This window comes from Python bivittatus, unplaced genomic scaffold, assembly GCF_059951505.1.
Source record: "Python bivittatus isolate LINGU-HERP-01145 unplaced genomic scaffold, Pbiv_v1 ctg000070_np1212, whole genome shotgun sequence".
In the NCBI taxonomy this organism is placed as follows: Eukaryota; Metazoa; Chordata; class Lepidosauria; order Squamata; family Pythonidae; genus Python; species Python bivittatus.
The window spans coordinates 32587633-32731811 of NW_028277034.1; the positions used below are offsets into that span (position 1 = coordinate 32587633).

The 144179-nt window shown below is 35.6% G+C and overlaps 1 protein-coding gene across 4 annotated transcripts; it reads left to right on the forward strand.

Moving 5' to 3' along the window:
• The first annotated feature begins 16724 nt into the window (after positions 1–16724).
• On the forward strand, positions 16725–110624 carry PRDM5 (PR/SET domain 5). Of its 4 annotated transcripts, XM_088132899.1 has the most exons (17): positions 16725–17113; positions 18703–18786; positions 28527–28649; positions 33218–33413; positions 35128–35302; positions 36566–36658; positions 36930–37051; positions 45999–46078; positions 49846–49930; positions 51397–51554; positions 58676–58765; positions 62474–62567; positions 64228–64388; positions 69805–69898; positions 89510–89595; positions 95264–95368; positions 105267–110624. In XM_088132899.1, the coding sequence occupies exons 1-17, from the start codon at positions 17021–17023 to the stop codon at positions 105429–105431; spliced, it is 2004 nt and encodes a 667-aa protein (XP_087989025.1). In that variant the 5' UTR covers positions 16725–17020; the 3' UTR covers positions 105432–110624. The 4 variants fall into 4 exon arrangements, with proteins under 4 accessions (XP_087989025.1, XP_087989024.1, XP_007432433.1 ...); XM_007432371.4 differs by lacking the exon at positions 58676–58765 and having other exon boundaries at positions 16726–17113; XM_088132897.1 differs by lacking the exon at positions 51397–51554 and having other exon boundaries at positions 16728–17113; positions 58671–58765.
• Positions 110625–144179: the final 33555 nt, after the last annotated feature.

Genomic DNA, 144179 nt, shown 5'->3' on the forward strand with positions numbered 1-144179 from the left:
ATACAGCTGCAAACAATTGTAATCTCAGAATAAACAAGCTATTTTACTGAGAGCTGAATGCTGAGCAAAATTCACAACATTTGCACATAGGAAAATATGATGTATTCATTTAGTTGTAAAGTGATTTGATAAAACAAAATTTATTTCTAGAGCATTTACTTCTTTTTACATAGTTCCTCAAGCTGTTGTTTTGATCTCTGTTCTGCAGTGTGAACACCACCAGCAGGCATTTTTGGCAATGGAGTTTAGTTCTTTATTTTGGTTCTAGGCTTTACTAATTTTTTCCAGTAGTTTTATGTTTATAGTTACTATTGAAGGAAAGCTTTCATTTTCTTCTTTGGCTGCAATACAGATTTTACAGGATACTTAAAATCTTAGGACAAAAGCAAATGTCTGCTTTGGTTAGCAAGTGGCACAACTTGAAAATAGTCCAGCCCACTCCTCAAAGCAGTCTTTAAAGTGTTTATAAACACTTAATGTCAGTCCAGCACACAATGCAAATTCAGGCTTTGCATGAAATAACAAACTATTTGGACACAAATTGCCTCTTCTCATTTCAGTTGTCAGCTGTCATGCTTATGGTGCATCTGGCTCTAGGTCTGGAAAAGCAGCTCGTGTGGACATCCTTTGATGTCCTACATTTGAGGAAAGAAGAGACTTTTATGTAACAACGTCTAGTGAATAAGGCCAAACAATGCTGCAAAAAGATTATTATTGTTTTGGTGCAAATAATTATAGTTATCAGACAAAATTAATAAGTGACATGAAGCTGAACTTTTACAGATATCATGTAAAAGACTGCAAAGTGCAGAGTTTGCTAGACATTTAGCCAAATTGTCAGATAATACCAAGTCACTTGTGTGGTCAAAGAAAGGAAGTATAATTCTATACAGCATTAAAATAAATAAGCTATGACTATCTTTAAGGTTGCTGCCAAAATTTGCTTCCCTCTAGCACCTTATTAATGCAATGTGCTACCATTAAGTTATGAAAAGTTCATTTCCTCTCACCACTACTTGTTTAACTTTCTTGAAACTGTTGTGTAAAAAAAAAGGAGGTAAGATCTCCAAAAGGCTGTTCTCATATAGCAGCCCATATGACCTCTTCCAAGCCAAATATAAAAACTGATAGATAGCCTACATATTCTTGCCCTCTGTGTGAACTTTGAAGAATTTGCCAATGCTTCCTGTTTTCCTGGAACTCTGAATTTTCAGAGATAGGACTCTCTGAGAGCTTCCTTTTGGAAGAGAGATCACTGCCTGAAAGCATTATTTCAGGCTGAAGGCTGAAGGTTGCTTGTTTAAAAAACACAGAACCTTGATGGGGACGAATATCTCACAATGCAATCTATCAAGTTCCAGTAAGAATTCCAGCCTTCAGTTCATAACGTTCTCTTTTTCTGAATATTTCCCTTTAGGATTTTCAAATGGACTGTCTTTCAACTTTTCCACCTCCAATAAACACACAAACACACACACATTTCCTAACTAACTTTGTAAGTAGTTGTGGGAAAGGGGAACAACTTCCAGAACAATCTTAATATGCCATCTTAATGCAATTACTTCCTGGTTTCCCATCACTCTTAAGAAATATTCTCATTCTTTTATCAGTTAGTATTATGGTTATTATACTTTATTGAAATGTCTAACTTTTAGAAAATAAATCTCCATCTCAACACCTTCATATTCCCTGCATTTGAAACAAGCAGATTTTTTTTTCCAGATGGCCAACCATATTCAATCCTGTAAAGTGTTATTTGCATATTGTGTATGTAAGTGTCCTTAACTGATATCAGCTGGATGGTCTCAGCAGATAGCAACATTATTTGACCTTGTTTAAGCTCAGAAGGGTTGGGCCTAGTTAGTATTTGGATGAGTAACCACCCAGGCTGTGGTCAAAAAAGAAAAAAAAATACAATGGACATAAAAAACCAGAAATTTAATCATACCATCCTGGCTGCCATCTTGATTTTTTTTTTTACCATACTCTTAAGACATCCCTGGAAGGAGCTTTACCTTTACTTTATTTGATCAAGCAAGATTTTTGTTCTCATCTGTGCTTCAGAAGACTGCCATTTTTCAAACATCTATTTTGATTTTCACTTGACACATTCTTTCCTCCTTTTACCAAACCACTAAGAAACAGACAGCAAAGGAACTTACAGTATCTTCTCTTATGAAATACATAAAGCAGCTAAGAAGTTGCACAGATTACAAATGCTTTATTTGGCATTGGCGAAGTAAAATGGTGAATTCTCATTAAAATGTGGGGAGCGATTTCCATAAAGATTTCAGCAAATGTGATATAGTGCTGTGTAAGTTGCCAAAGCAGACATTTGTTTTGGAATACATTTTGCACACCATGCCTTAAGTATTTTACTAAAGCTATAAGCCATATGTCTGCATGAGCTATTCACAATAAAGGTGAGGCCGAGAGCTTCTAAAGTTAATGTTTAATTCATGGCGTGCATCTGGATGTAACATTCATGCTAATAAGAAAAATGAAATATTAATAATTCTAGCAGTCAGTTGTGTTTGGCACAACAATACTTGTAAATAAATGCTTCATACAACTTTCCAGTATAAAAATCCACATTCTGCACCCAGATCAAGATTTACTTAAGAAGTTACCAGGGATATCTTGTATTTCCATCTAATGCTATTTGTATAATTATAAATTATACATAAAGCCATATGTTTTGTTCTATCTATTAGGCCCCATTTTAGGTGGGCCGCTTTCCCCAATGATCAGACACCTTTGCTTTTCACAAAGCAGGTAACTGCTCCATCTCGCCCAACATGGCGAACTCAGATTGGAATGGAGATTCACAAAGGTTGTCTCCATGACTTTCTACATCATACTTGAAATGTGAATGGTCAGGGACTGAAATTCAGATGTTATTCATGCAAAGGTCCTCCCACCCTCCCTCCGTCACTGTATTTAAGATAGCCAAGTGCAATATATTGGCATCCAAGACATTTATGTTTAAGACCAATAGTTTAACATGTATGCATGCCAGGAAAAGAGGCAGGTTGGTGCTATCCTTGGAACAGGGGGAACCTGACTTCTCATCATTTCTTAGGTAGAAAACTAGTTGGGTAAGTTCGGGTCAATTATTCTTTCTCAACCCTAGAAAGTAGATGCTGTACTAGAAACGACTTCTGAAATTATTGCCAAGAAAACTGTATGGACCTATCCATGTAATCACCAGAAGTCAAGAGTGACTTAAAGGACCATGACATACCATGTTTTTAATTCTTGAACTAAATTCATAGTCCCTTAAACCAAAGTTCAATTCCAGCTTTCTTTCAAAACTTTATAATTTCTTTTAATCGTCATTTATTAGCAGTATCTGAGCAGCTCTTGCCATAGAGCTGCAAATCACATAGATTCCAATCTGAATGATTGAGATCTAACTTTTGTCCACGTAACAGCTTCTGTGTATGTTGAACTAGATATAAAGAGCTGCAGGTGGATGGAAACATTTCTTCTTCCAAAGAGCCACTACATTCTGAGCAGTGTTATAATTAGTGCTATGGCTTTTGCCTTATGATTCCTTAAGGAGTAATGCAGTAGGTTGGATACTGGTAAAGATATGATTACATTTCTTATGGAATGCAAAACCCAAATTAAACCAAAATGAATAACTCTACTCCTTTTTAATGAACAGACATCTTTGCCATAGATAAAAGTACCTCTTAATACCGCTAATTCTTCCTCTGGTTAATTTGCCTCCTATCCTTTTCTTTTCCCATTGTTTGCCTCTGCCTTATAAACTCTGAAGATATGCAGTGACTGAGCAAGGAAAAGCAACATATTCTGTTAGAACATTGTCCCCCAAAAGTAAAATTTACCAGGCCATCTGAACTACTACTCTGCTTAAACGGATGGAAAGAAAACAATAGCTGTACAGGCCTTGTGTTTTAGGATTCAGATAAAATACACATATAAGCTTTTTTGCACATTTTTTTAAGACATTCAAAAGGGAAATATTAGGGCAAGACAAAAAACCCTGCTGTCAGACTAGTTTACCAGTCATAAATTTATCTGATTTACCACAAAGCCTTTCAATCTGATTTTGATTAGCCAGTCAACTTAGTGGCAGGATAACTGCCATGATAGAAAAAGAGAGAGAGAGAGAGAGGGAGGGAGGGAGAGAGGGGTCTTTTGTTTTGTTTTTCTGGTGGTCTGATATCAGGTGCAAGGTTCAAGGAACATAGGCAGTTAGAAAAAAATCCTAAACCCATTGGAACACCTGCAGTCTGGGTCATACGCGCTTTTGGGGAGACAAAGTATATAAAAGCCAGAGTAAATAAGCAGGAGAGAAGGGTCTGTATGGGATGCTGACAGTGAAAGGAGTGACTGGGCAAGTGGACTGAGAAGAAGTAGGGTCTGGATGAGCAGAGGACCAAGAGGATCCATGGCTACAGAGTAGAGGAGAATTGGAGGATATTGGCAATGGGCTAACAAAGATTCCAAGCAAAGTGGCTGGAAGGCGAAGCAGAAAAGGAATCAAATCAGTGCCAGAAAAGAAAATCATGCCTCCTCAGAGTACCTTTGCAGGGGGGGGGGGGGGAAGGTTTGTGTGTGTGTTTCAGATGCTGATGGAGTTAGAAAGGAAGTGTGAATGGGCTTTCTTTCTTTCCCCCTTTTGGGCAGTGCAAGGCTTTTGTTCTGTCAAAGTGAAAGTAAGGCCAGCTAAAGAAGGAGTTAACGCTCTACACCCTGCAGTTAGATAAGCAACTGTGGGGAGGCAGAAGTGCATGCTACACTTAAGAATCTTTAAAGAACTTTTAGGAAGAGCTTAACAAATACATGAAGGGTATCTTTCTTTCTTTCTTAAGCTAAGCATATACCTAGATATTCCCATGTGCATTCACTTAAAAAAGGAATGGGGCACTATTTGTACATACTAACTGCACTAGTTCTTTATTGTATTCCTTTGTAAATTGCAATAAATATTGCTTTGATTAACATTTTAGCTGTCTGTGGGTCTAGACTGGTTTCTATCCATATCCACTCTTCAACAATCCTGCAGTTAAAACAAGAATCTATCATAAGCTTTGAAACAATATGAGAAACAGAATGTGGGACAAATTGCATTTGCAAGTAGTATACAAATCAAACCCTTTTTCCTCCTTGGATTAAGGGAGTTTTCATAAGGGATGCTGAAATATATCATAAGGGATGTATTTTACATATCTATAAACAAACTGAAAGAATATCACAGATCTTCAAAACAGCTTTTTTCAATTTTATAGAGCCCATTAAAAATGTTCAAAAGTAATGTAACCCAGATTAAAATGTCTTCGTATTTGTTATGAAAATGGCTTAAAAGTTTCTATCTACCAGCTACAAATTATAATTCAGTTAAAACAGGATCTTATTTAATCCAGGGTTTTATTTCATCTTATTCTGAAAACAACTATCTTCCAATTTACTGAGAATAAGCCACACTATTCTGCTTCGAGGTACAATTACTTGAAAATAAGTAATTTCAGCGCTGATGGCATATATTTCCAAATAAATGGTTTTAGCATATGGTGTAATCTAAACATGTTCTTCTAGTTAGTCTAGTAGTATAGTATATTACAGCTCTTGAATAGTTTACATGTGAAATGTATACTAATTTTAATCCTTAGCTATATTACCTAAGATGTATAGTAGTGTATTTTTAAACGATGGGTTAAAAATGATATCAGTTTAAGGGACTCAGTTATTGTGTTGGATATTGTACAATGTAATTAAATTAAAACTCTGTAAACTTGATTTAAGATGTTTCTCCTAAAAATATGTAGCTTTATGTAATAACTTGGGTCTGTTATGTACAGAAAAATAAGTATGACATAGGAGTGTTTTTCAACATTTTACTTCAGGGGCTATGTGAATTTTCAGAAGATATGCTCCAAATTTCAATATAGTATGTGAGTATGAATAGGCCATTCTGCCTGGGCCATTCTCCCTGACCAGATGCTTTCTACCCAATAGAGAAAAAGGAGCCTAGGTGCTTACATGTTTTCTTATATGGGGGAAAAGTCAGCTCAGGAATATGGATACACAATAATTTGGAGAGACTTCACCACCATTTTCTCTGTGTGGTGCCTTATCATTGAAATGCTATTTTTAGTTGACAGCAAAATGTCTCTCATATTTATTTATTCATTTAGATTTAGACTGTAACATTAAACTTACTTTGTATCATGCCTGTTCATTTAGTTTGCTCTGCATTTTTAATGCTTTTGATTGGTTCACATTGTGATTCTGTATTGATTTTACAGCATTACTGCATGTCCTACTTTACGTTTTACACTTCTTACATCCTGCCTTTATATCTGAATGTAATTAATGGATTGAAAACACTTTAAATGGCTAAATAAGTACAATAATATTTAACTTAGGGACCCTTCAAACTTGCTGGTCCTGACAGTATTTCTAATATTTCATAATTTCCGATTCTTCTGCGAGGGCTATCATTCTTTATGTACTGTACTATATCCTGAATCTATTGGGATAGTTATTGCTGCAGAAAAGCTGAAAGAAAAGGAAAGACAGGTCTGAAAACCTCTCTTGTGGAGAAGAGTAAAGTTCTTTTTTTTTGTTCAAGTATAATATATATTTGAGTGGACAGAAGGCATGCTAACTGCAGTTTATGACCAAGTGTGAATGCCATTACAGGTACTCCTTGACTTGTGACCATTTTTTTAGCGACCATTCAAATTATGACGGTGCTGAAAACAGTGACTTTTGACCAGTCCTCACATATACGACTGTCACAATATCCCCATAGTCATATGATTGTGATTTGGGTGTTTGGCAACTGTCACGTATTTACAATGGTTGCAGTGTCCTGTGGGTCACATGATCACCATTTGTGACCTTCCCAGCTGGCTTCCAACAAGCAAAGTCAATGGGGAAGCTGGCAGGGATGGTCGAAAGTCATGGTCATGTGATGTCTCACTTAATGACTTCAACAAAAAAGATTGTAAAATTGGTGCAGTCATTTGATGCCTCACTTAACGACCAAGCCACTTAATAACAAATTTCTGGTCTCTACTGTGTTCATAAATTGAGGACTACTTGTATGTCATTTTACTCCTCTCCACCATCTGATAGGAAGAGGATGACCAAGCTTTTAAAAAATCCAGGGTATTTTAGATTTGTTTTCTGGTTAGCATTAGTAGAAGTTCTAGGGAGATGGTAGTTGGTGAACCATACAAATTATATTAGTTTGTCTTGCAGATAGTAATAGCTCCATCCCTACTTACTTTCTGGAAGTCCCTCTAGACCTGGCTTTGTCATCAGGTCTGGGAGTCTCAGAGGACCAGTGAGATCTTGAGGTGGCTCCCTTACTAATCTAATCTATTGTGTGCCATATGCTTTTAAAACTTTTTATTAATGATTGGGTTTTTTTGACATGTTTTATTGTTTTATACTGTATCTTTGTTATATGCTGCCCAGAGTCACTTCTTGTGAGATAGGCAGCTATATAAATTTGATATATAAAAATCAGAGCAAGAAAGAGCATTTATTTATCAAAATACATACAATTAGCCGAGTTCCCTTTAGGACCACCTCCTCCTAATTTCTATTATTCCTTTCAAAGAAATATCCATACATTATATTAATCCCTACACAGAGTGGTATGGAAAAACCAGCTGGTAGCAATCCATATTTTCTTGGTTACCCTAAGCTACGGTTAGCAAGTTGCCCAAATATTGTTTTCCAAAAACAAGAAATAAACTTATACTAATGCATGTTTGCTTTGTGAAATTTACTTTGTTACATCTGGCCAGTACAGTTAGATTGATCCACTCAATGGCATCTTCAGATCACCTTCTTGTGATCTTGCATTGTTTTATACAAATGCACATCTTTTTCAGGCCTTGCATCATTATTCTGGCATAAATAATTACACAATTATCTTGTTAATAATGCAACTGCATTTCTTACTGATTGATAAAGGAAACATTTTAGAGTAATAGTGTGATGGAAATGTCAGCAGCAAAAGGTTTTCAAAGACCCAGTTTCATTGAACAAACATGATTCTTTTAAAAACAGATATAAGAAATGTTCTTTTAGCAGTATTGAAGAATGAACAGTAAATATTTCCTAAATCATCAGAACTCTAGACAAAGCAAATGACATGATAGATCTAGAAGAAAGAAAAAGAAAAGAGAAAAGAAAAGAAAAGAAAAGAAAAAAAGAAAAGAATGGTTTAATATGTCAAAAGAGCTACTTAATTGTTCAGGCAAGTTGAACATGCCTTTGATTTCTTGTAAAGAATTTAAATTTTAGAATCAGTAGTACAACATCTGTTTCATATTTAATTGATTTGAAGGCAATTTGTTCTGGGTCCCTGCTTCCAACTATCCTGAGCCATATAGCAACATTGGCCTCAGAGGAAGAGAAGACATAGAGAATAGAGTCCTAACTTTAGGGAGTGTGATATAATATATAAAATCTTGATGTAGCTTGCTTTGTTCTTTGTAGGAAATCCCATGACTTTTTGAAATAATTAATTCTTACATGCTTTATGTGGTTAGCTTATTTGCTTTAATGCTGGTTTCACAACATGGGGCCTATAAGTACCAGGTTGTCCACATCATTTCTGCATTGCACAGCTGAACTTTTTGCACTCTGTGAAATGGCCAACATTTTTTGCAGAGTATGCCACAATCACAAAACTGACAGTGTACATCCATAACAGAAGTTTAACCAAATTTAAGCAGGAATGGCTCCCTTGTACACATCACACAGCAAGGCAAATTTAGACATTTGGAAAATGGTTTCTATGAAAAGAGATATGAGACCAATCAAAAGCAACAGATGAAGTGATTAAAAAGATACTAGCAATAATGTCCAAGATGTATGATATACCCCAGAACCACCTCTTACATTTAAAAACATAGCCATATGAAAGTGATTCCTTTTCTTTTCCTGTCACAATCCCTCTTTCTTTCTTTCTTTCTTTCTTTCTTTCTTTCTTTCTTTCTTTCTTTCTTTCTTTCTTTCTTTCTTTCTTTCTTTCTTTCTTTCTTTCTTTCTTTCTCTCTCTCTCTCTCTCTCTCTCTCTTTCTTTCTTTCTTTCTTTCTTTCTTTCTTTCTTTCTTTCTTTCTTTCTTTCTTTCTTTCTTTCTTTCTTTCTTTCTTTCTTTCTTTCTCTGTGTAAAAGGAAGCCCAAAACAAGAGAGACTATACTTTCAGTTATATGAAGTGAAGTCACATCTATTAAAAAAAAAATCCCCCAAGGGTTTTGCACTGAATAGGTATGCTAAGGTATTGATGAAGTATGTATGGTTATGTGGGTGGTTATAAGGATACTCTCCCTCCCTCCCTCCCTCCCTCCCTCCCTCCCTCCCTCCCTCCCTCCCTCCCTCCCTCCTTCTTTTGTTTTTGAAGTAAAAAAGAACAGCATAAACTTGCGAATAGTATATTCCCATTTAAAGTTTCATATGACTTTTGTCTGCACTATGCTACATATAAACAGCCAGGCAGCTGTATGGATTTATTCTTTTCATCTCTTACTTACACCCCACTATTGCCTGATTTTATGTATTTTAAGACACCAGTAATATGAAATAATGGCAGGAGAGTTGGCTATAAGGAAGGATGCAATGCTTTTGAAGTGCCTCTCCTGTCACCTTCTTTTTAGAAACTGGAAAAGGATATGTGGTGTCTACCCCTCCTTTCGTCAACTTACAATAGTCTTTTGAGAAGGAAGTATAGAAGTTGAGACCTAATATACACCAGGATGAGGAAGTGTAGACATTAGCCCACAGCTGGCATAGTGATTCCTGGCAAGAAAAGACTCCTAAGTGTACAAAAGTTCTCCTGGTATTCTAGCTGTCTCATCTCTCCATGGTGATACAAGAGCTTTCAGTTCTGAACTTGACCGGCATTATTTTTCAGCTATCCTAATCTCTACTTTTAAGACAAAAGCTTGAAGTGCTAAATACATATACTTGGGAGTAAACCCCACTGAATTCAGTAAGACTTTCACTCAATCTGTCTAGGAATGAGCTATGAAATATCTTCTTGGTAAATGATACAGCACAAACTCAAGAATATGAAGCAAATTAAAACCTAAGTAAAACCACAACGCATGCTTTTAACAGCTGTGATCTTAGTTTGGCTGGCTGTAAAAGGGTTTAGATCTGTAACTAGAAGAAATGTCTATGTGCTCTAATGATGAATTCATACTTAATTAATCCTTGTTTTCTAAGTCCCAGAAGAAATGACTTGGGGATTTCCAAATGTTATTTTGCAGTGCTAAATTAAATTATTACAGTGACCCTTTCAATTACAGGAGACAGACCAATTGTTTTTTATGTGTTCCACATTAAACAGCATTCCAGCTTTTAAATGAATCATTCAGTTAGTTGAAAGACATTTCAATAAATGAAAAAAGCCCCTTTAAAAAGCCAGGCAATAATGCATCCTACATAACAAAATAGATATAGCTGCTTTTTTTTAATGTGATACTTCAGTCATCCAAAAAGTTGAAGCGTTTCTTTATGAATATGCCACAATTTATTTTAATATAATGGTAACAATCAAGCACTCTTTTCCCTGCTACTTGGATTACTACTTCATATACACGGATGGTTTGTACATTCGGTTAAATCTCAAGAGGCTTGTCTTCTGAAGACTGAATTGTGTACTCATATTCTTACCTTTGACTTGAAAACTCACAAGGATCCTAATTACCAATGACTGTAACTTAAACAGTGCTGTCTCAAAATGACAACCCAAAGAATAACATAATTATACTCTTTGGCTTTCTAGAAAAGGTAGCTATATTAATAAGGGCGTTTTTAAACACAGAATAACCTGAAAGAACAAATTCACTGCAGCCTAGTAATTAAAATTATAAGCTGTAAGTATACAGCTTTAAATATAGAATTTTAAATACTGGTTGGGTTGTCAGATTCTCCTCTCCTTTTTATTCTGGCTTCCCCTCCCCCAGCTCTTTTGCATTCCAAATGCATGGTTTTTCTTTCAGCATTATAATCAGATTTAAACAAATACCTCTCTCCACTGAGAAAAAAACACATTTTGGCCAGCTCCAGCCTGCACTCTGATAAACTGTATATAGTCTAAATCCATAAGACATGTACCCTGGATTGAATTCCCATTTTAAATGAATCTGTTTAATAGAGGAGAGTTCACTTTCAGGTCCTCCTGTCTTTCAGAAACATGCTGGTGTATAATACGTAATATTAGCAAAATAATCAAAAGTGATTTAAAGCCTGGTGTTCAGAGTGGTACTAGGTACAGTATAATATTATTTAAAACGTAATGTTCCAACTGGGTGCACTTTGTCTGAATAAGTTTACTATGTAGAAATGAGCATTGGGCAGGAAGGTTTTCCAGATTATTGGAAGTTACTGAATTCTAAAATAATATGAAAAATAAAATCATAAAAAATATCTCAAGAACCAGTGCACGAGTCATATGTGTATGTGTATGTATGTCTGGATGTGTACATACATACACATACACATACACTAGACAATCTGTGACAAATTGTTTCAGACATATTTCCTTACCTAAACAGAGAAACAGAATGACCAAGGGCAAAAAGTAGTGGGAGCGTGAATATGACTTGTGGCCAGCTTCCCCACTGCTTTGCTTGTGGGAAGCTGGCAGGGAATGTCAGAAATTTTCCTCCCTCCCTCCCTCCCTCTCCTCCCTTCCTCCCTCCCTCCCTTCCCACATATAATATAGGCTTGTGCCATTTGCCCTCCCCTCATGACCCTCAGGAGAGCCCCGGTGAAGCCTCCTCCTCCTTGGCTGACCCACGGAACTGCCTGCTGGGGGGAGGTGGAACAAAGGGAGCCATGCACTGTGAGGAAAACTGCACCCCTGCTCCCCATTCCGGTGTGTCCCCAAGCGCCCCCTTCATCAAGGAAGGAAGAGGGTTCACTCATTGACTACCAGCGTCCCCCAACCAGCCCTATCTCATCAGCAGGCATCTAAGTCACTCTCTCATTCTTCCCTCAACACCCACAGCAATTAGGACATTTCAAATTTCTGCTTCATTTCCCAAGTAGCCAAAGTAGCCCATCAGGCCTTGCTGCCAGCCAACTGGGCGCACGGGATGGATGTGGGACAGAAGTCAGGGATATGCCCATGATGATCACATGACCTGGGTTGACTGCAGTGGCACGGTCAATTTTCAATCCCATGGGAGTCATGGATTTTGATCGTATTTTGTAAGTTAGCCCATTTGAGGTACATTGTTTCAAAAATTGTTGCCCTATGACCCACCGTTTCACCCAGTTGAAGTTTACAGACACGAGAGTTTTAGAATGTGTACACACACACACACACACACACACCCTATATTGATGATGATGATGATGATGATGATAATGATAATAATAATAATAATAATTTTAAAAAATAAAATGTATATCCAACCTTTAAGAGTCAATCAGCACTCCCAGGACAGTTTATGAAAGAAGAGCTAAATTAGCACATTAATGTGGTTTCTGGGTTACTCACTGATTCAGCCGCAGACTTAAAGGGCAGGGAGAGAAATTTGCTGTTGAATATTATGAATATATCATCTACTTGACCTCCTTTGGATATTGAGAATGTAATATGTGGTGGAGAGAAAATAAATGTTTCCTTTGTCATGGACAGATCATTGCCTGGGTAGGTAAAGATTTGGGCAATCTCTAACTCTGCAGGAACAGAGGGCTTTTAAGCTGTTCTCTTTGGGAGGCTGATAGATTTAAGTAGAATCCTAAGAATTTTAGAGAATTTCTAGTCAACATGGTGCATCTACAGACATCCTGGTTGATTAGTTGCATATGGAGACACTCTGAGAAACTGATAATTGTTGTTCTTAAACAACACCTTCATATCACTTGCTGACTTCCTGAGGCTTCTCTGAGCAGCTATGCAGGGTATGAGTTGCTTAATGTGGAGACAGATAATGATTTAGATCCCAGATATTACTCTGCCTAGGGTCATACTGTTCCCAGAGGAATTGATTTGTGACTTTGGGGTCTTCCTGGACTCATGTCTCCTCACCAGTCAAGAAGTGGAAGCCAAGGACAAAGTGTGGTAGGATGAAGTGCTGTGTTTGATAGTGTATTTTTTTTCTGAAAAGTTTGAAGGTTATTTTCTTTTGTCTGCCTGCCAGATACATTTCTTTAGTCACATAAGCACCTCTGCAAGGATCCTGATCACCCAGAATGGCTACAGAATGGCATTTATGCCTTTGTGTTCAGGGCTTAAAAGTTTCACAAGCAGGGGATCTTTTTCTTTCTAGGTACAGTATATCAGAGGTATTGTCCATTTTTTTCAGGAAAGGTGGGCACCTGAAGATGCCAAAGGAAAGAAGATGATAGAACTGGGAGAAAGGATTGATAGAGTCAAAGGTTTGCAGTGGCAAACCATAGCTTTCCAGTCTGGGCTGAACAGAAAGCAGAAGGAGCCTTGGCACAGGAAAGATCCCTGAAGTTTGTGAAAAGAGTGACATCAGAATAAGGGGACTGTTGTAGATGTCAAGCTGCACTGAGAAAAGGAGTAACATTGAATAGACAATCCTGACCATAGATAAAAAATGGAGTAAACAGGATGGTCTAGGTACTGCACTGGCTTTTCAGCAGGGAATTTTAGAGATGAACATGGAGACTGTTCACCAGCAGGTTGTTTTCCTTTTCTCTTAGTCTCCCCATCTTTCAAACAAGTTAGTCCCAAAGGAAAAGAACAAATATAGTGGGAAAATGAAAGTGAAAGCCTACCTGTACTAGAAAAAAATGGCCTTGTAAGTATATATATCAATGGAGGCAATGCTGAGAAAGCAGTTATACTGTACGTATAACGTGTAATTTATAATGGGAGCTTATCAGTATTTTTACTCAGTGACATAATCAAACTAAAAAATCAAACCCACAGACGCAGATGTCACCATGTCACAAACCCTACCAGCATGATGTGCTACCTTATCCTATTAGGAAAGGCTGCTTGCCAGCCTGAAAGTTAACATAACTCTCCATTGGATTGCATTGACCCCTGGTAATTCTAAGGCTTGACCTCACTGAAGCAAATTTGCATATTTTGAAGCAATCTATACTTTGGCCACTTTTGAAATAAAGTTTTACTTTTGTTCAGTTTTTAAAATCAGCACCTTAAATGCAAACAAACAAACAAACGGACTTTTTTCAGCTACAAGATTTTTTTTTCTTTTATTAAAGTTAAAAACACATATCTGCAAAATTTAACTGGAAATGCTACGCATGTGTACATGCACATACAAATAGGCAAACACCCCTCTAACCTTCCATCAAATAATGAAAAATAAACATTGTTAGCAAACCCTTTTCTGAGGTTTCCTGAAGGAAAATGAAAGCTTTTCACACTTTTAACCCCTGAGTACGAAGCTTTAACAGGGCTACAACTGAGCAATGACACACCCTTACAATGATTGCATACATGTGCAGAGCACATCCTGCAAGAAGAGATTTGTTACATGCTGGAACATGACCAGAGCATACTCTGCAAGGGTAAACGTCTGTCAATACAGAGATGTTGGTTACTGTCCTTGCAAATCTGGGCAGAAGCAGGATGCCTTTTTTCAAGAAGCTTTTCATGAGAGCAGATTTGTTTGATGTAAAAATGATTGGCCCTCCAAAGCGAATGGCTAGTAGTAGAAGTGGTGGCTCTGTATAAAATAGCAGAAACAAATACAATTTCAGCAAAATCCCAATTATGCATTTACATACTTGGGACTTCCTTAAACCTGCTCACAATTGGATAAAACACAGCAAATGGGGGCAGAGTGCAGAACAGTAACCTAAACCAAACCAACATTTTAAAATTGGTTTTGTTATTAAATAAATAAATACATGTATATATGTTGTGTTGGCACTTGACATTGAATATAAGTTGCTCTAATATGTCAATGATGTTAGGACTATTCTTGATAATTGTGCAATGTCATACAAAGCTTGTTGAAATTATATCTCATTACACTATTAATTGGAGTGTCTAATTTGTTGCCTTTGGCATCTGGTATATCTATAGTTTATTATAAAAGATTAGAATTTACAATGAAGGCATATTCTAAAAAAATACCTGCATTTCTATCTTTCCTGATCACAATATGTTGATAATATTAATGTTATCAAAATGAATATTACATCAAAATTACTGTATATCTTAAGAGGAATTCCAGTGTTAATTCCCTAGACGTTTCCTACAGCTATTAATAAAAAAAAAAAAAAAAAAAAGGCAGGCTAAAATGCCTGGGATCATTTGGCCTAAATAGTGGTTATCTTAGAAGGACAGCAGCTTTAACCTACTGGATTTTGAATTATCATTGGCTTTTATTTTAACATCTGTATATTTTTTTCAAGTGAGATTTATTAACATTACTTTTCCCTTCAGAATCATTTGCTCTACAGCTGTGTAATACCTTTGAAATCTTGGCAAGTCTTAAGGCCAGGTATACCAAATTGGGATCTCTGTTTCCTGCTTTGAAAGCTGCCAGGCATATTTGGTTATTAATATGTGGTTCCATTTTGGTGCTCAATCACATGAAAAGTTAATGCTGTAGTATAACTCAAATTGAAAATAGTAGGGAAGTTGTTCTATTGGAATGCTGGAGCTAAACAAGGAATTAATACTTTAAATCAGTTGATTTTTAATGGTTGTTTTAAAGCTTTTGAGAGACTGCATTTTCAGTATGACTTACCTCCAATATACAACTGAAAAGTTGCAACATATACACCTGAAACATGTATTAACTAAACTTTATGGCCTAGATAGTTTAGCGGCCTCTGAGGTGTCTCCAACTGTAGCTTCTTTAAGAAATGTTGTACTTGAATGGAAACCAACTATTCAATTTTATAAGGGATTAAAAGATGAAATGAAAGTTAGCATCAGTTATGTATTTGATCTGTGGAAGGAAGGATTGGAATATCCAATTCTGGAAAATCAGGTATTATAAAATGTGAAATAGTTTTCCTATGTTTTTAAAATGAAATTCATTAGAATATATTATTTTAGGTCTATTGGACTCCTCAAGGGATATTTAAAAATGCATGTACCTTTACTTTTTTATGCTGGTAATGTAAGACCAAATTCACATGATTTGGTTTTGTTCTGTTATAGCTCTGTTTTGGTTTCAGATCAATACATGTCTTAATATAATTTGGGGACGAAACATATTTAAGGATCTCAGTGTGATGCTGAATTATAATCCTAAAATATGGAAGTCTCTGTGTACTAAGAATGAAATAGTGGCACAGAATGTGACAATATGGTCTAGATTTAAAATTAAAGGTAATTATCATTGAGTTATTGATTCCATTTAGGCATTTATACAATATCTTTTGTTAATTAGATTGTTTGGGGTGGTTATATTTAGTTCATTTAATCAATATATTTAGGATTTTCTTCACCATTCTTTAAGGTTTCTTTTGTATTTCGCAATTTTACTCAATTTGCTTCTACTTCTCGGACCAAAAAGGTTGAACTAGCAGCAGCCTAACAGCGTAAAGGCAACGAGCTACTCGCAGCCGAACTAAAAGCATTGAGACCGAAATGTTCTGATCTCTCCCTTGATACTTCGGTCTTGAAATATTTAGCTAGTACAGTACTGTACTTCCCTTCGCCCTTGACAGAAACAAAGAACCGCTCGTAACTCGCCCGGCCGGTTTCTCACGACAGAACAGCCCCGGAATCCTGCTTTGCCGCTCAATGGAATCTTAGGTTCCCCCCTCCCCACCTCAAGCAACTTTCGGCCAATCGGAGCGGAGCTTTCCCCGAGCCGCGGCAGAAGCCCCTGCCCTCCGCGATCGCTGGAAGTCCGTTCAGAGGACGGCGCCGCCCTTGCTTTCCAGAAGGCGGGGGCGGCGGGGGCGGGGGGGATTCTGGCCCCAAGCGCTCCTTCATGGTTTCTGCCCTGTCCCCCTTGCCTTTCCAATTACAATGCCTCTCGATTAGCCCACACGTTTACAGCGGGAGGAGGTTACAATCCCTTCTCCCTTCCAGGTAGGGCAGAATGCTGGGCATGTACGTGCCGGACAGGTTCGCCCTGAAGTCATCTAAAATTCAAGACGGGATGGGGCTCTTTACGGCCCGGAGAGTGAAAAAGGTGGGTGATCCTTGTTGTTGCCCCATTCAGGTGACGGACACGCAGGGGAGGTAAGGCGGGTGGACGGCGGGCAAGCTTTAGTTTTTTTTCCCAATCTTTTTCAAGTGCCCCCCCCCCGCCCCGGTTAGTTCCCTGTCTTCTGGGAACGCCTGCCACGTATTACAGGCTGCTTCCCTGCCTCTGCCTGTAGCTTTAAGTTCAGAGTTTAGTCCCAACCCCTTCGCTTTTTGTCATTTCTCATCCCACTTCCGTTTGCTTCTCAGTGATAAGTGCTGATGTTTCGCACCCTGAAACTGAAACAGAACTGTTTCTTGCCCTTTTCTTGTTCTTTCTTTTTTAAAAAGGAACCTTTTTGTTGGAGCAAAAGTTAGGAGAGCCAGGGAGAAGCAGCAGCTTAAAAGGAAAACTCAATAGCTTTGAACCACTGTCCAGGAAGTTTAGATTTAGCTTGGAGCAGGAATCTTATTTACATGCAAAGACATTTCAAAGATGGATTAGGGCATTCAGCCGTTCACTTCCACTGCAGAGCGATCCCTTGTTCTATGTACTCTGAATCAATGGAAATTTGGAACTGAATGATTCCCTTTATGGAAAATATTTGGGATGATGCTTGCGGGACTTGCTTCTTTGTTCCTCTTTCTCTTACTGTCTTGCATTCCTTGACCAGACTACCTTTTGATCCCCAGTTCAGATTTCTTCAGATCAGGATGTCCATCCACTTGCACATCTGAAGAACAGTGCATGCTAGGTTAAGAGGAAACTATGTTGTAGCTGCATCTCCCCGCCTCCTCCTCTCCAGTTTGTGACAGCATGCGCATTTTATTAATCTAGTGGCATATAGACATCTTATTGGGAAGATACAGGAGTCTATGTACTGGTAGCACCGGTACCTATTATTGGTGCTTCTGGCAGTCCAGAAGTATTGATGGGCACTTTAGTTTTCAGAATTCCTAGTTGGCATAGCTTTCAGGTGAGAATTTTGGAAGTTGCATTTGACACATCTGGAAGCTTTGAAGCTATGAAAGATTGTCATATACCCAGGCTTAGAGTCAGTCAGTGGCAGTCAGTCATGGTCCAATGTGAGCCAGTTGTTTATTACAGACTTACTGGGCTGTTCATTAAAACTATAAATAATGGTTAAAAACCATTCCCAAATGAGATTTACAATATTGAGAGATATTGTCCTTAGTAATTCTGCTTGTGTAGGCTTCTGCTACACTTCAAAGGTGCTATTTGGCCTGACTGGGAGAACAGCATTTTAAAAAGTTCACCAAACCCGAAGCACTGCATCAGTTACTCTGCAGTATACCTTTTAATATTAGCTTAAATGGAAGTTTTGTGGGAGCAATTTCATTTGGTATGGATGTTTAGAGAAAGGGGTTATCCCCTCTTTCTTTGCACTGTGATCCTGATGCAAATTCTCTTTTCCTTCCATAGCTGATAATTGAGCAAAAGAAGAAAGAAATACAAGTATTTTTCCTTTTGCTTGCGTTGTAAATTTTAACATATAGTTTGACTTGAGGAATTAGCAGTAATTTTTCAGAGAACAAAAGATGCTAATTTTGTTTTGTCCATGTTACTGTTGTTAGGGGGAAAAGTTTGGACCATTTGCAGGAGAAAAGCGAATGCCTCAGGAACTGGATGAAAACACAGACTGCAGGCTAATGTGGGAGGTAAGAATTCCAGCACTGTGTCTAATAAATTGTCTAAAGCATTATCTTACAAGACTAGAGTGGCAGTTGTTTTGGGTCTTGAAATTATGAGGCATAGGATTTCTGCTGCTTCATCTTTCTCCATCTTTCTCCTAATATTATCATAATAGTGTATAGTTTTTCAACACCAGTAAGGACAGATTAATATGAGATAGTGCATAAACTTTGCGTATTTTAATGTGCAGTAAGCCATAGTTTAACAACCATATTTTATGCCATAATTAAACCATGGCTTAGCATGTTTTGTTTACCCACTTAATATGTATGGTGCTAAAGTAGATTTTATGATGTAGAAGATGAAGACTTAGAATAGTGCCAGATGTTTCGCTCTCAGATGTCTATGCGAAGAGGTAGCTGACCAACTACAAAGATGCTGGCATACTCACCAAGACTAACAAGTTGTAAATATAATACCATTTATGCATTTGTTTATTTAGTATACATTCATTCATTCATAAAACGAGTTGAAAATCCATAAAAATGTAGAGCTATAATAATTAAGCATAAGGAAGTGCTTAGTCAAGTAGTTGTTTTAAGATTAAGGCCGTGATTTCCTAAAGTGTTTGAGAGACTCCCAGAAAGTCATGAGCGTATAAATTCCACCCACACAATCTCTGTCTTCTCTGTTCCAGTGTTAATCATAGTGTTAAAGTTTCATCAACACTTTTACAACATAATTTTACCTGAAAATAATGAAAATAAGTAGAATTAAATGTCATCAACATACTGATGATGCATCTTCCCAAGTTCTTAATTAATTAGTTGCATAAAAGATGAAAGAAAGAAAGTTTGGCACACCACATCGTGCTAACCATTGGATAGACCAAATGTCCATAGCATTGTCTTCTTGAACTAGTAGAAATAGATTCAAAGAAAAACCTTGTCCTGTTGAGGACTAAGAAAAGAATGCAACAAACCTATTGGGAAAATTTATATTAGTTTGTAAAGGAGAGTTGAGGTCATGGAAAGATAGGCAATTTGCCAGACATCCCTATGTATAAACATAAAGGAATAAAGGGAAAGTGCTATGTTGCTTGCAAAATTATTTGTTGTCTGGAATAAATAGACTTGAACCAGCCAGTGGTAGCTAGAAAATTGCTTACACTGACTTAATATAGGCAAGATACCTAGCACTAATAGATGAAATATGTTTCAACATATTTTAACTCACATATTTTAGCTACTGTCTGCTTCCTTTCCAGTTATACACTGCCATAGATTATGAATCAATATGAACATTTCTTGTATGTTGAAAACAGGTTACCGAAATTTATAATATCTAAGTAGCTGACAAGTAACAGTTTGATCTCTTTGTCTGTAATTGGCTGTAATTTATTTATTTAATAATAATAATTGAAAACATTTATATTCTGCACATCCATATTATTAGTATTATGGGACTGCTGTAATTCGGCAGTTGTAGGAACTTTCTGTTTATATTTGCAGAAATTGCTTTAGAGGATGCAAGAAATACATCTTGAAAACTTCAATTCTAGTTTTTGAACAACTTTAAATACCCCAGTGTTTTCTTAGTAACATCTCAAAAGCTGGGAAAGGGTAATGCATTCTTTCAGAAGTCAGAGGACATGGTATGCCCCCAGAATCATTAGATCCTTCTGGTAACATCTTTGTAACATGTACTTGAAATAGAGAAAATCAAGCACAACTTGATAAGAATGATGTTAATTAATCATTTTGTTTATTCAGCCTCATAACTGTATCACTGCTCATATTTCACTGCTCTTTGTTATTTAAATACTTTCATTTTGCTGAAAACTATGGGGTGTCTTGAGAACTAGAAACAGAATAATTTTTGCATGCTATAAATTACTTATTGTCTATTAAAGATGTGCAGTACATTTATCTGACACCTATTCTACAAATCATAAACTTGGGTTTTATAAGTCTTTTGACACAATTTCTTAACTTTTTTTCTTTCCCTGATCTAATTCTAGGATCTTGCAGAGATTGCCACATGCCACATATTGTGACTTTTTGAACATTTGAACCTAAACAGTTTAGGTTTAGAAATGATGCTCTGAATATAGGAGTTGTAATACTGTATATTATAAGTCACATTGTGAGTTCCAAGTTTGTTGCTAGGAGTAAAGTAAAGTAGAAAGCAGGATGATATAGATTGTCCCTTCAGAAATTATGAAGACAACTTTTAAGTGTTTGCCAAGTTGGCATTTGTTTCCTGGACAACAAATATGTATTATTATTAATAATTATTATTACTTCTATTATTATTTAGCCACATTGGAAGGATATTTCTATATTTTATTAGATATGTTCAAATACAGAAATAAAAGTATAGGTTTTTGAAATCATACCTTGCCAGGTAAACATTTATGTAAGTAATCTTGAACTTAAATTTAAAAAAAAATAAGACCTAGATTTCAAACTAGATTTGAATAGCAATAACAAAATCCATATCTGGTTCTAGGGATAAGTTGATCTGTGGCACAGACACTCTAAAGACTGATTATCACATTAATTCTTAGTGTGATGAAGGAATAGCATAATCATTGTATAGATGTCTGTATGTAATGATTTTACCATATTCACTTGAAAAGAAGGATTACTTCTTTATGACCTAAGTACCCAAGAACCGTGTCTTACATTATCTATGAAGCTGCTGAAAATGAATGTCTATCCAAAAGCTTAAGTAATTGAAGCAAGAAGCTGAAACAGGGCAAGAAGACCTGCTACATTTGGGACAACATTAAGCATACTGGACCTGCTTGCTCTTACTGCCTTCTAGATGTAAAAGATGTTTCCTCTGTCCAGGGAGGTTTCCCATACGTATTCTGGAAAATTAGGATTTTCAGTTTCTAAAAATTTCCATGGATAGAGAGGCTCTCTGTTGCAGACACTTATTGGTGTCCCTGTGTATAACCAGCTTGGCATCCTGGAGGGGTGGTGGTGGCCAAGGATAGCAGGTGCAGCATCACTATCCACGTTCCACCCTCTTTATGTGCATAGAAAAGGTTGGGGCTTGGATTGCAACACCTTGCCTTCCATCTTTCAGATGTTGACTCCCCTTTCCCGTGCACGTGCTGCCTGAGAGGAAGATCTGAACTTTGTAAGATTTACTACAGAGAAAGTATATGTAGGATCTTTTGTACTTGCAGCCCAGCAAAAAGATCTTGATCGGCCTATTTTGTTTTTGGCCAAAAGAAAGAAAAACAAACTTAGGATCTCAAGGATTTCTTTTATTTACAGTTAGAAAAGCAATTAAAGATTTTGTTGATGGGGTATTTGTCTGGAATCAGAAATAAAATTCTTCATTACTTTACAGCATTATATCGCTATACCATAGGATAAGGCTGTTACATTGTAATATTTTGCCATTTGGGAAAAATATGTCTTGAAGTTGCTACTTGATTCTAAGTACTTAAGGTTTGATTTATGGCAGCAAGATCCATTTGGGATTAGACAGCCAGCTAACTATTACAACCATGTTTAACAGTTTTTATGGAAATCAGCTTTATTATGAGAGCACTTTCTCAGTATTATGATGTATGAATTGTGCCTCAATAGCCCTCATGGAATGAGATGCCTCCTTGGTATCTGCCACATAATTGTGAGCTTCACTTTTTAAAAAAAAATCGAGCTGACTCTTTTGTGAAAGCACTGTGAGGCTTTCCCATTTGGCATGGCATTTTATGCTTGTAGAATAACCATATAAATATAGACAAAGGAAAACTTCAAGTGCTACCCTAATAAGGATTGCCTGTTTTAAAAAAGTAGAAGGTACATTTATTTTTTGTTTTTGTTTTTTTCCTTGTTGCTTTTCCAATGAAAAAGAGGTTATGGTTGTAATCTCTGAAGAACTGATCATGGATAATGTTCTTGTAATATCAGTAAAGCTATTCATCAGCATAGTAATGCATATTTCTGCAAGACCATGGGTTGGTCTTCTGGCAACAGATTTTACTTTAATTGCCATATTTTTATATATCTCTATTTATGTTATTCCAAGTCAAGAACTTTGATATGTGGGCAGCTGTGGTTAAAACAAAAATCTTGTCCAAATTCAAACACATTAAGTTTTCAGACTCTTTTAAATGCTGGTATTCAAACATATGAATTTCTAGTACACATGTTGTTTTGTAAGAGACATATTTAATCATGTCTATCATTGGTGAAATATAAGACTTCTTCTTTCTCTCCCATTCCAATTGATGTGTTTAGCTGATTCAGTTGACCTAATTTGCACTTTTCTGATTGAATGCCAGTGGGACTCAAAGCATCCAGTATATTCAATAGTAGTCAGAGGTACAGGTTTTCTGGACAACAGTGAGATTTACCTCTAGTACCTAGAAAAAGAAGCAGCCATCTTGGGTTTTGACCATACAAATGGAAGCTGTTTCCTGGCAAAGTTCTTTTGTAATATTCATTTGATATCAGTGTGGGAGCCTTTAAGGCAAGATTCTTGTTCTTGCAGAAGATCCAGGTTAGTTTCCTATTATTTTATGATATAACTAAAACAGGCTATTTTATGCTGAATTTAAGCATGTATATTAAAGATTCTTGGAGTGAGAACTAGTTTCAAGTGCAGCTGCTCTCAGATGTTACAGGCATGTGCTGTGTTCAGAATCCCACACCCCATGAATGACCTTTCAGATATCAGATCTAAAGTTCTATACTGTCTAATGAGAAATATGTTCTTATGGAAAAATTGACATCCAGACAGATTAATCTAAGTTATGATTCTTAGCATTTGATATTGATTATATGTTTGGGAAATAGTAATGACATTAATAACCACAGTATATAAATTGCATCCCTGTTACAATGATGCGTTTGGTCATGGAAGAGCTCCTTCATGAATGTATGGAGCAAGCAGTGATTTAGCCTTCAGTGGGATATCAGCAAAGTAAAAACCTTTTAAAATAATTTATCTTCACATGGGCTGAAGTTTAACTTTGGAATCATGTTCCTTAAACCACTCCATTTGTCTAAACTTTGTTGAAGTGAATACAATTTTCTATTCCATCAGTTTCAAGATCAATGCAAGGCTAATGTTTAGCAGTACAAGGCTTCATATGTTATGCTTCAAAATTAAATTACAGTCTAGTCACGGAATATTTTTTCCTTGCTGTTTATATGGTAATGTAGTTTCTTGCAGTTCTTATTTAATAACAATCCACCAAACGGTCTTCAAAACTGCTAGCAATGTATTTGCTGGGTGCAGGAGAGGAAGCCATCTGTTTATCTTCATTGTTGTGCTGACATTTTTCCTGACTGGCTGCAAAGTATTTGACTTCAGTTCACATCCCTGTGTCAAGTGGTACAACAAAATACATTCCACTGTGCAATATCTTTGGCCAAACTCAAATTTGATTTCATTTTACAGCCATAAGAAAGAGGAGAGTCATCAAGCAAGTTACCTGAGCCGTGCTGGGAAACATGCTCTCAAAAATCTTTGTTTCTTTTCTATCACTACAGTTAATTTTTCTGACACCCAAAACTTGGAGAGTGGAGGTGGGGGTTCCATTTTGCAACAAATAACTTCAAAGATCATGTATATTTCGGTTGGTAGATATAACTTCAGAAGAATTTTGAACCTGATCATTAATATCATATATATGCCAGTGGTCTCCAGTTCTTAAAAATTTAATAGTTGGCATACTGAAGACAGTCTGGAGGAAAGTAATTCAAATATATGGATTGGAGCTAGATACTGCAACAAATCAACTGGACTTTTTTTTTTTAAGATATCCTGGTTGCAAAGCAGAGATTGAAATTAAAGAAATATGGAACAAAGGAACATCAGTCTAACAATATTTTTCTTTAGTTATTTTTGTATTATTTTATCTTTATTTCTTAATAACACAGCTGAGCTGGAGTTTCAGCACTTATTCCATGAGAGTAACTTTTATCATATAGTAACAGCAAAAGAAGATTTGTCTTTTGTTTTCATTCAAAAAAACTCTCTACAACTAACATGTGTGGGAAAAAGTATGCTAGTGAGAATATTATGCAAACAGTAGCATTAAATTTATTAGAGAGGCTGCTTACATTTTAGAAGCAAAAAGACAAATCTATATACAGGAGAAAGTATCTGTCAAAGAATAAATCAGATTGATTTGCCTTTAAAAAAAGGTAGTCATGCAATTTATATATAACAATGACATAAATAAAGAGAAAATGCATACAGGTCCTAGTTTTGTGAGGTTATAAACAAAAATAATAATGGGGTTTTTTTGGTATATTTTTTGCTTAATAATACATCCGCAAAAATGAAATATTAATGGGCTACCAAGAAAACTAAGAAAATGTAAAATCCTAAATGGATAAGTTAACAATTACACCAGCTTCAATGATCAGAAGTAATGAAGCTGTTCGTCACCGAAGACAAATTCCTTGTATATATTTTATACTTGGTCATTAAAGTATTTTATATTTTGTATTAAAAATCATGGAGACATCCTAAATTCTACTAAGTTCCATGGTATTTTAAGCAACCTTGTTTTGTATTGGATTGTGGTCATAGTATTTTCCAAAAGAAGGTTCCAATTTCAATGATTTCATTACTTGTCTGCTTAGTATAATGTTCAATTTTGTGTACTCCAGCAGTCGCTTCAGGCTTTCAAACCTTTCACGTTGAAAACACAGCATAACCTATACTGTTGTGGAAATGTCAGCCTTTTTGAAACATGATAGTTTTAATTTCATCCATATTCATGCTGGAATTAACACTGGACTTGCTCATCTGCCCAAAGTCAAATATATGTAAAATAAAATGTATGGGGCATTTCCTCCCTGCCCCCACAGTCCTATATAGATCCTGTAAGTTGCATATCTGTAGTTATCTCTTTAGTGAACAAATTCTTCTTTGTAAAAAATTAATATGTTGTGGAGACTTAGTGCTTGCTAAACTTCAAGGGTTGGCTTTTTCTCTCCCCCCTCCCTTAAAAAAATATGTCATTTTAGGCTCTTATTTTTAGACATCGTCATTGAAATAGCATTCTGAAATCTATAGTGTTTACCATTCCATAATCCCAGACAAGCTGATACTGATGATTCTAGCTGATACTGATGATAGTTGCTGTTGAAAACATTTGAAGTATACCAAGATTCCAGGTTGGGTAGGGCTTCCAAAATCTGCATGACCACTAGATGGCAGCAATGAGTTAACCTTTGCTGTACCTCTTTGCTGCCATTTAGAGGTCATGTGGATTTTTTGGGCCCTGATCTAGTAGCCTAAAGTAGGAAATCAGCAAATTAACATATTTACCTATCACCTGAGAATTAAATATTTACCCACTGTGACAATTACTGATGATTTTGGTCCCACCAGATTTGTAAGAGCCTTTCAATTAAAAAAAAATCTTATTAATAAAGTAAGTTCTCATCATGCTTATTTTTGAACATGCCTCTGGATCTCATCTAAAATACAGACAAAAATTAAAAGGGTGGCTGCATAATGCTTTGTTTGAATTATCTGCCTTCAGGGGGAAAAAAGAATGTACATAGAGGAGTGAGATCATTAGAGCTGTGCTGTGATTCAAATTCAGTTCCAAAAAATGCTTTGGAGAGCATGAGGAGCAAAGAGGGCATGTGTCCAGCTTTAAACCAGGATGAATTTTTGGGACCACATAATAACCACAGCCACAGAATTCCCAGAAAAGATTCAGCTGCTTTAAAAAGTTGGAAACTGGTGCTCTGTTCCTGCTCTGCATGCCCCAAAGCACCTTGTCCAAATTATTTCCAAAGCGATACAGAATCCTAGGGACAATTAGCTAAGGGAGTGGCCAATTTCCCTGGTGATAAATGGATATTTCATGACTTTCAATGACAGTCATTTTGTGATGTTTCTTAACAATTCTAAAAGTACCTTTTCGGCCTAAAAACATTGTGGACCTCTTGCTAATTCTAGCGCACTGGGTTGTTAGAATGATAACATCAGGAGGAGGAAAACTTGAAGCTCCTGTAGAATTGAAAAGGAATCTATCAATAACAGAAGCATGATTGCTTGGCAGTGTTGTCACTGGCCTGGGCTACTGAATTAATGGCGAAAAAGAGTTGCTGCTAAAAGATTCTGGGAAAATAAACTCTTATAGTGCAATCCTAAAAATATTTCCTCAGTTTTAATGAGATCTCAATGACATTTACTCCTAAGTAAGAGAAAATAGGATTCCACAACTTTAAGGTGCCTTTTTCTGATGCAATGTGGAGGATAAAGCTGGAACTAGTATTAAGAAAAAACATGCAGAACTTCTAAGTTAGGATCTAACAAGTCAGATCTAACAGTCAAAATAACTTATCTACTTACCCCTTAATAACTAACTCATGATGTGATTGTCATATAAACAGCTATGTGACAATATGTTTAATAGGTTGATAAACAGGAGTGCTATCCTAAAAGTCTGTCTAATATTGTACTTGGAATTGGGCAAAGAATGTGTGGTGAATATAATGGTCACCATTGCTTTTGTTGTTAATTTTTAAACAGTTACAGTATATCTTTTGAACATGGAGGATATTTTACCTCAGGTACTCTTTTCATTACAGAATTTACAAAGGTATCTATTTACAAGTAGTCCTTTTAATGTTATCAAATAAAGTTTATGGAATTTTCCCTTCCTATTAGAAATAGTTCTCTTTCTGCATGTAGAAGGTGACTTTATGTATTCTGGGACTTCAGCCATATTGTTAATTGTGGTTAGGCAAATCATGGCTTAGTGGGTTATGTGTATTCAGCCAATGCTTTCCTGAATGTTCCCATCTTACATTGCACAGCTACTTCTTGTAGGCCAGACTGTTCACTTGACCCTTTGCACATGAGTTCACATGATGAATCTTAAAAAGGTACAAAAACACTCTGTATTTTTCCTAACGTTTGCTCATTCCCGTTATAAGAAAATGCCATATATTTGAAAATGTGGCTTTAATGGATTGAGTTCTCCTTGTCCCTGAACTATTTGAATATTCATGATAAAGAGGGATAATATTTCATAAATTACAGTCAAATGCAATATATTTTATTGCCACAGTTCATATCCGGTTCTTTGCTTTACCAAGAGAAATGTAACATAGAAGATACAAAATGAAAATACATAAAATATAATGTATTAATAGACCATGCCATTTAATATTATTAAAGCATGAATTTTCCTCTTTAGAGACCCTTAAAAGAGGCTCAATTTTTACTTTGTAATATAAAATCATAAAGATATAAATTTTCAACCAGCAGCTAGAAAAATGAGGTAGTCACATGCTGTGAAGAACAATAAGATGTTGGTTTTGAAAGGCAAATGAAGGGGAATATGGGAGCCCAGATGTGTTTACCTTTTTCTCACTTATATTTGAAGTTGGGCAAATGGCCACTGCTGCAAAGTTTCCTCATTTTCACAAGCACAGAGCACCCCACTGTCATTTTCTGTAGTAAATCTAGCTCTGACAGTCGCTAATCCTTACTTTGGATTTTGGGTCAGCCTGTTGTGTGAATTCAGCTTTGTGGTTTGTATACCATTATTTATGGCTTAGCATGATATTTCAATTCCGTTATTGTGACCTGTTTAATAAATCATATTTTCACATGATACACGAATCCGGCCAGAGATTTACTTCCACTATCAAAGAGAATGATAAAACGAGAACTTGAGGGTCTTCATTTTTGTAGTGTTAGATTTATATCTTTATCTCTTTTTCAGAGCTTTAGCTTTGCTCAAATTTTATTGCCTTTTCAGGTTCGTGGGAATAAAGGTGAAGTGCTTTATGTTCTGGATGCTAGCAATCCAAGGCATTCTAACTGGTTGCGTTTTGTACATGAAGCCCCATCTCAGGAACAAAAGAATCTGGCTGCTATCCAGGTAAATTGATCAAGTTCTTATTAGATTTCCAGTTCAAGCTTCCATGTCTACTCATTATTTGCTATAGCTTACTCTCTCCGAGAAGTGAGTGTAGTATGGTGACCATAATGTGCTAATGGGTAGGCAACTGGGGATGGCTGTACTGATTGTGTAGGACCACAGCTCACATCATTCTGGGATTCCTGAATGCTCGCTGAGAATAATAGTCCTTTGAATTGAATACCATTTTTAGGACCACAGATTAATTGGAATCCAATAACATTGTTCAAGCTGTAAGTTTTCTGTCCCAGCCATACTGGACTTGTTTTTATTCTAGCCAATAGGGATGTCCTCTAAGGCTCCTGAACAAAGAATCCTTGTAGCTCCTTGGTAGTAGGAAAAAAATCAGAAGCCATGAGGAGGACAACAGTTTTATTATGAGCAAGTACACGTCACAAATATTTACTATGCAGGAAGTGATGTGCTAAACAGATTTTAATTTGTGCATGGGGCTCCCCTTCCAAAACCTAATACAGGAGAAGTTCTATGCATCTTTCACTACTGTGGTTTCCTTTTGGTGTCTTTTTTGTTATTGAAAATGCTATTCTGTAATTGTAAGTGTAAACAGAGCCACTGGATCACAGACATAAGGCATCAAAATAAATAACTGGAAAATTATTTTCCGAGTGAGGATATTGAGGAAAGAGAGGCTTTATGCCAAACTGTTTCTGTAATGCTAATACAGTGTTTGCAACTTTGTTGGACCAGTGGGCAAATTTAACAGTTTGAGAGCATGTCATGAGTGCTCAAAGAAGGTGGCTGTCATGGCTGGGATTTACCCATTCATAAAATGGCAGTCTCACCAAGTGTGTCCAGCCACAGAACAATAATTTATCAAAAGATTTCCCCAGCTTACCTTGGTCTTTTTTTCTGGAAGTTGAGTAAATTTGGAACTATATTTTGGCTGTACTTTTCTAAGAATAAACTAAGTAACAATTTCTTTTGTAATTTTAGTTAAAATTATTATTCCTTTTTTTAGATTGAAAGGTAGAATTGGATGGTGGGATGGTGGGCATCCAGGTAAGTGGCCACAGAGGCCACATAAGGAATTTGTCAATTTTTCAGTTTCAAAGACATTTATTTAGGGTTTAATATAGGCAAATTGTGATATGTTTTAAGTTCAAATCTCCCTCTGTAATAAAGCTCATTTATTTGGTGACTTTTGGCAAGTTTCTTATCGATATATGAAAATGTAGAATTTAATTAAGCATAAACCCAAATAGAAGCAGATTATCCTTTCAAATGTCCTATGACATTATAAAACAGAATGATAGAACTGTAATTCTAAAATAAACTTTGTGAATATTAAGTTTTATTATTATATTATTTGTTTATTATAATTATAATTATTTATTTATTATAATAAAAATACTGGAATTAACATTGAAGTTGCAATTCTGCTATCATGTTTTACCTTTGATTGGTCCATGATATATCTGTTACCTCCAAGGTAGAAAAATAGTTAATCAAAATGACTGTGATTGTGCTAAATTCAAAGAGTATATATAACCATGAAGTTATTGTCTATTGTTTTTTTTAATAAATTTTATTAAATTTACAAAAGATTAAAATACAAGGTCAGAAAAAAAAGAAAGAAAGAAAAGAAAAATCAGTAAAGAAAATGCATAGAAAAAGAAAGGTACCATCAGACTTTCCTTGGTACAGGTATAAATGTAAGATATATTCACCTCTTACTCTAGTATCTAAACATTTACATAGTAGAAAACAATTTTTAGTCTAACATTCAAAACAATTCATAGAATCAATCTATTTCAACAATACATATGGTTTGTACAAGATATTTCTTTAGGTATAACATCAATCATCGAATCCCCAAATCAAAAAGTTATTGTCCATTGTTTTCAGTTTTCAACATATAACAGCAGCAATAAACATTCAATCTTTTCTCCTCCTCCTTCAACCATTGGTCACTGAACTTTTAAAATCTATAGTGCTTCTTAAAAAGCAGTGTTTTTCTGTTTTATTGAGCTTTCTAACAGATTATATTTTGAGTTGTCTCTATTCCCTTGTTTCCTTCTTGTGTTTTCCAAAAAATGTTGCGTGCTGACAACTACTGTATTAGGAAGGATCCTTAGCTGTTAAAGTCAACCCTTTTTATAAACAGAATCTTAGCCAGATTCTGGCTTAGAATCTTATATTCAAACACTCTGTTCATTAACCACCAGATATATTGGTGGTCTGGACAAGCTCAGCAAACTGGAATCGTGAAATGGCAAAGGTTAATGGGAAAAGAGGTATTTACTGTGATGCAGCGGAGTGGTTTAAAGTCATACTTAACAAATACTTAACAAATGAAACAATGGAAGATTAGTATCTGAGAATCAATCAACACTGTAATAAATCTGGAATAACTGGTCTATCTCTCAGCCTGAAAGACAGGTGGTAATTGGGTAGGAAAAGAGTAAAACCACAAAGCAGGCACAAATGCTTTATTTTAATGTATCTTTTACATATATTTACATATCCGTAAGACAAGTTTGAGAAGGTATCTTTAACATCAGTTCTTAAATTAACAAACTGGTAAAGACCTAACAATTAGGCTGGGTCAAGCATTCAAAAGAGGTGTTTTGCAATTCAGAGAAGTGTGAATAAAGCACCCCATTTTGGAATTGTTAAATGCAGTTCTATGTTTTGAAAGGATTGAGTGACTACTCTATTTAGGACATTGCTTCTGGCTATTTCCACATGTGTTCTTTTGTGAGTGAGTGCAAAGCACTCCTTTTAAATCTACTAAATCTACTGTACTACACCCAGGAAAAAAACATAAAATCTGTTCAGTTTTTGGCTTCTTTAAAAGAATGTAGGACTGACTCTAAATTGAGATGACCTTAGGAAAGTAATCGCTTCTGCATTTCCTCGTGCTTGTCACCTCAAGGGAGAAAACCAGTAACACCAGCTACGGCAATACTGTATCACTAATACAAGTGCCAAGCAGTGGGGTCTGAGCCACTATTTACATTTTTGCAGTATCCCACATAAGTATCTAAGAATTTATAAATGCGGCATTATAAGAATTTTAGTGATATTAGTGAACTTACTTTTGAGTAGTGCTGTGTGAGACAATAATTAGGTTTTGCTGGCCATGCTGTGAGCTTCATATTACCAGTAAACAGCAGCTGCGAAAGCTTGTATTATGACATATAAGTGGTTGCCCAGAGTGAGTAATCTAGAGCAGATCCTAGCAGAATTGTAGGCTCTGCTACAGCATTAAGACTAGGTGACACATGTTAATGCTGAAAGTGATAGAATGAAGACTCTGCGTACTATATTCCACAGGAATCGGGTAGAATCACCCATTTCAAGACACAACCATAAAGTCTGTTGCTAACTGCAGATATATGGCTCGTGTACTAGACAGATAACTGAATTTGATTTTATAAACATGGGTATTGGGAACAGTTTGATTGACATGAAACAGCAATAGCTAGAATTACTTGTTCAAATTATTTGTTGCTCATTCAGGACCAAGAAAACTAATAATTATGGGGTATGATGTCAAAACTGTTTCTTCCATAGAATTTGTCCTAATACACTCAATTCAAGTTGAACATCAAGCTGATTGCTCTGGACTGAACAACTAAAAGGCACAAATTACCCGAAATACTAATAAACTGAATTAATTCTGTGCCTAGACTGAAAATACTCTGAAACAAGACAATGTCCCTTTTTACATTAGAATAAAAGTTAGTACTCTCTAATTTGACTTATTTAATTTTAATAATGCCATTAAAGGATGTGATGTAATACACACCTTGGAAAATAATTCAGTTAATTTCTTTTTCCTGTTCTATTACTGATCTAACAACAAAAATGTATTTGGTCCTTGATTACAGTTGATCAGATCAAGTTCATATAATTATATAGGGTTTTTAATGGCATATACATCTCAAAGCATTGGAAGAATGAGATCCCCTGCTAGTGGTTTTAGTGAATCTTAATAAAGTATCTTTGAAGTTGTGCCCAACCCCTGAACCCAAACACATGTAGAGACTTGTTGGCAACAATATGGAAGTGCTTTGCCATTATCTTCTTTTGGGATTTTTTTTTTTTTTTTGGCTCCTTAGTCTAGCCTGTGTTGGGATTTCCTAGAGTTCTGCCATGCAAGTATTAACCAGGCCTAATCTTGCTTAACTTTCATAATGAAATATCATTATGTCACCCTATTGTAAAGTTTGCCAAAAAAATCAAAGTTTGGTAGTATATTCCATAAGCAAACTGCACTTATTATCACTGGATGTTCATTAAATTGATATGATTTTGGAGCATTCAGCAGTCTTTAGTTTTGCCCATTTACAATTTGGCTTAATATAATATGATTGTTTTCTAAAGTTACATTACTATGTCAGTGTTTATTTAGTCCTGTAAAACAATTCTCAGACAAAGACAGAAACAAAAGTTGTAATAATTTCAATAAAGTTCTATTTGTTTATTGGTGATTTCAAAAAGCTGTTTGTTTTAGAAATGGATTTAATAATATGCGTTTCTAAAATAATTTTTTTCCCCAACAGGAAGGAGAAAACATTTTCTACCTAGCTGTTGAGGATATTGAAACAGATACCGAGCTCTTGATTGGTTACCTTGATAGTGACATGGAAGAATTGGAGGAAGAAGAGGAGGAGGAAGTCATTATTAACGAGGAAGAAGAGGATAGCATCAATAACAGTAATGGCAGTCATAAGGAATTGCAACAGACTAATGAAAAAGGTATAGATGAATAATTTAAAACTCCATTTCTATTTAAAAACATATCATAACCTTTTCTTAATTTAAGTAAAATAAATCTGTCTTTCTAAATAGACAGAAATTCTGGTAATTTCTAAGAGACAACAAAATTAAGTAATTGCAATAGTGCCCAAGTAATCATTAGTCATAGTCATTCTTGACTGGAGTGCAACTGAATTAAAGATGAAATATAATTAAAACTGAGATAATCAAATGCTGCTTATTCCCCATATTTAATATTATAACTAAAAGTTTTATTTAATATTCAAATAGTAATACACATCACATATTGTTTGTATTATTTAATATAATATTTAATAATTGCTGCAGCAGTGTGCCATATGTTACCATAGAATATGTACCTCTGCTCTGCATCAACAAAAATGTAAATGTTACCTAATGATCATGTTATAAATGAATGGGCAGCTGAATATTTTATATTTGGACTACAATTATTTCACATTTCTTCCATCTCAAATAAATTAAAACTTCTCTGGATAATTCAGCAAGAAGAAATATTGTGAATCAGATTAAGCTCTTAAAATTAATGACCAATTCCACGTCCTTTGGAAAAAGCAACTCAAAGAAAGAGAATGTGCACAAACGACCATATTTCATTCCACATGTTTAGGCAACATGTTTAGGCTGGAATTTTTTAAAGTGAATATAGAATAGAAGGTAGGTTACTGACTGTGATAAGAGCAATACATGTTTAAAATAAAGCATGCATAAGAATAAATGTATGTTTAAAAATAATTCCACACTGAGCAGGGACAAAGCTGTGTGATGTCCTCTTATTGTTTAGTGCATTTACTGCTTGTTAGGACAAACATGTTAGTAAGTTGAATGCTGAAGAAGTATGAGAAGAGATAAGGACAAGAATGAATGGGTACTGAATGAATGTGGATTGAATGCAAAAATGAGTGACCAGTACAAAAGATATATGTTGAACTGTTTTGGGCATACAGAGAGCATGAGTGAGATTCAAATCATAAAACGAAAATATCAGGGAAGAGTGAGTGGGTCAAAAAAGGGAAGATCAAGAGAATTGTGTTAGGACGGAGTTGATGAGATCCTAAAAAAGATAAAGTTGAGAAGTTTAAGGAACAAACATTAATATATGAATTGGAATATGGATATGGTGGAATCAAGAAGGGTTTGTAAGGACAGAAAGACTTGGAGAGGTATAGTGAATGGAGTTGATACAAATTCTGTTTAGCTGCATATTTGCTCTTTTTTCTTAACATGACTTTACTTTCTTTAGATAACTGTTTCTTACTTCTTTATTGCTCTTTGCATAACATAATGTGATGAGTATGAATGTATGTGTTTCTGTACAGAAAAGGTTATTACAAATATTATACTCGTCAATCCAAAAATAATACTTCTAGAACTTGGAAGCTCAAACTATTTGCATACTTGAAATTGTCATCCAGTTGTAATTCTTAATAAAACAAATGGGAAATTATGAAAAACATAGGAAGCAATCATGCTAACTGGATTATATTTAATGACATTTAGGTTTGTCCTATTCTCACATTTTTAGCAGTCTGAGCTCTGGCACTCTGCTTGGAGCACAATAAAATTATTGCTCTCAGCACAATAAAAGTTGGGCAGCCTACTCTTAGAACAGAACCTATTGCAATGTTTTCACAAAGAAATAAGTTACTTCTGACATCTTTTCTCCACCATGTAGATTCTTTTAACTGTAAAGAGGATCATGCTTGTCCAAACTGTGAATCCAGTTTTGCAAGCCAGGAAATATTAGCTGAACACCTTCAGACATTGCATCAAAAACCCAGTGAAGAAAAAGAATTCAAATGCAGGAATTGTGGAAAGAAATTCCCAGTAAAGCAAGCTTTACAGAGACAGTAAGTCTGTAGCATTTGAAACCATAAAGTCAATAAGACCAGTAGTTGTTTTTTTTGCAAATGAATGGTTTACAGAGTTCAGCAAATTTAGTTTTTTACATTGCTAGGTGTTTCATGAACACATATAAACATATAATATCTTGCCCCCAGAGGTGAGATCGGCCCCCTCACTCCTGGCCTTCCGAAGGGATTTGAAGACCTGGCTCTGCCATCTGGCCTGGGGTGGAGAGGGAAGACATCAGGTGTGGGGATGGCTAGCCCCTTAGAGGCCTGGCGTTTGCTGCTCTGAACCATCAGCCTCCTGGACTCTTTCTTTTTTAGTAATTGTTTTGTACAGGTTTTAGGTTTTATGTAACTGTATATTTATTTATTGTTTTAATGAGTTGTGAGCCGCCCAGAGTCGCCCATTAGGGGGAGATGGGTGGGGATAAATTTAATAAATAAATATTTAAATGAATAAGTGTGAATGGAGCAAAATCTGTGTACTATAGGGTATCATGAAGGCATGATGAACAAGCTTGATGAACATCAGTTCATTGTAAGCTTATGGCTCCTGTGTTGAAATTGTCCGGGCCAATGTAATATCAGGTATTGTGGATGCTGTGATGTCCGATGTGTACAGTGATAAATAGAGTGAGCAAGATATTTTCATAAGATAACAAGCACCAGTGTATATACTTATAAACAATAAGCCTAAAAAAATTGATAGTGGCATTTGGCAAGCATTCAAGTTATTTTAAAACAGTGTAAGTGACTAGGGAATATATTAGAAGCATGGGATTAAAAAAAAAAAACTTAAATAAATAATCAAATATAAATTAATTCCAGGAAATTATGCAAGCCATACAGTAGGCACCCTTACTTTTGGGGGAAAAAATCCTTTGATTTGCTGTCTCATCTTTGTGAAAGATGAGTTGTTCTGTATCATAGGAGTTAATTTTAGTATTTTAACAGTTTTTAATTGAATTATTTCCATTTAAATTATTATTAATATATTGTTTTTAAATTGTCATTTGGATTTGCTGTTAATGATGAAAAACCAGTTATATTTTGTATAAGTAAGCAAATAAATAATTAAAGACCGTGCCCATTTTGGAATGAATTTTATATCTCGGTTATTACTGCAGACATTTTTGTATGAGTATAATTTGGAATAGATATTTCCAAGTATGTTTCTTTATATATGTGGAAAATCAGCCAGATCTCAAAAACAGTTGAAGTATGGTATGTTTGACTTGAGATTTCTTTTCTCTTTCCCAACAGTGTTCTTCAGTGCACAGAAAATGTGAATCCAGGAAATTATTCAAGAAGTTTTCAGTGTTCTGTTTGCAACACATCCTTCAGCTCAGAATTGAGGTTCCCTGTCTTAATTACTGGGCTACTCTCATCTTGCTGCTGACTCCTCTTTGCATGTTTGCTTGCTTTCAGATTTTGTAGCTGCTCTGTGAACACTTAATTCTGTAAGATGGAAAATGCTTTTGTTCCAACATGCAGTAAGTTATGCATGAAGTGGGCTAGAAGTCTGCTGCACAGCATGTGCGTTCAAATGCCTGGCAAGACTACTTTTTCAGGAGTAGTCCTTTTTCTTGATGCATTATTTTTCTCTTCTTCGATCACCTGACATCAGTTTTGAACAACACAAAGAAGCGTGCCGAGGTGATGCTAGGTTCGTATGCAAGGCTGACAGCTGTGGGAAGAGGTTCAGGAGTAAGGATGCCCTGAAAAAGCACAAGGAAAATGTTCACACTGGTAAATAACATATTGGAATTGTCATTACTGAAGAGCCATTTCACTAGTTTTAGAATTTATTAATACACAGTTAAGGAAAGATTGGTAGCCTTTAACAAATTGTGGGAGCTAAAATTCAAGCTCCAACTTCAGAGGAAGATATTTCTGAACGCTAATTTTTGTAAAGGCCACTGTCATCATCATCATCATCATCATCATCATCATCATCATCTTTAAGGTTACACTTGGGATGGTTGAGCAGTTGCTGATACTGAAGCAATATGTTCAGGCTCACCAGCACTTATATCAATGCCTGTTCATCCTTCTACATGTGGCCAATTGAACAGCATGGTCTAGAAAAGGAAAAATGGTGGCTGATTTCCCAGGATCAGCTTCTGAGAAGATAAACCTGAGGCAAGAAGATTACTGATCAGAATGATGGGCATGTTGTTGCCCACCCAACCCCACCCTACTCTACCCAACCCCACCCTACCCCACCCCAATCTGGGGTTCATGATTATCATGTGTTTGTATGCTTCCCAAGAGTATACAGTTAATTGATTACTGAATATACAAAACAGATAACTTTAGTGTTTGTGCTCACATTTTGAAATTGTTTTTAGAGAACCTGATAAAACATATACAGTGCCTTTATCAATTAGTGACATGCAAGTTTCAGATGGGGATATTTTCCCCAATTCGTATGTTTCGTCCGTGGATGCAATGTCACAGTGCAAAGCCTGTACGTGTTGTCACAGTGCAAAGCTTTTCTGTATGTGTTGTGACTTTGCATGCATGTGCCAAAGGAGCAAAGCTTGCAATGTGATACTGCATTTGTTAGGCTGATAAAAGCAGCAAAAGCTATGGATGCTACTGCTGAGAGCTTCTGATTATCCATTATAAGTGATTGGGTGGCTGCCTTCTGCTGAATAAACAAAATTGTAAGGAATATAAGGCAGCCTGGCTCAGGGAACAAGCTCATTGAATGAATAGGCAGGGAGAGTTAATAGGAGTTTGCCTGTGAATTGGCACGTTTGTTTTCTTGCTAGAAAATAATCTGGAATATATGTAAATTTATAGCAGTCCTTGAACAGAACATCAAGGATAGATGTAACAAGTGGCAACATTTCAGTTCATGAGAAAGCATAAGTATATATCAGTCTAAGGGCTCTGCAGCAAAAATGGACAGTGAAATCATCCATCCATATGGAAGACATGCAAATATAGGAGCAAGCCCAGTGAATGAAGTAACAGCTAGAAGCAGATATCATGGGTGAAATAGGCTCTGAGTATTCAGGGGAAAGAAAAGACTGCAGGATGGGAGACAGTGGATCCCTAAAGTATTCAGAAGATAGACAAGTCATGGTAGTTGATGCTTTTCTACTATGAACAATTGAATTAAATGTATATCAAGTGAATTTATCTGCACATGAAATATGCTATCTATGAGAGCAAAGAACAAGAATATGATAGGAGAATGTCCATGATTTATCAGATCCAATGACAATTGTCGTTTCCTGTGTATATGACCATGGGGGCTCAGATGATAGTGTTACCTGTTCGTACAATCCAAAGAAGCACTGGTGGAGTAGTGGCTAAGTAATCTGAAATTGGGTGAGCTTTTGGTGTTTCTCTTGTCATGGTCAGATCACACCCTGATTTCCTTGGGATTCTCTAGCACCACTACCTGCTACAGGTAGGCTGGACCTATAGATTGGTCCGCCCCTGATAACTGATGGACCTTGATGGGTTTCAGAGGAAACTGGGGGTTGCTTTGCTGGTCTGCTGCATGGTCCATCCAAAGCCTTGGTTGCCACTTGGAATAAGGGGGCAGTTGAGGCTTTGGATTGGATCGCGCCCATATGACCTCTCCCATCTTATGGATTCCATCACTCCCTGTGGTTTACAGAGGAGCTAAGGGAGGTAAAATGAGAGAAGAGATGTCTAGAGCATCCCTGGCACTCAACCAAGGACGAGCCTGACCGGACATGGGTTAGAGCCACTATTAAGGTCCACCTTGTGGTAGTAAGGGCAGTGAAGCAACAGTACTTCCCTGCCCTTATTGCAACTGCAGATTGCCACTCTGCAGGCTTGTTTTGGGTGACATGAGCCCTCTTGAGTAAAGGGGGCCTGGAGCACCTTTTGCAGGGGCGTGCAGAGGAATTTGCTCAGCATACGTTGGATAAAATCCCTCAGATTTGTTTGCAGTTGGACACTGGTTTTGTTGCAGGTCCAGAGGAGTTACCTGGGATGGAGACTTGCCCAGTTATCTGGGAATGGTTTGAACCTGTTGGACCCGAGGAAGTGGACAGGGTCCTTTAAGCTGTGAGCTCAGCTACCTGCTCCCTAGATCATGCTCCTCCTGGCTTGTGGAAGTGGCCTGGGGGATGTCGTGTGAATGGACTCTAGCAGTGGTTAATTCTTCTTTGAGGGAGGGGGTTATTCTGTTGTAATCTTAAACAGCTTCTAGTGTGCCCTTTCCTCAAGCTATCACTAGATCTCACCATACTGGACAACTTTCGTCCAGTATCTAACATCCCTTTTTTGCATCAGGTGGTTGAGAAGGTGGTTGTGCAACAGCCTCAGAGGGCCTTGGATGAAGCAGTTTATCTGGATCCCTTTCAGTCCAGATTCAGACTTGGGTATGGGCATTGGTCACACTTCTGAATGATCTCTGGCATGGGCAGGATGGAGGTTGTGCATCCATCCTTGCTCTACTTGACCTCTTGGCGGTTTTCGATACCATCAACCATGGTATCCTGGATCGGCTCAGGACTGGGGATGGGTGGCAGGGTTCTGTGCTGGTTTGCCTCCTTTCTCCAGGGTCGATTCCAGTTGGTGATGATTGGGGAGGAGAGGTCCCACCCTCAGCCCCTACTATATGGACTGCCACAGGGCTCAGGGCTCTCCCCTCTCCTGTTTAATATCTACTTGAGACTGCTGGGTGAGCTCATCCGCCACCATCAGTATGCTGATGATACCCAACTATACATCCTTGCCCTTGCCGAAGTAAGTGATGCTGTGAATGCCTTATCCTGGTGTCTGGAGGCTGTGGGGGTCTGGATGGGGAGCAACAGACTTCAACTGAACCCTGGGAAGACTGAACCCTGGCTTTGGGTTTGGGGTCCTGCCGGTTCCAGGACTATACCATCTTTGGTGCTGGATGGGGTGCACTGCCCCAGACAGGCCAGGTCCATAACTCGAAGAGCAGATGGCAGTCATGGCTAAGAGGGCCTTCGCACAACTTTGTGTTGTACTCCAGTTGCACCCCTTCCTGGATCGGAAGGCACTGCTCACAGACAATCATGCCCTAGTCAGATTGGACTACTGTAATATGCTCTACATGGGGCTGCCATTGAAGAGTATCCAGAAGCTTCAACTGGTGCAGAATGTGGCAGGGCGGGCAGTTACATGTGATCCTAGAAGAGCACATATTTCACCTCTGCTTTACGAGGTGCATTGGCTGCCAGTTTGCTTCCGGGTCCAATTCAAGGTGCTGGGTTTGACCTTTAAAGCCCTTAATGGCATGGGGCTTGGTTATTTGAGGGACTACCTCTCCCTGATTACATCAGCCTGTCCCATTAGATCCAGCAGGGAAGGTATGCTACATGTTCCATTGGCCAGGGACTTGCATTTGGTGGGTCCCAGGAGGTGGGCCTTCTCTGTTGTGGCTCCCTCCTTGTGGAACATTCTCCCTCCTGAAATTAGGCTCACTGCTCCCTACTGTTGTTTAGGAGGTCCCTCAAGACCTGATTGTGTCATTAGGCCAGGGGGTCTTCGGGAACTGGAGACATTCTTAGATGGCTCCACTGTAATTGATTTTCTACTGTCTCTGTGGGGTTTGTGTACTTTAAAACTTAAATGTTTTAAAATTTGTGATAATGGTTTTATTTTAATAACTTTTTATCTTTTTATAATGCTTGTTTTTATTCACTTGTTATTTTATTTAATTGTTGCATTCTGCCCAGAGTCGCTTTGTGTGAGATGGGCAGCCATATAAATGTGACATATATATAAATAAATAAATAAATAAACAAACAAACAAATAAATAAAATAAAATAAAATAAAAGGAAGAGGACCAGAAAGGGAAACAATATTGCAATTCAGTAACTAGCTACACAAATGGCGCTGACAGAAGATATTTGATTTCTGGGACCATAGTCTCTGTCAGCTAACACAACCAAGAAAACTAGTGTCTCAGAGTTTTATTAAGCAGTTTTATTGAAAGGGAAAACAAGCCATCTTGGGTACAAAAATCTTGACAACTAGATATATTTATCTGAGTGTTTTATATATCCCCTACGTTTGTTAAAATGGGGATTCCCCAATCCTCTTGTTAACTGCCTGTTGATCTAGTGTTGAGTTGCCTCCCATTTTCTTGATGAGGAAAATATGCAGATGTTCTGAACTTGTAATATTTTGCAAACCTCCATCCTTTTTTCCAGGCTCTGGAAAACTCTGAGAAGTCTGTTACATCAGAAGTATCTAAATGATGGACTGCTGGCACATAATATGTCAGCCCCGCTAGATAGAACAGATCAGAGAATCAACTCCACAAGAAGGCTAAAACTATTTTTATTGAGAGTGGCTGTAATAACAGGATCTTGCAAGTCTGAGACTTCCTGGGAAGAAATGGTGAACTGAAGATGGCTCCACTAAAAACGTGGAGAATGAAGAGCAGACGAGTAGACTGGCTCTTCATAATTCCTCTCCAGACAAGGAGAGGACTTGAGATCACCCACAAGTGGTCCAGACAGTTGCTAAGTGAGGAGACTGCAAGATAGAGCTCTGGGAGATGAGGGAATAGCCATCTTGTTCAAACCACGGTCAGTGCCTTCAAAAGGACACTGGGTTCACATACTTCCTTTTCTAATCACTTTTGGAAATTGCTTGTTAACTGCTTTTTGGCTATTAGGGACCTTTGGATCGATAAGTCTGAAAACACAGGGTGAGTTTCCTTCAATCCTTAGTGAAAGAAGTCTTAAATACAAGTTTAAGGATTAATTATTTTTTTATTTTGAATAAACAGCCAAAGAGTGATTAGAATTTTGATTTTGGAAAGTTACAAATGGACTAAGGGTCCAGATGGATTTGAAATAAGCTTTCGGAATTAATTATAAGAATCCTTCCCATGGGAAAATGCTTTTGTTTTGAATAAAGTTTTAAAAAAATAAGAGGACGGGAGTTTGAAGGTTGGACACTAGAAGGAACTAATGATTACAATTAAAGGAGAAGAACACTTAAATTTGACTTATTAATACAGAATGGAGCAAAATATTTTAACATTGGACTATTAGAGAACATTTCTGAACAATGGACCCAGAAGTTAATTTTAAGAGTATCTGCCTCTATAGATAGTCTGTATTTAAAAGATGTTTTGGAAAAGGAACAAGTTTTACCATACAAGACTGAGACTGATCTGAAAGTGTATTTAAAAATGACAGGCTACAAGAATGATATGGAAAAAGATGTTACACTGTACATACAAAAGAAACTAGCTGATGTCTTAATGATTAAAAGGGTTATACAAATAACAAACCAAGAGAGTGACCTGGATGATTTTCCTATATTGGATTTACAAAAGAGGCTTGTTAAAGTTTTGAAAAATTTTATGAGAAGGGACAAAGAAAAAATTTAAAGAAATCAAGTCTACAAAGTTATTTGAAGGGAGTAAAAATCAAGATTGTTAGAAGTAAGAATATAACTGACTTGTGTTGTCCACAGCTTTCTTCTTGAGAGAGTAGAGGAGTGATTGACATTAAGCAATAACTGATTAAATCCTTAGTTGAGTAAATAGGAGTTACAGGAATATCAGGTGAAAAATGGTTATGTAATGCTGGAGTTATTCATTTTAAGGGAAACCAAAAGTAAGCATAGTCAAATGTATCACAGACTTCAGAAAATGAGATATAATAAACTCAGCTATGGTTTTATTTATTCATTATACTTGTATCCTGTCTCACTCACGCAACTTACAAGTAGAGAATATAACAAAATTAAAAACCCATAAAAAGCACCTTCCTAAAACCCTAACATAAAATAACAATAAAAATAGAAATGGTGTAATGCATTAAATTAAGAGAATGCCTTCTGAAATAGTTTAGTTTTCAGTAATTTCCTGAAAACCAACAGGGAGGGGCTGAGTTTTATCTTCAAAGGGATGGCACTGGCATAGAATAGCACCTTTGCCTCCCAGAAGTTCAGAACCACCAACAGCTGTTTCCCACAATATCTAACTGATTGGGCCAATTCTGTGATATTCACCACTCACTAATGATGTCAACTATTGAGAGTCCTTTTCTGAGTCTGGTAATATATAAATGCAATAAAATAAATTCAATAAATCGCATGAGAAGGTAAGGGGAAAAGGAGCTCAAATGGGTGGAAGTTTGCAGAGAAGGAGATATTAAAAACAAATTGCAACAATTCTGTGAGAAAAAAAAATGGAGTCTCCCAAAAGAAGTCAGTGTGTTTATATAGAAAGCTTAGCAAAGATCTTAAAACAAGGAGGAACACATAAATAAATGGAAAGAAGGCCATATCAAAAAGGAGGTCCATGTCAATGTAGGCCAGAACTGAAGAACTAGTGACCAGAAAGTGAAGTTTAGAATTTGCTAAAGAATGTGGGGAAAAGGGGCTTCTTCAGTTAAGCTCAGGGTAGCTGAATAGCATAGATACTCAGCTCCAATTTTATTCAGTCTTCAACAACAACAACAAAATCTGTTCCATCAGCAAATGTTGAGGGGTACATTGAAGAGGCAAGATTAAAATTTCAGACCGATAGAAACATCGTCCAAATGAACTTAAATATACAGGACTAAATAAGTTGACTTATAGGCTACTGAAGGTGGTGGTCTAGCCCAGTGATTCTCAGCATCAGCAACTTTAAGATGTGTGGAGTTCAGCCCTCAGAATTCCTTAGCCATCTTAAAGTTGATGACATTGGGAAACACTGGGCTAGCCAGTCCCTTATCTCTTATGTTTGAGAAATCCTTAAGAATGATGATTTGAGAAATGTCAGATAACAGGAAGAGATAAAATATTCTTCCTATCTTCAAAAATGGGTAAAGGGAAGATTCAACAAACTACAAACTACTCAATACCTAGGAATATTCTAGTGTAAATAATAAAGAGATTGATCTGTAAGCTCACTGAAAACATTGTAGCTGCTAGTAGCCAGCATGGCTTGGAGCTCTATACTCGGAATACTCACTGAAGGCTTTTTATTAAATTGGAGAGAGATAAACTGGGTGCCATAGTTCTGTGTTTTCATTAACACTTTCAATGAAGAGGTGGGGGGAGTGCTTGTCAAATGTGCAAATGGTACAAATCATTTGAATAAAATTCCAAATTATATTGATAGAAGTGAAATAACAGTATGAAATTTAACAGAGATAAGTACAAAATTCACTTTAAAAAAATTAAGTACACAGATATAAGATGAGGATACTTGTAAAAAAGATCTTGGAAGATAGTTGATTACAAATTGATTCTGAGCCAGCAGTGTAGGATTGCATTAAAATTATGCATTAAAATCATTGTTATTAATTATATTTTTATCTCTGCTTTTTTTTTTTTTAAAAAAAAGGAAGTCTGGACTGTGTAGTTCCATCTATTCTAATTTGGTTAGATCCTACCTCAGATTTTAAAGGTTTTAAGAGGGGTTCGGCAAAATTACATGAGATCCAGAAAAGGAGAATAAAAATGATTGGGAGATTAGAATGTATGAAAAGAGCTTTAACTGAATATATTAAGCCTTGAGAAAAATTACTGAGAAAAGAAGGTAGCACCTAAATGGTTGTCGCAAACAAGGCAACCTATCGTCTCTTCTTCCAGAATGTAGGACGTAGAATATGATTCTTTGATTAATTAGTAATAAATGGTTCTCTTGAAGAGTTAGCTAAAGCACAGAAATACTTCATAATGTGTTAGTATGAAGGAAGCACCCTTCACTGTAGCATTAAAGTAGCTGCATCCTTTGAAGAGTCATACAAATATTTCAAACACTTGTCTAGGTTTTATGTGCATGCTTGTGCATCCACTGACAACACTTCTGCAGGGACCACCAGTGAACCGAAGTGTCTGGTGATGAACACACACACACACATGCAGGCAGCTGGAGATACCCTCTGAAGTGACCACGAGTTTTTCAAAGGACACAGCTGCTTTAATACTTAGAGAAGAGATATTTTGTTCATGCTAACATACTTTGCAAAGCACCTGTTCTGAATGCTTTGCCTAGGCCTATTCTCTTGGCTTTGGAGAAACTATAGCATTTTCACCAACTTTATCTGTTATGCCACACAATTATGCCACACAATTATGCCACACAAATTATTTAGGTTATCAAAGAAAGGGCTGAACTGGAACATTTCCAAGCTGTGAACTTGTTTATTCAGTGAGAGTATAATTCTGTCTATAATAAGGCTGAACACACTGAGTCAGATGTTATCTGGAATTAGCTTCAGCATATTGATTTTTATCTTGCCCATTGCTGATTCAGATATTAAACTTGTTCTAATGCTGTCTTACATTAAAACTAGTATAATAGTTAACACCGAAATCCATAAGACTAAATCAGAGTAACTTGTGAACTCTCAGTTAATTCCTTCCTTTATGCAAATATTTTATGATATTTCTAGAAAACAGTGACTAATATGTATCTTACGTAGGCATATTTTAGGGTACATGGAAATATTTATTGTTACAGTATACACAGATACTATATTGGGTTACTTTGTTTAGAGAAATGAAACCCTTCTTGGTCTACGTTTCATAGGCAAAATCTTTGGAGGACACCTACAGAGTCTGTCTTGTAACTTAATATGTTAGAGATGGGGGGAAAGTGTAAAATTCTTGTATCCATCAAATGACCTGTGAAAAATGGCACAGGCAATGAAAACATTTGGCTTTGTCCTTTGTACTTCTTTATTAAAGCTGTCGGTGGTATTTTTGTTTCTGTTTTAGGAAACTCTAGGAAGAGGCTGATGTGCTCAGTGTGCAATAAGAGGTGTTCTTCAGCAACAAATCTTCAAGAGCATCGAAAGGTCAGTCAAGCGAGGGCTGGCCCCCAGCAGGTTTCAACTTTGCTAGGGTAGAGGCCGTAGAGTTCAGTCCCCTGAGAACTGCTGAGACCCAAGTTATCCAGGTTTTTTTCCAGCTGATAAACACAGTAGTCTGAAACCTAAGTATTTATTTTCACTATCATGTTAAATCAAAGATAAAGCAAAACACCATTTTGTATTTCTTCCCTGTCCTAGATATAGCAATTTAGCTTTAGGTATATATTACATTTTTAGTTATAGTCATAATGCTTAAAATTATGAATAGATGCTGAATCCATAGGTATATCATAATAATTTAATAGCCACTTAAATCAAATGATTTTTTTCTTTTAACAAAAGTCTATTCTGCACTATTTGTTCTACTAAATATTATTAGCACTATTAGTCAAAACAGCATTTATCCTGTACTAAAATATTTACATTTAATTGTCCAGGAACATTATTTTAAAAGAAGACGACAAATGATAGATGTTAGGCAAAAAAAAGTATCTGTTTCACCTCTGTCAATGATATCTGAAAACTATACAGGATAAAATATCTGTCATTGTGGCTGACATTTCGTTAGGTGTTGCCCACACCAGCATACTGCTCTTAAGAGTTGGAAGCATGTTTATTTTCAGAACAAAGTGTGATATTGAAGTTTCTCAGTTCAGTAGTACTTCCAGATTCTGAAGCTGATATACTCCCAGTCTGTTTTGATTGATGCAGCTGCATATACAAATACATTTTGGAAGTTGCCTTATACTTAGAAGAAATTGCACTTATTGCCTATGTTAAAAATGTGTTGGATATTAAAAATGTGTTGGATAACATATTTGTATTAATAAACTTTATTTTGGTAACTGCCTGAAGCTCACTTTCTCATTCTGATTATGAGTTTTGTGTGCTATTCTTCCCCCCCCCCTTTTTTTTTTTGCTTTTATTATAATGATCTGGCTTTGCAGTTTGTCTTAAAACTAGTAACTACATAAGCAGTTAATCTCAAGCAAAGTGGCACTATTTTTCAGTGTTTACTCCAAGGCACCCAGTTCTGGTCCTGTAAAACAAAAGAGCTTTTTTTCCCCATAGGCTAGGTATTTTGCTTTCTGTTCTTTCTTAGTGGGTTACGGAGAACAAGTTAGAACATCTGACAGATAAGGTAGAGGTAGTAAAATATATGATTGTAGAGTTGTTTTATTCCAATAATGAATTGCAAAGGGAGATGTGTATGTTCGTGTGTGTGTGTGTGTGTGTGTGTGTGTGTGTACAGGTAGTCCTTGTTTAGCAACCACAATTGGGACTGGCAACTCGGTCATTAAACAAAGTGGTTGCTAAGTGAAACTGTGATTAAGCTTAAGATCTTACTTCAACTTTCCTTTGCTTTACAGACCTGTGAAGGTTGTAAATGCAAGGATTGGTTGCAAAGTTACTTTTTCATAACCATCGTAACTGAACAGTTGCTAAACAAATCAGTTGCTAAATGAGGACCACCTGTATATATACACACATACATATGGTGTTTGAATATTTACATTTTGTCAGTCACCTTTCAGGATTATATTGATGTATTCATTTATTCTGTATAAACTTAATTAAGATTAAAGGTTATACTGTATAATCTTCTAAAAGAAATATAAAATTTTATTTCTAAAGAAACGGATTTTTTTTATCATCTTAGGTTTATGGAAAAAAACTAAAAAATGATCTAGAACAAACAATCCTATGAACATTTCTATTATAATTATTATATCAAATTACTTTGATAGTTGATGCATAATTTTGTATATATGCCTTTTCTTCTGGACTATCAGAAAAATAAAAAAAATGCTGTATTAATACAGCAAATAATACTTTGTTATTTCTTGATACTAATAACTACATGAAAGATTGGTTTAACCTTGCCTCTCTCCTCCCCCCCGCCCTTTTCATGGTATGGCAGTCCCTGTTTAAATGCTAAGCTTGTATTTGAGAAATTCATTATTAACCTTCCACTATATTATGAATATCATTGTTTTGCTTCTGACAAACGAACGAGAAAGTGCTTTATGTTGTATCATAAGACTAGATTATCTAGTCAATACTTTCCATTCTGAGTGGCAGTCCTTTTTTCATGATTTCACATACTTTGTGTCAGTCTTGCTAGCTATGAGGTTTTGAACTGGATATATCACAGATTACATCTGTGCTCTCCGATGTGCAAAACTATGTTCTAGCTCAGAATTACAGGCTCTTCCTATAATGTGTATGCAAAATGGCAACAAAATACTTCCTTAGAGTACAGACTCATGATGAATGATGCATAAGCACTAGCAGGATGAGATTTACATTCTTATATAAAGAGATATATTTATTTCCAGTACAATATGAGTTTATCTGTAGACTAGTTTATCTATGTCCAGAGTGCCAACGAAGGTAATCTTTCATAATTTCATCTAAGCAACTTTTTAGGAGTTTCATTTCAGGGCAAGGAATTAGCCCAAGTTCCAAAACAGTTTTTAGAAATTAACTGTAAGAAGCAAAAGATATTTTTTTTCACAGACACTAAAGTATAAAGCCAATTCCTTCATAAACTCCAAAACTAGCGAAGTGTTTAGTATTGTCTTTAAAAGTCAGATCACACTGATTGGATTAGAGAATCTTTTTAGGGGATTATAGTATTAAGGAAAAACTATCTGCAAATTTATGGAGTATACATTAGAGTCTGCCAGGAAGGAGCCAGACTGAGAAATAACATTTCTGTGGGTCATTTACTCTTTTCTTCACCTTTAAAATATTATTTTCTATTGTTTTTTTTTTTCAGATTAGCAAGTAGCTTTTTGGCTGAGTCTCACACATGCAGTTATATCAAGCTTGTGTGTATGCTAAGTATATGTATGCACCTCAGCAGTTGGCAGCACTTGACTGTGAAGCTGAGCAGGGTATACTTGGGTACTACTTAGATGGGAGAGCTCCGGGGATGTAGTAGGAAAAGAATTCCAAAAGGTGGCAGGGGTATATCAAAAAATTACATGGATATGTCCATGAGGACACCAGGACTCAAGCTCACCTCTTGACTTTATATAGATAAGGAATCCCTTTGTGTTTATCAGATTAGTTGGATAGGACAAAACTAGATATGGCTTTGGCAAATATAAGTTTATGCCCTGTTGAAGGCAAGGGGTCTTCTTAAAAAGCATATGGGAAAGAGGCACCCAACCTCTTTTGTGTCTGATCATTTCAGATACCTTGCTTCATTTTATACTAATTTTCAGGACTGGAATTAGGAAGAAAGAAAAGCAAGTATAGCAAAAAAGCACTTAACTAAGCTTCCTCTTAAAATAAAACCACTCTTGTTATTTTATACATAAATAGGGTGTACATAGGAATGATCTAGGCATATCTGTTTTGATCCTTCCAAATAAATCAGTTATGATACTGGGTATCAGGATCACATTCAGTTTTATGACAGCGGCTTCGGTGGTGATCAGTAGGATGTTCAAACAAGGTATAGGAACTCAACAGTTTTCATTATTAGCTTGTTAAAATGAATGCCTCTCAGATTTAGCTAAATTCATGAGAGGAGAAAGGATCTAATTTTCTGGTAGGCCCCGCAACATTTGTACCAGTTGATGAGGTTGTCCAGTTAATTTATTGTAAATTGCATTTATTTATTTGCTCACATTGGGATTTGTTTTTATAACTTTGAAAAGCAGGTTATTTTTAAATATAAATAACTAAAATAACTACATTTGTGCAGTATGCTAAATTTATATTAAATATTCATATTGCAGGTTCATGAAATAGTTGAGTGTCAAGAATGTGACAAGAAATTTATTTCAGCTAATCAGCTAAAACGCCATATGATAACTCACTCAGGTAAAAGACAAATCTTTTCTTCCATGTCAAATAAAACTCCTCATATTATTTTAAATTATTTTGGTTCATGCTTACATTGGAGTTTTCAAAAATTGCATGGTGTTAAATGCTAATAAACCAATAGACTGTTGTGCCATTACAGCCTTTCCTGACCAAACACATTTCAGATATATTATACTACAATTCTCAGAATTCCTTTGGCCGTACTATTTGATAATTCTATGAAATGTCATCAAATGCATCTGGAATGTGTAAGTTGAAAAAAGTAGAACTATTAGATAATGAATTCATAGCCTAGATAACTCTTTTTTCCCTTTTTGGGAAGGTAATTTTTTGGGAAGGTAATTCTTTTGATATGAATAAGATAGCTTTGTATTTCTAAACAGTGCATTTTCATACTTCCTTTTGGATAGGTATACTTTGAGTGGGTAGTTGACTAAAATGATTTAGATCAAGGACAGGTTTTAATGGCTTTATAAGTTTAAGCCTACATGTATAATTATAATGCTTTACCATTAATTGGTTGTGCCAATCCTAGAAAGGTCAGCATTTGTAATATAGCCTATGCTTCACCAGCATACCACCCCACCTTGGACCCCTTTGCCAACTTGATCAGTTTTCTTAAAATTTTGTCAAACTATTTTTAACAATTTGATTGTTACCCAACTAGTATCATTGGATGCAAATGATGCAGAGATGAACCTTTAGCAATGGCTGTTTTTGTGGACTGACACTGGCAAGAGAAGGAGACATCCATTACCTGTTGGTCTCTAGTCATTAGCAAAATGCTTCTATTATCTCTAAACCAGGCCATATTCTCCATAGGCAGCAGAAATTCAACTATGTTCTGTTTCCCCTACCCCAATTCTTTTCAAACAATTTTCAACTTTGCAAAGCAGTTTTATTGTTATCTGCTATCCTCATCTCACAGCACGCTGCAAGTACATTTGTTTAAACAAAGAATCAGAATGAATTTCAGAAACTTTTAGAAGTTTATTGAGGTTATAGATTAGAATGGTATAGTAGTAAGAGTTCAGCTACCAACTGAAAGCTGGAAACTTAAACATATCAACTGAATTTTAATAGAAATGAATATGCTATGTGTATTACTAATTAAGTTTTAAAATGTTTAAACTGTCATGCCCTCTTTCTCATTGTTAGTCTGGCAAGAAGCTTTGCCTCTTTGAAGTCATTCTCTTTTGATTTAAGCTAATTAATCAGAGTTTAGTTTTTGCTGTGATTGTTGCAAAGAACGTGCCAATTTCTCAAGATGCGCCATGGCTTATATTTTGGGAAGCGACTTAACTGTATAACGTAAAGGGCATAAGATGTCTTTCTAATTGGTTTAATCTTAATTGGGTTGACTTCGTTGCAGAAATCTCTCTGAGGAGATGAATGTTTCTGCCTTTCATCTTCTAGCCCAATATAAACAAGAGCTTAAATGTCCCCCCACTCATTTTCTGCAGAAAAACGCCCCTACACCTGCGAGGTTTGCAATAAGTCCTTCAAACGACTTGATCAAGTGACTGCACACAAAATAATACACAGTGAAGATAAACCCTATAAATGCAAGCTTTGTGGAAAGGGATTTGCCCACAGAAATGTTTACAAGAATCACAAGAAGGTAAAAACAAAAAACCCAAAAACACTCTGCTGTTGTTGTTTACAGCTCTGCCAAGCTTAGATTTGCAGCTGTTGCTCATTTCAGTGGTGGATCAGTACGCTTTGGCATGCTTCGAGACACGAGCTTCAAATCTTGCAAAATATTAACGTTACATACGATAGCCTAGAGATCAAGATAACAAGCAGGTTCCTGGTTATTGTTTGGTGTTTCTTTAATTGACCCAAACTAGTTCAGTTGGGTTCCTTCCTGTAGGAATATTTTTATTCTTTTTTTTTAAAAGAAACTGGAAACCTCTAGTGAAGTTGTAGTCATTTTTTTTTTTTCATTGTGACTACTGGGAGAAACATTACAATTTGTACTGTGTTCCAGTTAAATATAATTGCAGCAAGAGAAGGAACTCTGCCCTAAAAGTATAGAGGACCTTCACTTTTCAGCCTGCACAGAGACCCCTCACTGTGTGATTTAAGCTGCAATCTGCCTGCCCTAATTTAGATAATGTCTGTCATTACTTTTGACCCCGGGTCACATTTTCAGTGGCACGGCTGCACCCTTGACTGCTGCTGCTTCTTCAGAATGGTAACACTGTTCAGAAGGAGAGAGAGAGAGAGCTTCCTGCTTAGCATTTGGTCTCCCCCCGCCCCCCACCGCCAACACTTTGATGAAACAGATATACCAAAACCTAGACATACTTTTCACAGTTTGGCTCATGTTATATGCCATCTGGGAATTTGGCACTGAATCTTTGCACCATCGTTTGTGTTTTCAGCCATAAATCATATGAAAGTAATAATAATAACCAAAATACGTCTTGCATGGTGAAACAATTATGACTGTTCTTTCTAACACAAACAAGATACACAAATCTGTTGAAAGGCCAACTAACTTACATGCATATCACAATCATAACTTGCATATATAAAATCCTTTTTTAAAAATGAACTTTAAAGTGGCTGCTTTTAGGGAAACCAACTGAAATATACTCTAAGCAGTCACCTTTTAAAAAATTACAACTCTTGTATCCTAAATTGAGGACATAAATAAAAATGTTAATTAAAATGAGACAGAATAGGAACAACATTGACTATAAACATTAATGTTGAAAAGGCTTTCGGATAATTTTGAGGGATTTGCAATAATCTGTGGAAGGATGTTCACAATGATATATTTTCAGGTCTGAATTGTCAACTGTGATAAATACCCTCTGTTGAGGTTCTCGTCACCTGGAGCTGATGTTTGTAATGTTATTAGATCTGATAGATCATAGATGGACAACTTTCAGTTTATTTCTTAGTGGACAAGGCAGGTATGAAAGGAACAAATAGGGAATGGGGGAGAATCACATGTATCTTCATTGCAGCTTGAAGCTCCATGCAAACAGTGACAGGACTGATCTCTTTGAGTTAAGGGAATGATTCAATAATCTTGCCTTTAGCTTCTTAAATAATTACATAGAGGAAGTGCTGCTTGGAGTTTCTGGAGAAAATGGAAGGCCTCTGGATTGGAAAATACAATGAAGCATTAGGCAACAGGCATGGGTGCTAGCTATATGACTGATACATGGAATCTGGGTGGCAGAGTAGGGAAAGGAAACGGCTATTTGAGGAAGAGAAAAAATATGATTAGCATTTAAATCCCACTTGAAGGGGAACCCTTTTTCAGAAAACGAGTAAGGGACTTTGTATGTGCTGTAAATTCAGGGGGGAAGTAGTAGTAGAAATTGGCAAATTCCAGAAAGCATTGTATATCTTGATAGTTTGGAGGGTGGAGATACCAATATATAATTGTGTCCACCAGGAATCCATCTGGATATCTTTAGAAGCAATAAAATAGCTCAAATAATCAGACAGGCAGATCAAAGGCCCATTTCCCCAGCTTATCATACAGTTTGTGTTGACAAAGCCAGTCTAGTCCAGTCCTTACCTCTTCAGATGTCCAAAATACATGACAGATTTGATTTACAGTATATATCTTATGAAGACTGATGGAGTATTCAATAAACTATAGAACATGAGTGGGTATTTAAACTTTAAGCTGTCACAGATAGTTTGTATTTCATGTGAACAAGATAGGAGCCACCTAACTCAGCACAGTTACAGGATTAATGGAGAAACAAGGTCGTCACAAGCATCATCATAAGGCCCCTTCTTTCTTAGACAGGTCATCTTATGCAACATACAGTATTTGGCAGATAAGACAGGAGAAATGTCCTTCTGAGATGCAAGGAATAGATATGTCAGGCCCTGGAAGCAATGAGTTTTGCATGCTGGGTAGTCAAATATACACAACCTCAGTGAATATGTGGATTATGGGTCTGAAGCCAGTCCACCACAGTATTATAGGAAAATGCAAAGGGAAAGCCAGAAAAAGCTGCAGCAATGCTTTTTGGTTTCAGATGGTAAGAAAGGATCTCTGTGTTCAGAAATTGGTACAAGTTGCAAGATTCTGCTACCTATGGTTTCCACTGTTGTCTATGGTTTTCAGGGGTTTGACAGGTTAAGCAGGTAAGGTGGACATGCAGTGGATGAGTTCTACCCACATAAGTTGCATTATGGCTATTTTAATTTCTGCTTTTTGTTTGGTTTATAAAGATTTTATTATATTGTTTTTGTTGATTGCTGTTAGTCCCCCAGAGTTCATCTGATAAATAAATAAGTTTATGAACTTCTTGGTGGTGCCAGGATCTATTAGAGTCTCAAGATGTATTACAGAGCCAGTCTGAAGATGAAGAATAATAGAAAAGACCAAATGTTGGCACTTAGCATCAAAAATCTGAGCCTTACTTAGTTTTTGGATACCTCCCTCCAAAATCTTTGAAAGGGGGACCAAATTGTTTCCTGAGAAGCTAGCCTATAGAACTTAGACTGCTTGAAAAATGATCCTCTTTTCTCAAGCCATTGCTTCAAACAGGGAGGGTTTAGGAAGTAAATGTAAAATAGTGTGACCTGAATAGTGCAAACAGAGGTTATGTATTCATCAGCACTACTTTCTCTACTTTCTCCAGTAATGGAGTCCTATTGGTCCAAAATGCATGGGTTCAGCATCAGAGGTGTGTGCATGGTGTGTGTGTTGTGGGGGGGAGGAATAAAAGTTCTTCCTAGCTATATTTTTGCAATTCCTCAAGCTATCCATTAATAGCCACATAAAGGTAGATTAATGCTTCTTATGTTCCTGGACTGCCCTGTTGAATTAGCTTGGGCTGTATGTATGTATGTATGTATGTATGTATGTATGTATGTATGTATGTATTTATTTATTTATTTAATCACATTAGTATAACCGCCCATCTCACATAGTGACTCTTGGTGGTGTACAAACAAAATGTACATTTTATTAGGTAGTGCAGCTAAACTTGTCTAAGTAAGGATAATTCCTTCCTAGTGAACAGAAACCTAGTAAATGTTGGATTTCATGCTTAGATGGGATTGTCAGAGGCAGCCTTTAGCATGGCTATGGACTTAATGTAATTGTTTATGTTGCAGAAAACAGGTTACCTGTTTTTCCCCTCTTTTAGTCTGACTCATACCTGGGAGCAAACTGTGTGGAATTCTCCTATTCTTTTTTAAAAAAATTATTTATAAACGTTATTAATGTTTAACAAAACAATATTTAATCTTAAATAAAACAAGAAAATTTTAAAAAAAATTAAAAGTAGAACTAAAAATGCAAACTAAGCAGAAAAAAAAAGAAAAAATCTATGTTCTATTTTATACTTATCGATAGTCACTGGTTTACCAATGAATTCACTATTATAAAATGAACAGTACAAAATATTATTGTAAGATATCCCAGAAGCTCTGCCATAGTAACACACATTGCTGCATCCTTTGATTAGTAGAGCATATTACCTTTTCCAAAACAGATAAATCACACATTTCTGACAATCATACTTTTCCAATTTCTTAATATAATTCTTTTTGCTCCCCCGCTATGCTCGATAGAACCACCATTCCTGATAAACAGTTAAATTCCAAAGCTTTGGAACATAATTCAACATTACATGAACATCTTTAACATGTAAAGATTTCCCCATAAATCTACTAATATACATTAATACACTGTCCCAAAAAGATACTAAATCACTCTACAGTGAGATGGGCGGTGACAATAAAAGAAATAAATGATCACATTTATGGGTCAGTGAGCCCTCAATTTTTTTAAACCTCTAACATGGAAAATATGATGTCCATCTTTTCAAATACATTCTTTGGGGAGTCTAGTACACTGGAATTCTCCTTTTCTTAACAAGATTTATAATATGCACTGAATCATGAAGGTAATAAATGTCTGGGGTTTCCACCATACTTGTCAGGCAAGGAATCGGGATTGTAGGAAAATGGCAGTTTCTGCTACAGCCGCTGTTGAAAGAGTCCCTATAGTGGCAGGCAGGGATCTGCTTTGGCTCACTTGCTAGGTTGGAGGTTCAATAGGAAAAGGTATTCTATAGAATAGTCTGGACCTCAGCCATGTAAGGATTTAAAGGCAATAACCAGGACTTTATTTATTCACTATAAAATAGTTGTACAAATACAGTATAGTTCAGTGTTTATATGATCTTGTGTCACCTTCTTGAGACTAACCTGGCAGCCCCAGGTAGAAGCATTGTGATAGTTAAGCCTCGAGGTTACCAGTGCATGTACTACCATTTCAAAATCATTTTCTTCCAGAATGGGATGCAGTTCCCATATTATCCAATGGCTAATATAACCTTGAGGATATAATAGGTATGTTTTTGAGGAGCAGATATGTCCAAACAACAATACAGTATCTGAAATCTACTAAAGACATAAAACAGAGTAGTTGTGTTTCCCATTTTCAAATCTGTCAGATGATCCAGAAAGATACCATGCTCAGTGTTACTGAAAGTCACTGAGAAGTGAAGAAGAACCAGCAAAGTCACACATCTTCACAATCCCTAATTATAGACCAAGGCAGCCAAGGCAGTCTCAACCCTGTAGTTTGTACTGAAGCCAGTTTGAAATGGGCCCTGATAAGTGGTCTTCTTCAGAATTGGGAAGCCACTATTCTCTCAATCAGGCACAGCCAATTATTAACCATCTCTGACAGATTCAGGACTGTCTTCTTAGCAAGAAGATATCATATATCTGAAAAGCATTTATGATTTTAACTAAGGCATCCTAGTTAACATCATACCTACCTAGAAGTTACAAGCGATGGAATTTACAAGTCGTTGGGCAAGAATCCAAAGTACAAGTGGTGGAACTTTCTACTCCAACTTTCTACTTCAGGTATCACAGGTTGAAATGGATCTGATTTAAGTTTCAATTAAAGCAGCAATGGGCAGTCTTAACATTTTTTTTTCTTTTTGTGATAGGTAATGAAGACTGCTGTGGTAATGAAAAGTGGATAGACTTATCCACTTATAGGAATGTTTGGGGGAGGGTTCCCAGTTTGTGGGGGGGGGGGGAGGTGTGAAATTCCTTTCTTGTTCTGTCCTGTCTAGTGTTGTATTAATCCTATTTTGGGGTTAACACTATATTTTAATGTGTTGCCTGCCTCATAGCAGTAGGAAACTGCACCACTGATTTGTACTAATCATGTTGCTGCCCTTGGTTAACATAGAGAGAGGCCACACACACAAAAAGGAACTTGCATTGCATGTGTTCTTGGGGCCTAAGGTTGCCTATTCTTGTAGTGAAAGCTTTGACAAGTGAACTCAGTTTATTTCCAGTGTGAAAAATCCAGCTGTGAATTGCGGTGTTAGATAAGAAGGAAAATCCTTTGTTACTAGATAAGGTTATTGCTCATTCTCCAATTACTTTTTCAACATCTCAGCATGACTCTCTCTCTGTATTTTAAATTAACCTAAAATTATTTAACTCAATATTCAACAATGGACATCTTTTAAATAAGGGAACCTAGAGACTAGCAGGGGACAGGTAGAGTTGTGTTCAATTTCACTTTTCCAATAAAAGACCCTGTCTGAGGGATCAAGACTGTTTTGGTGGTCCAAAACCCAGATCTGAATCCAGACTAAAATGTGTTTCGAAATACTGAACAGGATTGCTCCTTGTTAAGTCCTGAAAGGCTGGCAAGGTCAGAAAACAAGACCCACTTGGATTTCTGGAAAAAAAATTATTGCTAGTAGGATAAGGTAGCAGAATCTTGAAAACTTCTCAAAGTAATTTTCCTGCAGAACTTATACCTAAGTTCTAAGTTCGTATGTCCTGTGCGAGCAATTGTGGCATAGTATGTCCTAGTCTGCTGCATGAGGCAGAAATATGCAGTGAAGCTGAAAGAGATGAGAGCATCAGGAAAGAAAGAGAATGGTTGTCCCACTAACTTTTGATTCTAGCCCCAACCACCATAGATATGCAGACCCCACCATATTTCCAAGGGGCTGTAGCCATCAATTCATTGATCTGAAGCTTATATAATATCTCAGCATTGCTGGGACCAGTAATTATCCAGGCTTGTGTTGCTGCTGTGAAAGAGCTATATGCATTTTGGCAAATGCATGGAATGAGACTCTTTTTAAACATTCCAATTATTTTTAGTGGCTTGTAATATAAAGGCTCTTACATTTAAATTGGCCCTGGTAATGCCTTCTTGTCATTTTTATAATGCTTAGATCAGTAGTTTAGAACTAAAAATGCCAGCAAAAATCTGTTAAATGACAAAGGAAAGGGAATCATTGGCAACTAAGCAGAATAAACTAAGACCTTGTTTACCTAATCAGAAAAGAGATGGTTTGTTTGAAGGTTGATACAGCTAAATTAACACTTTTGTATGCAAAGGAGATATCCAAAGCCATATATTCAGTTTTGAAGTCTATGTTCTTTTGCATTGAATTCTATATTCCACCAATCTACATCTTAGGTAATGTCTATGTTACTATTTCAATCATTTCTTGACATGAGACACAAATCAGAGATTCCTAATCGCCTGAATCATTTTTCCATACATAGCATACTTAGCATTATGCTAAATAAATAAATTTTAAAAAAATTAAAAATCAGAAGTTCTTTAAAGAGCTACAAAACCAGGATAGCTACTCACCTAAGTAAAACCCGTGTTTTATTGAATGGGGGGAATTTTTCACTCATGCATGTGCCAGATGTACAGCCCTAGAGACTGAACCCTTATATTTATCCACAGAACAGGTACAGCACAATCAGCAGCAGTGCAAGCTTCCCCACAGCAAAGTATCATCCAAATGTCTCAGCCCTGTTCTGGAGGATACACCAGTTGAGGTGAGAAGGTAGCTCAGTCTCTTTCTATCCAGACATTATTTGGCTTTTCTGTAGCAGCAACCCTACTAGTGATGCAGACGTTGCACAAAAGCATTCTGAGCTTCTTTACAGATGGCTTCCAGAAGAAGTGTAACATTACTGTTGACATAATGTTTACTTTGTGTAATTGAGGGGCAACTTGAAAATGCACTTTCTGGATCAGAAGTTTCCACATCACTTTCAAAACATTAGCAGAAAATGTCAGCTGAGAAGAATGAAATATTTGCTTTCACTGGTCTTTTGATTCAATCCAGGAGGCTGAGAAAACTACAAATCCCATGGTTCTTCTCAGGAATTATGATCTTCTCAGTTGTGCCATTGCAGATGGGCTATCAGGATTAGCTATCCTGATAGCCCATCTGCAATGGCTATCCTGACTGGCTGCAAATTAAGAATTACGTGCTTTCTAAAAAAATTGAGCGGAAGACCTGCCCTGTCCTCTTTTTTCCCTTCCAGAGAAACAGGGGACCTTTTAAAAATTAAAGCAGTATCTTCTGGATTGGGTGCTCTCCAGATGTGTAAATGCAACACCCAGAATTCTTATCAATGACCATGCTTGTTGGGAAACAGGGTAGAAAGAAAGCAAAGGTACCAGAGTTTTCTGATAAGAGGTTGTGAATATAGAAGAAAAAACAGAGTAAGAGAGAAACTTGAGAGAGAGAAAGTGCATCCAGGTGTATTTTGCCTGGAGTTTTTCAGCCTGGGCAGAGAGTATTATTTATAGTTGAGGGCAAGGTCTTGTCTGCTTCTAAAGCAGGGCCCCCAATCCCTTTTAGATAATGGGCACATCTGACATTTTAACAGCACGTTAATTATTGGAAAGAGGTTGCTCATTCTCAAAATGATTATCATGATGGGTGAAGTCAGTCTTTTACTTATTATTCAAATGTATGTATCTTATCCAAAGGTAAATAAGAGTTTTTTCCATGCCACACTGCCAGTCCTCAGTATCAATAACCAAGTCAGCCCTCACCTTACTGCTGCCTTTTTTTCTGGTGCTGGTGGTTGCATTTACAAACAAAACACTGGACTGCACCCAGTGCAGACTACATCCTTAATTTTTATTCTCTAAAAATTCCTATAAGCCTTTGAATAATCCACAAATGTTCTTGGAAATAATACTGAAACTGAAGCATAAAAAAGCGGCATTGGAATTTAAAAATTGAGTGAGACAGGGGCCTGGTAGATGTGTTTATAATATTCACTCTAGTGAATATTCCACATAGCTAATTATACTTTTTTCTTAATAGTTTTTTTTTTTAACTGAGGAGTTCATGACTAATAGACCCATATTTCTTCTATTATTTTTTAAAAAATCTTTCTTTAAGGCTAATTTTTTTCTAAGTGTTTTGCAAAATAAATATATAACACATGTATACATATACGATTTAAGAGGAAAGCCAAGGATGATTTACCACTTTCATATACCTTGGTATTAATGTGAAAAGGCATTTCCGTTTTTGTGAGGGGTGGTCTGAGTGGGGCTTCTAGATTCACTCAAATAGAAAGTTTCAATGTATATTTGCAATCTCTACCCCTGAAACTAATCTGGATAAATCTTAATGAGATAGGAAGGCATTTTCTATACAGTCCCATGGGACAGATATTAGGGATGAAATGATCTGCCACAGCTCCCTTTTTAAAGACCCTTTCAGTCTATTCATTAGGAATGACAAGGCCACTCCAATTTTGGAACACGAAAAGCAAGGTTAGGCTTTTACTTCAGTTTGAGGAGAGCAATTATTCAGTAGAGTTCTATTTTTTATTACATTCATGTAATGTTCTTACCATAGGGCTACCTCAGAAGTTTGCTTGGTATAAAATATGATCATGTCTGAAGAATATTTTGTTAATTATATAACCATAGTCCTCTGTCACTTGCACTGGCTTCTGGTTGATTTTTATTTATTTATTTATTAAATTTGTATGCTGCCCATCTGCCCCATTTCTTGGTGCAGTGCAACCATTGTTCCTTCTATACATAGTTGTAATGTATTGTGGACCTCTTATAGCCCTGACTGCTCGGTGCAGTCAGATTTGGAGATTCTAGCAATCATCCCAATACTTTTAAAAATATGACTGATTGGGATGGAAGACATGGCATTTTCAGTGTTTATGTTTCAAAAATCTGTCTGTAAACAGATATTTATTTTTTTCTATCTCTCTTAACCTTCAGATGAGCTGATAAGCATTATGTAACACAAGCTTTTAGTATGTGTTATTTTGGTTCCTTACTTCAATTTTGTATTGTTTTATCTGCCCTTAGTTTTATTTGATGAAGTGCATTTTTATGATTTTAATGTATTGTGGATTCTTTTAAAAACAGAGTTGTCTGAGTTAATACTCCCCTAAAAAGAGTATAAAAACAACAAAGGCAGCAAACATAAGATGCAGTTCATACTTGGTGTTGTCTGGGAGGAGGGGTTTGCCCATGAACTTATTCACTAATGGGAAATAGACACCATTTCACCCAGTTTCCCTTTAGCCAAGGATTCTGTTACATCTGCTCCATAGGGTTGAAGAACCCAGTAGAAAAATGGGGGATTTTGTTTATTTCTATTCCTTCATTATTAGGTCTCATTGTTAGATAAAAATCCTTTGAGAAACAGAATGATTCCTTCTACTTATGATTCCATAAATTTGATTTTAATGGAATTAAGCTTCAGCAGTTTGATATTATTAAACTGTGTTCTTTTTTATTTTCTGGACTAGACCAGTGGGGCTTCTTCTTCATTATTTTTCTTCATTTTAGTTATACGTAAATAGGGTCTGTCAGTACATACAGTATGCAAGAATGAACTAAATGGGGAAAAGCTTTTGCACCAAAGTCTTGTACTTATTTAGCTTGGGAAGTTCAGCTAAGCATTTAAAGGGTTTCAACAAAGGTAATGCAAAGCTGGCTAGAAAATACAAGGGCAGACTTGATAGGTGCAAGCTGAGATCACAGGCAGTATCTCCAAAAATACATTTTTTCCATTTGTATTTAATGGCATCTCGCAGTTTTTTCTTCCCTTACTTAGAGTATTCATTTTTATTTTTATCCTGAACATTGCTTTTCAATATATGTAAATTCAATATATAGTAACTGCACACTGTCTTGTGATAACATAGTTCCCTTCACGTTTTAACCCTTTAACGTTAAAGTAAGTCTTTTGTTAAACAAGCAAGCTTCACAGAAATTTAAAAAAAGCAAAGAAAACAGTATTTTGTGGCATGTGTGCTTTGTAACATATACATTTATCACACACTTTGAAGGTAGCACATGGGAATCTATTCATCCAAATATTCTAACTTTAGTGCCAAATAACAAGTTTGATTCATGAGATAAGAAATTCATCCTAAATTCTTTTACATTTCAGAAGATAGGTTAAGCAATTAACTAAAAATTAGTAACAGGACTGCTTTATGTGAATATCTGTAAGATTTAGAAGACCTTTTTGATGTGGCATCTGATGAAACACCAAACAAAACCTATAGTGAAGTTTATATATTTATGGCCTTTTTATGCACGCCTATATATATAGCATATATTCGCTCAAATTATTAGCTTTTCCGTTACTTGAGCATGTGTAATTAAACCTTTTGTTTTTGTTTGGTAAAATAAAATGGCATCTCTTTTGACTGAAGTCAGCAAGCTTAGCCATAGTTATATATGTTCTTCATCTACAGACACATTCTGAAGAAAGACCATTTCAGTGTGAGGAATGCAAAGCTCTATTCCGAACACCATTCTCTCTGCAGAGACATCTTCTAATTCATAACAGTAAGTACAAATATAGATGATAAAGAGGTTCACAGATCATCAAAATCTTGGTACTTGTGAAAATATTGCATTCGTAACTCTCTGCCCTGATGAAACATCTTTATCAGATTCAATTGTATATGAAATGTGTACACATCTTGTACACACACATCCACACAGAATTGCACACGTGGGCATGCTAAACAAAGTATAGATAAATAATGAAATTCAATTAATGTGTAATCTGCCTTTAATTTGTAAGTTATGATTATTGTATCTGGTTAAATAGAAAAATGATCTTTAATAAATGAATAGAATGTGGACAATAGATATAATTATTTTCAGTACATTTTGCAATAGGGTGAGCTTCAGAAATTATAAATGACTTTTTTAGTGCTCAAAACCATCAACCTGAATGGTCAGCTCTTCTAATGGCTACTTAACCTAGAATGATAAGGTTTGTTGCTTTATCATTTCTCCTAGTAAACAAGTTGATACGTTGGTGACTTGTAAATAAATTGTCAGGTCAAAACCTGCCTGTTTTGATCAAATTATGTAATACTTTTCAACAAATGAATTGTGGTTGTTACCATTTCTCTACTGTAAATTATTGGCAGCTACTGGCATAGCCTTGTAAATTCATTATATGACAGCTGGCAATCATATCATGAATGGTGATGCCCACACACAAAATAGGAAATTCATTGTAAAGAAAATAATTTTTATGGGGAAGATATGTATAATATAGTTCAATATTTTATCATCACATCCAGTTTTGATTTTATGTATAAAATATATATTTTTGTAATAAATCAAATTATATTTCTCCACTATAAAATTCATTAGGTGCAATAAGGTTTGATTCACAGTCACTTGGTAGCTGTTTCTCTAGTTCCAAGGATATTATATAAGTATTTTTAGTTGTGACTCAAGGTATACTTTAATAATGCTTTGAATAGTATATCAAAAATAAGAAAATATTTTGTATAGTAATAAAGCTTGTATAACACAAGCTAAGTTCTAGACAATGTCAAGTAGCACTGATGCTCAGTCCAGTAAGAAAAATGATGATGCTTTATTTATTCATTTAAAGGTTTATGGACCTTTTCTCTCTAAGAATGTAAACAATAAAAATATAATTACATACATCATATTTCACTATATAAAAATGTGTGTTGTGTACTAGTTGTACTAGTTAATGGGAACTCACCTTGTATATAGTTTCAGAATGATGAAATATGCTCAAAGAAATTTGCACGAATTGTATCCTAGCTTGATTTTCTTACAGTTTGCCTTAGTCTTTCCATTGCTGGAGACTGCACAAGCTCAAGTTCAAGGATCAACTTGCAGCAATAAAAAAGTATTCCCTCAATAGCACAAGGCATTCACATTGAATGTAGGTTCCTAGAGCAAGGGCTATGCAGTGATTATTTTTCAGCAGTACTGTAGCTGTAATGGAAGACCAAAGTACATATTCCATAACAAACATCAGCACTTCTGTCTCCTAGGTCGACCATTACTCTGTGGCCTAGTGAGATTGGGGAAAAAATATATTTCAATAAATATGTTCAAATTGCTATTTTCCCAAGATAGATTGGCTTCCTTCAGCCTAGTTAGTAGAACTCACTGATTTATAAGTATTTATAGTGTTAAAAAGATATTATTATGTTTTTTCTCTTAGGTGAAAGAACATTTAAGTGTGATCACTGTGATGCTACATTCAAAAGGAAGGACACTCTGAATGTTCACATACAAGTTGTTCATGATGGCCATAAGAAATATAAATGTGATCTGTGTGACAAAGCCTTTGTGACACCATCTGTTCTAAAGAGCCATAAAAAGGTAAGTATAATGCATCATTTATAAAAGTAGGACCATGATAATAGGTTTATTCTACATAGTTTATTTTATATAATTTAAATTTGTATTACATATTATTAAGAGACATCCCTTTCATTTGTCCTCACAACCAGTACTTATCAATAAAAAGAATTAGGGGTATCTGTAAAGACTGTATTCATTCAAAGGAACAAAAAGGTTCATATCTATAACTTTTCTGTAACATGCATTTCATTTTTACTGCCTTCTAGTTAAAGGTGGTAGAAACTGGAAGGCTTTACCAGTTGATGTTCTCTTTCCCTAGCAACTACAGTTTCATGTATCCCCAAAAGGTTATGTAAAAAATTGGATTTTTTTCCCCTGCACCTCATATATGTTGGCCACACACCAACACCTTTGCTAACCATGTGAGTTGGTGCTTTTCCCTTTTGATATGATCCAGTCATGTGGAGGTAATCTATATGCGTAACAGCATCCACTGGAACTTTGTTATGGAGTTGCAGCAGCTCCACTAGAGGAGCCCAGGACAGAGGCAAATTTCTCATCTCTTACTCCTTCCTATCATGTTTTTGTGAATAAAAGTTGGTAAAGACACTAGTCCTGAATAAGATCCTAGTGCATAGTTCAGTTGTGGAATAATTCAGATGGAATTGTGAATTGATCCTTGTCTATATTTTGCTTATGCCTGTTCCAATATTTCAAAATACCCCAAGTTTAATTTTGTTATTATGTATTTTTAAAAGAATATAAGAAAGAGTTAATACAAATCATGTGAAAGGTACAATAGTGAAGGACAGTTGGATAACAAATCTCAAGTATCATAAAACTAATATATTCCATTAAAGGCTTATGGTACTGTAAGATATTTCAAATCTATTTTCTAAAGAAAACCAAATGTCACTGTTGAACTTTGAACTGAAAGTGCTTGGTTAACACAGGACAAATTGCTAAAAAAAAAGCAACAGACAGTAAACAAAACATTAAGTCAATAGTGGAAGTTACATATCAAATTAAAAAAATAAATAAGAAAACCCATTTTGGCACAATTCCAGTTTATTCTCAACATCAAGGCATATTCCCATTCTTCTGAGAAGATCAAATATCTTTTCTAGTAGAAAGCATAGAGAATCCTTGTGACCATTAACATATAAAATGTCATGTTTTAAATACTTTTCTGTCTTTAGTACAGTGATAGAAAATTGTGACAGTTAATACAGTGGTCATATTTTGTTTGCAATTTGTGAAGCTATTTATAGAATACTTAACTTTTGTTTGACTCCGCCTTATCTATAGATTCATTTTTATATTCTATGCTCTTGGTGCTCTTTTTCTTTTAGTGGAAAAGAATTGAAATACATAATTTTTATTGCTTTAGGCAACACTGCCAAGTGTTTTCCAAAGTATGTCAAGTAATTAATAGGTTAATTTTATAATTTATCAATATATAACAACTGTAAACAGCTAGCTCTTAATACACAAAAAATATCATTAATTTCACAGACTGAATTTTATTAATTTGTTTTATTCTATACTTTTGTAACCTATACTTTTGCTAACTTGGCATAATAATTATGTTGATTAACCAAGCTGAGCTCCTTAAACAGAATAAAACTAATAAGAATCAAAATGGTTGCTGTACTAATCCTCTCCTTTGTTACTGATAAATCTAGTATTTCCCAATTGGGAATTCCCAGTTTCCAAGTTAAAAAATGATCCATTTTTCTTTCAGTACACTTTATGGCAAGTAACCTTTAAATCAAGTTTATCAAAGCTTGAAAAAACCCACATTTGAAGGGAAAAAGACTGCATTTGAGCAGGATAACCTGTTGCAGGAAATGTACAGTATACTGTGTTTTAGATGTTAATACTCACTGCTTAAAATCAGCTAGATTGAAGGGAATAGAAGTCTTGTAAACGGATACATCTAATTTCATATGCAATATATTTTTTGAAAGCGCTAGAGCATCTGTATCTTAGAAGCTCAGTTGAGGCATCCATCACCTTAAAATTAAGCATGTTGTTAACTGTGTCTTAGGCTATTGACCCAAAAAATAAAAAATAAAATTCAGTCATTGAAGGGGCATTGCTTGTTGTGCAATTCCTACACTGCTTCCTATTCCAAAGCCATTGCAAGTTGTATGTTCCCATATAATCAACACTGTAATATTGACATTGAAGTATTGAGTGGTTTGTATTTGTCTTAATACAGATTTCATTATAGTAGTATGCTGTTCCATTTGAAAGGATGAGCTAAGTCAACACTGTTTCTATCTTATTCTGTGTAAATTTTGATTTCCAATAAATGAAGTAAATACTGGCATTGTGTATCCACTAGTGATTATGGGAATCATGGAATTATTGAGATCAGAAGAATCTAGTAGAAGGTCACTCCTTTGTCATCTTAGATGACAGACAATAAAACTTAAGGTTTGGATTATACTTTCAATAATTGCTGATATGAATGAAAGTTAACCTTACTAAAATACAAAGTACAGAATTCAGAAGACATAAGACAAAGCATTTATCTTAGATAAAGTTTCTTCCTACAATAGGTTTTGAGTTTCACTTCTTCCTGGAATGCTTGATTATTCTTTACTGTAAATAAAGGCAGTAGGCAAGTTTCCACAACAGACTAAATATTAAAATACAAATATGAACTCATGATCGATGGTTAATTACATCATAACTAACCAGAATATGTAACCATAGTGTGTTGTCTGCTACAATGGTTCAGCATTATATATGAATCTGAGCATATGTTTTCTTAATGGGTAGTTGACTATTGATCCATCAGAAAAAAATTGAATGGAAAGAGTAGCCATAAATCAAAACAATCCTTGGGTTCATAATCTTTCTGGTATTTTCAGTAGTACAAGCCCAAGCACTGGTGGAAGTTGGTCCCATATTATTCTGCCTGCCAATGGTGAAGCTGTACCAATTTTTATGAAGGTATATGAGATATTAAATGTCAAAATAGAACAGAACAATGTTTAACAACAGAAGTGGAAAAAAGTCAATGCTTAAATGCTCATCTTCCAGGCGTAATGCTGGAACAAAAGTACAAACACTGATTTGAACTAATTGACCCTAAGTTATTGAATAATAATAATAATGATGATGATGATGATGATGATGATGATGATGATGATGATGATGATAATAATAATAATAATAATAATAGCAGCTGAATCTATGAAACTTGAACCTATCTTTCTGGCAAAAGCATCTTATGTCCTACACCTGCACTGTGCTGCTATCTTATGATGTTTGCTGATAAGGACATGCTGAATCTGTTTTTCCCAGTGGTAATTCAATAATGCTGATTTGAAACACAAATTCATTTGGCTACAGCCAGAAGTTTAGAAGCATTCTGTAATATCTAGGCAAATTATATTTTAAATTGGAACTACATTTGCATTAAGTATTTGCTTACTTTCCCATTTTATCAAAGAATTTTTTGATTACTGTATGTCTAACATTCAGTCTCATATTAATGAAAATTGCTGAAAGTTCTTGAAAATATTTTCAGTCACAAAGGTAACCAGACCAAGAATCTTTGCAATGAAATATATTTGTTATTGTGGTATTATTGTCAGTAGAAAATACAGTAGTTTTCAGTGGAATAATTGCTGGGATACGAGTTTTAATCTTACTATTTTTTAAGAAAAAATACATTTTCCACTTCAAATTGATTTAAGAACAGACCCAAATAGAAGCCCTAGTGCTGCCAGTGTTGTTAAGAAATAGAAAGTTATTGGATTTAGAAAGTCACGATTTGAGTTTTGGATGGCATAGATATCTATGGTATGATAAAGCTAAGTTGAACGTAGATTTTTAAAATTATATCAGGCTATTCTTAGAGTATGGAATAAATATAAATTTAGGTTTTGCACAAAAATTTCTTTGTGGCTTTCAGTGCAAGAAGCATTCTACATATGAGAAATGATCAGTAAACATAAATGGTTAACCTGCCATGATGTACTAGAATTTTCTCAAGGGGATTGTAAAATGAAATCAAGAAAAGATTTGGTAGCAGAAGGATATACTTGTCAGTGATTTTCTTACATACAATTATCAGAAAGGTATAAAGTAGATAAAAGATTTTACGGTTTTGAACAAAGACTGAGTTTGAAATAGAATTGTGTACTAATGATGACCATGTTATTGCTAAAATGTATAAACTTTTGCTGAAATATGAGATAGAAGAAGAACAAGTGAAAGAATGTATGATAAAAATGGGCTATAAATTTTGGATATAATATATAGATGGATCAATGGGAAAATATGTGGTTGAAAGGATTGAAATTTACATTACGTTCTAGCCTGAAAGAGAATTTTTATAAAATGACATATTGTTGGTAATTGTCACCAGAGAAATGTCTAGAATGTATAAAGGTACTTTGAATCTTTGTGGGAAATGTGAACAACATAAAGGGTCATTTTACCATGTTACATGTAAAAAAGCCCCCCAAAATTGATACAAATACATACATTAATTCAGAAGATTTTGAAGATTAAAACACAACTGAAACCAGAGACTTTTCTTTTGGGTCTAATGGACAGGCAATTAGAAAAAAGTCATGGAGCTTTATTTTTATATATGACAACTGCAGCAAGACTATTATTTGCTCAAAAGTGGAAACGTTCGACACTAGCCCCAATGGAGAAATGGCTGGTGAAGATGATGGAACTTGTAGAGATGGCTAAATTAACTTCCTTGATTAGAGAAGAAACAGTATCTATATTTATGGCTGACTAGAAACCCCTTATAGACTTTTTGCATGAAACGGAAAACAATGTACTTATGATTTGTGGTTTTGATGATTAGAAAAAAAATTGGATAACAGGAAAAAGTGAGCTTTTTTTTGGTAATCATAGGGTAAGAGTTAATTTTGTAATTGTACTTGTATTTACTGCGAAATAAATCAGCGCCTTTTTCTTTTTGTTCTTTGTTTTATTTCTTGGTTCTTTTTTTCTTTCTTTGCCTTTTTTACTCTTTATTAGTTTGTGTTAGTTTTTATGTTCTTTGTAAAATATTTAATAAAAATTTTTAATAAAAAAGAAGTAGAGATACTAAAGTAAAAGTCATCTTTTAAATGCTGCAAACATTTTAACATCCCAGTAAACATTAATTTAATTTTTATGAGTCAAAATGTTTGTGCAATGAAAAACTAATTTGGCTGGCCAAGTAGGTAACCTGGTTTATTTTGCAAGGAAAAGTCAGATTTGTTTTGGGATTTTTACATTACTGTGTTAAGGTGCAGCATCATTAAACTTTTAAAAGCTGAATTTGATATCATAGTGTATCATGTCGTATAAATGAACAATTCAAATTATTGGAAGAATAAAATTTAAAAATAAAGAATTAATTTTGTTTTCTTTTGCAAGGAAATTAAATATTTATATTTCTCTTTTATAGACTCACACAGGTGAAAAAGAGAAGATTTGCCCATATTGTGGGCAGAAGTTTGCAAGCAATGGAACTCTGAGAGTACATATTCGAAGTCATACAGGTACAGCATGCTTAAAAATTAATAACCTTTTCCAAATGTGAACTGCACCAATTTCTTAACTTGTACCAGGCCATACTGAAGGTTTGTACATTTGTATTATTGATGGATATATTTCATATCTGGCATGCACAAACATGAAGTTTTGCCTATGTTTAAGATAAAATTATTTGATTACCCAGAACTCCTTTTCCCAAACAACTTTTCTTGGGCTTGGAAACCAAGTAGGATCAGATGGGAAACGCCATGAATCTCAGGGTAGTTGGCCAGATTGGAAACTTAGACAGCATCCCGGGAAAAGGCCTTGGCAGACCATTTCTGAATTGCTGCCAAGAAAACTACATGGTCACTAAAGTAAAATCAAAGTAATTTTAGCTTACCTTTTGTTTTAGAATTCTTGTATTAAATCTTTGTATCTTAATGGCTTAAATTTTAATATATTTTATACTAAATGAAAGTGTATAGACACACACACATGCACGCACGCATGCGTGCGTGCACACACACAAATATACAAAATTAGAAGTTTTTGCCTTTGATAAAAGTAGAACTGAAAGTGACCTAAAAACCATGTTCCTTATATTGGACACATGGCAAAAATTATTTTAATCATCATTTGCCAGTTTATGGAATTAGACTGGATTAAAAAAAGATTTTTTTCCATACCCTAGGTGTGTCAGATATTAAGCACTAGGGAAAACTCTGTATAAAGGTGCAATAGAAAATTGCAATAGAAAATTGCAATAGAAAATATTTAAGATTTTAATTCATTTTAAATTCTTTGTTCAGATTGCAGTATAAATTATTTTTTTCTTTCATTTTTCCCCAAGCTGTTGTTTCTCAGAGAACTATTAACTAAAAGTATTTAAAAAAGATACATCCCAGAACAAATAAGAAACTCAAAAATGACATTCATGTACACCTTATAGAAAGGGCTTGAATTTTACTGAGGGACAACACGGTAAAAGCATATCAGTGGAAAAAGTAGTGAAGGAAAAATAGCAACTCTTGGAGAAATAGCATTTATCAGGCAATTAGCATTTAATAATAAGCAGTACTGAGAGAGTAGCAATAAAAACATGAAACGCGTTCACAAAGCATTCAGTGAGGAAAAGTAATAGCCAACTGGAAATGACAATAAAGGGAAAGGTAGCAATCATTAGGGAAACAGCATTCAGCGTGGAATATTAAAAAACAGTCTTTGGGGGTTATGTATGAAATTGTAGAATGAAGTTTTTAAGGCAGACAGTGGGTGCAACATATATTCAGTGGGTCCAGTACAGAATTTGGTATCAAGGAGGAAAAGGAAGAGAGTGAGTTTGGCTTTTGACTGTTGGTACAGTTCTGTTTTCAGAGAATTATCTTGCTGGCAGATAGACAGAAAAAGCCCTGAACCTCTTTATATTTAGTTTCTTTCCAACATTCTGTGTTGGGAATATTGGATGGGAAATGAGAAACCACCTTGTATGGAGAGGTGGACATGTATCAGGAAGGGAAAGGGAAAGGAGGATTAGTACCTTTCCATTGCACAGTCCTGGTTTTTGAGGATTGGTGTAACTTCTGGAAATTCATGGAGAGAAAGAAAGGAGGGGGGGAATCCCTATCAATAGCAACTTGCCACTGCTTAATGGCTGGGTCAAGTTAGCATTCTCCTTGTCTTTCAGAAACTATAGTTTTCCTGGAGATGGAACTCAGACCAGTTAAGAGAGTGCTATATTGCTCCCTTATTTGATCTGGACCAGCTAATTAGATGAAACTGGCTGGTTATTCCAGGCTGTGAGAAGGACCTTAGGACCAAAGAGGCAGCCACATAGGAAGGTATGTTCAGCTCTGGAAGAGCCAGCAATCTGCTTGGGTCCTATTACTTCAAGGCAAGTTCAGTGAAGGACCCCATAAGCCTCTGCCTGATTCATGAACCTGTTAACTGTTAGGGTGACCTGGCCTTAGATGGCTCAAAGAGGTTCCCTGGAACAAGCCCAGGCTTGTCAGGAAGTGAAAAGCTCACAGATGGCTCTTCAGCTGCTACCACTTTGCTTGAGTGACTTCATTTAGAGATAGAGCAGAGGAATCTCAAAAGGACCTTTTCTTCTCAGATTATTTAGCCCCAAATCAGAGCTTTTATAGTGTTTGCCCAATGTGGGGTACTGTATTTAGATGGTTGATTAGTTATTCTGTCACCCAATTATACGAAGACTTCTGAATTTGGATTGAGTTACGATTTGCATGGAATTCCCTGCAAGATTATCCCTTTTCCCTTCAGATTTGGATCAATAGGATGCTCATATTTTTCTGTCTCCCCGGAAAGAAAGTTTATGCCAGTCACCAGCATTGACATTAAACCAGAGCAAAATGGGAAGTAGAGAAAGCATGATTCCTATAAGTGTTTGCCTTTAGTAACCTTGTGTCTCTAATATTGGCCATTTTATGAAGGTTTTTCCTCCTGTATAAGTCTAAAATGGTGGAATAGTGAGATTCCAGATGTTAGAGCTTGTCAACTGTGATAAAATTTCTGATAAAATTAGAGGATTTGTTACATAAACAGCAGCCACAGAATTCACATAACATTTAACAAAAATAAGAGATGTTCTGCTCTTAAAACAATATAGGGTTAGTTCCTTTTTCTACACCGAGATATCTGCCAGTTTAAAAAAAAAGTGAAGTGTAAAAACATGACATAATTTTGTGAAAGATTGAGTAGGTTGTTTATTATAGTCTTTTAATCTGTAATAAGCTAAAAATACACGATTATTTTTATTCCATTAAGACCTAGTTTGTTGGGTTATTAAAATACTGGATATCAAGGGTTGCTGTAAAAAGTTTCTAATGTTGCTTGTTTCAATCAAATTCTCTCCAGTTCTTCAAAGATTTGCTTCTATTTTTAGTTGTTGTTGGTACCATTATCTTCTCACACTGTTACCATTATCTTCTCACACTGTTAACTATACCTGTCTGTGTTGCCTAACAGGAATAAATAAAGCCAATTATCTACAGCTGTCATTGTACATAGCATAGAAACATTTTCAGAACAAAGTAGATATTCTAAAGCACTGTTCCTCAACCTTGCTGGCTGGGAAATTCTGGGAGTTGAAGTCCACACATCTTCAAGCTGCCAAGGTTGAGGAACACTGTTCTAAAGCACTATATTTACCATATACTACATATTCTAGTAATTGGCAAGCTGCTGAGTGTTTTAGTGATGTTTGGTTTCCAACTTAAAAGAGGAAGAATTGGCATATGACATGTAAAGCGCTTGTTAACAAATCGTCTTTCTATGACATTCTGTTCAGTTTTGCATAAACAAATTTGGCTTGCAGGAAGATGACAGGACATGTGCAGTTAATCATTTGGCTTTTTAATATGTTTGATAAGTCTTAATCAGTTCCATCTCACATGACCACCTGTTAAAATTAAAGCTGTTTATTTGTTTGGTCCTGTTTGTAATTCTGGCTAGAAACAGGGCTGAATACTGATTACTCCAATAAAAATTGGATTGTATAGCTGAAATAGAATCTCTTTCGGTAAAAAAATACATTCATAATTGGTTAGGACTCATCAGAAGTTAGCAGAATCTTTGTTCGTTGGATTACATGCATGCTGGCAAATAACGCTAGGATTTAAAAAAAAAGGTATAAAGGGTTGAATGAAAATGAAGATTGAGATCTAACTCACATTGGACAACATGTACTTTACATGGATAAGTTCTTTTACATTGAAAGATTGTTGTAAAGATTGCTGCCTCCCCCAGACAGCAAAAATTATGCTATCATGATCTGATGGATTTTGCTTAGTTTGAATAGTAACTGGGCAGGCCTGACTTTAAATAGAAATAGGAAATCTAACTTCCCTTAGCTGAATTTAGCTCACAAATTATTCCCATTTGGGTTATAGCACCAAAAGACAACTAATGTAGAGGGAATAGGGAATGGACTTGAGGGTCAGTAGGAAGAGCCTATACCAAGGCAATGGTCAGATAAGTGGGTTTGAGCTCAGGCAGAAAGTAACTCACACAAAGCTTTTCCCTAGTTCACATGAAATGAAGTGAGGGAGGGGGGAAGCACAATCAGACTTGCAAGATTCTGTTACTATAGCTGCTACAATAAATATACTGTAGTCCTGACCTATATGGCATTGGTTTCTTAGTCTGGTCTACCTTGTAGGGTTGACTTCTAATGAATGTTGTTCAATTAACTGAATGTTATCAGAATATTCCACTGAATGTATCATCCTTTTCCAATAACATGAATAATTTTAGTTATTAAATATTACAACAGTTGCATGAGATATTTCCCATGTGTGATAATTCCAATGAAACTGCTCAAGTGACATCAGAATATGACAATTAAACTTATAATAATGTCATTTAGACCACCAACATTTGAATGAAAGATGCAGTCCTTCTAATATCATTGAAAAACTATGGTATATCTTCTATATTGCTGTGGTTAATGATTACAGATGGTAGGATCTGAGTCAATTCAGCAAAAGAATCCTCTGATTATGGCATCAGATAACCATTCTATTTGGTTTCTAATTCTACTTGGTTTCATAAATTGTCAAAGAAACTCTACAAAATATAATTTGGGAAGTTTAAAATATGGGACAAGAAGTTAATTCTGTGCCTACAGTTGCATCCAACATTCAGCGATAATATATATCAGCATATTTTTGTGCTTGATCTGTCTTGTGTATGATCTGAAAATGTAGTAATAAATTGCTACCCTATATTGAAATAGTAATCTGGTATTGACCTCATTGCTATTTGTGGTCCAAAGTGGAAGTATGACGACCTCAGATATAGAAAAAAATTTCTTCTGCTTCAGTTTAACCCCTAATGTATCCCAACTACTCTGCAGTCATTAAAGTGAGGATGTTATCTTGTTATCTTGATCCTCTTAACTATGTATTTTCCAATAGTCCAAGTGATAATAAGTTCAAGTTATAATATTCTTTTGTTAGAAAAAACTGAGGAGTTCAGTGTAATATACATTAATGACAGAAATAACTTCTATAAAGTAAAATATATTTGATTATATTTATTTGATTATATATTTTCTCCAGTTTGATGGAGCAAGCTCTAAATCTAGCTAGCTTTCCTTCCTCAATTCAAGTATCAAACAGCTTTTCTTTCACATCCCTAATTTACACTGCAGGACACACATTTTAGATTCTACTTACTTCATTCATGGCTAGACTTCTATTTTATAAAGTAATGTAGTAACAGAGCGTAACATTGATGTTTTATTATTTCTAATGCTGACCTGTCTACAGAGATTGTATGCAGAGATAGCCTCTCTACCCACACTTTACTTTGTTTACCCAATTCTCCATCCAATTAATTGGATTGAACCTCAGGAGCTCAGCTGAAAAAAATGTTGAGGGCCCTTGACTTACCTTGCTGATAAGCAGTTGGCTAAACAGAAGCAGAATGTTATCACAGTTGGGTATAGATCTCAGTTTCATAGAAATATGACCTGTGGATCACCCAAGATAATCTCCAGGGGTGTGTGACAATGTATGTGAAAGTCTTTGTGCCCGTGGATAATAATTTTTGAAGCAGTAATTTTTGAATCCAGCTCAGAGAAACAAGTACTATAAATGTTCTGCTTACTCTTACACTAATTCCTGAAAAGTAAATGTGAAACATTTCTATACTCTGTATACTTCTGCAATCTGTCATGCCTATAATGTACTACTGAACTAGCTTTTCTTTTAGTATTATTCTGTTTAAAATAGATAGTTGAATATGTTATGCTTAACCTACCCATTGTAAGTAAAAGCAACTCCAAAGCCTCCCCCAGATCAATCAAAAACTTTGGCTTCATCACTTTGTCATTACTCCCTCCCCCTTTGAAGTTTCATAAACTCAAGAATGACAGAATCATATGTTTGGGAGGAGCCACTGAGTCCAATCTCTTGCTTAGATCAAGACTTCAAATTAAGATATCCCACATGATTGGCTTCTAGCATCTCCTTGAATATTTCCAGTAAAAGGAAACTCTGGGTAATGGGTTCCAGTGTCAAACTGTTGGCACTGTTAGAAGTCCCCACCCTGACACACAAACACATTGCCTCCTTGTAACTTAAATACATTATTCCATTGACCTTATTTTGTGTTACATCCTCTCTCAGTCTCTTCTTCTCAAGGCTAAACATTCTTTTCCTTCAGGCTCTTTTCACATAACTTTATACTTTCCTGATCATTTTGCCTTTCTCTGAAACTTTTTTTCAAGTTGTCTGAATTCTTCATAAGACTTGAGGTGGGTCTGCCCAGAATAAAATAAAGTGAAAGAACTATTTCCAGTGATTTGGAAGCTGTATTTCTGTCACTATACTCTAAAATTGCATTGCCTTTGTGCAGATATGGCATGCTGCTGACTCCAGTTCAGTTTGTAATCAATCACTATTGCAAAATCTTTTTGACAGGTAGTAGTGTAATCCAAATATTCCAAAGCTATACCCAGCATTTGATTTTTGCTCTTTAAGTGAAGAATATTGCATTTGCCTTTGTTATATTTCATTTGATTATCTTCAGCCAATTTATCTAATCTAAGGTGCAAAAAAGAGCAACAAAAATGATCAGGGTTCATACATATGAGAAAAAGCTGGAACATCTGGCAACTGATGGGGAATGATTGAGGTGTCTAAAATCATGCATGACAGGGAGAAGTTTTCTCCCTCCCTCAAAATACTAAGATGAGGAGCTATTCAAGGAAGCAAACTGAAAGAGACTTAGGACTGACAAAAGAAAGTACATCTTTATAGGGCACTTAATTAACCCATGGAATTTATTTCGACAGGGCGTGCTAATGGCCACTAATATGGGGTGGTTGTTAAAAGGAAATAGGATAAATTCATGGTGCACAGGTCTATCAATGGCTATTACTAGTGACAATATTACCTCCTGGTTGGAGGCATACTGCCTCTAAATACCTATTACAGGGGAACAGTAGTGGAAGAGATTTTTGTCTCCATCTTCTGCATGAACACCCTAGAGGTATCTATACGAAACAAAATGTTGGATGACATGGGCATTGGTCTGATCCAACAGCACTGTTCAATACAGTATTTTTGTTTGTTCCTCCATTTATTATATCCTTCAGTTACCACATTCAAGTCATGAGATGTATCCTACCAGGAATATTAAGAGTTCAAGTAGATTTCCCAACTCCCACCCTAAATATTCTGTATATTAGTGTTTAGACAACCAACAGTTTGAGCCAATTATTTTTTTGATTTTTCACAGAGTGTTTTAATAGACCTCATTACAAAAACATACTGTACAAGTCATTATTTGAAGTTGTTGCTTCAAAGTTTAATTCCCACAAGTTTCAATTTAAAGTTCTCATGTTTACCATATTTCAGCCAAATGGTTTTGTAGGTAAAGGCAGCCTCTCTCATGCCAGCAACTGCTTTTCTAGGTAATTCAGATCATGGTTCCAGAAATCAGATATCTCCCATTTACAACATTTGTATAGCCAGTCATTTAGTTGCAATATTTTTGTTTCTCATTCCAGTCTTCTTCCATGGACTAGAGCAATGGATGAGAAGACCATCTGAATTCTGAGATACTGCCTAGATCTTTAAAATCCTTGATGCTGTTGTATATATTCTTCACAGTATTCTTGGCTAAGCAGAAAGAGATTAGTATAAAAGGCTAAATATTGTTTCTGAGTTCCAGAGGTGCTAAAAATATTCTAGTTGCAACTCTCATCCACTGTGCTTGCTCCTTTGGTTTGAATGTATTCTTTATGAAATATTACTTTCATTCACAGTGAACTGCCTTTCAGTCACATTGCACTACCTTTTTAATCAGACAAATCTTCATCATCTCTGATCAGCTAAAGTTTGGCCAATCACTTCTTCAGTCCTCTGACTTTTCCTCAAGTACTGCTACAAGCTCCTACATGGTACAAATATATACCAGATTGTTTTTAGCAGGATACCAATGTCCCACAAACAGTGCAGTTCCTGATAATTTCTCTCTGTTTATCTTTACTATTGTTTCTTACGGTATCACTAGCCAAGGCTTTTATTTCTTCTTGTTCCCTTCCAGCATCTCAGTTTAGGCAAACATGTACCCTTGACTTAGAATCAGAACTCTCCCTTAAAATTCCCAAGCGAACTCCAGCCACAAATTTCTGTTAGCTTTCTAGGTTCAGTCACTCAATTTCAAGCTACTTTTATTTTATTTTTTAAAATTTAAACAGGGCCCTCAGCTTCAAAACAATTGTCCACTGACCTTATTTATCTACAAGGATATTTTTACCAGTTTATAACTTATACTCTTGTATTGATATGGTAAATTGAGATATTTTGAAATATGCTGGAACCAATCAGAAGCAAAGGAAGCAATGGGACAAACATAATTCTGAACTATTAGCTGCCTGAAGTTTACCTTCCTATGCAAGATTAAGGAGATCCTTGTACAGAGGAGCCAATTGTACTTATGATTTGGTCAGTGAAATGTACCCTTTTGTATGATACAATAATTGAAGAACCAAAAGTGCCAGAATTCCTGTTGGCATGTCCTGACTGCAATTAAAAGAAGATGGTGACTGAAAGAAGCCTAAAAATAAATCTGCATAGTGGTTTTAAGCAGATTGAGAGAAAATCAATGCTGCTACTAAGATATCTAGAGGACACAGGAGTAAATAACTTAGGCAACCAGTCTTTAAAGTACATAAAAGTACTGATGCTTGATTAATGAATGTGGAAGCATTATGAAAAGGACATTTGTTTTGTTATATACAATGCCATCCCATCATGACTTCCAAGGGAGGTACGGTGAACTGAAGATGGCTCTGCGAGAGCAGAGATGACGACTGCAGCAAAGACTAAGGAACTGGTGAGTAGACTTGTTCCTTGGAACCTCTCCAAATAAGGAGAGCATGGGAGATGCCCATCACATGTAGACTACAGGACAGTGGTTTTCTGTGCGTTTGAGTGCCAGGAGATGACAGCTATCTTAGCCATCTTGCTCACAACCATGCCGGAGACTTTTAAAGGACACTAAGTTCGCAAACCTCACTTTCCAATCACTTTTGGAAATTGCTCATTAACTACTTCTAAGTCTTTAGAGACCTTCTGACTGACAAGTCTGAAAATGCCAGGTGAGTCTGCCTTCAATCCTGAAAGAAAATTTTAATCATAAGCTTAAGAATTTCAAGAATCTGAAATAAACTGCAGAAAGTTAAATAAGATTTTGCTCTTAGAAAGTTATAAATCGACTAAGGGTCCTGATAAAATCAGAATAGTGAAACTTTTACAATAAGATTTTAGAATTAATTATAAAGGAGAAACAGATTCTCATGGGAAATAGATTCTGTTTTGCTTTTTACAAGACAAGACAAAAATAAGCAATTTCATGATTTCAGAAACTAGACACTAGAGGGGACTAAATTTTTTAGGTAGAGCAAAGATTTATACACCTGCAAAATGTTGCCAAATGTGATAACAGTGAAAATGCTGAAGGAGACTTTTGAAGAATGGAATCAGAAAATAGTGGCCACAATATCAACAATGTCAGTAATGATGTCTTGTTCTATGGATAGATTATATCCAAAAGATATTATTGAAGAAACAATAGAACAAATCATATCTCACAAAATAGAGATGGTATCGAAAGTGGATTTACAACTGACGGGCCAAGAGAATGATTTAGAAAAGGATGTTTCACTGGATCCACAAAAGAAATTGGCTGAGGTTTTAAAATTTAAAAGGAAAATAGAAATGACAAACCAAAAGAGTGACCTGGATATCTTTTTCCTACTGGATTTACAAAAGAGGCTTGTTAAAGTCTTGAAGAAATCTGTGAGATGGGACAAAGACGAAATGAAGAGAAATCAAATCCTGTAACAATATTTTAATTAACTAAAGTTTAAAGTAAAAGGAAGGAATATAAAGTTGGTTTATTTGATCAAGGTTAAAAGAAGATAGTTGTTACCTCTGACGACTCTTTACAGACTTTCTGCTGACACCAGGGCTGAAAAGATGATGTTTTATGGATTTGTTTATAGATAAGAGATGGGATATGGGATGAAGAGATAAATGTTTGTAACCTTAGAGAAGGTGAAGAGTCACTATATTTGTTTATAGTTGTGATGAAGGTTGGAAGTCACCTTTTCTTTTCTCTTTCCTTATTATAGTCCTACTTTTCTCTTTCTTCTCTTTTTCTTTTTTCTTGTACTTTTTATTCCTTTCTATTCTCTTTTCTTTAAGTTCAGTTTGTTTTAGATTTTAGTATTATAATTGAAATTATCTATCTATCTATCTATCTAGTTATATAGTCAGAAAGATAATGAACTTCAGCAAAGAAAACTAAAATAAGTGAAAACTTACCAGTTAATCTTTCACTTATTCAAAACCAACCTTTGTCATTGTCATATGTTCAAAATAGTTAAAGGCTAATGGTATATTACAATTCTGGATATAGTATTTTTCTAAATGTAGTTTCAGATAGTACACCTATATTAATGTTATAAAACTGTAAAAATCAGTAGATATTAAAATGTTTAATTCTTTTCATGCTTTATCCATTCTCTTATTACTGAGTTCAGCCAGTCACAGTATAATTTTATATACTGCATAGTAGATTTTCTTGATCTTATTACTTTAATAAGAAACCCAAAGGTAATATTCCTCCAAGAATGAATCTGTTGCCTATAAAAATGTTGTCATTCTAATAAACCAGGACACTTTAAGACTTCTGCATTTCTAATCTATTCAGGTTGTTCATCACTGTCTGTTTTATCTCCCTGTGACAGTTAAATCTTCAAAAGTACCTGTAAAGTCTCAGGAAACTGTCAACTTCCTGTTGGTTTGCTGCTAGTGGATGGGAGAGATTCCTACTTTCAAAGAATGTCTTGCTTGATTACCAGTGACTTCTTTAGATCAAATGAATAACAACACCTAATAGGTCGATGATTGGGAGGAACTGTAAAAAGAACCAGCGCTGGGTTCATAAGGGTCAAACATTTTAACATTTTGTGTGTGCAACTGATTTCTTTCCTTTAGATATACAAGGGCACAAACCAACATAGAGATAAACTTGCATGTGTCCATTTAAGTCAATAGTCTTGAGTATCCATAACACTGTTTTAGATTATGCCCCCAAATACAACTTAGGCTCCTAACCTAAACAGAGGATAGGTAGTGTGAAAATATTGGATTTCTAAATAAATATACTTTTGATTGGGATTTCAAGTGGTTTTCTTAGCTCCATCAAGTTATGTTACTCTTTATTCCTTTAAAGTCATTCTGAATAAGTAGTATTATTTATACTATAGTAAATAGTGAGACATGCATTGAGCCAAGATTGCCTTACAATTAATTTTATTGTATTGTTTATTGCTGTAGTTCCAGATTTCAGTGTTACACTACACTCTTAATGCCTCTTTTTGCAATCCAAAAATGCAATGCAATAGAGTATTGCACCTAAATACCAATACTCTACAAATTCTTGAGCTATAATAGCTGCACTTTCCAAACCCACTTTATAAGTGAAAAATAAATTTAAGACTCTGTATTTATCTGCAATTGATTTGGATTACTTGTATCTGGCTTGTAAAAATTGTCTTTATTTGCATATTATTATTTTTCCCAATGAACATTTTATAATCACTGTTTGCATAATGAAATGAGTACAAATCCCTTATCTGAATGTTATTCCAATGAACTGATTACTTGTTTTATAGCAGCATATTTTAGGTCTCATTTTTTGTACTCCACGTCACCTATAATCCTCGATATTTCTAAGATAAACAATGTAGGAAATTATTAGATAGCTGGTTTAAGCAATATTTTAATTAAAACACACACATACACAGAGTAGTGGATCATAATAATGAATTTTCATTTATCACTACAGCTTGATGCTGTGGTTTTTAACTTAATCATGAAAATAGCTGTTGTATAAATTGAAGAAGGTAAACTTGTACATTTGTTATTTTTCTTCCGTCTTTCTCTTTAAAAAATCTACCATGTGTTATGTAGCAAACTTCTCCATGTTTGTCACAGAAGCTCCATTAGTTCAATTGACTTTTCTCATTTCTTCTTCATAGTTTACAGTGTTGTTTGTCTTTCCTTTAATCATACTGCCTGTTGTGATTGCCACTCACTGTTGTCATCAGTCACACTATCTCTGCTTAGAAAAACCCTCTTACAACTTCCTTTGTGAGCTGCTACATTGATCACCTGGCAGGAAGCATTGAATGCGTAGTCCAGATGGCGTCTTGTCAGTCTCACCTCTCATAACCTCATGCCCAATAAAATTATCTTGCTTTTGCTGTAGTTGTGAATTGTAATTATTGGCTTTTTGTACTGCTAGAGTATTGAGGGTTTTCTTTTTCTGATATATGGTCAACCCTGGTCAGGAGATTTAAGGATTTTTGTTTTGTATTATTTCTGTCAGCAATAATATATGTTGGGAGTAATGAAATAAAACAATCTGGCTAAGTTTAACCAGTTCCATATAGGAAATCTATTTAACTATATCCACTACTTAATTATATGTCAAAATTATAATATGAATCTTCTTAGAGCAAATGAAATCACCAAACATATTGAAATCAATAAATATTTTAACTTTAAAAGATTAAAAGACTTGCAAAACACTTTGGTCCGTCTTGGAGTTAATATTGGAAATGAGCAAAAGGTATTATTCAAAATGTTTAGCAGGAAGGATAATCTATTGAAATTAATGTCTGTGCTTGTGTGTTTCTCAAAGTGAATAAATATTTAAATCCCCAGTAAAACTGGTTGTAAAATCATAAGTTAAGCTGCAGAAATGTTTAACAGCTGAGAACTTTAAAAGTTGCTAAAACTAAAATAACTTGAATCAATCTTTTAAAGCATCTCCATATTATTGTACAATATGCTTGAAATAACTGAAATATTACGTATTCTAACTAGGAAAAAGCTCTATGCTGTAATCCTCACAAACTATGTAGCCATAAAGATTGGCCCAAGGGATTTTATTTTATGAGGTGAAGGACTGAATCTTTGTTCCCCAATTCCACATACAAAATCAACCACAATGATAGTTTACTCTTCCTTCACTGGTGATACCATCCTCTATCACATCTGAGAAGAAAGCAGCATGGATGTATATGTCCTGTATGCAGGATACAGTTCTGTATTACCCCATCTTGTATCTTCTTTGCCAATATTTTTATCAAGGTCAGCCTCCTTACTTTACTCAGGTTGTGATGGCTATTTTGAAAATAACTCTGATTGTAATCAACTTCTGCACAATTTGTCAATGTTAAAAACAAACTTGGGTCCAAAAAGAATATTTTTGGATACAAATAGCTACCAGAAAATTCATAACTGATGAACACTGTACTAATCTGAATGATTAGTGCCATATGGAAGCAGTATTCATGGCATCAGTGGCTGTCACAGAACTGCAGCAACCATGTTCATCAAGATCTAGGGAACTCTGTTTATTGTCAGAGGTGAAATGGCCCTTTGAAATCTCCTGATCTCATCAAGATAATTCATTAAAGTGCTTCAAATATGGCTATTTTCTGGGCCCCTTAAACATAGCACACAAATATGACTTGAAATACTCAACAAATATCTAAACACACATGCACATATATGGCACCCACCACCATCCATATTATGATTAATTTAATTAATTAACCCTAGTATATAATTTCTGTACTGCCCCAATCTCACAACTCTGGGAAGTTTACAAAAATCTCAGATAGCAATCTTGAAATGCAAACCATACATGATTAAACAAAAACAGCAATTAAAAAATGGCCGTACTCCTCCCAACTAAACCTCCACATCATTTCGAGCATTGCATATAAGATCCAGAATGTTTACTGTTTACTGTTGCTTGATTGCTGGTACATAGTGATGAAAAATTCTAGTGTTAACTGAACAAACCAAATAACCAGATTCTGTTGATATTGCATAGTGCTACAAGAAATTTGGATACAAATACGTAAATTCTTAAATGTTTTGCTCAGACAAAATAATTTAAATTTAAATAAAACCACCATCTTCGTTAGTTGAAGCTTTCTGACTGAAAAGCAAGACGAGATATGCCAACAAATCATATAATTCATAATCCAAGGCAAGTCTTACTCTACTACCAGCGCCATCTCCTAACCACATAACTATATTGGCATGGATCCAAATTTCCCTTTTGTGAATAAAACAAAGTCAGTGGGATGAGACTCTCTTGCTTGCCTTTAAGCCTGTGGAAATCTCCTCTTGGGAAATGGAAAAGCTACTGGGAATTGTATCTGATTCAGAGAGATAAAAGTAGAGTTGGGGATGGAGACTATCATGACGTGTCCTCCCTTAAATGAACAGAGAAGTAACTTGGGATCCAGACCATATTCTTCAACAGCTAAAAACATTATAAACAATTTTCACATCAGCCTAAGCCAGTCCTTCAAAACAAAGCTCTTATCTATCAACAAAGAATGAAGGAGCGGGGAAGGTCTCAGAATTAGGCTGTCAGCACTCCATTGTTTCCAAACCTTTCTAAACATTTTTCTTGAAATGCAAAAGCCTAACAACATAAAAATGTCAACTGGATTAATTAAACGTTTGAGTCCTAACAGCTCCTGCAGTGTCCAAAGGATGACAGCATGGTTTAGTGACATTGGGGGTCATGAAAGATAGTGTCATGTTTCAAACAGATGTAGAATTAATAAATCAGAGCATTTGGCACAGCCTGCAGACCTTGTTAAAAATACTTGCCCAAACCTTTGCATTTAGAGTTAATGAGTTAAGGCAGGGGGAGGAAAAAAAAAACCCCAATTCATTTGGCAAGGATATTGCTGCTTGCCCTGCCTCCACTGTCCTGTTTGTCTTTTCAAGCGGCCATATTTCCAAAGTATCAAAGTATTACTAAGAAACTCTATTTGGCAATTGTTGTGTGTTTACAGTATATTTATGTCTATATAATAAGGAACTGATGAAACAGGTATGCTGTAAGTACAATTATTTAGTGAAGTGGCTTTAATGCCACGTTCTTCAGTAAGATGTTTACATATCACCTGAACATTGGAAGCTAAGGTGACAGTTCTAAGAATGCCTAAGAAGGAAAAGTACTTAAGAAGATGGATGTGCAAGAGAACATTTAAAACAAAGCAAACAAGTCAGTATGAAGACCTTGTAGTTTTTTGTACTTCAACCTATAGATAATAGAGTCCAAGATGATAGGTCAAAGAGCTTACAGTCTATTGACAGAGAAGAAGAATGAGGAGGAGGAGGAATGGACACCTGAGCAGAAAGTTTCATGCTCCTGCCAAACAGGGTGAACTGCTGAAGCATTGTCAGATAACCCAGAAGAATACCACTGTCAGAAGATTCAACAAGATAACAAGACCCCTTTTCCCCCAAGTGAGTGACAGTTAGGGCTATGCAGCACTTTGGATTCAAAGACAATGAGGGAAAGCATACTTACATAGCCTCGGTCAGCAACTTTGTAAAACAGCTGTATCTGTTTTCAGAATCATGCTGCGACTTTCCTCTGCAGCTGCAGCAGCATTCTGGAAAGAGAGCCTTTGGCTGAAGGAGTTGCCAACAGGTGGTACAGACTCCAAAGTAATCTTTCCTTTGAATCTACAGTGCTAAATGGATCAACAAGGGACGTTCAGCTCTGAAATTGGCGATGGAGCTCATTTAGGGACTTCATACAAAACCTTTCCTTTGCTAGCCTTAGTGTGGGCCCTGCTATATTGGCTCATTGTTTTTTTATATTGCTTTATATTACTTTTATTATATTGCTTTACAGGTAGTCCCCAGTTTAAGAACAAGTTCTGTTCCCAAGGTCTGTCCTTAAGTCAAATTTGTACGTAAGCCAGAACAGTATTATTGTATAATACTGTATAAGTAGTATTGTGTAATTAACTCGAACCATTGTATATTTAACTCGAATTTTGCTACAATAGGCTCTCTTCTTAACTATGGGTTGTCCATTATCTGGGTGTTAACCCAGGAACTACCTGTATATTGTTTTTATATAGTTTTACCCTGTATGTAGTTATATTATTCTTGATTTGTTTGTAGTCTTTTCAAGCTGTCTTGAAGAAAAACAAAGTGAAATTTCAAGGAAAAAGAAAGAAAGGGATTGAGGGAAGGTCAAGCCTTCTACAAAATCCCTATTTTCTGTAAAGCCTCTTGTCTTATCTGCCATTGCTGAGTGAATTAAATGCTTTATAACCTATTAGATCAGGAGAGACAACTTTTTTTTCCCGTTCAAGAGCTGAATGGAGTATGTGTTGGGGTTATATATCTGCAAGGCAATGGAACCAGAAAAAGAATCCTAAATTTGTTCTTATTTAAAGTAATTTCCATTTAAATTATATTAATTCAATATACTTAACATAATTATCCACTCATACATTTAATGATTTTCCCCTTTGGTAAGAACTTTCAGAGGAATTCTAGAGGCCACATCAAAGGCTTTCAGGCCCTGAAACTTCAGGCTGTTCACCTCTGTATAATATGAATTGTGAAGTGGAGCTGATAGTTCCTTTCAAAGAAGCAGTCTTTTTCCAGTTTTGTTTTTGTTTTCTTCTTTTTTATGGTAGAGATGGTGGCAAACCCAGCTTTATTTGGCCAGGGATGGAATAATTTCTTTGACTATAAGATTATTTTGAAGATGGATACAGTTTAAAATCTTACTGCTCCCATTTTGTAATTGTTCTCTCTCTAATTAGTTCTTTCCTTTATAGCATAACATTTTAGGTGGCTGGGAGGAGAAGGAGGAGTATTAAATTCTAACTTAATTACTTGGAGGACCAGTTGTTTATAATCAGTTACAGCTTTTATTAACAATAACATTGCATGAACAATATGGGAAGTAAGTTGTTTCTGTTAGAAATACATCAACAAAGACCTATGCTTATTTATAGAGTGATAGTTTATGTTTATAAGGGTCACTGTAGTATCTCTTCTCTTTCTCTCTTTTTACTGCCTTCCTCCTCCACTTCTTTCTCCTTTTAGTTTTCTTAACTTTATGCCTCTCTAGTTAACCCCTTAGTTTAGTACAATGCAAATAATCCATCATTTCATCAGAGAGATGTCCCCACGGTCTTTATAAATGATCACTCCCAAATGTTGAATGGTTGCTTCCATCTTGTGGTCATCTAGATTTCTGTGGCTTGGATGTGGTAGGCCTAACTCCATGTATCTGGCAGGCTCCAATAAAAAGAATTTCTAGATGTTACTCAGTAGGAACAGTAGCAGAATTCATGATTTAAATCAAATTCATTTGACTTAAATTAAATTAAATCAAATCAAATCAAATCATTGATTTATTTTAATTAAGTGAGACACATGGATACAATTGGTTGAGGTAATTAAATTGTATAGGGACACCAATATGATTGCAATGATGAATAACTGTGGGGTCAAGAGTACACAATGTATTTTGGGAACATTTAATGGTTGTCCATAAACATGGCACATCCTGAATACATGTATCTGTGAACTGGTGGGATTCAGGCAACAGAATGTTGGCTACCATGTTAGACTCTAAATTATACTAACTTGGGTAGAATAGCATAAACCAGTGTTTCTTAAACTTTTTTCTCTCAGGACCCCTTCAGACTTTTAAAAATTATGGAGGACCCCCAAAGAGCTTTTGTTTGCATGGATTGTCTTTATAGATATTTACCATATTAAAAATTAAAATTGACACATTCACTGCCACTACCGCTTCTCACAATTGCTTGATGGGATATTAATATTGCATTATTTTTCAAACCAGGCTGGTAAATAATTTTGATTTCATGGACCCCCTGAGAGGGTCTTGGGAGACCCCCAGGGTTCCTAGGACCACACTTTAAGAAACACTGGTATAAATGTTCTTAGGTAAAACTGGTGCTCGTGGCATAGTGGCCAAAATTTCTTCACAGAGTGTTGCTATTCCCGTAATTCTTGAATTGATGTAATTTGCCACTGGACAAATGGGACAAAATACTACTCCTGCCTTTGGATCATTACACTGCAGAGCCAACCAAACCATTACTGATACCTGAGTAGAAGTTGCAATAGATCCTCTGGACTGAAGCACATCTTCACATCAGCCCAACTTCATTTATTAAGAACAATTATTGTTTGAATCCTACCATCCAGAGTTGGTTCATTCATTTTGTGGACTGCAGTTCACTTTTTCATCCCAGTCTCTCACTTAGCATCGTATGCATTACTCACACCCACAAGATCTGACTTACAATAGTTACTTTCATTTGCTTAACAATTGTTCAGTTATTACACATATAAAGAAAAATCAAACTTATAACCTGCCTAATTATTTCTACTAAAAATAATTAAAACAGTAGAGTCTATAAGGTACTTTACCTGTTTATCCCTTGGTGAACGTGTAAGATGTAGATGGCCAGCTGCATTCTCAAAATGAAAGCAGCTAGGAAGATGTTAGGAGCTAGGATACAGTGCTGGAGAGAAGACTGACTAATGGGTTGAATTAATTATAACTTTTTATAATATTAAGGAGAACAATATATTTAGATCAGCAATTTTAAGTTGGTTGAAATCAGCATTATTAAATTATTAGACCTATTTTGGAAAACAGATATTGGGACTGGTTATTCTTTTTTAGTTTTTAAGAACATTATCTTCAGATACTGGCCTTCCCACAGTACCTTCATCCACCAAATAAGTAGTTCAGCTATTGGTGTCTGTGTCTCATTTGACATATCCTCCCAGCCCATCTTTGACACAATAGTGCTAGCCTGAAATGAATATCTTTCTGTTCATTGTTGCATGACTTTTTCATTAGTCATGTTTCTGGCATGATTTTTCATTAAGCTGATCATTAGCCATACACTGAAAGTTCACCAGGTTGTTTTACTCAAATATGGATGTTTTTAGGTTTAATTAAGAGGATCTATGTATCCTCCCATATTTTTTTTCATGATGGTCTATGTACCATCCCAGCAAACACAGCTTACCAAACAGGAACAGCATGTATAAAAAAATAGCTACAAATTGAGCACAATAAAAGACATTTAGACCAGCACAGTTGTTGCTAGAATAGGGGGTAGATTGTTCAAAATTTGTTAAGACAGCATTGTCATCCTTTTGATTTTGTTTTGTTTGATTTTGTTATTTTTCCAGAGAGGTAGCTGCATTGGCCTTTTGCAACAAAAACAACTCTGTGCGACTTAACACATTTACTGCTGTTTATGATTTCATGGATAGTTGCCTTAAAGCTTGGGATTCTTTAGTCTCTGGTCTCCCACACATACAAAAGCTGTCCCATGAAAATCATTTCAATATGGTACAGTTATGCAATGCAAGGTGCATGTGTAAATAGTGCCAGTCAGCTGGATCTTTCCCATGCATTTGGCAGTCCATGGTAACAAGACCTTCTTTGTGTAAACAGTTGCCCACAGAAAGATTTCTCTCTTACAAAATACACATGCTGTTCTACTTTGATCTTCTTCTTTTTCTTCAGGCAACATTAGACCCAAGTCATGGTTTGAAAACATCATGTAACAATAATGCCATAGCTAAGCAATTTAGGGCTTGATCACTGCCTCTTTGGGAGATCATTTGAAAAGTCCTGTGTATGCCATAAGATAAAATGTATTAACAAAGAGCAATTTTGCTTCTTTTCAGGTGAACGCCCTTATCAGTGCCCCTACTGTGACAAAGCTTTCAGCAAGAATGATGGATTAAAAATGCACATTCGCACCCATACAAGAGTAAGTAGGATCTCTTAATGATTTTGCTATGATTTGCCAAGTGGTGGAAAGAAAAAGAAAAAGACGCTTCTGTGCAGATTGAGAACTGAAACATCTAAGCTGAGGATGAATTCAAAAAACTGTTCCACTTGGGAGAATGTGAGATCCTTGTTTTATGTAAATATAAAACTGTTGAGATATCAACATATATATCTTAATTCAGTTTTGTTATCCTGTAGAATAACACTGTACTATTGTACTGTTTTGCTTGAATTGTAAATGAAATGTACCAATTAGGTGAGTCATTTTGTTCATGTATACATATAATTTGGTCCTTCATCTGAACAAGCTATCTGTTTTTCCCAATAATTTCACTGGTTTATCATTTTTATTGGGGGTAGTCATTTCCAAATGATTGGGAGAATGAAAGGATTTTTTCCTTTGGCCAAACTGGAACAGCCAGATAGTTTTTATGAATTTCTTGGATTAGAGGTAGCCCTAATACCTTACTTTTGGGTTCTCCAGGTTTTGGGAGATGAATTCTTAAGTACTAATCAGGTTTTATGCAGATGTTTCACCTTGTGCCTCTGCAAGGCTTCCTCAGTGCAACAATTCAGAAGAGAGGGTTGCCTTGCGCTACTTGTAGTCTGCATCAGATCTGAACTTGGGGGAGAGGGGGCTTGATTGACATGTTACAGGAAACCTCCAATCACCAATCAGTTGGTTCTTGGGAGTGCTGTTGTCTCCATTTGATTGGTTTGTCTCATCTGTTTGTTCCGGGTGTTAGGGATAGGCCATCTAACTGGGTGGTAGATGGTATTCAGGTCAATGGATATAAACAGATCTAATAAGAATATGGGATATAATATATCTCATCAGCTGTGACAAACCAGTATTGAAAATACTTGCAGATGTGCTGAATGTAATTAAAAATGTACAAAGCAAGACTCTGTTTGAATTCTCCACATTTAGTATTGTCATCTTGGGTACATGCTGGAGTTCCTGGCTAACAGTTTAGGTAATCTCTCACCAAATGTGAATCTTTCCTTTCCAAATAATAGGCCCTGAATTTGGATTATCTCGAACAATAGACAAGATTTTTTTAAAAAAGGAACCTGATTTATATTGGAACTACTGCTGCTATAGCCTTTTAAATGAGAGGAAATTTAAATAAAATGCCCTGTCAAGAAGCATTAAGTCAGGTCATCGGAGTAATCTCAATATGTAATCCATACGTGAATAATAATTTGGTCTGGAATGCTATACAACAGTGTTGTCCAAACTTGGCCACTTTAAGATGAGTGGACTTCAACTCCCAGAATTCCCCAGCCAGCAATTTGGATCTAGACTGAAAATTGGGGCAGCGGCTTGAAAAAGTAGCTATGACCACATTAAGCAGAAAATTTGTTTTGCACAGTCATGTTAAAACACAGGATGCAATTGAGCTTAAATATTGAGTCAAGAAGCAACTCTGCACACTCTGATTTATCACATATACCAGCCATTGCTGAAATTATGTAGAGCATGAATTTTGTTTTTTAATGAGCAAACTGTCTAGTTTACTGCATTCTTTGCCTGCTGGACAGAAGAAATCAACATGATTAGAATCCCCCTGCACCTACCAGACAAGTGATATTAGATTAAGATGTCAACAGAATGCATTAGTTTGATAGCTAAGTAGTAATTCCATTGATATTCTCATGGCTAAGGAAGAGAACATGTTACAATATCTTTTGATTGAAATACTTCAGCTGCAATCCAGTGTGGCTGAACTGCACTCTAGATTATAGTCACTGCTTTTAGTAATGCTGTGGGTTTAAGTAAACTATATATTATGAGGTATAATTTTACAGATTAAAATTCCAGTTGGTTATAACCTTTCCCCCCATCTACTGAAGTAATCATTAGACTTTCCAGTCTTTCCAGCTAAAAATAAAACAGTTTCACACCAGGAATTTCTCTGGATCTTCTATTGCTACTAAATGTTAAAGTTCATGAAGGATTTCAGAAGATTTTGATTATTCTGATATCTTACTTTTTAACTGACAACTGGAAAAGTGATCTCTTAATATAATCTTCATATGGTAAAGAAAGTCATATGTTGTATAGTTACTTCTTCCATGTGATGGTAAATAGGAATAGAATGCTGCCTTTACATCAAATCATATATTAGTCAATCTAGCTAAGTATATTGACTAAGTATATTGACTGGCACTGGTTTTCCAGGTTTCAAAAAATAAGATTCTCCAATTCTACTTGGAGATCCTAGGGATTAAACCTGGGACATTTTTCTGTAAAGTTGGTTGTACTGAGGCTTATCCTAAAACTGGCATAATGTGGTGTCAGGTCATAGAAGCATATGATGTTAGGCATTACAGAAATCATTTCAGTGCTAAGAGTATTCAGATGGAGTTTCATAGCTCTGATCCTTCACCTGGGCTCAGCTCTGATTGCAGGAGCTAGCCTATTTAGGGCCAATACTACCTAAGCCGACTGCCTTCCTAAGGCTTCTTACCACACAGTGTGGTGCTTCTCTACCCTTTGCTTTCAACCCAACAGCATCAGTGTTCAATGAGGATGAGCAGTCAAAATCCAATCCAGAAAGAAAATCTACAGGACCAGTGGGGTATGATTTTTATCATGTCTCTGATTCTAGACCTCAGTTTCTCAAAGTCACATCTGCCTGTTCCTTGATCCATTTTTCCCTCCTCTTTCAGGATCAATTCATTTGTTGCAAGCATGTTGACTTTATTTTCCCCATATAAGACACTTTTGATGTGTGATATTTACAAGTAAACCTACGAAGATTGAAGTTTGTGATGGTATGATTCCTTGAGAAGATTATACACTATGCAAAATAGAGACTGTAACTTGCTCAGAGTCAGCGCAGAGAAATAATTTTTACCTTCAGCCTTGGCTTTTCTTAAATAAACTATTCCACAGAGCAAAAACAAAAGCACTGGAAATAAAAATAACAGTCCTACTTCTATGATTATGTAGTGGATGCTGTCAGGAGAATGAACATTCATAGTATGAAAATGTTGTGCTGGTATGTTCCCTGCTATTGTAAATCTATATAAAACATAAGCTATAGGAACAGTTTGGGAATAAAACTAATGCCATTTTAAAGGGCAGTGGAGATAATGAAGGAATGTAAGTAAATATGAAAAAAAATTAAAGTAATACAAAGGAGGAAATGGTTGAATTGTCAACAGTTATCTGGAAAATTAAAGGAAAAGATTTCACAGGCACCGAAAGGCTTCTGGGCTTGTAAAGGCCAACTTGTTTATGGAGTATCTATCAAATTAGAGAAGTAGTAACTTGCATCTTACAGGCTAAAATAATAACTGCATTCATTGAATGCAAAGACATAAAAATAGGGTGGGTTATCAGTAGTTGTCCTTGTCAATGTATGAATATATATTCATATTTACAACAGTAAGCTACTGATAATGCATATTTTGATTGTATATTTTATTTGCAAAAATCTTCCAGTGATTATTTTTATTTGCACAGTATTCCTTTAACTATTAATTGCATGGGAAATGTTCTTAAGGTTATCTAATAAAATGGTTTCTGTTTCTCAATAAAGGGAAGAAGAAACAGAGTTTAGGTTGCAGGTTTTGAACACAGTGCTAGGTAAGACCACAAGGAATCAAGATGAATCCTCTGTCAGTTTTGTGAGACAAATCAATATAGTCACACATCAATAACAAGAATGGTCAAGAAAACATATAACCTGGACTCTATACCAGTTACAGATTTTTGATCTGGCACTTTTAAGAACATCATGACTGGGAGTTGTTGCTCTATTGAAACACAAGGTAGAAGTTAAGAACTACTAAGTTCAGTAAAGATATTGGTTCTTTCAACCTGTTTTGGATTAGCAAATCCAAATTTCCTCTTGTGTTCTTACTAGCAGGATAGTGATTCATAATTAGCAATGGAATTATTCATGGAATAGTTTATATCTGTCTCCTCCAATCAGTTTGTAACAGTAGTATCCATAACCTTTTGTTCTTGTAGTTCCACTGTTTGTTTTTACAATCTCCCTATCTGAATTTTTAGGTAAGAATGGAATGACAGTGTCTGGGATGACATACAGAATATATGCAGTCAATTATATGCTGCATTCAACCAGTTAAAGATTGAAGTGGCAAATAAGCCAAGGAAAATAAAGAAAAAGTGTAGATGCCCTTAAAAAGTGACTGTGTGCAGCATAGCAACCTCACACTAAGCATTTAATGTGGGAGCATTTCTGTTTGCTTCCACAGGCTACCAGTGGGGTCACTAGCCACAGACAGCATTAGCCCCCTGACAGGTTTAAATATCGTAAACTCAGAAACCAGTGAAATGAAACACTGTTTATTTGATCAATGACTAGCAAAAACCAGTGAAGTACAAGTGCTTCTTTCCCTTGTCACAGCCCATATGAATGTTCTCTGGAAGCAAAGTCATTTCTCCTCACAAGGTTTTATTCAAGGACATTCTCCTACCAATATAATTTCTTATGGGTCACTTTTAACATATAGAAACTGGGTAAACTATTATTGAGAATAAACTGAATAGCATCTTTGAATGACAGCCCAGAACTTGAAATATTTGTGATAATCACTTACTACATAGCTGTGATTTTCTGTGTAATATTCATATTTCTCCATATTTCCGACATGAAACTATTTCAGTTTATTTTGAACTTTCCACCGAACATCACATGCACATAATAAAATGGATTTTCAGAGGGCTTACAAAAAATGTGGTTTTCATCAACTACAATGCAAAACAAATTAAGGGTGTGTTGTGAATGCCTGTTTTTCATATGGCTGAGACATACACTTCTGTAAAAATTACAGAGGGTTGACTATGGAATATTTTCCCAATCCATAGTCACACACAAAAAAACTCATTGACGTAAATGCTTGAAAGGCAGGACCCACAAGTTCCCTTCTTAAGAGCCCTATTATGTTGATTACTTAAAATAAAATAAATATTTAAAAGCCACAAAAGAGTATAAACATTTTGCAGGAAGACTGACTATGCAAAGGAGCTCCATTCACAGGACTCTTTAGAGACTACAGGGTGGAATTCTGATGTACCATGTGTTAATCGTTCTTTTTATTGTATATTTAGTGAATTTAAAACCAGCATGAGACATCTTGGAGTGATTTTTCTCCAAGATATTTCAATTATTATTTGCATAAGAATATATGCAATCTGACTTTTTACAATTCCTTTTCACTGTGCATGCCCTGATATTTGCCTTTTTAATATGTATTTTGGGGAAACGATTGTATTTGTGGTTCTTAGTCTTATGGCTAAGAAGATTAAAAATGGCTTTGATCAAAATGTTTCTGTAAAATGTTGTAAATCAAGCTTTCTAAGATGTCATGTTATTTAGTTGTTTGTAGCAGGGGTTATGAAAAACAGACACAGACCCCTTCCCTCAAAACACTGCTTCTAAAAGGCTGGGAAAGATAATACCTCTATATTAAAGCGGAAGGTGCCAGCCCACAGTTTTCCCATCCACTTTCCGTTCATCTTTCAAGGATTATTTTAACTAACTTTGCTCTGACATCTGTCTCTTGGAGCTGAGATATAAAGATACATGATCCTGTGTGGAATTCTGCCGTTAACAGCTTTTGCTATGTGTTGGCTCACTTCCACTCCATCTCTTGTGGCTGTATTACAGGAAAAGCCTTACCAGTGTTCTGAGTGCAACAAGGCTTTCAGTCAGAAACGCGGCCTCGATGAACACATGAGGACACACACAGGAGAGAAGCCATTCCAGTGTGATGTGGGTTAAGTTTCCTTTTGATCTACTTATGTTTAATCTACAAATGAATCCCAGAAAGATTTCCCTTTAAAATTGGAATCCTAAACATACTGACCCCTGAGTTGTAAATCATTAGGACTTTCTTCTGCTTAATATTTCACTGCAAATGTATTTCCAGGAAATGTTTACATATTGTGCTATAAACTTTCACGATGTTGCAGTCCTTTTTGATCAGCTGGTTCAGCATTAAGAGGCTAATTTTATTAGCTCAAGGTTTGTTTTTGTTATGCTATGGACATTCTGGTACATATATTTATTTTATGGCAAACGTCCCTGAAAAATTGCTTGCACCACAGTAAATGGAATTTGGATATTTTAGATTATTTGAAACAGACATCTCTTTGCATAGAATGTATGTTGCACAGTTTAAGAGTTGGGTTAATCTGAACAGGATTATTATTATTATTATTATTATTATTATTATTATTATTATTGCTGCAATTCTTATGAAATAGAGTATTCTTGTGCTTGTCCATTCAGAACTAGTTCACTGATTTTTGTTGCCTTGCTCCCAGGTAAGTGTGCACAGGGCTGCAGTATAACTTATTTGAAAGAAATTGAACAGCTACATTTAAATGTACTCTTATCAGCTATTCTAGCAGAGATTCTGAAATATTTTTAAACTTGAATAGAAAGAATGTCAACTCTGTTTCATTCCCAAATAAAGCTTCATAGCATTATTATTTATTTATATTTGGGGATATAAATAAATAATACCATATATACAGAAATCCACATAGCAGCTGTTTTGTTATCTCTGAGCATTTTTTAATTGCTGTTAGTCTTTGGTAGCAAAAATAACAGAGTTCTTTGAAATTTTAGAGATATTATGATGTAAGTATTACTGGACCACTTTATCACGGTAATTGCCAGATATATAGAAAGATAGATTCTGTATATGTGAGAAATAGAAAAGATTATGGTGAGAAGAAAGCAAAATACACCCCCCCCCCAATTTCTTTCAAAACAAAAACCAGCAGAAACATTGCATAGAAGCAGAATAGTTACAGTGATGATAGAAAAGATTGTGTTAATGGTAATATGTTGATTTCATGTTGAAGATTGATCTCCAGGTGCTGTAAAACATCATTGAGGGATTGAGAATATATACTGTACAAATAAATATTCTCAGTACGTTTTTGATGGACAGGTGCATCAAGAGAGTACAAATATTCCCACTATATCAACAGAGAAAGAGATTCATATCCTTTTCAGATAATTAATTCAATAAATCAATTTTAAATCAATTCATTATTGCCAAATTAGATCTTGACCAATACCTCTAAACTCTGGTTTAATATTCTTAATGCAAAACTAATATGAAATAATTAATTGGTAAGAAGAATTTTAAGCAATTATTTGATTTATTTCACAAAAAAATTTTTTTCAAAAAGACATCACTGCTTAATAAGAACTATTAACTATTAAATGACTATTAACACATTTTATTTCAGCCTTAGTTTTTAATTTTTTCCTTTAGTGTCATTAGAACAAAATGAGTACAAACCAGTCCCAACTTAATTACAGCACCAATGTATATGTATGCATGCTTGTAACTTTATAAAAATAAATCAGTTTTCAACATTTTCTTATAAATGTCATGCATGTGTTAAGGGGGAGGCTTTCCTTCTACATCCTGTTTATCCCTTACTTCCTGAAGAAACAAATTGCTCTTTGTCAAAAGCACAATTCAGAATAGAATAGTGCTCAGGAATGAAAGGATTTCATTCCATTAATTTGGCTCATCACATTGTTTATGTTTTGTGTTGGGAAAGAGCTGAAAAACTGGGTCTCAAGTCTGTCAGAATCTTGCACACCAGTTAAATCACTACAAATACTACACTTCACATGCTTTTGCTAATATTATTATTCATTATAAATAGCACTCCATGAAATACTCCATCAGAGAAAATACTTCTAACCTCTGTTCCCACAACATGGTTAAGGGGGTCAAGAAAGGGACAGTAAGCATCTTAGAGAAACTTCAAAAAGGGTTCTTGGGCTCAGTCATGTACTAGTATTAGCTTTAACCCTAAAGAGACTAGTCCCATACAAGGTTAAACTAACTTCTCCCAAGGAATGGCTGACTGAGGGGTTTACAAACTTTTATCCATATAAGAGGCATCTGCAAAGTGTACTGCTTTTGACAAAACAATGAAACAGTGTTACACACCAACCTCTGCTACTTTTACAGTGAACTTGCATGGGACATCACAGTACACATATGGAATAGTAGAATCTATGGCATAATGGTGCAACACTGGGCTCATTATTCACCCCCCTCAACCTCCCCCACAGATGCTTCTGATCAAATCAGTGCAAATGGCCTCTCAGTAATGGCCAAGAATCAATATATTTCACAGATCTTATCTTTTAAATTTAAGTAGCAATTCAGAGAGCAACCAGTCACAACTCACTCTTCCCAAACTTCAGTTCTGATTAAAGTTGCCACCTGAAAAAGACATGTTACTCTAAAAATGCTTTATCTAGCTGTGTATCTGGAAGGTCAACCAAAGTTGGGTCCTTAACCATAGTAGCACAAATCATGATTTGCAGTGATTTGAATCTGAATTGAGGTATTGGAATATTTTCTTTCCTATATGGTTAAAAATAACAGCTGCCAAAATTCTCCTTATTGTACATGCACGAAACGCAGGTGTCTTGGGGACACTAGCAGAAAGCCAATAATGCAATAAAACAATATATCACTATATTTTATTTTATTTATCAACCTGTGGCCATCTCAGTCACAAAGTGTATGGCATCCAATAGTCACATTGATTGCCATTACATCACTGTTCTTAAGACACTGGATGGTTGGGAAACTAACAATTAAAATACTGCTTGATTTATTTATGTGTTTTGTTTTACTGTCAATCACTAAAGTCTTTTTAACAGTTTGTAATTTTAAAAAATAACAATTTTACACAAAGGATTTAGGAAAATCTAACTGTAAAGACCCCCCTCAAATCCTGCTGTGCTGCATCATCATGGCAGAGGGGTGTTCCTGGAAGGGATGCTGGGAATGGATGCCAAGGGCAGAGTCACCCAAGATGTGTCATTCCTTCTGTCCAGCTAAAGCAAGCAGGCACCTATACTGGGCAGCAGTGATACAGCAAGATTCTGGAAATGGATGATCACTTTATTGACAGTGGCAAAGGCATCATTTTATACTGCATAGGAAAAGTTAATGGTAAACTTACCTGTATTTTGTTAAGAAAACCACATGGATAGAATATATAAGATTATTGATGACATGGTGCTGGATTATGGGTCCCTCATACCAGCTGGCACTTAACATGCTACTCAGGAAAACCTGAGGAATTTTTGGAGTACTAAGACATGGTTAGATTAAAGCCTTCGGACATCTCTTTGCTGATGTTGCCATGCAGGAAAAGAAAATCCAAAACAAAGTTAGGGTTAGGGTTAGGGAAGCCAAAACCAAAAAGACAAAGATCTCAGGAATGAACTTAACAAAGAATTTGTTAAGCTGTTAGAGGAGGCAAGAAGCAGTATTACAATGTAAAACAATACTGTAAAACATTAAAGATGGAAACAGTTAAGAAAAACAAGGAAAGCCTTCTAAACAATCTTTTTTAGAAGGATGTTCAAACCTTGAATTAGTACACTAAAAGATGTCAGTGGACACATAACAGATTCAAAGAAGATCAAACAAAAATGGAAGGAGCATACTGAAATTCTGTCAGTAAAGATGTCAACATCTAAGATCCAAGATACTTTAGAAAATATTCCCTATTCAGAAGAAATTCTACTTCTAGAAGAGGGAGTTAGAACAGCACTCTGGTCATTGCCAAATTGAAAAGGTAGAGGAGTTAATAGAATATCTGAAGAAATATTCAACAGAAGCATTAAAAGAAAAACCCTACCCTACCCTCCCAGCTTCCCGGAAGGAATTGAAGACCTGGCTCTGCCAACTTGTGTAGGGTGAGAAGAGATACAACCAACCCTGGGGGTGGCTGGCGCTTTGAAGATGCTCCCTGAGTCTAATAACTCCTAATTAACATCAGTCTCTTGGAAGTATTATATAGGAATCTTGTTGTAGTGTATTTTAATTAATGTTTATTCTGTCTTAATTAATAGTTATTTTTTTAGTGTAAACCGCCCAGAGTCGCTCTACAGTGACAAATTTGAAAATAAATAAATAAATAAATAAATAAATAAATAAATAAATAAATATAAATGTTCTAACTAAACTATGCCAGCAAATCTGGAGAATGACACAGTGGCCAACAGCCTGGAAGAGGTCACTCTACATATCAGTACTAAAGAAAGGAGACTTAAAAGAGTATCCAAACAATCATACAATATCCTTAATTTCACACACCAGAAAAATAATGCTTAGGATCATCCAACACAAATCCTACATGGAAAGGGAGATGGCAGATGTTCAAGCCAGCTTTAGGAAAGGTTGAGGAACAAGAGACATTATTGGTAATGCACACTGGATAATTGAGAAAGCCAAAGAATATCAAAAACAAAATATGTGCATCACTGATTCTATAAAGGCCTTTCGTTGTACTGACCATGTCAAACTCTGGAATGTGCATAGGACAATGGGAATTTCTGAACAACTCATTGTCCTTGTGCAAAACCTATGCATAGGTCAGAAAGCCACAGTCCAAAGAAACTTGGTGAAAAAGACTCTTTTCAGGATGGCAAAGGAGTAAAACAAGGCTTCATACACTTTATTATTCTATATGCTGAATATAGATTGACATAAACTGGACTAGAAGAAGATGAGGTTGATTTTTAAAACTGAAGGAAGAAAAAAGAGATTGACGGTAACAAGAAAATGTCAATAGTGCTAATGCCATGGTCATCCTAGTATGTATGTTCCCCTTCATAATCGCCCCTGTTTTGCCTAGAACCAAAGCAAATAACTTTGCTTAGAACAAAGAGACACAGAATAAAAAGAGAAACAAAAAAGAGAAACAATAATATGCATGCACAACAGCATGCACAAATACATATATATATGCTTGTATGTGTGAATGCATGTAATACACATACACACATGGTATCAATGATCCATGAGGTGAGCTATTATCCGTATTGTGACTTGGCTGTATTTATATTTATTTTCTGTATTGTTTTAGGTGTTGACTGTTTTTATTATTGTTAGCTGTCCAGAGTCACTGGTCTGAGATGGGTGGCTATATAAATTGAATGAATGAATGAATGAATGAATGAATGAATGAATGAATGAATGAATGAATGAATGAATGAATTTGTAGTGGGATGGAGTACTTATCACCAGCATGCTGGTATTGTTACGTATATATACCCTGATTCTCTGTCAAAAATGTTCAACTCCCTTTTCTGAACCCACTACTAGTACAGATTCTTTCTTGGACCACACAAGGCAGCTGCTGTTAAATACTAGCCATATTGTGGAATCATAGAGTCCCTAAGGAATCTTGGATATCATGTTGCCTAGTTTCAGTGCAAGACGGAACCATAACATGGCTGACAGTTGTTGTGCTTCTGCTTTAATGACTCCAGTGAAGGAAACCCAACAGCCTTTTCTACTGTCAGACAGCATTTACTCTGAAGAAAGTTCTCATGATTGTTAGCCAAAATCTGCATATTTACAAATCCCACCTTTAGTTCTGATAATGTCCTTTGGAGCAGCAGAGAACAATGCTGCTACCTTGATAGCATGTCAGCCTTTCTGATACTTGAATGGCTAAGTCTTTCATTAGCTAAGAACTGTTCCTCATAAGATTTGGTTCTAAGACATTTCATCATTCTAGCAGATTTTCTCTGGATGTCAGGTACCTTGCTGTTGTGGCCATTTGGAAATAGGTAAAAGAATAATGTAGAACTAGGACTAGGACTGTCTGCCCACTGGTTAGTTTTTGTGGGAGAATTCCTCTCATTATGCTCACCCTCTCATGTTGGTCTGAGCAGAAGTATCAAGAGGAAGCAGAATAAAACTGTGATGCTGGATTTCAATATCCATGGCTGGTATTGAAATGCCAGTATATCCAAAGACTCGAGGAAAAGTGTCCAATGTAATATATGGTTGCTTCATAAATGAACTGCTTTAAAGTCAGAAGATTATGAATGTTTTAGTTTTCAAAAGTAGTCTCAGACTACCTTTCTGCAATATCTTGACAAATCAGAATTATTTTCAACTTTAATGTTTAGAATACCACCAAAAAAATTATTACATTTTGCATGGCTATTTTTGTTTATTTGAGGCAATCCATCTTGTAATTTTCTTTAGTTACTATTTTATAGACCCTTGTGCAGCTTTTTTGTTTTGTTTTAACCTTGGCAATGCACATTTATTTATTTGCAAGCTTTTGAAATGTTACAGTCATAGCATATTAAGAAGAATGTATTGCTCAGTAAGGAATAGGTATTAAGTTTGCATTGGCAAGCAGTTTACTCTTCACGTTTTGCAAAGATAATGTGCCATTGTTAAACTGTCATCACTGCGTGGTGGAGAGTCATTAAAGACCACTTACTGGTAGCAGAATTTGACATAGCCTGTCTGCTGGAGATGACACTCTTAAAAATTATTTCCAATAAGATAAATGAGGCATCTGTGATGTTCATACATACACATTTATGCAAATATGGTTGTCTATACAGTAATATCTACTGAATTCAGTATATTTATTTGTAGGATTTACAGTTTTGTGATTTTAATAAAAGGGAAATTTTAGAATTGCCATTGCCATACTGCCAATCAGTATGGCGTAAGTTTCATATGGTACATGTGACTGTGTTGAGAATATCAACAATGGGAAGATGACACATTCTTAACATTTTACAGATGTATATATATAACTTTCTGAACCTATACATAAGTGAAGGCAATATGTGTTGGTCTGCATTTGTTTACACAATAGCCCATCCATCATTGAATTAAAGAACACAGTAATTGATTTTGATCTTTGGTTAAAAATATAACATCTGTAGTTATGTTTCAGATATAGGTCAGCAAATTACATTACATTGAAATTGCTACTTGCCCATTGCAGAATGCCTTGATGTTCATTCACATATATTTGTATGCACGTGTGCTAGAAACAAGTATCACTCTTTTACACCTTAGGGGTATTATTTTATAGAATCCATATCTTGGCATCCAGTATTATGTACAAGTTTCATTTTTTTTAACCGAGTTTTTAATTTTAGGCTCAGTCACTATTTCATAGTACTTCTATCTTGGTCCTATATTATGTGAAAAGTACTTTAACCTTGTCTCAAAAGAGAGTGGGACAAAGCATGGAGTTAAACTCATTAAGCTATAGAATCAGTGTGATTAATTGAACTGATTATTTATGCTTGAAAGTTTCTCTTACTTGAATACATTTTATTATTTTTAAAAACTATGTGCTGTTTTTCATTTTATTACGTGACGGTTATAATCATGCTCAGAGCCTAGCTTCATGATGTGCTGTACCAAAGTATGAATAGGAGGAGGGTTAGGATATGTTGTCCAAAATTGACTAAGATAGCAACAGATTTCTGAGGCAGGGAAAGTAGTCAGTCAGTCAGTCATTTATTTATTTAGTTAATGTACCATATTTTTCTGACTATAAGACAATGCTTTTTTCTAAAATCCTTACCCTAAAAATTGAAGGGCGTCTTATTCAAGGAAGTCAGCCGAGAATCGCGTGGTTGCAAAACTGCCCATACTTTGTTTCTGCAGAGAGGCTTCCTCCTATTGCTAGCCTCCAATCACGAGTGAAATAGCTTGTCTCCCAAACAGACTTCCTCCAATCACGAGCCTGATGTAACTGACATCAGCTGATGCTGAACAAACCAATTAGAGGAAGGCTGTTTGCAGAGACAAGCTATCTGCAGTTTCACTCGTGCTTGAATGTAATCAGTTATGCAAAAGAGCCTGGAAATAGAGCTGCAGAGAGACGGTTTGGACCTCCTCCCACCAAGTGTATCAGGTAAATGTTAACTAATTACTAAATAAAAATGTGTTCTGCACTATCTTTAAAATATTGATTTCTTAATTTTGGGTTGGAAAAGTGGGGGGCGTCTTGTACATGGGGGCGTCTTATTGTCGGAAAAATACGGTACTTCGCTGTCTAACTTCAGGTTGTGATTCTTGGCAGCTAACATACCATTAAACCCAAGAGCAAAATCAGCAAAAGAAACAAAAAAACCAACAACAAGAACAGAAAGTAGCATAAGGAAAAAAACAGGAGAAACCAAGGTCAACCCACAAACATTCACATTGTAACCTTATAGACGGGCTCTGCCAGCATACTGGCCGAAAGCTGGGGGAAAACCCAGGTCTTCAAGAGATAAGTACTCCTGCAAATAACAGAGCCCTGGACCATGAAAGGCTTTATAAACAGTAACCAAGATATTGAATTGCATCCAGAAGCTTATTGGAAGCCAAAACAGTGGTCTTTCATGAACATACAATGATGTACCCATAACTGCCTACACTACTGCATTCAGGACCAGTTTCAGTTTCCAGATGGTCTTTAAGGGCAGTCCTATGTATACCACTTTTGCAAAGTCCCATCAGGAGATAGGTGATCATGAATAGGGCCTCCTGATCCAGGAATGGGCACAATTGGCCCACAAGATGGATTTGTGTGAAGGCCTTTCTGGACACAGCTACCACCTGTTCATTGAGCAGGAACCGAGAGTCCAAGATGACCCTCAAATTGCACACCAGTTCTATCTGAGGAAGTGCTACCCCATCCAAAACTAAAGATGGAAAATCTCCATATCCAGGAGGCCCACAAAATCCACAGGCACTTGGTCTTGCTAGGGTTAAACCAAAGCTTGTTCTTTTCCATCCATACTCCCACAGCCTTCAGACAGGAGGACAGGATCTTGATGGCATCCCCCCAAACCAAGTCTGCTAAGATGTTTATAGCCTACATTTTCATGCCATATGCAGAAAAAATCCTTTCTTTGCAGTTACCATGGAAATCAGCCTTGCTGATGGGAGAAGTCATCAATCTTCTTCAGTTCCTTGCATGAAATTTTTGGTTAACCGTAAATGAACAGGTGAATTACTAACCATAAGGCTGCAGTAAAGCAAGCTGCTAGAGCCTGATTTAATATCCTCCCCTTCATAGTAACTTATAGTTATCATTCCTTCTTTTGCACATATATGTAACTGAAGCAAAGAGGCAATGATTTTATTGAATTTGAGAAGATGAGCTCCTAGTGAAATGTTAGTTATGTAGAAATGTTCATTTATAAATGTATGATACTAAAAAACTACACAACTCTGTTATCCTGTTCCAAAGAAGAAGTAGGAAGTTGTTTTACTTACTGGGATGTAATTTGCACATTTTGGATTTTAGAGATGTGTTATCTAGACATTTTTAAGAAAATTATATATTCTGTCAATCAGAAAATGTCACATCATCTCTTTTGGGAAAAAAAATCTTCGGTTTGGTAAATATTGAAAGCTTAGTTTCCTCTTTTAAAGATTTATAAAATCAGGTGAACTTGGAATATATTTATAATTACAGGTTCTGTCTTTTTCTGTCTTTTTATTTGTTGTGTTGTTTTTTACTTTTTGGAGTGATGAGTTGTTCATTTTTATTTTACGTGTATTTGAGAACGGATTGTCTTGTATAATGTAATTAATTAAATCAAATTTATTTTTTAAAAGTTGCACTTTGCATCGGTTTAGTTAATAATCCTCAGGTGATTAGAAACAAGACAATGACCTAAAATTTCTCCATTTCAGAAATGACATAGAAGATTTGTCCTTTGGTTTATTTAAGATTATGCATAACGTTCAGTGCTGGGAGACCTCTATGTGAGTTTATTAAAAAGGTCTTCAGGCAATTCAGTGATTTTGCTTTGATGTTTGTCTTTTTTCTCTGCACTTTAGGTTTGTGACTTGTCCTTCAGCCTCAAGAAGATGCTGATCCGGCACAAGCTGACACACAATCCCAATCGGCCCATGGCTGAATGCCAGCTGTGCCACAAAAAGTTTACAAGAAATGACTACCTCAAAGTGCACATGGAGAATGTCCATGGAGAAACCGACAGCTAATTTTGGCTTAAACAAGACAGTATCTAGTGTTTCCTTTGGACGTTTCTGACTCCATCTTCAATCCAATTAGTAAATACACGTCACCGATATTTTAAAAAATCTCAAGTGTGTTCATGTGGACACTTCTTTTCTTGATTTTCTGTTCAATGTAAAGATATTATAAGGTCAATGAAGTGAGAATGGAAATAATTCATGTCATGGTGAATCAAAACATTATTTTTAATTGGGAATATTATCCCGGAAATCTGTTATAATTCTGTCATAGTTAATATTTTTTCTCTATTTCCATATAGTAAAACTTTCATTATAACTTCGGTCCAAAGTACACTTGGGCTCAAAGTAATGTCAGTGACTATCAATATGTAGCATGTAGCTACATATCTCAATAGAAGTTATTTTTTAGCTATACCCTGAAGAGAGGGTATAGTTTTGATTCTTACTTCCCGTAACCTCACCCATCCCATATTTGTTCTTTAGAGAGAGCGTCAGGCTTTTACTGAAAGCACAGGGCTTTCAGCATGACATGGTTTTTGAAAGATGACGGATAACTGAGATTAGGACAGATCTGGTCAAAGGCATACCTGTTAAAGAATTTATTAGCACTGCTCTGCTTCCCCTCTTGAAGGGGAAGGTTGTGGTGGACAAAAGTAAGAGCTGTGTTTGTAGGTGCCCCAGCTGAAGCATCTTCAAGTAGCTGTCTTTCTGGCCACTTAGTATCCAGCCCAAAGATTAAAATCACGAGATGGTCATGATCAGCAAGACTGAGATGCATTATCTCCAGGATAGGCTGCTTCAGAGTGTTCCTGTTTATTTGCTCATGCCTTAGGTTGCACAAGGGAACCAGGGCAGAGATGGAGTTCTTTGTCCTGATCCTGGTGTAAATTCACTAGAAAACCCTAGGCTAGTTTTTCTCAATTTGACATTCTCAGATTTGTTGGATTAATGTTGGGAACTCTGTTGGCTATGAGTTCAGGGAATTGTAGCCTGGTACATCAGATTATTCAGATTAAGAATGATTCTTTTAAACATTTAAACTCTAAACATTTCCCATTAAAACTATTCCTTTTGAGGAATTCCTATTTAAATGGCCTGGATTGACTGACTCTGCAGACATTTCAAAGGTATAAAACTGGAACTGTGAGGCACTTCAGAGTTGATTTCAAAAAGGTACTTTGGGGCATGGGGTGCAAATGTAGTATTGTATGAAATTCCTTAGAGCAGTCACGTGTATCTCAGGAAAAGGGCAGCTGCATAATCCCGGAAAAGATGCAGCTGCTTTAAATGGTTTAAATAGTTGAAGACAACGACTACATTTGTGCCACTAAACACTGTGAAGTGCCTTTTCGGAACTGAATCTGAAGTGCTGCACAGCTCTAATAGAGGCAATATGGTATTCTGTGCTTGCATCTGACAGGCTGGTTTCACAGTGCAAGAAATTCCCAAGCTTAATAAGTTACAATTGTGACTAGGGTGTGTTGTTTGTAATTAACCCTGTCAATTGGCTTCTATTCCATTAGCCAGCATGATTTTTCAAGCAAAACTTGTTTTACTTAAAAACAGTTAATTGAACTCAGAATTGATATCAAAATTAGAATATATTTCAAGCAGAGCTCTCTTATAATAGCATTCCAAGGGAGACTTGCAATCTTCACTGTTTGAATGTGATTGGAATTACACCATTGGTAGCCATTGTGCAAGACAAAACAACAGTCCTAAGAGTGATCTGTGTTGAAATACAGCATTAGCACTACTGCAATATTTGTAAATGCCAAGGCAAAAGAAAACTAAATCTCAGAATGTTATCCAACATTTCATTAAAGAAAGGAACATATAATTAAATTGCTAGGAATCTTTTTTTTTTTTACCCTAAGGAAATCTGCACAGTTTTGAATAAGGCTTGTGAAATGAACCTGCCATTCTTATAAAAAAGAATACTATTATGAAGACCAAAACTGGGTTAAGAATAATTTGTTAACTTCATTACTTTTTCAGCAAGTAGTGCCTCTTAATTATTAAAGGAAATTTCTTGGATTCTCATGTGTGGATAAGAATTTAGAGTCTGCATGAAAAGCCAATTCAGGGCTGAAAAAAAAAAAAGCACCCATCTATATTCTCTAAAGGAAACAAATCTGTTTTTGGAAAATTAAGTTATAAAGTAGTATTCTTTCAGTAATACACAACATTACCTCTATGTCTTCTTCCATACCTACAGTATATTTGATGACTTAACAGTACTTCTGCTTGGTTACAGCAAATCTTAGATCTAAGGGGGGGGAAAAGAACCTGTATAAACATCTACATTTAATTTGATGCAAGATAAACATTTGTCCTATGCTTGTTCTTAAATGCTTAGTGTTCCCTGACTCTAAATAATTATTTCAGAATGGAGCTGACACTCCAGCTGTCTCCTGCAACTTAGATATGAAATCTAAGGCTTCCATCAAAACCTAATCTGCAACACTACAGAGCAGTGAAATATGATAATTTGTCCAGAAATCCTGATGCATATATTCTCTTAATCCCTATAAATGTTTCCTTTTCCAGATTGGACCCTACTGAAAAGTGAACAATTCTCTGTTTAATTTCCATAATAATATTATAACTGAGTGCATTAAGTTATAATGAGTGTGTTTTGCTGCTGTTGCTGTTATTTTAATTGGTATTTGCTTTACATAAATGGGCATTGATTCTAGCCTGTTTTGGGAAAATATTGAGCCAGAAAATAGACTGGAATGTTTGGGGGTGGGGGAATGAGAGAAAAATGGGGGTATTTTAAGATGAATAATTTACATACAGCTGGTTTTTTAAAAAATAACTTTATATAATGCATATATTCTAAATTTCTCAGAATTTTCAAGATATAGAGTTATAAAAATACCTTAATTATGAGGAGAACCCAAAACAATAATGTATAAGATGTGAAATGAAGTATGTTATATTGATGAGGAAGGGACAAGCAGTACTTTTACTTCTTCTTTTTTTTTTTGCTCTGTTCTTCCATCTCTTCTTGTACCAATTGTGTACCCTAAAGGTTTAATGTTATTAGCTGATATTGTCATTGAAGAACCTCTGTTCAGAACATTTCTACTAAAATCTGCAATTAAAAAGTGTGTATTACATATGCATGTAGATACATATGTATGGACAGTGTTGGTTCCTGCGTAGGGGACCCCCTACAGTCTCCTGGTTCCTGAGTCCATCATAATCTTGATAAAATGATATAAGGCATTCTTTCAGGAGAATTCCTTTCTGTCAAGCCCCCTGGTTCTAGAACATATACCTTTAATGCTATTATCCATAACTTCTTACTGAAGTGTACTATTTATTATTCTTCTCTTTGTATGATGGAAGAGCTTATCAATACAATTGCTATAATTATTCATCCAATTATATGGAACGTTTGAGTTCTTTCTATAAGTGAAGTACACCAATATAAAATGGACCAGAGATAACATTACAAACTACTGCTTATACATAGAAGTAATTTGAGATTCCTTGCATTTTCAACACAGCTTTGAGATTTTAAGAAATGAACTTTCAGCTGGTAGTTGCTTGGATCAGCATACATGGGATTACGACTTTAAAAGGCTGATAGCAACTGACTTATTGAATAACATCTTTTCAATTTAGCAGTTATCACCTGAGTCTGTCGTTATGTCAACAATAGGCCAATCACTTGGCTCTGTTCAAACATAAGCCAAAATAAAGGAGGAATTATAGTATGTAACTCTATTAAAAAAAAAAAAAAGACTGTGTGAATTCACGTTGTACTGAGTGAACATCAGCAAATATTTTTAAAAACCCAATGAATGGATAGCCATAATTTTCCCCAAGAATCCCATGGAACAGTATTAGATGATAGTCATGCAAATACCAGAGACAATATGGTATCTTATTGTTCATAGAATAAAAAAGAAAACAAACCAAAACCTCATGCTTTTTAAGCCCTGCCCCCCACCTCAACATTTGCTTTCTTCTTCCAAACTATTAATTTTATTGATCATGTTTATACTATTCAAAACTTTTAAAAACTTGGGCTGAGTCGTTCTTTCCAGATGTAGTTCATGTCTTTGATCCTCAGTGAGCTACTTGGAATACTCTCAAGGGATTAACCCATTTTGAAGTGAACAGTGAAGTGCTCATGGCCTTCTGAATGCAAATTAAACATAATTCACAGTATCCAGGAGTTTTCTGTTCCCACTTTTGCATCTACTGATGATATACATGTGATCTCAAATGAAGTTAAGGGTTTGGCCCAATGCCAAACTACCTGAAGGACTGTGCTTGCCTCTTAAGCAGCCTTTCTGGGCAAAGTGTTAAGGCAATCTTGCACAGATGCAAAATCTTGCTTATAAATGTCACCATGCTCTCTGGTTTGGAAATAGCTGCATCAGCCATCTAAGAGTCAGTCGTCTATGGAAATCTATCTATTTCTCAATAAACTGCATTTAGTGAATGTGACAACCCCGAGTGTATGCACGGACCCATTTCGTGGTTAATTTAGTCATTATAATGGGTGCTTTATTCCTGGCTGCAATGTAGTTTAATGTTTGTATTAATGTAATTGTTTTTATTTTTAAATTTTTGTTCACTGCTCAGAGTCACTTGGTGAGATGGGTGGCCATGCAAATTAGATAAATAAGTAAAATTAACAATTCTATAGCACAAGACAGATTTAGGAGGAGGATAGTCCTTAAAGGTTTTTTTTTTCCCCCAGACCTGACTCTGTAAATTGTAAAGAACACCAAAGAGTTGGTGCTGTTTTAATGAAGCTTAAAAATGAACTTTGCTGTTTTTTTAAAAAAACAAAACAAAAGGAAAGGAAAATGTTGATTTCCCATAGATTTTTGATCTTGAAAATATTCAAAGCTCAATTCACAAACTTCAGTGAATATTTTGGTTGAGCTGAACTAGTCATATCTGGTAATGTTTCACCTATTATCTTGTGAACTGTTATGAACTACATATTCCATTAATCATTCTCTGTGTTTTTTTAAATAATGCTGGATACTGATAATATTGCACCCAGTCAAGCTTAGTCTGAGAAGCCAGGGATACTTTGGCATAATCAGCATTTCAACCTATCCTGCACCAGGAATACTAAGGATTACTATTAATTGTTGTTGTTGTTTAGTCGTTAAGTCGTGTCCGACTCTTCGTGACCCCATGAACCATATTGCGCCAGGCCTTCCTGTCCTTCACTGCCTCCCTGAGTTTGCTCAGTTTCATGCTCATTGCTTCAGTGATGCTATCTAACCATCTCATCCTCTGCCGTCCTCTTCTCCTTTTGCCTTCAATCTTTCCCAGCATCAGGGTCTTCTCCAAAGAGATCTCTCTTCGCATTAGGTGGCCAAAGTATCTGAGCTTGAGCTTCATTATCGATCCTTCCAATGAGCAATCAGGGTTGATTTCCTTTAAGATTGACTGGTTTGACCTCCTAGCAGTCCAGGGGACTCTCAAGAGTCTTCTCCAGCACCACAGTTCAAAGGCATCAATTCTTCGGCGCTCGGCCTTTTTATGGTCCAGCTCTCACAGCCATACATTACTACTGGAAAAACCATAGCTTTGACTATGCGGATCTTTGTCGGCAAGGTGACGTCTCTGCTTTTTAATATGCTATCTAGGCTTGCCATAGCTTTCCTCCCAAGGAGCAAGCGTCTTTTAATTTCATGGCTGCAGTCTCCGTCTGCGGTGATCTTGGAGCCCAAATAAATGAAGTCTGTTACTGCTTCCATTTCTATCCCTTCTATTTGCCAGGAATTGATGGGTCCAGATGCCATGATCTTAGTTTTTTTAATGTTGAGTTTCAAGCCAGCTTTTGCACTCTCCTCTTTCACCCTCATCAAGAGGCTCTTTAGTTCTTCTTCACTTTCTGCCATTAGGGTGGTATCGTCCGCATATCTGAGGTTGTTGATGATTCTCCCTGCAATCTTAATTCCAGCTTGTACATCCGGTAGTTCTCGGTTCATGTATTGCTGAAGCCTAGCTTGTAGGATTTTGAGCATAACCTTGCTAGCATGTGAAATGAGTGCAATTGTGCGATAGTTTGAGCATTCTTTGGCGTTGCCCTTCTTTGGAATTGGAACATAAACTGACCTTTTCCAATCCCGTGGCCACTGTTGCGTTTTCCAAACTTGCTGGCATATTGAGTGCAGCACTTTAACACCATCATCTTTTAGTATTTTAACTAAAAACTCAGCTGGAATACTGTCATCTACACTAGCTTTGTTGTTAGCAATGCTTCCTAAGGCCCACTTGACTTCACTCTCTAGGATGTCTGGCTCAAGGTCAGTGATCACACCAGCGTGGACATCAGGGACATTAAGATCTTTCTTGTATAGTTCTTCTGTGTATTCTTGCCACCTCTTCTTAATCTCCTCTGCTTCTGTTAGGTCCCTGCCTTTTTTGTCCTTTTCATGCCCATCTTTGCACTAAACGTTCCTTTCATATCTCCAATTTTCTTGTAGAGGTCTCTAGTCTTCCCATTCTATTGTTTTCCTCAATTTCTTTGCACTGTTCATTTAAGAAGGCCTTCTTATCTCTCCTTGCTATTCTCTGGAAATCTGCATTCAGTTGCTTATATCTTTCCCTTTCACCCTTCCTTTTCGCATTCCTTCTTTCCACAGCTATTTGTAAAGCCTCATCAGACAGCCATTTTGCTTTCTTGCATTTCTTTTTCTTTGGGATGGTTTTAGTTGCTGCCTCTTGTACAATGTTACGGACCTCCGTCCATAGTTCTTCAGGCACTCTGTCTACCAAATCTAATCCTCTAAATCTATTCATCACCTTCACTGTGTACTCACAAGGAATATGATCTAAGTCATACCTGAGTGGTCTAGTGGTTTTCCCTATATTCTTCAATTTAAGCCTAAATTTTGCAGTAAGAAGCTCATGATCTGAGCCACAGTCAGCTCCTGGTCTTGTTTTTGCTGTCTGTATAGAGCTTCTCCATCTTTGGCTGCAAAGTATATAATCAATCTGGTTTCGGTATTGACCATCTGGTGATGTCCATGTGTAGAGTCGTCTCTTGTGTTGTTGGAAAAGAGTGTTTGCTATGACTAGCTTGTTCTCTTGACAGAACTCTATTAGCCTTTGCCCTGCTTCATTTTGTACTCCAAGGCCAAACTTGCCTGTTATTCCGATTACTCCTTGACTTCCTACTTTAGCATTCCAATCCCCTATGATGAAAAGGACATCTTTTTTTGGTGCTAGTTCTAGAAGGTGTTGTAAGTCTTCATAGAAGCGGTCAACTTCAGCTTCTTCAGCATCAGTGGTTGGGATAGACTTGGATGACTGTGATATTGAATGGTTTGCCTTGGATACGCACTGAGATCATTCTGTCGTTTTTGAGGTTGTACCCCATTACTGCCTTTCCCACTCTCTTATTGACTATGAGTGCAACTCCATTTCTTCTAAGGGTTTCTTGCCCACAGTAGTAGATATAATGGTCACCCGAATTAAATTCACCCATTCCCGTCCATTTCAGTTCGCTGATTCCCAAGATGTCGATGTTCAATCTTGTCATCTCATGTTTGACCACATCCAGCTTGCCTTGGTTCATAGATCTTACATTCCAGATACCTATACAATATTGTTCTTTACAGCATCGGACCTTCTTTTCGCTTCCAGATACATCCACAGCTGAACGTCCTTTCGGCTTTGGCCCAGCTGCTTCACTCTTTCTGGAGCTACTTGGAATTGCCCTCCGCTCTTCCCCAGTAGCATATTGGACACCTTCCGACCTGAGGGGCTCATCTTCCGGCGTCATATCTTTTAGCCTTTTAACATTGTCCATGGGGTTTTCTTGGCAAGGATACTGGAGTGGGTTGCCATTTCCTTCTCCAGTGGACCACATTTTGTCAGAACTCTCTGTCATGACCTGTCCGTCTTGGGTGGCCCTGCACAGTATAGCTCATGGCTTCACTGAGTTACGCAAGCCCCTTCGCCACGACAAGGCAGTGATCCATGAAGGGGTTACTATTAATAATACTAAGTTATTATATGTTTCAGAATTCACACGCAGATAAAAGCAAAACTGGAATGACCGTGTCTTGTAAATCATGCAGTATTGAGAGATAGTTGACATATAAAGTGTCACTTTCCCTGTGTCTTGTTAGTTCTACTTGTTTGACATCTATCTTTCAGGCAATTAAGGCGACGCTTAACCTACTTAGGTTACAAAGGAGTGAGATTACAGCCTTTGAATGCCATGCATTCTATCATCAGCCTCCAGTGACAAAAGAAATTGGGCAAAAAACACAGTAATCCCAAATGATAAAAACAGGCCAGATGCTTCAAGTTCCCCCATGAGTTCTCTCTCAAGTAGATGAGAAGGCAATCTTACACTTCCTGATCTGAGTCTGGCAGGAGGTTAACTAGTTTAGCTCAACAAGGCAGCAAGGTTGGAAAAAAGGACTGCAAAATATAAAGTTCTGTATGGCACAGACTCTGTTGGGCTTTTACAAAGCTGTGAAAATTTGGCTGTTCCAGCAGGCCCTGAAGTGGGGTACAGTGATTTACTCCCTGATAGTTTATTCCTGTTTTTTCCAGTTGTTTACATTGGTTATCCTCCTCCATGGGTAGCTAAATCTGTTTTGTATTTTATTACTTCTGTGGTTTATGTTTTAATCCTACTTTACCTAGAGTTTCTCCAATAATTAAGGCAGCATAAAAATAGCTAGCTAGCTACTAAATGTTTGAGAAAATGTCTAACCTAAACGGACAACCAAGTGAATTACTTTAGTCATATGTGCTTTTGAAAAGATTTATTGTACGTTAAGTAGCGGGACAGGACCAGAGATAACATCTTAAAGATGTAAGTCCAGGAGAAGTCTAGGTATGTCAGAACTGAAATAAAGATGAATACTTATTTTTGTTTATTTGCTTACTTGTTTATTTGTTTCATGAAAGGGGTCATATACAGTTTTTCTAGCATACAACATATTTCCCCAAATCTGGTTTCCTCCTGATCTTTTTGGACTATAACTCCTATAATTCCTAGTCAGCTCAGTGAGAATAATAGGATTTAGAGACCTACATACCTGGAAGCCCCTGTTTGGATAGGCAAGCAGAAATTAAGAAACCTATAAGTTGCCATAGCTGAAGTTACAGCAGCATCTAAAAGAGAAGGATTTAAAACAGCAGCAACAGCAGCAAGATGTAATTGTATTTTAGAGATGGGTTGAGCAAAGCAGTCATAGGAACAATTCACTAAAGCCCCATCACCTGGCCACAGAAGACAAACCCAGGAGAGCAAGTGTATACATTAGATTTCCAAATAGTTTGTTCAAACAAAAGTTTTCTCTTAAGAGGCAAAGAAATGTTGTCTAAAAGTAAATAGTCCATCTTAAATTCCCTGCAACAGATCTCCAGTTGGACAGTGTTCACTAAAAAAGTTGTTTTTTTTTTTAAAGGTGTATAGTGGGTTCATATATTTCAGATACCATTGCTGTATCAGTTATATACCTGTGTTTCCATTTGGACAATGGATAACTGAAATAAGACTACAGAAGACACGAATTTTGAAGAGCAACCATTTCCAGATCCCAGCTTTATTGTTTTTTTGAATGATATAATCAGTATAATCATTATTTGGTCCATCTTGTTTTGGATTTTTTTTTTCTGAGTTTCTCCAAAATAATTTTTAAAAGTACGTTATTTCTACATACAAGTTTGAACCATGGTCATCACACTAGAAATCAGCAACTAAGCTATAATAAATTGAATCAATGCTGAGAATCTATTTAAACTAGAAAATCCCATAAAGTTAAAATATAGACTCTGTACATAGAAAAACACAAATGCTGGATAAGGTACAAATCAATGTATTAAGTTAAAGTTACAACTGAATTCTATATCAGATTTACTTTTAAGGTACGAAGGTATTCTGAGTATCAAAATATACTTCCCAATTTGTTTAACCATTCTATCAAGAAAGGAATGAAACAGCCTTTCCAGTAAGAAGCATATAATATTCTTGTGGCAGATAACTTATACAAAGCTAGTTTGATATACTTTGATATACTGAAGTAATATATGAATTAGTAAAACCTAATAAGAATATTGTGGATTGAAATTGTAAGTCAACTTTTAAAATGACAACCACAAAGAGTAGCCCCATAGTTATCTAGTTCTCTGCTGTTTTGGGGGGGGGACACAAAATAAGGGGGGTGGGATAAGACTATAATGGAATGGAGGTGCCTATTTGAAACACTAGAGAAAGCCTGAAGAACAACTACCAGTCACTGCAGTCCATGTTGAACAAAACAAACCAATAATATATGGTGATTTCCATAACATGGTGTTCTTTTCTTCACAAATCATATGAAGTTGGCAAGGGTAACACTAAGATTAACATCCACTCTTTTCAGAAATATTCCATTCTTCCAGATGCCATAGAAACTTGAGGTCAAGCTTTAGAGAGCCTTAAAATGAAGTTGAGGACCAGGAAGAAATTGCAGACAACCTTGAACACTTTCAAGTTATGTCTTCTAAGCAGGAAGGGTTCCAATTCCAGTGCCAAGAAGGGAACTGGAGGCCCAAGTTGAACAGAGTGATTCCAGCATTCCAGATTCCAGCCCAACTCTTTAAGGAGGGGGAAATAATTAGAAGTAAAATGGTGGAAGGTGGCAATGTTGTAGTTCACTATGGCTTATCCAGGGATCTGTCTTCAGTTTATCCCCATAAAACAAAGTCATGCCTATAAAAGTAATGCAATATGCTAACTCTTTAGAATAGGAAATTAATGGTAAAGTTCACAGATTTTAAATGACTCAGCCATAGTGAAAGATCCACATGATTTCAGAAATAAAGCATTTGTCATTAAAGTAATACTTTTATTATATTAGATTTGTTGTGAACGCATCAGGTTTTTGCTTAGATTAAAGTGACATAGAATAAGATGGAAACTGCCTATTATTTCTCCACTTCAGTTGCTGCCAGGGGCAGAGAATAGTTCAGCATATCAGAGAGAAACAAGAATAAAGGTTCAAGACAAACTACTCGGTGATGATTTGAAGTGTGTGAAAGCTAGCTGAAAGGTTAATACCATTCATACTTGAGTGAGTACCTCATCTGGATTGCAGGATAAAAAGAAGGGAACATTCACAATTTCGTTTTCTTCACATTCCCCAGTGATATCTTTAGCAATAAGATCCAGAAATGCATGAAAAAGAGTCCTTTTCATTAACATTAAGGCCAAGACCTGCAGTGTTTTTTCACCTTTTCCATTGTTTTGAATTAGACATTTATTCTAGCCAGACAAGATGAGGGCAGCAGTCAGGACTTCGAGGCTGTCATTCATATTGTCATCAGAATGTCAGTGCTTCAAAAGCTTTCTGCTAAATAATTGGAAAAGGGTAAACAGAGCCCCTACAGCTGGGGATACCTTCCAGAAAAATTCAGAACAGGCCCAGGCAGCTCCTGTGCTTGCTCCAAGTGGCCTGTGATAATAGACTTCTTTGCTGCCAAAAGCTGAACAGTTCTAGCTAGCTAGTGCAACTGGCCTTGGCTACTCTTCCTCTATCCAGAATCCCTCCCTCATATCAATTTGAGAAGAAACAGAAACACAAAAATACACATTTTTTTTCCTAAAGCCAAATAAAAATGGATTGCAGATGACTCTTTGGATTTGTGTATTCTCTTTCTGATTTGTTGTAGGTGAGTCCACAGCTGCTCTTGATTTTGGAACTAAATTGATAAGCACGGCTTAAGTGCCACTAAAGATGGCAGAATGTAAATATCTACATAGTCTTACTTTTTTAAAACTTATTTTTAAAGGCGAGTGCCCTTGCTGTTCCAAAAGTTAATATCTGATACTGAATCTTCCAGTAAATCCATGGGTGAAGGGAGTTGTTTCATTCCATTTTGTATTTATCTACTAAATTTCTATGCAGTCTCAGGCAACTAAATATTTATTTTCAAAAGTGAGAAATAAAAATCTTCAGGTGTATTCAACTCTCATTCAAAACTTCTTTGCTGAAATCTATGCAAACTATTTCTTTTCTTCTGGTTTGCTGTTTTCTCTGAGTGCTTCTGTTATTGTGCCTTTGAGTCATTATTGACTCTTAGTGACTGCCTGGACTAGTCCCTGAAATTTTATTGGCAAGATTTTGGAAGTGGTTTGCCATTGCCTGCTTCCTAGGCCCAAGGACACCCAGCTGGCATTGTGGTTAAGGTGGGATTAGAACTCACAGTCTCCTGGTTTCTGGCCCAGTACCAGAATGTACCCAGTACTGGATGCAATACGGGCAAAGAAGTATTGATGCTTCACTGCCCTTATCACCGTGAGGTAATCCCTAATGTGGGCTCTTACCATAATGTGGGCATAAATTCTAACCACTACACCAAACTGGCTCTTATTTTATCAGAAAGATATTCTTGCTTTTCCCAACTATTTAGGCCAACTAGTTAGGGGTTTCATCCACAGCATTAAAAAAAAATGCACTGAAAAGTAATCACCACAATACCTTGCAATTTCTCAAGGTTCTCATGCTTTTCAACTTTATTCTGGTACTTGTTCATAGCACCCATGACTGAGGTGTGCTTTTTTAAAAAACTTGTGCTCTTCTCGATAAATTCCAGTTTCTATTGTTGGAAGACATTGCCAAATCTGTAAGACTACCAAAAGCTTAACATAATCCAATCAAAGTGAGGATGGAGGTGGGAGAATCCGCAAATGACTACATCTCCATTGGCATTTTGCTTCAGACTAATGGTACATGTTGAACTTAATACAGTTTATTCATCCCATTATAGCCAGCTAGCCATACAGCATAATTTATTTATATCAGTCAATGAATGTAATTGCTGGAAGACTGAAGTAACTTCCACTGAGTTCAGTCAAAGGGACTTATTTCCAATGAAATGTGGTTACAATCAATGTGGTGGAAGAAAAAAGGAGAAAACGTGAAAGATGGATGTGCGTAGAGATTGAGAAGGGAAAAGGATAAGAGCAAGGAACATATGATACACAAATAACTTGTAGAACTGAAGATGGGTGAAGTGAAAATGAAGGCAACCAGGAAGTACAGTATGGGTGCAGAGAGTGAAGAGACTATACATTATAAGGTATAGTTAATTTAAAAAAAAAATACTTTAGAAAGGAAAGCAAAAAGAATGGAAGCTTAATAAAGTAATTCAGAGAAATCTTTGAATGTTTCAGAAAAAAGAAGGCACATAGAGTCTAGCTGATCTCTATTTCAAACAGCACAGAATTAACATGTAAGAAAAATACTCCTTGTTAAAACGTTAACAGAGTGCAACTCCTTGACTCAACCAAATTCTGATGACTGTAACCAAAGTCATCAGAATTAACTGAGTTATTGAATTCTGCAGTGTGTGAACTTATCTACATAGTCTTATTTTTTTAAAACTTATTTTTAAAGGAGAGTGCTCTTGCTTCTTCAAAAGTTAATATCTGATACTGAATCTTCCAGTAAACCCATTGATGAAAGGAGCTGTTTTCTTTCTTTTCTAACAATGCCAGTCGATATAGCCATGAAGACCAGGAACAGATAAATCTAAGTAACCTGGAAGATGAACAAATACATAGTGGCTTGGTGGATAAAGAATGTTTGTATACAGTCAACCATTTTATCTTAAATTGGATAAGAACATTTTTCAAGTAACACATTTGACAACTACTGAATTATAGTAAAATTCAATTTACTTCACACTACTTTATAAAAGATCAAAATCCAGGACTTTCCCAATAGTTCTTCAGACTCATTTCACACCCTATGCACCCTAGTCCATGGCACTGGAAATTTATGATCCCTCTGCATGAAGACAGTATGGCAGATTTTCAGTACATGCACCGATAATGACAAAAGCCTTCCATAATTGCAGCATGCTTCACATGTGGTGTGTTTCACTCTGCATTTCCACTAAATCATTCCTTCAGCAGCTCCTTTTTATGTCTTCATTTTCATTACATCGAGATAATTCAAAGGATTTTGGTGTTCTTTGAACAGGTTTTTTTTTGTGAGATATTAATATAACCGTCTTGTCAAAATACCTGAAGTGGAACAGTTTGTTCTATAGCACCAATAAAAACAGATGGGAGAAGACTGTGCGTGATGTAAGATGTATAGAAATGTGGATCTTGTCAATTTATCATGTGAAACAGCTGACAAACAAATGACAGTAATTGATGGGCCTCTTGAGATGCAATCTGGAACTGTTGAATCCAGAAGAGATACATTCATTGCTGACTTGTTTAATTGAGTCCCAACTATGCTGTATTAAGTAATGACAGCGACAGGTGTGTATGTGAATTAATTATATGTATTTGGCTAATACCCGCTTTATTGCTACCCAAATTGTTTAACTGGATATTGGGCACTACTTAACTGTTTAAGTAGTAAACAAATGACAGGACCAATTTTATTGGCAATATAAATTGCCTGTAGATACAAGAACAATGCTTGAAGACTTTCCAGAGTCAGTTGTGGGTAACATGATGCTGGACTGATGGATCATTGATCTGATTCAGCACAGCGGTCATGTAATCTGTCTCAGAGGATTCTCATGGAAAATGGATCTGTTTCTGCACTTTGATAAAGCATACTGACTGTACAGTTCCAAAAATGTATACTTAGGGTTGGGTCCCTTCAGCTTAATATGCCTTATTCCTTGGACCCAAATCCTTGGGTTGCAGTCAGACATTTTCCTTATTGCATTTTCTTGGTTATCATATCAAGCAAATTCAGATAATATTTCTATAGAAACACAAATAGTCTTGTTATAGAGATTGTTATGAAACCTTAGGATTTATCTGTAATAGCCTTACTAAAGGGAGAAAGGGAGAGAGAAAAAAACAGTGTCAGAAACTTGAATGTGTTGTGTTCTTTTCTTAGCCATGTATGTATGTATGTATGTATGTATGTATGTATGTATGTGTATATATATATATATATATATATATATATATATCCGTATTTTAATGTGTTATCCCAAAGAATCAAATATTAGTAGAGCTAACCTACATGTTAGTATAAAGTGGGAAAGCCAACTTCTCTTGGTTCAAGACCCACTAGAGATTTTTTGAGGCATGTTGAGGACTGTGCTCTGAAATGAGTAAGACCAGGATCAGAGAAGGTTGACTGTGGGAAATTTGGGGTTTTTTTAGGAGCAAGGTTGTTGACTTAAGCCTTGAAGAGGTAAATCATTTCACCTCTTAAAATCCCTCCAAACTCCCAAATGAATATTTTTGGTCTTGCATACTTTGGGGATCATAAAACAACTGGTTAAGGACTAGAAAAGGATTTCACTCATAAAGTGTGAAAGTAACACACTTTTAAAAAGCACACATAAACTTTTCATTGTTGTGCTATTGGCTATGAAATTATCTCCCTTATCACATCCCCATTATCATATTTTGTATGTTCAATGCCACTATCCATTCTATAGAATGTGGAATATTGTTTTTAATTGAGTAACCCAGGTTTATCATAATTTTTCTAGCATGAGTGACTTGAAATACCGTATATCCTTCTGGAGTAATTCTATGTGCACCTGATTAGTATAAAACAAATCTGAAAATTTCAGAGCTGGTTCACATGGCAGTTTCAGCTTGTCATAAAATTACCCAAAGCAACTTCCGTTGTTGTTTGGTAGTAATAATGAAGCTTTCAGGCACTTGATTTCAGCTGTGAAGAGACCACAAGTCAAGATGTCAAAAGCTTATGAAAAGGGTTGCGTGAGAATATGGTAATTTCATCCAGACTTACAATGAAATACAAATTAATGTCAAGACTTTAAGATCTGGTGCAGTAATTCATGGAATTTTTATTAATGTGGGACTATCCAGAGATGTGGAATAGTACAAGGGATTGCTTAATAGAGTTCCATATTTTGGACAGTACGCATTTCCCCCATTATTGAACAACAACAAACGTATATCATTTCTATTACTAGTGCATTTTAACCTACATTTGTCAATCAAGCAAGATGGCTGAGATGATTGCAAGATGATTGAGATAGCATTGTTGTTCTGTATTATTCACAAATCAGCACTATGCAAAATGAGATTAACTCAACAATAATGTCATTCTGAATGATTAAAACAGCAGTTTAAAACCCTATCATGTTTAACACCTGATTTTTGATCCCCTTGATTTTTTTTCTGCTGTGTGACACAAGAAAAGCCCTGGTGTACAGACTGTGTGAATGGCAGTCTATCCTGCAAATATTATCAGCCAGCCATAAAACCATATTCCTAAGGTGCATATTGTTTATTCATTTTATAAAATATACTTTCCACCTATTCAGTTAAGAGTGATGGTTTGGGCAAGTCTTTACTAACAGCAGAAAGCACATCAAGAAGAAACCAATATCACCTTAATTCCAGTATCAGGATTCTGCAATCAAATCACACTATTGAATGTTTAATAATTCATCTAGCGATTCCAGCTCCAAATATCTAATGATTTAAATAATGCTTTTCACCTTCCTTATTCACTTATCTGATTGCCATTAAGTGAACAAGGTTTTGCAATTAAGATGTAAGTGAAACAGGGAGCATCAAAGTGTAAAAAAAGACACAAATATGAAACTAGCACTGCTAATATCTATTTGAAGCATTTTATAGCTATTTTTGTTGATGCTTGTAATACATGTAATACATGTATTTTAGACTCTGCAGAACAAAAGATTGCTTTGCACCTTATTCCTTCTTTTTAATTATAAAATAGAAACTACCAAAGTTATTAGAATACAATCCAGCCAAGGTCGTACCATTTATTCCAGTGGGAGAGAGCATTGGTTCTTTACTTTCTCATGGAAAGGGCAGAATTTAGATTTGCTTAACTTCATCTGCATTATGCCCTCTGCATTTAAAAAAATATATAAATACTTATTTGTTCAGGAGTTCGCTTGGAAGACTGGATTCTTTCTGACTCTGTGCACTAATGACTTCCTTCTGGGTGAGGAAACCACATATTTGTAAAATTTGCACCTGTATAAATATCCTATATCCCTGTGTACAGAACTTTTCAACAACCAAAGCTGAGCAGTTTCAGAATGCGTAGGAATATTTAGGGCTGTACTTGTGAGAAGGAACATGTATACTAAGAACTCCTTTGAATTCAGGACTTGAAAGTAGCATTGTTGGATGAGAATTTGTGATTTAAAAAGAACAAAACTCAGGTCAGACTAATCTGGTTTTAAAAGTGAATTCAGTAAAAGATTCAGGCATTTGCAATAATGGATGTCATCCCAATGCTACCTCTTCTTTCTCTTTCTCATCTTCTTCTTCCTCTTCTCCTTTTGCAGAATGGATGAAAACAGCAGGCACAATAGATCTTTAAAGTGCATTAACTCTGTATTAACTTGGTTGGATAGCTTCAGTGGTCTGATTGCAATAGATCTTGAAAGATTATCCTTGCATATCTTGCTTTTCTGGGTTGCTGGCTTCTTGGCATGGTTCACACATGCAAGGTTATACTTTTCTGGAGGATGATCAATTACGTGTTGCTTGCGCATTTTTTTAAAAAAAGAGCTGAGAAATATATATGTTACAACCATGGAATATGCACTATGGTGTAAATAAGTAGCCCATAAAACATAGACAATAGTCTTAACAGCAAGCACACAATCTCAGATCCGTGCACGCGATGAATAAATCAGATAGATTCCTTGTCAGTGTGTTTCACCCTTTCTAAATGAACCTTCCTAAAGAAATTCTAACAGAAGGAAATAGCAGAGCAATATTCCAAATGAGACAGGTGCAGATGTGATAAAATTATTGGCTGGCTAATCATATCAATACTAGAAAACCTATCATGTTAAACAATACTCTCCACAGCTTGTTAATACGGAAGGAAAGCTGTAACAATCTTTGAGTCCTCTGTAAAGCCAGAAAGTCCTTAAAATCTCCAAATCAGCTTTGAATCTCTCCAAAGTAATTTGAAGGCATCTGATTTGATGCCTTTTTCAGGAATCCAACAAAACTCTACAAGAGAGTCAGTATAATTAGCCTTTATTTTAAATAAATGTTGCAGAGACAAGAGAGAGTAGTTTTCTTACAGAAATATGGTGAAGTCTGGCTTCAAGTCTTCTTGGTTCATTGATTTAGTTTTTTAGCCACTACAATGCAGAAGTGATCATCTAGTGCCTTATGTGTTATAGCATCCTTCTATAAACTGTTACCCTCCAGATGTCAAGAGACTACAGATTATAGAATTCCCTAAATTCCTGCCTATACTGAACAGGAATGATATGAACTGTAACTCCATTTATCTAAATAATGTAAGAATGAGGATGAGTGGTTTATAATATCTTGTTATTGAATTAGAAAGAATACCTGGATTAATTTAGATGGGGGGGGGGTAGTAGATATTTTCAAAGTTTTAAAAGAGTTTTCCTATCATTTAGGAAATATATATGTCATTCATATATATATATATATATATATATATATATATATATATAGTATTTTTTTCTATTACTGGTTAACACTAAACTCCAGTAATGGTTCCTATTAGTTTTCTGAGCTGAACCATTTTGTAGATTACTCAGTTGGTAAAACATTTCTTGATTTCTACAAGTGTGGGCTACAGGGTGGAGGAACTGTTGAGTGTACACTAGCGTGTATGTATGGAGCAGAGGTATTCACACAACTACATAGCATAGAATCCTTATTTCACTGTATTTCTATATGCCTACTTTTTTCCTTATGAATTCAGATATGGATCCTGCAATTCTTACAGCCTAGAGAATGAGAATAAAATGTAATTTTGGGTGGTGATGGTGGTAAACAAAATCCATTCCTAAATTATTTTCAGAATCAACATCCAATAAAGTCTTATGGCAAAAGTTATAGGTAGGTAACCTGTAGGTGGTCATCTTCTGTAATATTTTAGATAACAGGAACAGAATTAATTTCTGCAAGCATTCAACAACTTATATATTCTCTGGAATATGGTGCAGTCACAGAAAAATAAATAGTGAATCTAAAATGTTAAAATCAAATGGTTTCAGATCTTTGATCCAACACATATATATTAAAAAGGGAGTTGGGGAGAAAACCATGAAGGTATTTTTTCCTTTGTCTAGTCTATTGCATTCTTTTTTCTCCTTTTCAAAATCTTTCAACATTGGGTTTGGAAAGCAGATGTCTGTGAAAAATGAAGAATAGATGAATGGTCTGGATTTTCTAAGCAGAAATGACACACAGAAAAGTTGTAGTTAAGGTACAAAAGATATTGTTTCTTCTATAGTGTTTAACTCAGTGAAAACTGATACATATGTAATAGTGCTTGAAATAATTCATATAGTCCTTGAAATAATTTTTTGTTTGTACTGGTCTGGAAAGTTCTTTGAACTATACCAGCCTGTAAGCATGTTATCTAATGCTGCATATTCATAAATCTCATTTCAGTCCATTTTCAAATTTAGAGAGATTTGTACATATTTTGAAGGTTGGGATAACCCCCCTCTCCTCACTCTGAAAATCCCATTTCTGGATTTAATCTGAGGGAACTGGAATGAAAGCCCTTTTCAAAGACCTGATCCATGCTCTTCGTATTTCAAGCACTCCATGTTCATCACATATGACCTTCCTTCCTGATGATCTGGCGCAATGCCTGAGCACACTTCAATGATCCAGTGAACAGCTTGATTCTGCCATGTGGGAGACAATAAAAGAGCATGCGGCATCAATTATCCTTCCCCTACTTCCAGCAAAATTGAAGCACCAAACATTATATATAAGGTCTGGATTTCCATTAACCAGAAACACTTGGTATAAATAACATTTGTGCAAACTCTATGACCAGCCTTAGGTAATATACGTTCTTCCTTTTTGTTTAATAGTGTGGTGGCTGACTTTTATAGGTTCAAGTGTTCCCCACCTGAAAAAAAAAATCTGGCAAGTGGATTATGGATAGCATAATAAAGTGAAAGAATAGAAAAATGGATACAAACATTCAGCAAAAATGAGGCCGCTGTCTTTATTAAGTAAAACAACCTGCAGAGCCAAAAAGGTTCAGGTTCTCAGATATACACAATTATAGAGCTCTACATAGTTGAGTGCTGCTTTTTAGGTCCATCATAGAAAGAAGCAATTCTGTTCTATATTCACAGCTTTGTTTTTGTCATATGCTATGAGGTATGAGCCCAGATATTTTTGCACTGTATTTAGGAAACCCTGGCATATGACTTTAGTGTATTTAGCCCCCCGCCCCACACCAAAAGTTCTTCATTATTATGAAGCTTATAAACCTTTCTCTCTTCCTTGCTAATTTGAGAACATCATAAGGCCTACATGAAATTCACATGTAATTGCCACTGAATAGGAGTGAGTTCTTGTAAATTACATGTTAAAATTTAACAGAAGCAAAAGAAAGTAGTGTTATTTGGAATTGATAGAATGAATTGTACAATATATAAACCCTAGGTTTAAATTATCTGTTTTAGATTAATAATGTAAAATATACTGTATATGTATGAGAAAGCTATAGTTGTAATTCTTTTCTTAAAAGGTCTCCAATGTAGGGATGTTCAGCTCAACAATACAATTAAGATGCTTCATTTGTTTCACTTCTGCTGGGAGTTGTATGCCAGACATACTCATCTGCAAGCTTCCCATGTTAATCCAATTTTCTTCCATATTTTATTCTTCACACATTTATGGACACCACACACACACACACACACACACTGCAATGGAGAGATGACAGATTAAATATCTGCATGAGGTATTTTGACTGGTGGCATTAGGACCTGTGTTTTGAAGCAATATAAGTCACAATCTATTTGTGGAGACGGGAAGATTGTCTATACTTCCTTCTGCTCAGAACATAGGTTGAAAAGGTCATCCTTTCTCTTCCACTCTCTTATTTGCAAACTAATACTACTAGCCAAAAGCCATGATGAAAGTAAAGATAATTAAAAGCTAGGATACACAAGTGATAATAAATATACATATCACTAATCAACAGAAAACAAATACATAGTTAAGAATGGTCTGGTATCATTCTAAATCTCCAGATTGCTTCAACAGTCTACTGCAACTGTTCTGTTCTCAGGAGCCCTACTTGCCATTTGCTTATGAGTAGAGATGCTAGAGTGCATCCGGTTGAAGAACATGGTTTTGGTCCTGAAGAATCATCAGTTCTGGAACAAGGGAATGGAGTCTGCTATCAAGCAAACTGCTTAGCAGCTATTTAGGTCTCAGTAGGTTGGAATAAAGATAGAGATAATTTTCCTTTTCCCATTTTTTAAGACTTGTTGGAAAGAAAAACTGTTCACTCAGCCCTGAATTTCAGTGACTTTCCTTCAGCATGGTTACAACATGAATAAAAAACAAATACAATCAGGCTTCTTAGAATTATTCTGAATATTCACCTCGCAAACTTTCCAGTATTTGACATAATATCTAAATAATAATGCATTTTAATAAGTCAGTGATGTCATTATTTTAGAGATTGTGCATTTCCATAATATAGCATGAACATCCTTCTGATTGATACAAGTGATTTAAAAGACTGATTTCAAGTGATTTTAGAATAGTGAATATCTTCTTCATCTGGAACAATATATATTTCAAATGTTCTTAATTAAAATCACAAACAGCAGAATGAACAGGAAAATAAAAACATGGCTGGGTCAGGTAATATACACATGCATAAACACTCACATACATGGCACCTCCTTGGCACACTGTAAAAACAGCTATATTTTCAATAATATGTAATATAATTGATTTACAATAGTTCTGGTGCCATTTACAGATTCACAGCTATCCATTATTTCTCAGTCACATTCCTTACATCAGTCCTGACTTCCATATGAAATGCCAGAATTTCTTTTGATTCACGCTCATGTTGTTAGTACTCTTCCAAAATGTTAATTAAACTTTATATATCATTTCTAAGAACACCAAAGTTAGTGGGGAAAGCCATAGTGGGAATACATTTGCCAATAATCTGCAAGGTGATCATATTAATAAAAGGCAAGGTGAGAAACATATAATATTCTGCTGACTTACATTTTATATTCTGTTTTATTGTGGGAGTATGTTGTCTCCAGATAGAGACCTATGGGGCAGTAATAGTGCAGCAATCAATTATTTAAAGAATGTCTGTCTGGAGAAACCATGGCAAGTACTTCAATCTGTTTTAATGGTTGGTGGATATAAATACATATGTTTGGGGAATTCAAGTAATTTACAAGAAATACATAATATATGAAGAAGTAACAAAAGAAGCATGAGTTTGGCAATCACCATAGTAGCAGTCCTTCCCTTATTCCTTCCTTTCTTTTCTTTCCTTCTTCTATCCTCTCCCACCTAAATTAAGTTTATAGCAAATTTTTAAGAGCCTGGCTCAGGTTGGTGGTGGTGTGTAGTATTTAGGGTAAGAGGATATGAATGAAGAGCTTTAGATTCAAAATCTAAACTGACCAGTTTTCTTTTAGTTTAACTTATATAAGGTTGTTGTGAAAATGAAATTCCAAAGTGGGTCAGGACTGAGATTCTCAGTTATATCTCTAGAGTTGAGAAATGAGTGGGATGGAAAGTTCAGCCAGTCCCACTGAGTTTGGTGATGGTTTTGGTTTTCACCTTCAATCTTCATTCATATTTTGTCATGCCAGCTAACTTGCTCCTTGTTGGTGACAGGGATAATTCCTGCTAGCTTTTTCCAGAGACCCAATTTCTCCTTGACTTCACTGTTCTTCAGCTTCATGCATACTCTTTTTTCTACTGAGATGTTTTGCTTCTAAACACTACCCATTTCATCCGCCTCTTTTTCTACTGTGGTTCTTTTCTTCTTAACCTTCCCATAACTTCCCTAACATTTGCATCAGCCTTTCATTAGTCTCCCTGACTCCTCTAAATACCTTTTAGCACTGGGTTATAGATACATCAGTAGAGACCTCAGGCCATATGCAAGCCCTGAAAAGCTTAGAGCCTAGGGGCATAAATTGTGATTTTTAATATGACAAGAACAGGAAATCATTAAATATATGGCTAGAGAATAATCATACTGCCTATCTTTTATTTAAATTAATTTTGTATATAAATACAATTAAATAGAAATTTTCTAGGCCTAGCCACTACACTTTGGATTGCTGTCTCTGAAACACAATTACAAAATGGCCAGGGATGACCCTCAACCAAGAACACAGTTATATATACCTTTTTTGGGACATGAGAATGGTTTTTCATTTGAATAAATCTTTAATTTTTCTGGTATGCTTTGGATTTTATTGCAAATCGTCCTTGAGTAGTCAGAAGTTTGTGAACACCACTGGACCACTGAAAACTGGCTGCGTGAAAGAACTTATAAACAGCCATTTTTTACTGTGTTTAGGGTCTTGATATTCGCTCCCAAAAATGCAGCAGTGGTCTGCCATAGCCAGAATATCACTAAATAGGTCACTATCAGACATGGAAGGCTGCCTTTCTCCTAAAATAATACATTTCAGTAACCATAATTATGCTATTTTATCTAGAACCAATTCTCTTTAAAGGTCATAGAATGATTGTGACATTTTTAAACTCCATAAACATCTAACAGTAAACTATTGTAGCTGATTGAATGGCTAATGAGATTTATTATAATAAATAGTAAACCAAAGACCTTATTCTTTCTTATAGCGAGAGGAATGGGAATTCAATCTGTCAAATATAGTCAAGGTTCAGAAAGTACAACTATCAGCGAAGAAAGATCCTTAGGCTAGAACGTGTGGCTGCTTAATGCAAAGTACACATATAAATGAGAATATGGTTATTTATTTATTTTTTTGTCCAAAAGTGGCATGTGCTTGGTTCTATGGCTTCTATCTATGCTTAAATAGAACAATAGTGAATATTCATTTCAATAAGTGAAGCATGGAGATTATATATCACTGATTTGATCAACTGGCCCCCTGTCTACATTCCATAAGATGCCACAGGAATCTTTAACTTTATTACTGAAATGGAGATTACTTATCCTATTAGCATTTTAAAATGTAATTTTCATAAATAAAGTATACCAAGGTTGTAGAGCCAGATCTTATATACTAAATTTTACAAATGCAAATTATCCCTGGCGGGGATAAATTACCAATTTTGAGAACAGTATTTGTGAGAGGTTTCACTTTTCTCAATTTTTCCTATTTTTAAATCTATTACATTATCATCTAACACACATTCAGGATTAGTGTCTTTTTAAAAAAATGTTTTTTTTTTATTTTAAGCAATAACAATACATTTTGATTGACATTTTACCATTTTAGCATCAACATTTTCTACTCACATTACAGGTCATAATTTAATTTCCACTTTCCTATAAGTTGACAGACTTATTATTATTTATAAAACAAATATAGTCCCTCCAGATCCTGTTATAAATATGTAACAGGTTTCCTGCAACTTTACCACTTAGTCTCTCCATCAAATATATGTAGTAGTCCTTATTTAATTATTTTTTAGTTATGACAGTTCTTCAAGTTTCTTTTCCAAAAGTTCTGTTAACTTTTCACATGCCCATCAAAAACAGAAGAATATTCTTTTCTGTTTATAACCCTTCCAACATTTTGCTGGATAAATATGGGATATTTGTGCAATTCTTATGGGGACTAAATACTATTGATGTAAACTCTTCAAATATAATTCCTATTTTTCCAGATCAGTTTCCCAAGTTTCTTTTAAGTATATGGAAGGGTTTCCTACATCTTTTTCCAGTAATAGCAGATACAAGATGGACATTATGCTTGTAAGTTGAAAGGGTAATATATTAATTTCTCAAAATTTGTTGATGGGTAATTTGTAAATGTCTTTACCCTCCTAGTATACAAAAATGAGTGTTTTTAAATCCACAAGACCCATTGTATTTTTTATCCAAATTAATATTCTATCTCTTCTTTATTATAAGTTGCTTTTATAAAACATTCTTATTGTGTATAATTTATTGTCTTTCCATATTTTCATTTGGCCAGTTCTATATTTATCACAAAAGCTCAGATGTGTTAAAGGAGATAAAAGTGCTGCACACCTCTTCTTCCATATCTGGACCATAGCTTGTGAAATTCATTCTTTATTTTACTTACTTTGAAAAGGTATTTTGAACTAAAAAAGTGATCTAAATATTTGTTTGAATCTTGTATATTTCAATTTCTTTTTAGGCAAAAAATATTCCCAAAGGCTTCCTATGACCCCTATTTGGTGATGCTGTGCTTTGCTCCAGCCTCCCAGTTCATTTATTAGCATTCAGCAACTTTCCCCCCTTTTTCCTAAAGTTGATATTGCATAATGATATAATTCATAGAGTTCAAAGTCTTCTTTTTACTATATTTTCTGTCTCATCTTCTTGTAGCTACAGATGATTTTCTGAAGCTCATCTTTTCCACTAAAAGTAGAGGTAGTTTTCTTAAGGTCATTCAAAGCCCTGCTCATTTCTTGAACAGTAGACATTATTTTCCTTTCTTGAGGTCTGAATATAATTAATTTGAAATAAAATCCTCAGTTACCTTATTCCTCATTTAGTCAGTTGTTCAGTGATAGGTTTGAATGTTCTTGTTTTCTGTAAAGTAGGTTGGCTGGTATCCTAAAATAATACCACTTTCTCTCTTTTCCACTTTATTTCTTCAAACTCACATGGCGTTTGAATAATTCTGACTGTCATAGAATGTAGAGGAATTTTATTATAAAGTTCCTTGGTCTTTATATCTTTATGAGCCCAGCTGTAATCACTTTATGAGCATGTTCAATATCCTTATCCAGTGGTTTTAGATCAGTAAACAGTTTGTTGTCACCATGTAACATGTTATATCAACATTCTCAGCATTTTCTCTAAAACACTGAGATTATGTCTTCTACTCTGATTTTGGAAATCTACTGAGCTTATCTTGATATATGTAATATCTTTTGGAACTCTTTCTATCTTAGATGCATTTTGTAAGCTAATATTGTATGCTTGACTTGCTGTTTGAGCTATGTCAGACATTCACTCTGCCTTTTCCCTAAACTGCTTATTAATTTATTCAAACATAATTGTTAAGCCCTCTCTTACCAGTGTTATGGACTATTCCCATTCTAATTTTAGTTCTTACCTGAATTGTCTGATCAAGTACTTGAACATATCAGACTGTGTATGTTGTTTATTACGATATCTTCACTGCTTCACTCTGGATATCTTCACCCATTTCTTCCTCCTCATTACTGGAGAAGTACTAAAGTTCATATATTTGTGATTCCTTCAGATAGACTATAATTCCTTTGTCTTTAGGCTAGGCTCTTTCTTTTTGCTCCACATATTCTTCTCTTTGATCTTCAAAAACAGGAGTTTTGTTAAATTAGAAGGCTGAAATTTGCCAAATAAGCTGGGTCAGTAGGAGAGTTATGGGCTCAGCAGGCCATATTTTCTGGTGGCTGGTCACTTCTTCCATCCCGCAAGATGAATGATATCTACCTTTTTTAAGAAAGAGTAGGGCTAATGTAACAACAGAAATTCAGGTTATTGTGATGGGAGGAGAGAGCACTATGTATGCCACCTTAAGCTCCTGAAAGAAATGCAGAATATAAATTTATCAGGAAAAAAAAAATAACAGGCACATAAATAAATAAAAATAAAAATAAAAATAAAAAAAAGAAAAATAAATAAATAAATAAATTAAATAAATTAAATTAAATTAAATTAAATTAAATTAAATTAAATTAAATTCTTTCCATACAGTACTGGTAGAATCTGGAGCCAATTCAGAAAGGAAAATACCTAGTTATTAAAGTAATTATTACTAATAACAGAATAATATACACCATGGCATTCAAATTCATAACAGGCAAACAGTGAAATCTACTGGTGCCAACACAGTTTTGTAAAGTGGTTCCACATAAAAAAATAGAATGGATTCTTAAGATCCCTGTGCTAGGGATGCATCATGCACGTTACTGTTATGCATGTGCATGTATACGTACATTGAAATATATTACAGCATTCATACTTGTATGTATATATTTTTTTCTGGCCAATGAAATTTCCACCCATCTAGGAAAGATTTGACATGTAAAACAGAACTATGTGAAATGTCCTATCTATGAAGACTAGGAACTGAGGTACAGTAGTAGAGGGTGTTCTTCCACTCACGGTCCAGCTTGTGTGCTTCCCACAGGCATTTGATTGTCCAGTTTGAGGACAGAAAGTTGAACTGGAAAAGCTTGTCTCTCCTGGCCTGTGTTCTGCTCCAATAAGATTCCTCATACAGTCTCTGTTCAAAATCAGCCTGGAAACATGCTGTGATTCAGCACAATTGAGTTTCATAGCAACATCTACATTGCTTTCAAAGATAGTTTCACATATTAATATATTGCAGTAGTCCCAGGAGTTCTTAATCTTTGGAACTGGTGAACGCATTTTGACTTTGCCTTATGTACCATATGTTGTAAACACTTTTGCCAAGAGTAGTGGGGGAGGGAAAAGAAAGACTTACCAATTCCGAAAATGGCCAACATGGGGATATAACAAGTTGTATATCACTGATTTATCCAAATGCTGCCATACCCTCTACCTTCCTGCAGCACAACATGGTGCTCCCTGGGCATAAAACATTTTGCTGCAGTCCTCTGTCATTTCATTTTCTAAGAAAGGTAATAGAGCCCATGTGTGAGTCTCTGTAGCCATGGAGCTGGAGGTAAAAGCTTTGTTTTTCAGTACAACTTCCACTTTTCTCATGTGTTTATAAAAGATCATGTGGGAGAAGTTGCCAAAAGGGGCATCCACAATCCAGGACTATTTCTGTTTAGATAAGATTGCAGTTCCCAACCATTTTGGAAAATATCGAATTCTCCATCCCATGGCATAAAATAGAACACTATTTCCAATTTTTAATTACTTATTTGTTAATGACATATGTCTATTGCCCCAATCAAATTCTTCTGGGAACAGAAGCATCCAGAACAGCAGTCGTCCCTAAACAATAATTAAATCCATATAAAATCAGATGCCCTACGTCTATCCTTGCTAGCGCATTAAAATTGTTGAAAGAAACTCCTGAAAAGAAAAGTTTTCATTATGTTCTTAAAAGTCAGGAGCAGGAGGGCCAAGCATATGTACATAGGGGTCTGCAGTTTGCCATGGTGATGGAAAAATTATGGCAAGCACTTTGTGCCATAATGATACAAACCTTGCCTTATGCATTTGTGTCTTCCCTCTCTGTCCTGTTTCACTGGCTAAATTAATCCTATGAGAAAAAAGGAAACCACCCAAGGTGCTTAATAAGTTCTTTAGCATTAGAAAATTTAACTCATTCTTTGCAAAATAGGAGAATAGCTAGGTATAGCGTAAGTGGTGTGTGTTTGTGTGTGTACGCCTTCAAGTCAGTTTTTGACTCCTGGCAACTGCCTGGAATAGTCTCTGCAGTTTTCTTGGCAAGGTTTTTCTGAAGTGGTTTGACACTGTCTCCTTCCTAGGGCTGAGAGAGAGAGATAGGTCCAAGGTCACCCAGCTGGATTTGTGCCTTAGGTGGGACTAGGACCCTCAGTTTCCCAGTTTCTAGCCAGGTGCTTTAACCACACACGTAAAGCACCAGGCTGGAAATCAGGAGACTGTGGGTTCTAGTTCCACCTAAGGCATGAAACCAGCTGGGTGACCTTGGACCTATCTCTCTCTCTCAGCCCTAGGAAGGAGACAGTGTCAAACCACTTCAGAAAAACCTTGCCAAGAAAACTGCGGGGACTTGTCAACCCTGACTCGAAGGCAAAAAAAGAAAGAAAGAAAGAAAGAAAGAAAGAAAGAAAGAAAGAAAGAAAGAAAGAAAGAAAGAAAGAAAGAAAGAAAGAAGGCAAGGCAAGGCAAGGCAAGGCAAGGCAAGGCAAGGCAAGGCAAGGCAAGGCAAGAAAAGAAAAGAAAAGAAAAGAAAAGAAAAGAAAAGAAAAGAAAAGAAAAGAAAAGAAAAGAAAAGAAAAGAAAAGAAAAAAGAAAGTGATGGTGGTGGTAGGATGCATCAAATTGCAACGTTTCTCTGAAAGGAAGATGATTCTGAATTTGAAATGATAATCTGCAAAAAAGGGAATAGACGAAAAATATTTTAAAACACACACAAAAGTCTTGTGCAATCTCAAATTTCCTACCTTTAAACCAAGAATTGTTAATTACAACTAAAACTGGAGATTTGGGTGTGGGGTATAGATGTAGCCTGCTAAGTTGGACAGTTCTTGTACTGCAGTTCTTGTACTGCACTGGCAGTCTGTGAGCTCCTGGATCCAGTTCAGACTTTATAAGGCTTAAGATCCAAGAACTTAAAATATCGATTTCCCCTTAGTATGCAGTTGGATAAAACTCGATATAGCTCTATCTGTGGCTTTAGCTTATAGTGAGTTACTGTGAACTGGTTATTCTCTCCCTACACCACATTTATAGCAATCCTTGGTGAGTTTTAGACTGACAGCCTAAATGTACTTGATGAATTACCATTATAGTAATTGCAAAAACAATAACAACAACAAATAAGAAATTTTGACTGCATATACCAGTTTATGTGCTTATTTTCCCATTTATATTTACTATGATTAAATAAACTGTCTTAAAGATTAATAATTTAATTTTATAACATGCTCTGTGTGTGTGTGTGTGTGTATAAGCAGTGTTGTTAGATGCATAAGAACTTTCTTTCTTTCTTTCTTTCTTTCTTTCTTTCTTTCTTTCTTTCTTTCTTTCTTTCTTTCTTTCTTCCTTCCTTCCTTCCTTCCTTCCTTCCTTCCTTCCTTCCTTCCTTCCTTCCTTCCTTTTATAATTAACAATAAATAAAAGTAAAACTAAAGGTTGCAGTTGCAAAGCCAGTTTAAAACAAAATAGCCATGTCATAGAACAAAGGAACCCTAGGTCTTCAGTGATAGAGACAGTACAAAGAACACTCCCAAATTATAACTTTGTTCCTTGGAAATGTTCTGTTACCAAAACAGGATGAATACCAGTCATACCAATCTGCCCACAAAACGTGCAATGTATTTACATTATCCAGATTGTGACTTGGTTGGCTGGCTCTTATCCAGTAGCGTCTCATGTCCTGCTTTGGGTTTCCATTGGCATTTAGTTGGCCACCAAGAAACAGTATCCTGGGCTTTGATCTGATGGAATTCCCTTTATCCTTCAGGAATTAATCAGCTTCTAATACAGAGGAAGGAGGAGAAAAGAAGCGACACGATGGAGAAAAAGAAATCCTTCCATATCTCATATTTCTGTTCATATTTAATACAGAATTAAATATTATACAAACATTTTTAAAAATATAGATTTTTTAAAAAAATAAAAATGCTACTCTATCACACTATGTGTGGCAGGGGTATAACTTAATCTACAGCTTCCTTATCTTACTAAAAAAAAATCAAGTAAAAGCCTCCATGAATAAAGCCAGGATGAGCAAGAGAAATCAATATCTATGGGACTATTTAGTGATAGCATGTAGAAGACTTCAGCAACTTAGAATGTAAGAGGAGTAAATAATAAAAAGCATGGATTAGCAAATAAAATTAAATAAAGATTAGATATGTTGTGTGTCTGTGAAGCTAAGAGAACAGGAAAGATATAGTAGATCTGAAAGAAAGTGGTATGATCTTATGCAATGGGGTGGATGAATATATACAGGAAGGTGAATCTGTAGGCTTATTAATGAATATAAGGGTTAAAATGTTTCTCAGAAAGTATGAATTAATGCCATCTAGGTTGTTGTGGGTTCGTGTGAAAGTAGGAATCAGAGACAGCAATAGTTGAATCAGTGAATAGTGATACTGGAATACTGTTTTTTTTTTAAAAAATTGCAACATACTGAAAAACACAACCCAGGGAGAAAATTATTCTGTTTGATGACTAAATGGATGGGTAGAAGGAAGAACAGAGAATAAAGAAAAAGAGATTGGGCCATTTGGTGATCCAAGAATGAATGAAAATGGTGAGTACCTCCTAAAGAAAAAGATGATCTGTTTTCAATATTGCATTTATTCAAGGCATGAATTAAATCTGACAGCATGATTAATTGATTGTGTATGATGAAAAGATGAGAGAATTAGTGAAGGATATACAAGGTTGATGAAAGGTTCTGAATGTGGGACATAGCATAATTTAATAGTGTCAAGAGTGATACTAGTCTGCATGAAACCACTGATGGAAAGATCATCCATCAGTTCAAGTTGAGGTAACATCAATATGCCTATAAAAATCAGGTGCACATCTCCACGCTAGGCCAAATGGATATATTCAGTAGATGTCCTGACCTTGTGCCTGGAGCAGTCAGGATCTGGAATGAGAGAAATAGGTGAACAGTCAACTCAAACAAAATTAAGTGGCTGTTAATTCAGAAGCTAACTGGCTAATTTTGGAGCTATCAATGTAATACTGATAGCTCCAAAATGTAATATATTGTTTAAGTTTTACATTATTGTACAATTATTATTACTATTGTTATTGCATCTTTTTATATGCATTGTAAACTTCATGGATTCCAGTTGTACTGAGATGGTATATACATTTCATAAACAAATTAGAAATGTTTGTGGTGTATGAGTTGTGGTTTTGAATGCATATGTACTTTTGTAAGAAGTTGATGCTGTGTTGTTGAATGAAAACCCAAATCATCTGCATATTTGTAAGTTATATTATATGATGTGACAAGGAGCATGGTTCTGAAAATTAAAGAATGAAAATTCAAGGTAGGGAAAATTGAGTGAACAACTACAAATGACATACAAATGATGAAAACTAGAACAAATAGAATTTTGTATTTTAATCTTGTGCCAGCAGCCAAGAGTCACAGCTTGCAAGCTGTGTGGCCATTTAAATTGCATAAATAAATAAATAAAGTGTGTAAGTTGGTGAAATGCTTACTTAATATGAAAAGATGAATGGAGAAAATTTTAAGATTTGCAGATGCAAATAAAAAATTATTTCCGTTTGTAAAAAGAAGGAAACAAATGATTTCATATAACAGCATACTTCTGTCCATTGGTTTATATAAAATAAAATGGGTTTGCAGAAAATATATAAAAGTAAGCTGAATCCTGTGATAATGAGGCAATCACATGGTGTGTGTAACAAAACAAGAAGAGATAGGGTCCAGAATGAGTGAGTACTGAATGAATGTAGGTAAAGTCTGGGAAAGTTGTTGGATGGAGTTGAAGAAATCCTGAAAAAGAAGCTTAAGGAACAAAAGACATACATGAATTGGTGCATGAATGAATGTATTGGACGTCGAGATAATTTGTATGTGTATGAATGTATGGAGAAGTATAGTGAACGATCTTAGCATAAACTATATTTAGCAATGTTTTCTTTATCTTATCTCATGCCTTTAATTTTTTGGTTTACTATTTCTTCTTTTCTATGCACTGTTTATATTGAAAGAGAGAAGAATGATGGATAAGTATGAATGTATGTAATAGTCTGTTGTTCGATTTACAGTTCGATTCTGTCATACAGAAGCATTATTTTGCTGTCAATAAAATAATGAAGAAAAGAGAATATACAGAAAAAGTCAAAATGGAATTTTGTTGCAAATGAAGCTGAAAACAGCCCTACTCCTATCTTAATTTTCATGGAGGGACTCCAACTTCTGTTTTGCAACTGATTCTATTCTGTTATCAGATCTGGGAAATGTTCAGGGCAAGTTACACTTGCTGGCAATTTCTGAGCATTATTCCACAACCTCTACAATTCTCTATGTATTGGAAAAGGTTAAAACTTTAAGTTGCAATTACAGTTAGCCTAGCTTTCTATACATGATGCTTTCCTCTAAAGACATGGTGGTGCAGCTGTATTTCTTTCCAATATGTGTTTTATTTGGGGGGGGGGGGCAGGGAGGTGACAAATCTCAAGCTGAATAAATCATGAATGCAGTTAACAGAGAAAAAAAAGTGATAAAAAGCAAACATGTTAGCCAGTAAAAACAACAACCTTGAAAAGCAAACCTATGACTTTTAAAGATTGTAAAGGAAATGAAAAAGCACACTGAACTTCTTTATAGAAATAGGAAAACAGAAAAGATATCGCATGTTTCAAAGTACAACATGCAACTTCTAATAAAACATGTTTCAAGTTGTAACATGCATCATCTAGTAAAACTTATGGAAGATATTTGTGGTAACTTTTACTATCATAACCACGTTGGTTACCAATGAATCCATAAATGGCACCAAAAACTGGAAAGAATATGATGGGGAGAAAAGTTGCCACTCAAACAAAAAGCTTGAAATAAAATATTTGAGAAACAAATCTTTTATTACACCTTAAAAATGTAAGATCTTGCACCTGCTTAAATTTCCTTATAACCACTATTTTAAAATGGTCAAATGCAGACCAGATGCCCAGGTTAGCCCTCCTGCTTCAAGAACAGTATTAGCCACACAAAATTGTCAGCAAATTTTCACAGGCACATCTTTCACCTGCTCATGTGGTATCCATCTGTAGATAGTGAGCCCTGTAGATGCAAAATGGTCTCATTTTAAGCTAGTCTCAGTGCTCAAGAAGGTGGTTGTTCAGCCTTTTAGAGAGTATTCCTGAGTGTTCAAAAATATTCAATAGTGCTTTCGCATTTGTAAAGTTAGCTGCATTATATACAATATAAGTGCAAGTCTTGAAGAAATATAGGCATTTAAGAAAATGTAATAAAGACTTTCTAATAATTTTTTACATCTGGCCTCTATCCTATATGTTTTACACTAACACTCAAAATGTAGATATTTGCCAATGCACCATACATCTCATGCTTGCACATTGTAGAACATCTGGGTTAAATAGTTCCATGCCAATCCATCGATAAAACTGACAAAGGACCTGCTCCTAAGAGAAATTGCTCATGTTGGATAGCAGCTTGCAGGCTGCATTGTTCAGGTTGTAACAATGACACATAGGGACCCACTAGATTTATAACAGTTACAATGTGTTATGTATTAATAGAGAAATTGTATTATTTTATATGGTGTTAGAGCTTAAGTATGAAACTTCTCTCTGTCATGACAGTGCACATGTGTAGTGCACTCACAAGGATAAACTAAGAGCAATCTCTTGCACACTATTTAACAAATGATTTTCATTAGCCAGAGTTTAAAAATGGAATGGGGGTGTGCTGTATCTCTTTTCTATCAACAAATAATGGAATAACACAGAGATTCTGCCCCTTAGAATGACTTCTAAATCTGGTTCAGCTGTTTAGCTCCTTTGCTAAAACAAGTCCTAAAAAACTTAGCGTGCAATATCTGAACATCTAAGCTAAAATTACACATTACTTTTTGCAGATAGAGTAGCTTATGTTTGTTCCTTTAATGATAGTTTCCAGAGAGAATAGCCATACTAGTCTGCTTTCACCAAAAATAATTATAAGAAGACATAGAATTTATTTTGTTGGCAATAATCTTCATTATACCTATTCAAGATAAATTACCTTTGTAATTTATGGATAAATTATATATATATATATACACACACACACATACATACATATATATATACACACACACACATACACACACACACACACACAGCATCACTTTAGTGGCACAGTTTGTTCCTACAATAAGAGTTTAAATCAAGGAGTGTCTGGTCATGTTGATCATAAAAAATGTTATCTATTTTCATGCAAATTGCATACTATTGGATGCAAAATAGTAAGAAGTACATATCCTGTGCAAGACAAGCAAAATATATCCATCTTACTATGCTATGTAACAGTTATACTTCCAATAATATGCTATTATACTACTTGTAGGAATCTAGCATTGCATGCGACGTGGATAGCCTTGTCCAATCCCGCAATTCACAGCTTGACCTGATAGACTTATATGGCACCAGATAAGGCCAATCTAATAGTTGTAGCAGAAAGCTTAGCATGCCACAGCATTACTTCAAATGGAGATATTGCCACATGGAATGTACACGCACCATGGGTTTTTTGAGCTTTTCCAAAATCTCTTGGGATGTACCTATAAACCTGAAGGGCTTCAACAACTTTTGATGTAGCCCAAAGCAGCTGTTGAAGGAAATCAAAACCAAATAATAAGAAAACTACATGGTATACTTAGAATCAGTTGTATTTATAGAAATCCTTGAATGCTGTCCTTTGTTGGTTTCTGAAATAAAAATTTATGATATGAGCAAGAGCAAAGATTTATGTGGCAAATCATGATTTTAGGAATTAAATAGGGTCTATTTTATTGCCCAAATGCTAAATAAATATACATGAGAGTAAATGACATGTTATTATAGAGAACGATAACATACTTGTAGTAAAATGAAGCATTAACGTACCGAAGCAAGACAACCGTAATATGGGGAAGTGTCAGCCACTACTGAAACTTGGCATGGCTGATCCAAATGCTGACGTGAGCCACAGAATTTTGATGATTGTGTGAATATGCAGTATATTTATCTGAGTGATTAAACAAAACACTCCTAGATAGGCACTGTGCAATAAAATAGAGGCAAGCCATCCTTCATTTTGAAATAGTTTTTATCTTTTTAATGGTAACATTTAATAAAATTACTTTAAAAAAAGGATATGGAGTAAATGAAATGAATAGAGTACACTGAGCACATTATGTTAGGGGGAAAAAATATTTCAAAATGAAGGATGGCTTGCCTCAATACAAACTAAAAGAAAAAAAGAAAAAGAAAAAATAGAAAGTGCAGAAATGAAAAAAATACAAAGAAAATAGGAAAGAAAGAAAAAGTAAGAAAGCAGTAAAGCAAAGGAAAGGGAATATATAAAGAAAAGGCTTCCCCCTTCATCATAACAAGTATAAACAATTTTAGTAACTTATCACCTTCTCTTACAATACAACACATGATCTCTTCTTCCCATATATCATCTCTTATCTATAAACAGATCTTTAAAGCCTTGTCGTTCAGTCCTGATCAGCAAAAGTCCATTAAGGGTTACTAGAGATAACCACATATCTATTTTAATATTTATAATTAATTACAAAATCTTATTTTAAATGGACCCTTAGTCCATTTGTAACTTTCTAAAATCAAAGTTTTAATCACCTTTTTCTGTCCTTAAACTTGTATTTAAAACTTCTTTCCCTACAGATTGAAGGAAACTCACCCAGTCCTCTAAAACGTGTTGATCCAAAGGTTCCTAATAGCTGAAAAGCAGTTAACAAGCAATATCCAAAAGTGATTAAGAAAGGAAGTATGTGAACCCTGTGTCCATAAAAGCTCCAACTATGATTTGGGCAAAGATGGCGATCCCTTGTCTTCCAGCCTTGTCTAATCCCACCAGAGACTGCTCTCATGTGGTCTGCTTGCAAGGAGCAATTGTCTGGAGCACTTGTGGGCGATCTCAAGTCTCCGGAGAGGAATTACAAAGAGCTGGTCTACTCACTGGTTCTCCATTCCACTGCCATCTTCAGTTTGTCATTTCTTCCCTGGAAGCTCATTTATTCCATTTCCTTTGGAAAAAATATGATACTATCTCTAACAACCCTTTCTTTTATAAAAAGGTCAACTTGTAAATTTTTCAGTGAGCAGCATGCTGTTGGAACCCTTCTCCAACTAAGTTGCTTAGAGAAGGTAATGCCATATATTTGGAAGAAATAGCAGGTGAAAATGTGGCATAAAATTTCATCCTCAGGCCTATAAAAACACTGGCAAAATGAAAAGTGGTTTAGCTGAGGGAAATCTCCTGCCTAAAATCAACACCACAGAAATGGAAATTATATCCGAGAATGGAGCCAAAATTCCATACTCATGTTCTAACATAGAGCACTGTGATCTATACTAATAGGGATAGTACCGACCTGCCAGAATAGTGATAAATAATTCATAAGTGATATAAACCCATACAATTCTAGTTGGAAAAAGCAACTTCTTCATAAAGAAAAATAATTTCAAAAGTTAGTGAATAATAGATGCTTAAATGGGGTAAAGATATACTTTGTTATTACCTTTTAACAACAGAAAGGGCAATTTTCAACACATTACTGTTATGTGATGGCCATTCATTTTATTGAAATATTAAATAAATTGAGCTGAATAGCAGAAATGGATAATAAACTTTGTTTGGCAGATCCAAAAACATTCAAGGCCTGATTCCAAATTCTGTTTCTAAAATTCTCTGTTGAATCAAACATGACTGGCATGAGGTGGGAATCTATGTGTGTGTGACATGTTGTGATAAGTGTGCACAAATAGGTGTGTGCATATGGGTGAGTGGCTTAATGACTGAATTCAAGTTATGCATGAAAATATACATCTGAATCAGTGAATAAATGGAGATATGTGGGAGAATGGAGTGTGGATGTATGTCTGCATATGTTTAAGAGTGGCAATCATGGCCACCTTTGAACTGATCCTGTATTATTTTTGTAATAATCCTTTCCAGCTCTGATACAAGGTCTGCTGAAGATAGAATGGAATGACACCCTTGGAACAAAAAATTGTTCTGAATTGTTATAGAGATGTTCAGACTTATATACCTGGGTATTCTGAGAGATACTAGTAAAAAAAAAAAAAAACCTTGGTTCATGGCCTCTATTTTGTCTTCATGTTTTTCCTGATAGACGGAGCCCAACAAGGAAAGATCATAAGACTTAGGATTGCATCTAAGGTTCTGTTAAGATTTATTCCGAGTCAATCTGCCCAAGGAATAAATATAAACTAAGGCTATTACTTAACTAGAGTTAGTCCCAGAAATTAGCTTAAGCAATGAAGATCAGCAATGGAACATAGAGACTATTATTAACATAGGAAGTACTTCAAATATGTGCTGAATACTATTTTAACTACCAGTCTCAATGCTGCTAAGATTAGTGTGTGCTTTCCAGCAATGTTTACTTCTGGCATTAAGAATGTTATTATATATTGTTCAAATTCATGGGTCAATTTATCCGTAGAATCTGCTGATAAACTCAAAGGTGACTGGTCAGATTACAATTGACAATCCAAATTAATTTTTCAGATAGGTGAAAGGTAAGTTCTACTTTTACTTGGTAATAAGGACTCTAATGGAAGTAATTATTTTCTATAACTGGAAAAAATAGACATTCTTCTCCAAATAGGAATGAATGTTGGGTTTCATATGCATCAGCTACACTACATGGATATTGGCAATCTACTGAAAACTCTGCTGAATGTTATGGAAACTCAGTTGGATGTACAGAAACTTAGCGGTATGGCTCCTTTTCTCCTCATTTAAGTCAAAATCAATACATCCTTTCTTGCCAAAAAGATCATATGCAAATCAAAGCAAAGAAAGTAACCAAGCTGTCCCTTTCAGGGTCCAACCTTCTGAGGAAACCATGTGAAGTAAAATGCTTTAGTCTGCTTTATGCCAGATAAAATCTGCAGTTTGGGATTGTGTGCTAGTGATGTGAGAGAGGCTTCAGTTCTCAAGTTTATCTTGAGTAGCCTTTTAGAAAACTAGCCTCTTGAACCTTTAAGTGACAGAAAGTGTCAGATCAATACAAGTCCATATCATTTTTATGAACCCTTTACTCACAGGAATCCATCTTTGTAACTTTTCCTTTTTCTGGGAATAATTACAAAGCAATAGATCAGAGAAGAAAACATATGATACTCTTCTTCTGCACTGATGAATGAATACACTGGGATAAGGATTCAGTGGTGGAAGATCAACCAGACAAGAATGAAATTATATTTTTCTTGTGTCTGAAGTTATCTTTGATCAAGACATTCAAGGCACTTCTGCATCAAAGATTAAATTAGGACTATTTTAAACACTGAGCATACATCATTTAAACTGAAAAGAGTTTCTGTCTTTTATAGAGAGCAAAGCAAACTGGAAAATTCTGGAAACATTTTTTCATAGTGAAAG

What these genes read in the sequence shown, in the direction of transcription:
- PRDM5 (XM_088132899.1), top strand. Translation starts at nt 17,021, where the DNA reads ATGCTGGGCATGTACGTGCCGGACAGGTTCGCCCTGAAGTCATCTAAA. An exon ending in TCCTTCAGCTCAGAATTGAG is followed by an intron (nt 36,659 to 36,929) that starts GTTCCCTGTCTT and finishes ACCTGACATCAG; the next exon opens with TTTTGAACAACACAAAGAAG. An exon ending in CAAGGAAAATGTTCACACTG is followed by an intron (nt 37,052 to 45,998) that starts GTAAATAACATA and finishes TTTCTGTTTTAG; the next exon opens with GAAACTCTAGGAAGAGGCTG.